At 35.5% G+C, this 104201-nt stretch overlaps 4 protein-coding genes across 8 annotated transcripts; 3 read left to right on the top strand and 1 right to left on the bottom strand.

The window, feature by feature from the left end:
- The first annotated feature begins 13617 nt into the window (after positions 1–13617).
- Positions 13618–48103, top strand: dapp1 (dual adaptor of phosphotyrosine and 3-phosphoinositides). Of its 4 annotated transcripts, none has more exons than XM_088926496.1 (9): positions 13618–13855; positions 31101–31223; positions 31749–31882; positions 35477–35607; positions 36159–36206; positions 37048–37110; positions 37233–37318; positions 45283–45370; positions 46387–48103. In XM_088926496.1, exons 1-9 carry the CDS (start codon positions 13779–13781, stop codon positions 46408–46410), a joined length of 774 nt encoding a protein of 257 aa, XP_088782622.1. In that variant the 5' UTR covers positions 13618–13778; the 3' UTR covers positions 46411–48103. The 4 variants fall into 4 exon arrangements, with proteins under 4 accessions (XP_088782622.1, XP_088782623.1, XP_088782621.1 ...); XM_088926497.1 differs by lacking the exons at positions 45283–45370; positions 46387–48103 and adding exons at positions 39413–39499; positions 40004–40075; XM_088926495.1 differs by lacking the exons at positions 45283–45370; positions 46387–48103 and adding an exon at positions 40004–40404.
- A 491-nt stretch (positions 48104–48594) lies between these two features.
- Positions 48595–56908, bottom strand: lamtor3 (late endosomal/lysosomal adaptor, MAPK and MTOR activator 3). Its single transcript, XM_088926499.1, has 7 exons — positions 56791–56908; positions 55836–55873; positions 54447–54481; positions 51952–52010; positions 50853–50986; positions 49636–49699; positions 48595–49140 (listed from the first exon to the last, which is right to left on the bottom strand). The coding sequence occupies exons 2-7, from the start codon at positions 55842–55844 to the stop codon at positions 49067–49069; spliced, it is 375 nt and encodes a 124-aa protein (XP_088782625.1). The 5' UTR covers positions 55845–55873; positions 56791–56908; the 3' UTR covers positions 48595–49066.
- Positions 56909–57239: 331 nt separating this feature from the next.
- On the top strand, positions 57240–69145 carry gar1 (GAR1 homolog, ribonucleoprotein). Of its 2 annotated transcripts, none has more exons than XM_088919064.1 (7): positions 57240–57436; positions 59272–59433; positions 60921–61075; positions 61782–61841; positions 62556–62670; positions 63696–63815; positions 67923–69145. In XM_088919064.1, the coding sequence occupies exons 2-7, from the start codon at positions 59274–59276 to the stop codon at positions 67931–67933; spliced, it is 621 nt and encodes a 206-aa protein (XP_088775190.1). In that variant the 5' UTR covers positions 57240–57436; positions 59272–59273; the 3' UTR covers positions 67934–69145. The 2 variants fall into 2 exon arrangements, with proteins under 2 accessions (XP_088775190.1, XP_088775197.1); XM_088919071.1 differs by having other exon boundaries at positions 57240–57441.
- Positions 69146–74739: 5594 nt separating this feature from the next.
- On the top strand, positions 74740–86437 carry rrh (retinal pigment epithelium-derived rhodopsin homolog). The gene is made up of 7 exons (XM_088919083.1): positions 74740–74893; positions 75836–76026; positions 78858–78957; positions 80242–80395; positions 81100–81268; positions 82086–82264; positions 86332–86437. The coding sequence occupies exons 1-7, from the start codon at positions 74749–74751 to the stop codon at positions 86435–86437; spliced, it is 1044 nt and encodes a 347-aa protein (XP_088775209.1). The 5' UTR covers positions 74740–74748.
- The last annotated feature ends 17764 nt before the right edge of the window (positions 86438–104201 follow it).

Raw genomic sequence — 104201 nt, 5'->3', positions numbered from 1 at the left:
TCTGCTCAGGGTGCAGTTTATAATAATCTGCATCATGTTCATTTAACATAACATAACAACACTTATGCTTGCATTGTGCTTACCAAAGAATAAATTCCAATAATATTATCACCACTTCTGTTTCACAAATGAAGATGTGCAATAACAAAGGGATTCAGCCATTAACTTCATATTCTCTTTTTTGTTATTAATGTATCGTTATTCACTTGCTTAGCAGATCCCTTATCCACAGGGATTAATAATAACTACTGTATACTGTATTCAGTTTACATTAGGTAAGTAACAATCATGTACATACCACCAGTTAATGCAATGAAAAATAAACCTACCACATGCCAGCACAGGTACTGTACTATGCTAATGAAATAACAGGAGTTTGGAAACCAAGCAACATTGTAAGTATCCTGGTGGTATGTTCATTAAGTACACAGAGAACAGAAGCATTAAGCAATCTCACTGGCAACTTGAGAATTAAGGATATAATTAAAAATGTAATTAGGAGCTAAGAACTATTATTAAATTAACTATTTAATTAACTTTTTGAGTGAGGTGTGGTGATTTTCTCCTGATTATTTGTTTCCCTTTTATGATTAAGCGGGCCTCTATACTGCTATTAGAATACATACAATAATTTGCTTTTATGATATACTTTTTATATAATATTTTTTTAAGCTGATTGTTATGTATTTAAGAAAACCATGGTATTTATCTGATTAAGGAGAAAGAGTTAAAATTATTTTGCCAAATTGCAGCCCAGTTTTGTATCACATTCAAATCATTTTGGACTTATTTTGCTGCTGTTCAAGTCCTCTGAAGACCTGACAATATAACAAGTGATATGAGAGTTTAAAGCCATATACTGTATATTGGTCAGAAGGAGTGGCACAGCTAACATTTATAGTAACAGTGTAATGAGTAATTTAGACCAAATAAAGCTTGATGCATGTTCAGTGTTCACCATTTCAATTTCATTACAAACCACATAATGTTCTCTGAAGGTCTTGTTTTCAATTGATCAATTCTGTATGCAGTCAGAAAACCTGCACTAGTGCTTGGGAAAAGAATGCTTTGTTGATGATACACATTCTTAGTTCCTGGTTTGTCTGCTGAACCTTGCCAGAAACTAATGATTTGATTTCTACAGCATTGATGAACCATTCTATATAAGTTAAAATAAAGTAATTAGGTTGGAGCTAATGTTATGGGTATGCCTATAGCACTGCAGACAAAAGTTCTAATATGGCTGTGTATCATCATGGGACAGTCTTTAATTCTTCAATAAAAAAACATACAGTATTATGATCTAAGATTTGTGTTCAAGTTCAAGTAAAAGTTTATTTGTCATTCCAGCCATATACAAGTATACAGAGGAGCGAGATATAATTCTCCAGGTCTACAGTGCGAATACCCTGACAAGACAATGCTATAGACAATGTAGACATAGTTATGACAGGGTACAGGGTACATAAAGTGCAATGTGCATACTGCAGTTTACAGGATTGTGCAAAGAATTGTGCAAAGCATACATCAGACAGTTTGCCTGACTGCAGTTTCCAGAATTGGAGTAGTTGCAGTAGGTACCAGGGTGTTGAGGAGCCTGACAGCCTGTGGTAAAAAGCTGTTATGGAGCTGGCCCATATACTGCGATACCTTTTACCAGATGGTAGGAGAGCAAAAAGGTTGCAGGAGGGGTGTCCACAATCCTCTCCACTGGAGGCTTTGTGTGTGCAGTTTTTGTGGTATACTGTATGTCCTAAATGGATGGAAGGGAGGCTGCAATGGTGTTTCCTGCTGTATTGACAATTCGTTGCAGGGACTTGCGGTCTGAGACCTTACAATTGCCAAACCAAACAGTTTGTCAAGATGCTTTCGATGGTACCTCTATAGAATGTGGATAGTATGGGGGAGGGAAGATTTGCCCTTCTCAGTTGCTGCAGGAAGTGGAGACGTTGTTGTACTTTTTTAGCTAGGGGGGTGGTATTGATGGTCCAAGTGAGGTCATCTGTGATATGCACACCAAGAAACTTAGTACATTTAGCTGTCTCCACAGGGGAGCCATTGATGTGGAGTGGGGAGTGATCAGCACAGGCCTTCCTGAAGTCAATTATCTCTTTTGTCTTATCTACATTCAGAGACAGATTGTTGTTTAAGCGCCAGTCCGCTAGTTGCACCCCCTCCTCTCTGTATGGTGCTTCATCGTTGTTTCTAATATACTGTAGAAATGTTTATTTCATTGGTTATGTCTTCCAAGGGACAAAGTCTGGTAGTAACGGTCTTTGTTTCAGTCATGAACTGATTTTTCCTAGTACGTTTGCGTGTTCTCCTTCCCTAAGATGGTGGGACAAAGGAGCAAACTGAAGATTCCTAGTGAAACCAGCTGCTCACTGATCATTAAATAGTGTCACATAGTGGAAAGGGATTTCCCCTTGTTCACCACTAACACCACCAAGGGAGCCCTCTAAATTGTTCTCTCTCCCTAACTTCGGCCTGAGACAGTCTCACGCGATTCCTCTGTGTTCATCCAAGAACCAAGCCATCTGTAAAGCTGGCTGTAAAGCTATGAGACAAAATCTATATCTCTAAAACTTCCTTAGAGAAAATTCTATAATTGTCTAGAATGCTGCCACTCATCCTAGCTCCTGAGAGTGAAGAATTCTACATTGAGTGACTATGCATCCTCTCACTTCCTCCTCAGGAGGTATCAATCCTCCAGCCCATGAAAAGGCAGCCCAGAAAACCCACTGTTACATTTGGTGCCTAATGTGTGGCTGCCTTTAAACCGTAGTCACTATGACAAACAGATTGAGTCTGTTACAGGAAGCCGTCTGAGCCCTCACTGTGTCTGTGGCTGTCCAGAAGGAGGCTAATGAGCTACAGCAGCAGGCTCAAGACATGTTACAGGCACAGCTATTCCATGCTCCAGGAGTCAGCCTCTGCCCAAACCTGATATCTGCAGGATCAGGTGACTATGCTGTCAGATGGGAGAGACAATTATAGCCTCCTCTTCTGAAGCCGGATCTGCAGCACCATTACAGGTACAACCCAGCCACATCCCGCAGAAAATGATTCCTGATGATGTGGAAGCATACCTGTGAGCATTTGAGAAGACAGCAGAAAGGCACTAGAGAGATCGCAACCCGTAGGCCAGCATAGTAGTCCTTTTTCTCTGTGGTGAAGCTCAGAAGGCATATTACAACTTAGACAGCTCCTCCGCCTCTGACTGTGATCACCTCAAAACAGAGATTTTAGCCCGGGAGGGAGTCACAAGCCTCATCCAGGCATAACGTTTCCACGAATTCTTTTACAATCACCATGTATCCACCTGCTCTCAAATGTTTGATCTAATTTACCTGGCCAAAAAGTTGCTGGGACCGGACACCTTATCCAAGAAAAAGATAGTAGAGCGTATCGTATTAGATATCCACATCTACCCCCTGAAATACGGAAAACTGTCACCCAAAGCAAGCTACAGACCATGGAAGACTTCATGGCCACCTTAGAGAGACATCTTGCTGCTGTGAATGTCACTAAAGAAGAACAGTCATCCAGCCTAACAAGGTCGAGGAACACTGCCGCTATCATCGTTGTTGCTATCCATGAGGAGCAGAGGAGTCCCCTGAAGTGGGCTTGAAACTCCACCTACGGAATTAAATAATTTGGATCCATGCTGCCGTAGTTCCTTTCTGCCTCATTCCCTTATTCTCGGGAGGAACTTTCCCCAATTTAAAGAACTTTTTGCCTCATCACAACCCCATAAAAACAACCGTTCTTTAAAGAAACGATAGGCCGCTGAGCAGAAAAAGCTCAAACCAAGAAGGTTGTCTGCGCACTTGGCTAAACATGCAGGAAAAGAGTCACAACCCAGATGGACCCTAATGCTGAAGCCTCTTCCTCTTCTTCCCCTCCTGCATCTAGGAAATCGGAGGCTCCTTCATCCTGCACAAACCCCCTCGACAGCTGGGAAATGTCAATTCTAACACAACAGCTCAATTCGACAAAGTCCAGAGACTGGCTGGTCTCCAAAATGAAGACGCAGGTGAAGTCATTTCTGGGCTTACTTAATTATTACTGGTGCTGTATTCCCCAGCTTGCTGAACAGGCTGCCCCCCTTGTGGACCTGACATGTACCTTGGCTCCTAAGATGGTACGTTGGATCCTGGAATCCCCTAAAGCCTTTGCCGACTAGAAATGCCCTCTGTCAGGAGCCTGTCATTAAAGTGCCGGATTTTGGAAAATGGTTCCTTCTACAGACCGACGCATCAGAGAAGGGGATAGGTGCCGTCCTGTCTCAGGAATTAGATGGAGTGAAACTTCCTTTTATGTTCTTAAGAAGGAAATTGCTTCCAAGACAACAGAAATGGGCTGTGGTTTAAAAGGAGCGTCTTGCCGTGAAGTGGGCAGTCAAATCGCTACGGTATTATCTCCTGGGCAGGGAATTCTCTCAAGTGACTGACGCTCCACTCACCTGGATGATGGCCAACAAGGAGAAAAATGCCAGAGTGACCTGGTGATTCCTTGCCATTTGGCTGTATCGGTTTGAGGCGAAACATCGAGCAGGGCCAGCTCACAGAAATGCCGATGCCCTGTCTAGGAGACACAATCTGTCCACCTTAGGGTGGACCACTCTAAGCTGGGGGGAGGGATGTGAGACACAGTGGAAAAGGATTTCCCCCTAGAGGGCCCCTAACACCACCATGGCAGCCCTCTAAACTGTTCTCTCTCCCTAACTACCGCATGAGAATGTATATCAGCACCACCTGAGTTCATCCTCTGTGTTCAATTAAGAACAAAGCCATTGGTTGTAAATTAATGAAACAAACCCTATGTCTCTAAAAACTCTTTAGAGAAAATTCTATAATTGTCTAAAACACCACCGCTTGTTCTATCTCCTGAGAATGAAGAACCCTACATTGAGTGACTATGCACTGGCTCACTACCTCCTCTGGAGGTATCAACCCTCCAGCCCGTGAAAAGGTATCCCCCAAAAACCACATTATACAATAGTAAGAGGCACTCTCTTTCCCCTCTGTACAGTTTTAGCATTGGTACTGTCCCTGCTTCTGCTCCTCTGTTGGGAGCTAGGCCATTTTGGTTTGTCCATATAAATACTTAATAAAAGCTCTGTTTACTTTAATGAACAGTGAATTACTGAACCCCATTAACTTTAACTTTAAAGTATTATCATATTCTTAGAAATATTTTTGAGGATACACAAATGTATATACCACAAATGTTTTGTTATTGCTGCACCCCCATATATTTGTATATCCCCTATTTAAATCCCCTAATGTTTTGTAATGTATTGTTTTAGGGCTAAATTGATTAGTTGAATAATTCATACTTATATTGTACAAATGATTAATGTAGCGGGAACTTAATGGCACCTTGTATGGGTTACCAGTCCATCCATCAATAAATCAGTCAGGACGAGCAATATGAAAAAGTGCTTAGATGGCAAGTACTGCTCAAAGATTTGCAGTCTTACAGATTTCGGAAGTAAATGGGTGATATAACAGATATTATGTAAAGATGTAAAAATAACATCATTGTCCCAGATAAAGCCTTTTTTCACCAAAACCTGGATAGTGGAAAGCCCAGCATGATACTGATAAACATTCTGTTTGGGTGCCTGTGCAGTATGCCATCCATGGCAAACCAGTTAATGTGACATGGTTCATTTCATTGCTAGCAATAGCCAGCAGTCTTTGTGTTAAACATTCTTTCAGACTAATTTAGAGATCTTCGACTTGTATTATTTTATACATGTCAAGTCTTGATAAATGATTTGTCAGTGTGGGGAACATCTAGATTAGACCCCACTACAGACAAACCCCGGGTTAAGTTATATGCGATTTATGTAATCTCTGACGTACGCAAATTATTCTAAAAAGTCAGTAGTAAAAATTACGAATAATTAAAATTACGAACATTTTGCGTTACTTATCTACGTTGCCACTGCTGCCGCCTTGCGGTGATCTTCCGCAAGCTACGCAGCGCACACATGGTGCGCTCACTCTGTCTCCCTCAGCCCTCGGTCTTGCTTTGTACTTGCTACCGACCGGTTACTAAAAGAATTTTCACTCTTTTTGAAACATTTTTTTTTGTTTGTGACTTCAGTGATATTGTAATCATGACTGGAAAGAGGCGAACAGGTGCTAAGAGTGCACAACCCATGCGCAAATACAGGAAAATTGATTTAGAGATGAAAATGAAAATGATAAAGAAATATGAAGGCGGACACAAAATATCGGCAATAGCATGTGAACTCGATCTCTCAGTGTCAACAATGAATGCCATTGTAAAGGATGCAGCCCGTATCTAGGAACATATGAAAGGATCTGCCCCTTTAAAGTCAACAACAATAACGAAACAGCCTTCTGGTGCTTTGTGACCAAACGCACAACGCACTACCAACCACTTTACAGCCTTCCACATCGCACGAGTCGTGCGCTGCCTGAGCTGTTGACGAAGCTGATGTCGATTCTGATGATGTGTTGCCTCTTGCCACCCAAAACTAAAACGCTGCCTACAATGAGCTACAATGATACAAAATATTTCTGCAATTTTTTATATTTATATTACTTTCTGTTATTAATTTTAGAGTTTAATTTTCTGTGTGCATCATATGAAAAAAACTGACGGAAATAGCTTCTAAAACACGTTGACATAATGATGCTTATTATACAGTACTGTAAATTAAATGTTTTTTGTTTAAATATTTTTTATTTTATATTTATAGAACATAAATGCATAAATAATTATTGAACTTAATTTTCTATGTGTACTTCATATGAAAGAAACTGGCAGAAGTAATTATTGAACTTAATTTTCTATGTGTACTTCATATGAAAGAAACTGGCAGAACTAACATCTTAAACATGTTCACTGACATATCGATGTATTACAGTACTGTATACGTGTACAGTATGCATAGCCTGTGGGACGTGATTAATGGGTGTTTCGACTAATGTAAATTTCTAGTTACGTAAGGGTTTCTGGAACAGAACTATAACTATTAACTCGAGGTTTGTTGTATATTTTTCACCACAAAATATTGTTTTACATTATTTCCTATGAAAACAATTTAAGCTATTTGTTTAGCACACTGAATCCGTAAACAAGCATAGACAATGAATGTTTAAAGCTACTGGAAACTGAGGACTGTGAAGACATGGTGATTAAAGCACATTTGCTAATCAGCACTCTTTAGTCCAATGTTTGAGCCTTAATGTTGCTTAACATTTTTTACTCATTTTTATCCTCCATCCTCCATGTGATTCATGTTTTGAATGAATAAATGACCCATGCATTTGTATATATAAACAAATGTATGACAGTTTATGGATTTGAATACATTATCTACATTACACATTGCATAAATGGATGACCTATAACATACTTTCTATTATGTAATAAGGTAATGTGGTTCCACAGTACAAAATGGTCAAAAAATGGCTATGAGAACTTCACCAATTTTTCCATAATCAAAATCAAATCAAATCAAATCAAAGTTTATTTATCAAATGCACAACAATACAGCGTGCAGCAGTAGTTGCTGGCAATGAAATGTCTTTTCTGCAAGCTCACAAAAATCACAAGAATCACAAGAATCACAAAAATCACAAAAACACAAAAATCACAACATTTAGGTTACAAAAATAAGGTTACATAATAATACATAATACATGGTGTATGCAATATATACAAGTATTGCAGTATGCTGAATACAGTGAAAACTGTGTGTCCATGTAGCCATTACAGGTGATTTGCTAAAGGATCTGCAGGTTGGCTATTTAGCAGTTATTGCCTGGAGGTAGAAGCTGTTCCGTAGTCTGTTGGACTTGGACCGAATGCTTTGGTACCGTTTATCGGACGGTAGGAGGGAAAATAGTTTGTGACTGGGATGACTGGGGTCCTTGAGAATGGACCTGGCCTTCTTAAGACATCTAACTGAGTAGATATCCAGGATGTTTGGTAGCTCACAGCCGGTAATGAGCTGCGCTGACTTCACAATCCTCTGCAGTACTTTGCGATCCCGGGCGGAGCAGTTCCCATACCAGGCAGTGATGTTTTACTTAGTCTTACTGATGTTCAGAGAGAGGTTGTTCTCCTGGCACCATGCTGCCAGAGTTTCAACCTCCTACCTGTACGCAGACTCTTCACCATCTATGATCAGGCCGATGACTGTTGTATCATCCACAAACTTAATGATGGAGTTTGAGTTATGCCTGGCCACACAATCATGGGTAAATAAGGAGTAGAGGACAGGGCTGAGCACACAGCCTTAGGGGGCTCTAGTGTTTAGAGTCAGGGTAGAGGATATGTTGGTGCCCACCCTCACCACCTGCAGACGTTCCGTCAAGAAGACCAGGATCCAATTACAGAGGGAGGTGTTCAGCCCCAGGTCCTGGAGCTTGATGACATGCTTTGAGGGCACTATGGTATTGAATGTTGAGCTGTCATCAACAAACAGCATTCTCACATATGTTCCTTTCTTATCCAGGTATGAGAGGGCAGTAATAATAATGATAATAAACTTTATTTTATATAGCACCTTTAAAGTTGGCTTCTCAAAGCGCTTTACAGGATGACAACAACAATAAATAAGAAGAATACACAAGATTAAACACAATTACGATATATATAGGGGAGACAGTGGATGGTGGTACTAAGAAAAGCAGAGGGGTGAAGAATGGAACCAGTTAAGTAAAGGCTTTTCTAAAGAAGAGGGTTTTGAGTCTGGATTTGAAGGAGTTTAGAGAAGTTGACTCTCTATATCTTACGGGAGAGAGTTCCAGAGCTTGGGGACATAACAGGAGAAGGCCCTGTCACTCATACAATGTAGACGGACTTGGGGGACAGTAAGAGAGCAGAATTAGAAGAGCGAAGGTTGTGAGGTGGGGAATAGGGCAATAATAGTTCAGACAGGTACTGAGGTGCCAGGCCATACAGAGCCTTATAGGTGAGCATGAGGATTTTAAAATCTACACGGAATTTGACTGGAAGCCAGTGCAAGGACTCCAGGATAGGAGTAATGTGATCACTTGCACTAGACCTGGTTAGGATTCTGGCTGCTGAATTCTGGACATACTGCAGTTTGTTCAGAGTAGATTTAGATACCCCAGTGAGTAGAGCATTACAGTAGTCAATTCGAGAGAATACAAATGTGTTGATCAGCTTTTCAGCCACAGTTAAAGATAGCATAGGGCGTAGTCTAGCAATATTTCTAAGGTGAAAAAAAGATGTTTTGACAGTATGCTGCACATGGGGGTTGAATGTTAAGCCAGAATGGAATATAACCCCAAGATTTTTCAATTTTGATTGAAGCTCAAGTACAGAACCATCTACAGATAGGGTTCCAGGACTAGCTTTACAAAGTTGATGGGGGTGCTAATGAGGATGACTTCAGTCTTGTCGCAGTTAAGATGAAGGAAGTTTTGAGTCATCCAAATTTTTATGTCAGAGATGCAATTAGATAGAATAGAGGCAGCCACATCAGTGTCAGGTTTGGTATGGATGTATATTTGAGTATCGTCAGCGTAAAAATGAAAGCTGACCAAGTGGGAACACGTAAATGCTTAAGAGCAAGGGGCCCAGTATTGAGCCCTGAGGAACACCAGACTTAACAAGACCAATTTCAGACCTGTACCCATTAAGAGAGACAAAGTGACAGCGATCAGTGAGGTAAGATTTGAACCATTTGAGAGCAGTGTCAGAAACTCCAAACACAGTCTCAAGACGAGAAAGTAAGATGTTATGGTCAACAGTGTCAAAAGCAGCACTGAGATCAAGAAGGATGAGTATAGAAAGAGAACCAGAATCAGAAGCTATTAAAAGATCATTAGTGACTTTGACCAGGGCAGTTTCTGTGCTGTGAAGTTGACGGAAGCCAGATTGGAGGGGTTCGAAAAGGTTGTTTGTCATGAGGTGGTTATGTAACTGAAGTGTGACAGCATGTTCTAGAATTTTAGCAAGAAAGGGTAAGTTGGAGGGCAGTATGGAGGGCAGTGGCAATAACATCTTCTGTTGACCTGTTCTGGCGATACGCAAATTGCAGTGGGTCTAGGGTGTCAGGCAGTGAGGAGGTGATGTATGCTTTGACCAGCCGCTCGAAGCACTTCATGATAACTGATGTGAGTACAACAGGGCGGTAGTCATTCAGGCAGCTGACTCTGGGTTTCTTAGGAACAGGGACAATGGTGGTTTTCTTAAAGCAGGAAGGGGCTATAGACTGAGCTAGAGAGAGATTGAATATGTCCGAGAGGACATCTGCCATCTGCCATGGCCAGGGATAGCATCAGGGCCAGGAGCCTTGCATGGATTCGTCTTTTTAAAAACTTTACACACATCTGCTCTGGATATGATCAGTGGGTTTCCATCTTGGATTTCTGGAATTTTACTGACCTCAAACCGAGCATAGAATGAATTTAGCTCATCAGGAAGAGAAGCAGACTGTTGTGCGATATACTGTAGCTGGGTAGTCTGTAATGGTGCGTATACCACTCCGCATGGTCCGTGTGTTGCAGTCGTGATAATATGATTCTAATTTTACTCTGTAGTTGTATTAAGCTATTTTGATAGTTTTCCTGAGGTCGTATCTGGATTTTTTGTATTTATCCATATTGCCAGAATTGAAAGCAGCTGTCCTAGCTTTAAGTTTGGCGCGTATCTCACCATTTACCCACGGTTTCTGATTTGGATAGGATAAAACATAACCAAATTCAAAAGCATTTTCTTATAAACAAATGTTTTTTTTCAGTGATCCTAGTGACAGCTTAATTATATAATAATTTTAATTATTAAAACCTCCTTTACTTCTGATAGAAATTTACTTCTGCTATGATTCTTACAAAATATTTTAGAAAGTGCAATTTCAGCAGTTCTGAATCACATCTTGCTCATGCTCACTATGGCTAAATATCACTATGACTAAATTTACAATAGAAACACCTATGAGCTGAGCCAAGAGGAGTTGTGGTAGACAGATGCCACAGGAGTTCTAGCAAGTACTCCAAACCTAAACTCTGAGGTGATGTGCAAGGCCGGACCGGAGGAAACAACAGAGGGTTGCAGGGAGTCCCAGTTGATGTCATTGATTCGGCCCTGGAGATTTCTTTATCTTAAGTTAATCTTATACCTGTAAACGTTCTGCCTCTTGTATGCTAATATAATTCAATCCAGTTCAAAGTCACAGAGGAGCCAGAGACTATCCCAGCAAGCAACAGACACAAGGCAGGGCAGACTCAAAGATACAAACACTTATGCCTAGAGTCAATTATCCCAGAATTAACTTAACATAGCAGTATGCTTTTCATCTGTGAGAGAAAATCAGAGCACCTGGAGGAAACCCAGGAGAATACAGGGAGAACAAACTCCACACAGATAGCAAAACAGGAATGGAACCCAGGGCTCCAGCGGTGCAAGGCAGTATTGCTGACCATTGTGCCACCCTTTCCTTAAGCACCTGAGTGAAATACTTATTTAATACATCTGCCATTACCCTACCATCATCTAGAACAGTTTCTTAACCTTCTCTATCACATGACACACTTACATAAATATAAAAATCTTATGGCTTCTGCCCCCCTTTCCCACACTCACATTTCACCAACCTGGGCACATTATTATTCATGTTCTAGACAAAACATGTTTAATCAATGGGCAAATTCAATGTTTAATCAGAGTCTGCCACAAACTGCATATCTGCCTATTTGCCATATCATGTCAGGAAATGATGACTGTGAAAGATGGAGTTCTTGCACAACGTTCTGGCATTCTCTGTTGTGCCGTTTTTTTATGTCATTCAAACGTGAAAAACTCTTCTTGCACCACACGTGATTGCATCGTGTATAGTCTTAAAGCATGAAATCAGTCACGCTTGAATACACCAAATGTGCAACACAACACTTTCCAGACGTTTCCAGAAAACGTACATATACAGTACTGTATAGAAACGCTATTTAATTTTTTTTATTTTTCTCATATGTGGGTAGCCCAGTGTTCCTCACTGGTGTGCTGCCTCACAGTGATGTGCCTTCAGACACTATGGTGGAATGTGGAAGTTTTTATCCCAGATGGAATTTTGCACAGCCTTTACTGCTCTTTTGCTGTTGAAATACTGAAAAAAATGTTTTTAGTTTAACCTCTGTGCTAAAAGGCAGGATGGTGAGCAGTCCCGGAAATCAGTAGCAATCAGTGGCACAAATCAAGCTCCTGGCCACGGCCTCCACATCTCCAGTGACGACGCTGAAACAGGACCTTGGGGATCTTCCCTGGACAACAGTAACAGTTGACAGTGAGAGCCAGGGTGGACGCAGGAGCTGAGCAGCAAGTCAGTGGGGAGGGGGTCAGACAACTCCCCAGAATCATAAGTAAAGTTATAAACAGAAAATCTGGGATGTGGGTAAGAGAGGGATCAGAAATCACTGACAGTAAGGATCCTTTTGTGTGCATTACACAGACCCAGCAACTTCAACATTGGCCCTGTCTCCAAAGGCACCATGGGAGTGCTGGTGGACTGGAGATGGGACACAACCAAATGTCAACACTCAGGCTCCCGATTGCTATAGGAAACATGCTGCTGTATACTGTATGTCGGCATTTCATTTGCATCCTCTAGTCTAGACTATGTGGGGAAGTAAGTAAAAAGACAAACAAAATGCTACCATATAAAGTTAAAAGTGTAGTTTTAAATTTAGGGATGTTATGTTAACATTGTGTAACACACTGGAAAGACCTCTTCTTCAAGATTGTGTACAATTTTTTTATCACCACATTGTAGAAAAGCTATTGCTGACCTGGAATCCATCCAGAAAAGAGCAACAAGATACATTCCAAGGATTAAGGGAATATAGCATACTGAAGGAACTGAACCTTTTTTGTTTTAGAAACGCATGAGGGGAGCTGATAAGTATCAAAATCCTAAAATTCACTGAAAAAGTCAATCCACTGGAATTCTTCAGAACAGTGAAGCCAAAGGCGCAAGCAGAAACAACATGGAAGTGCATTAAAAAAAACAGGAGGCACGTCTTTGACAAAGTGTTGTGTAAGTATGACACAAATTAACCGGTAGTGTTGCTGAAACCGATACCCTGTTTTTTTTAAAGGAAAGACTGGATGAGATCCTTGGATCAATTAACTACCAAACAGACCGATGGACCGAATGGCTGCCTCTGCGTTATAAATTTCCATATGTTGTTATGAAAGGCTGGGACGCCCGGATAATCAAACAGTGGCAGTGGGAAATTTGGGACGAAGGGGTTTTCTGAGGTTTTGATCCCAACTTGATAAATAGTGGTAAAATCTCTTAGTTGTGGGGCTTCTAAAGAGAAAGATGCAAACAAGGAAAAATGTATTACATTTTAATAAGTTAAATAATTAAACTATACATTACGTTATAATAGCACAATGTCACCATTTATCATGTGCAGGCGCAAGTATTTGGTAGTCCAACGCAATACATTACATTTGGTTGCGATAAAACGATCATTGCTTGCCCTAAGAACGGGCATATAGCCCTGAAAAACTACAGTTCCCATAGGTCAGGCGTGTATGGTTTATCACTTTTGCTCAAACATGTTTTTCCAAAAGACATGTGGGCGTGACTTTACCAACTTCCTCTTTTTACCTGGCATTTTCTTGTTCTTCTACTGTGGATTGGCTGACTGTCGGGAGTGAAGCATAATACCAGTAAAAGCTGCTCCTACAAAAGTGTTCTGAATTTCGAAGCGTGTTTCGAGTGGAGGGGACAGCTGGCGATTTAAGTCCCAGTACAGATCATGACTCAGTTCAGTAATTCTATGCACAGCGATTATTCAACTGAGAGTTACCTCGGAGATGAACTGGAATCATTAAGGTGAGACTATTTAAATATTGAAAGCTTTTTTTATCCTTACACTATCCAGGGCTCTGGAACTTTGTTCTTCACCTGCATCTAACGAGATTTAGTTTACGAGTCAAAATAGTGAAATTAGTTATTGTGTACAAATAGTTTTAAAAGTCGTTCTTAATCTTCACTCAAGTAGAAAAGAAATTTAGTTAACATGTTAAAAAAGGTTAGTCTGATAAACAGTTTTTAGAATTAGTTCTTCACAAAATAATTTCTAAACAGCCTTTATTATTTCAGTGACATTCATTTTATTTTTTTAAAGTTTAAACATCTATAAATCGTCAGTTCCTAGGCAGAAAATACATGAAATATATTGCTATTGCTAAAATATAAATATATTGAGACCTTTCACAAGGATTATCTGTGAAGACAGAACAACGTCATTTATGCAACATGAAGCAATTATTAGTATCATTCAGTACCATCTGTGGTGAGATCTGACAGAGATTAGAAGAATGATCATGGGGTTTAATCTGGTGGAGGAGCACAGCATTGATAAATCTGAAGATTGTTTTTACTACTTCTAGAATAAGTGTTCAAACCGTAGTATAGTGATTTTTTTAAAAGGTACTGTGATAAGCAAGTCGTAATAAACGAAATGAATCGGTGAAGGATATCGTCCCAAATAAAGGGTTCCCGCACATTTGTTTGTAGTTGTACTTTAAAGACAAGGAAGTTAAATACGTTATAGGAGAAAATACAGCTAGTCGGTGGCAGTTAGAAGAGGAATAGGAATCCCTGTGGTGACAAGCCATTTTTCGCAGGAAATTTTAATTAACAGATATCGTTACTTTGTAACAGTTCTCCAAACAAAGGGGAGAAATGTTGGCTATACTAGGAGAGTGTGTTATTTGATAGAACTGCTTATTAATACAGCACTTTCCACTGCAGTATATTGAATTGGCTTCATGGCACGTTTTTTGTAGTATTTTGTGTTTATTGTTTTTTGTTGCTTATCATTTCAAACAGTCTACTCCCCTTGAGCAATATCCACGGATGTTTATTCCCCAGCGGAATTAAAGTTTAAAACTGAATGAATGAGATGGTGCCTCAGATGGGTGTCTTCTCAGTAAATGTTACCTGCCGGTCCACTTTTCATGTATACAGATTGCAGAGAAAATGTTGCTAAAAATTCATGGGTTTTAAAAAGTACGTTTATAGTTTACTTAATGATAAAAAGAAGTAATGCCTCTCATAAAAACGGAAAAGTTGGGACGGGTCCTCTGTGTCAATGACAGAAAAAAATCCCCATGCACAACTCTTTCTTGTTCCTTTGCAGCAAACCAAAATGTCCTTTAGTTTCACTTCCATTTTTATTAAAGCCGCACAACGTCTAACTACTGGTGTTCATTGTATGATGTGCTTGTATGCAAATAGTCATTTCATGGATTATAACCTTTATGGCAGGTGTATTAAAATTTCCTAAATATTGCGTAATGTTGTAGATCCTAAAACTGTGCCACAACTACATGAAATCTTAATGGTGTTTTTCTTTCATGGTTCTTCATTTGTATATTTTATTTAGCTGAACTATATTTTAACTCTTATGTTGTATAATGGAAAGAAATGGCAATTTAAATATGCAAATTGCAATTAATATAATTCTTAATTAACTTCATTATGAAAAGATAATAAGTTGTTTAACGTCTGTGTGGTAAATCATCTGGTACAGTGTTGCTTTGCATGAGCAAAAACTCATGAGTAAGGACAGAATTTTTGTGAGAAATATTTAATGTTTCTGAGTTCTCTGCTTTTTTATTACAAATGCTTTTCCTGCTTGCATCTAAACTTTATTTTAAAAAAGTAATCACATTTATGGAAGGAAGTCTCATCTACGGTGGAGAGCTCATTAGCTTTTTACAAACTATTTCAAATTAGTTTTTTTAACACCCAGGCATGGTTAGATGATGCATGAGGAGGTAGAAATTGTATTTCTCAGAATGACATACTGTATATACCTTATAGCAGTAGTGCAAAATAACTGTGATGTGTGTATGGTTGGATTGCAAAGTTTTTCTTTTACCTCTAATTTTAGGAGTTAGCTTAAGGAACGTGACTTTGGGTAGATTCACCTGGCTTAAATGTTGCTTAAGGCAACAGACACACACAAGAGCTACAGCACTGTTTTTGTGAAGTGACACACCAATGTACCGTAGACCCTAAATTTATAGATGGGATCCAGATATGAGTTATCATGTTATATGAAACCTTGAACTCTGGACAGTTACCATGGAAATATGTTTGTGTATCCACAAAATATTTCCTGTCAGGGCTTCTTGCCAAAATCAAGTACTTTATACCCTACAGTTCAGGTCTTTCTGTAGTCATTAGTTAACTACTTGACCAGGGTTCCTGAAACTGTAGTGGACAATTAGCCAAGGTCTGCGAGGGTTAGCCTACAGTAAGTACCATATTTATGACTTGACACACAACAGGAACCCCTTGGAATTTTTGAAAACTGAAAGGATGTTATCTCACAGTATTTTTAGCAAGAGCCACAGCCTCCTTCCATTTCATACTATTTTACCCGTAAGGATACTCTGGGACTTGCAGTATGAAAAGTCATGGATGTTCCAGGGTGAAGATCGCACAGTCCTAATTTTTTTTTTGTGTTGGTATAAGGGCAGTAGCAGGAAGGCCACATTGCTTAATAGCTTCAGGTTTTGGGATATAAGAAGAAAAAATATTTGGTCATTAAAATAAAAAAAACATTTAACATAAAATATCTACAATAAATAAATTTGTCTAGGGCAAATCAATGTATAAGCAACAATAATATGAGTTACAAAGGCTTATGAAATATGTAAAAAACAGCAAAATAAATCCTTTTAAATTATTAGAATATAGAAAATAATATAACAATAATTATATGAATAATTATAAAAATAATCATTTCCAGATGCTGGAAAAAAAACAGATTCCTCTTCCTCAGAACCAAAAGTGTATCATTGTTGCTAGGTTTCTCAGATAAAAGACAGTTTGAATGTTTAGAGTAGTGTTCAGAACTCCCCAAACATCTCATTTGAAATGTAGCTTGACCCAAAGATGTAGTGTTGTTAGTGTTGTAATTAACTAGATGAGGTTAGTATGATCTAAAATTTGTTTTATTTTAATTAGATCATGGGTGGCATGGCAAAGTGGCTAGCACTGCTGTCTTGCAAAGCTGGGGCCCTGGGTTCAACATCTGGGGTGCTATCTCTGTGGAGTTTGTATGTTCTCCCTTTGTTCATGAGGTTTTCCTCCAGGTGCTCTGGTTTACTCCTACAGTCCAAAGACTTACTAGAAGGTTAATTGACTTCTGGGAAAACTGGCCCTGGTGTGAGAGTGTATGTGTGGCTTTGTGTGTACTGCAATGAACTGGCATCTCATATAGGATGGATCCTCCCTTGCCCTCATTGTTTGCTATAATAGGTTCTGGTTCCTGTGTGACCTCGTATTGCATAGAGCCATTAGAAAATAGATAATAGTAAATGAAGAAGAATTTGGTACATCTAGCTTGTTTGATGGATAATGTACCTGATTTCATTCAGGTGTTCCTTGACTAAAGGATATAAGTTTCAACACCTTGTTTCAGTCACCCACAATTTTTCTTAAATGGCTTCCAGCTTCAGTTTTAAATGCCACATAGTTTCCACTTTTGCTGTTTGATTCGTGTTTCACAGATTCTGACAAAGAATGTAGCTTTGCTGTCAGTGTCTCTTTAGGGGTTTTGAAGATATTGGTCATTTTCTTGGTAAGTTCTTAAGGAGTGTTTCTTCTGCTTGTTTGTTGATTTAAATGTTTTTTTTCTAAACAAACTTTAAGATTTAGTTTGTTTCTATAAAGGCAGATATGTGACATAATCTAGCTGAAGAAGAGCCTTGTAATTTAGCATACTATCTTCCAAAACAAAATTTAAATTAAAAAAACTCATTGATTGTTTTTTCCATGTACATTCAGGTTTATGAAATGATCATTGAAGAAGAAATTAAATCCACAATGAAAATGTTTTTTGTTTTTGGTTAAGATGTTTTTCCCAGTGGTGTTCTGATTATCTGCCAACAAATCTACTCATCCTGATTCAGTACAAATATTGGTGTCTGCACATACATTTGGTAGTACTAGAGGAACTGGAAAAATTCATACAGTACATTGGGAATTTAACTGAACTTGGAATTAATAAATTCAGAAATTAGGTCAAACTAGGTATTGAGTGTGAAACTGATATTTGTCCCCTGAGTTAATTTTTCTTAATGTGCCTACACTCTGTAAAGAACAAATTGTGATTGACATTTCAGATTGTAGAGAATAAGAAGCTGTTGGGAATAAATTACTAATCAGGAAACTGATCTTTCAAATATTCTTAAAAATACTTGTTAAATATACTGTTACTTTCTAGAAAAGAAAGAAGTAAATTCATAGCTTTAATGGTGTATTTACTGTACAAATACAGTACAGTGTGTTTAGCAGTATATTAAAGTAAACGAGAAAATTATTTTGTATAAGTTTTTTTAAACTTGTCTGCTGACTGACATCATGTGAATTTAATTGTGTAATGTTATTGAAAAAAAGCAGATTTATTTTGATAAAAAGTCAATTTATTATGAAATTGTCAACTCCGAGTCAGAAGAAATTAGTGTGACTAGAGCAAAAAAAGTAAATGAGTTGCCAGAAACTACAAAGCTGAAAAAATGCATTTATTTATGACTTTTCATCCCAAAGGCTCTGACTGTAAATGTACTGTATTTGTCATGAACATATTGGAATTTCCATATTCTAGAAACTGGTTCATGGGTCTTCTGTGAAAGTCAAGAGGAAATTTTTATGACTGTTACCTTTGGACTGAAATTTCAATTCCAAACAACAATCTTTCTATTTTTAAAAGTCACAAACTGGTATAGTAGAAATCCCTTACAGAACTGAAAAAGTTTACAGAGGTTTTGTAATAAATAATTAAGAAATTAATAAACTCCAGGCAGAACAAGTTGATTAAAAAATAATTAGGAAGGCAGATAAGTGGGCTCAGGCAATTTAAAGCTAAAACAAGCATTTTTGGCAGTTGGACCCAACTCATTTTTTTAACTGGACTTTTGACATTGACATGTATGTCATCACTAGCCTTTCTTATGAATACAGTTGTTAATATTTTTTAGCACAATTTCTGTTTTGCATGATTGTTTTTGTATGAAAGATAAAGGGTGTTAGATTAGTTAAAAGTAATTTCCATATGTTACAAAAACCTGTACTAATTTTACACTATAATAATCACGATTGTAATACATTTCTCACAAAGTTGTTATTAATTGTAGAGTCATTAAATGATTCTTAAACCATTAAATGATATGTTGCACCTATCCAATTAAATTTGAACTTGAACTTGAACGCCCAGAAGTATAGATTTCTATACTTGGCATGTTTCATATATATTTCCGAAAATTTGACTGTTTTAATAATAATACTTCCTACGTAGACTAAATTGTGTATTAAGAGATTTCTACAGATTGTGGCAGAGTATACTTTGAAAGAATGGTTCCTTACCGTTGCAATGGAGGGGATATGTGTAGCACTGTAGCTTTCTATGAACAAATGTTTTGTGATTGTTTTCTTGTTGTATCCGTTTGATAATTTCAAATTTTCCTTTAACTTGTAAGAGTCTCTTATTAAGGCTACGGACATAAGACTTAATTTGAAAGCATCTTAAGTGTCTTTACTATCTTTTTCCTCTGTCTGAGAAGTATTCAAGTTACCAGCACATTTTTCAAACACTTTTTTATATTGTCATTGCTAGAACAGCCACCAACATAATGTGCTGTTGTTTTACCTGCTCAATATGAACCATTTCTCCATTTCATTTTTAGATTTTTATTTTAGTCTTTTGGTAGGTAATTTGCTACAACATATTACAAAATGAGCCTTACCTCAAGTACAGGATTGCTCTTGATAGTGATGGATTGTTTTCAGGTGCACAAAAAGTATCACTGAAGATACTATAACAACTACACAAAGCAACTGTGCTTGGTGGTTTCTGGCAGTATCCATAAAGCATTTTTTTTGTTTCGGTAACCCACCAGTTTCCATTACCATTACAAAGTATGCTGGTGCCACACAAAATGGACCGGACCAAGTATTTATTCTATATATCCTTCTGTTTATTTTACTTTTCCTTTGGGCCTTGTTCTTCTTTGGTTGCTTTCAGTACAGAGTTTCCATTTTTAGCATCTTTAAAATGTACTTAGTTTCTGGCTGGCTGGTGTGATTATTTTAAAGAGGAAGTTTGTAAAACAAGTAACCTTTATAATGAAAGTAATTGCAGTGGCAACATGACTTCCAATAACTTTAAGTACTGTAGGATTCCTTCGGTAATGTCCTCACCATGATGAATATAATTTTTCCTGCCAGTTTCTGCCTCATAATTTAAGATTTTTTTAGGAGTGTAAATTTAAACAACAATTAAGTTAGTGTAGCAAGGCCCTTAGCGTCTTGTAAATTTTTATTCCATACTTGCTTTTTAAAATATTTTCCGTCCAACTAAATCCTAAAACCAAAAACAGAAGTTTTCTAGCTGACTGACTTACAAAGACAGGTATATTAATTTTGAAATAATGTACAATGCACACTGAGGCCATTAAAATAATTGTGTAACTTTGCCAAAGTAATTTTTTACACCTGAACAAATATGTGCTTGTCATAGCAAAGTCAGTGAATATTTAAGCAATCAACGTATTTTATATAAGTATAATTTTAATTTTCTTTGCAGTCTATAAAATACCTGCAACAATGAGAGACGTGTTTCAATGTAATTGAAAAACAGTGGAACTAGAATGGACTAACATTCTGTTGTATGAAATAAAAAGTGAAGCAAGCAACACATACTGTACATGGTCTGTGCTATATTTCCCTCATGGTAAACAAAACTATACCTTTTAACCCAAATATAGGTCAATTTGTATTCTGGCAGGCCTGCAGTTATACGCTTAAGTTTAGAATTCACATTTTCAATCTTTCAGTTCTTGATCTAAAAATAATATTCATATTTATTTATTCATATGTATTAGCTTTTACTTTTAAGGCAAGCTTTATGTACAATAAATGCACAAAAGATGTTTCAGAAATTTCAAAAATATCTTTTCCACAGCGTGCTTTACTTCCTTCCTTGTACATGCTTCTGTATGCTTTAGATAGATAAGTTAGGCCAATGTCTATATGGTATTTTCATCCAGGAAATACGCATTAGCCATAATAAGCAAGTGATTAAAATTATTTGTGGGTGATGAGGCATAGTCTTTTTGGGGTTTAAGACTATAACCGTGGTTTTCACACAGAAGGACAAATAGCTCAATACAGGTTCTGAAATTAAACATTATCACAAAAGTAGCAACATAAGTCTAATATTTCAGATGAATGTCCAACTTTTATCAAGGATAAAACAGGTTTTTCTTCTTTGAATAGTATTCAGCAAAGATAACAGATGTTTGACAGATACATACTAACTGACAGTTAAGATGTTTAATCATGTAAGAAACATACAAGAGCCTGAATAAAGGATAACATATTGAAGAACTGAATCAAGGTTTACATAATATATAAAATAAAAATAAGATGTATTACCTGTTAACATAAATGTCTTTCCTGCCGAAGCAAAACACATTGCTTTATATACTGTAGCAAATAGTCTCAACTTCAAAATTCAAACAAACATTTAAATCTAAATACGGTGGTTTTGTTTGGAAAACATTTAAGCACTCTCCTCTATTATTGCCTTATTGTTCGGTTCTGGAATAAACAAAATAAGTAATATCGTGTGCTTTTCATAGAAAGTGAACTGATTCAAGATTTTCCTGATCTTTATCTTTTATTGCCCTTTATTTCACAAATTCTGAGTTTTCCTGAAGTGTCTGCTATGTACTGTGGTAGAGTCCACAGGGATAGTGGATAACATGCAACACGTTAGAGGAATTGATCACTCCTGGAACTGACCATGCTTTTCCTGAGCTGAGATGAAACAATTCTTTCATTTTTGATGTGGTTTCTACAGTTAATATTACCAGAGAGTAATAAGAGATTACAGTAGCTATCAAGTTTGTTTTTATCAAAGGACTCCTTGTATTCTCCTATGCGCCGTAACAGGAGGCTGTTTTAATAGTTTACCTAGACAATTATCTGAAGAAAAACACTGGCATATTCATTTTTAAAGTATGTTTTAAAATATTAAACATTTTGCAGTGTACATTGTGCAGAAGATTATCTGAGAACTAGATTTAGGGATATTAGAAGTAATAAATGATGTGATGCAATATGGCAGTTATCAAAATATACTGTGTGGCCCCTGCTTGATGTAACCACTTATCTTTATTAAGTGTTTCCTTAAATCTAGTCATTAGCTCTTTTAAAGTGAGGTGCTCCTGGCCAAAAAAAAGAACGCAATATTCCATTCCCAATAGCACAGTAAACAATGAATTGACCTCAATACATACCAGAAAGTACTGTTCTTAACCTAATAATAACTAAGAAAGTAACTTCTGATCTTTAAAAAAGGATAAAGATATTACCATTTAAATTAATACAATTAAGATTATCAACAGTGACAGTTTTTCTGTAACATGTGTGATACCTCATCGATCTGTGTATTTCTGAATCAATACAGTATATAGAAAGAAGGGTTTGACAAATATCAGATATTTCAAAAATATTAACTAAATTATACAAATTAAAAATATTTTTCTTAATGAAAATGGTGAAGATTTACTGATATATTTCTATTAATGAGAGGAGCTGAAACAAAGGAAAAATCTCTGCTTAATGCAGGTAAATGCACCGAAGAGAGTGTCTTATCAGATATATTAATTATAATATTATGTGATGTGATAATGAGTTGTTGCTCATTCTAGAACTATTGTAGATATACAAATTATAGATTCCAACTGTTCTGCTCTTAATCTAGGATGATTAGATCTATCGTGGTGATGGCCATTAGGTTTGATCTTTCATTCTCTTTATAAAAATTGCAATTATGAATGAAGTCTTTTGTATACAGTAATTCCCATGAACCCTAACTCTTTAAACACCATATGGTGTATTTTGGTCACAGGCTTGACAGTAACTAGGTTCTAAGAAACAGTTCTAAGGAACTGCTTAGCTTCAAGTTTACATATTCATAGTTGGTATTATTATTCATATCTTGCAAAATATCTGAACACAGCTGCTGGTCCACTAGCTTTTTCTGTATGTTTGCTGCAGTGGTATTCATTTTCCTTCAGAGAAGCTTCTTTTCTTTTTGAGATGAAAGGGAGTAGCTCCCATGAATACAGTATATTGATTAAGGTCTAAATTTGTTTGACATTCTCAATTTGTTAGTGACTGTTTGGCACCTTTAGTTAAGTGCCTTTTGTTAAAGAGACTAATGATTTTTTTTTTAAATAGTAGCTGATGTACAGTAATTCTATCTACAGTTGCAATACAAATAAAAGGGATTCCCGCAAACTAGAGTAAGTAATGCAATAAGTTCAAGACTTCATTATAATTGTCAAATAACATGCCAGACACTGATTGACTATATTTGGACAATGGAGTTTGGAGAGTAGGTTGAACTTTTTCATTTACCTTTTGAGTCATTTGGAAGTTCCCCTCAAGAAAAAAGTTTAAACAAACTCAATCAAGTGTGACTCTTTATTTAAAAGATTCTCAGCATGCATTTAATAATTACAGGGTATGAATACGTTTTCTGATGAGTTTTGTAAATGATATTGCTACTGCTTTTGGAAAAAAGCATTTTAAAAACACTGAATAGAAACCCTTATTTTGGTGTGTTATAAATGTAAATGTAATGTAGGGTATAATAAGAAAATAGGTCAGTTTGTATAATTTGCAAGCATGTTTTGCAATGTTTATCTAGCATACGTTGGCATCTACATTACAATAAACAGCACATTAACATCTTAAAAAATCCCAAAGTAGATGAATACCTGCAAACCTCTGTGTCCATGTGCTTGTCCTTTTAACCTCTGCTCTCAGTGATGAAACCCGCTGTGCATTTATGTCAAGCTTGGAGCAAATCCAAGCTCATTTTCACAAACTCACAAACCTTTTCTGGTATGGCTCATTCTTCCTCAGTCAGCTCCTTCTTCAGCTTGTGCAATGCTTGAGCTTGACTATCAATCCTGATTTTAGGAACAGGAGAATTAATGACTTTCAAGTTGTTTTATCTGTGTACAAAGTCAAAGTTTGTTTTTAATTATTTATGTACAGTAGTAGTGAGAGGTAAGGTGGGAAATTTGAGTCTATGCTAAAAGTTAAAGGTCATCCACCTTTACCAATATTTAACTGAATAACACAATCATCAAAAATGCTTCCATCCCAGTAACACAAATCTCTTGGAGATCTGTCTAGAGACCCAACAAACTTAATGTCTGTATTTTCAATTGAAATTAAGTTTGAATTGACGTTAGCTAACAAACCTGACTGTGTCAGAGCAATTGACATGATATCTGCACCACCTGGATGTAATTTACTAACGCGCCGCTTCAGGAATATTTAACAGCTGCGGGGACTCGGCTCACTGCTCTGGTGTAGAGTCTCTGAGTCTCTCGAGCATTCTACTCCCTAGTCCCTGGCTTTGCTTTGTCTCCTGTGACTTATTCACATTCATGGCTGTGTCTCCGGGATTTGACCCCTGTGTCAAGATCTATGTTTCTTTCGGCATTGGACCTTGGTTGCGTTCCTCAACCTTGGCCTCGGACTCCCTCCATGCTGCTGTGTTTCCCTGGACTGGACCCTAGCTTCATTCTTACCATGTCTCCTGGATTCGCGTTTGAGATTTGAACTGTGCTTGATTTTGGATTCACTGAATTTTGACCTCCGCCTGCTCGACCACGAACTAGCACTCTGTTTTCTTCTTCAGTCCACAGCACCCTGCCCCAGCCCTCGTCTTCCTGTGTGTAGCACTGATCTGCGGCCTAAGTCAGCACACTGCCCACAGTTCCCCTGGGTCTCATCTGCCTCTCACCCAGCAAGTGGTTTCTTGTGTCTCCTGATCTGCTGCTAGTCCCAACGAGCAGCAGGATCATTATAGACTGAATACGGAAGTCACCTTTTACATTATATGGTACAAACTGCTGAACCATGTTGTTGAGGCAGATTTCCTATAATTCTTTAAGAAATGGCAGGATGAAATTATTGGATGAATAAATTGCAAGCAGTGGACGTGGTGGACCATGGTTTGTCAAAATAATGTTTAGATGTCCAAATGTAATCCCTCACAGAATGACTTACTTTTAAAATACTTTTTTCTGTTCAATGCACGTTTACTTTTTTTGTTTTATTCAAGGAACGTCTGACTTCACCATGAGTTACAAAAGAAAATCATTAGAAGTTAATACAAGTTAATACAAGAGGTTTGCTCTTTTTGGAATCTGTTATTGCTGTATGATTCATGGGTGGTATGGGAATTACCTTAAAGATTACGTAACACTGAGGTGTGACACAAAGTGAAGTGATTGCAGTGATTATGACAACCCGGGCAATCCCATTCTAAGCTTCAGGGATTTTGTTTATGAAATGTTAGTGAACAAACCAAGTTTTCTACTTGTTTTAATACTAGCAAATAAGACATCACACTGAAGTTGTGAGACATCATAAAGTCATGTTCTAAGAAAGGGCTGCAGCACTTTTTATATCGGCTCATTTTTATTGTATTTTTCATGTACGATGAATTAAACCGAAATTTCTGCCGCAATATATTATAGTGGACAGTTTTCAAACACAGTAAACTTAACATCACTCTTTTTTTTTTCATTTGATTGTTTTTTTACAGCATGGGTTCCAGGTAGTTATGACACTAACTGTCCATGTAATTGCTAGTTGTCAGTTGCTAGTTATGCAAATACTGTAAGTAACAGGTGTTAGTCTTTCTTTCATATATCAGGCCTCCAAAGGCCTCCAAAAAACATCTCTAAAAATTAAGATAAATAATTCATAGGACTCTATTGTCTGAAGCAGGGCATACTCTGCAGAGGATAAAAAAATCAAATGCATTATTAATACTGGTAATGACTGCAGTATTCTGAAAAGAAGCATCTGCTGTAATCTCTAAATGTATTGTGAATGAAAGATGTGGGAAATTCTTCATTAGAGGAGCAGGACACAGTCTTGTGCAGATTCAGTTTTATTGAGCTCAATAAGTCCAACACAAGCGCTGGGTCTGCCCCACAGAACAGACAAACTGCAAGGGTTTCCCAGCTCTTATATACAGTCAGAAGAAAGTTTGTTTCACAATCTGAGTGCTTGTCCTTTTCTTTGATATGTAATTACTGCTTGTCCTACTCTGTCTTGCTCTAGGTTCTGTCCTTTGATATGCAGCAGATATTGGCCTGGTTGATCCTGTTTGTGGGTGTTGTTCCTGTCTTTTATTATGTAGCGTTAAGCCACTGGGGCTGCTAAAGCAAGTCAGCTTTATGGCATCTTAGTGTAACTTTTGTTTGAGGCTAAATTAACAGACCCCATCAACACCTCTCACAATGTGTTTAAGTGGTGATACTGTGATACTGTGATGCTGGATAAGTGAGATATATACATGTCCCACTTCAAAGATATTTCAGTAAGAGGATGAAGGTTTTTTAAGCCTTTTAATGCAGTAGAGTTCTAAAGGAAGTGTTAAGATGTATTTTGTGTAAATTCATTGGAAGGTGTATTGATATAATTGATTTTTCAGTATTAGATCAATCAATTAGATCAAACAAGAGTCCCTGTACATTACCTGAATATTCCTGAGATACAGTAGACTCTATAATAGCATTTTCAACAAATGATGTAGTGAATGTTTTGGTAATGCTTATTTGATTTCCCCTGGGTTGTTCCAAGAAGTACAGGTGGGATCAATACCGTAACTTGTGCGGATCTTTAAAAAACACTGTATGTTCAGTCAAGTGTGTGAATTTTATTTTGTCTTGTTTGCCACCCCGAGCAGCTGCAAAATGCTGCAGGTCTTTCTTGCATCTCAGTACCTTTGGTATAAACTGACAGCTATATACAGTAAAAAATTTTAACCGCTTATATTAAAAAAAAGTCACTGTGACTAACTTTCCATTGAGTTGTCACAGACAACTATATATTTTTGAATGTTGCTAAATGTGACCATATTACTTAAAATAGGAGGCCACTCTTAAGATATTTTTCATTTATTGTCCTCTTAAAATGTATGCAGTGCTTTGCAGAAGTATTCACCCCCTTCCAATGATGTTCCATTTTGTTGATTACAAATTATGTATGCACATTTTTAAAGGTACAACTCAAACTATACACTTTCCGGAGAAAGAACTTATGTCAGCAAACACTGCAAAGGTAACTCAAAAACCCAAATAAGCTAATTGCATAAGAATTTGTAGAAGGGGGGTTAATATGTTTGCAAGGCACTCTATACAAGTTATGTGAAAACTCATTTTTTGCACATTATTTGATCTAGATTGGATTGAATTGCTGGAAAAAACTGATTCAGGATGCCTCAGGAATATATCAGAATGCTGGAAGTTTAATTTATTACAATGTTTTACAATACCATTTTATAAAATAAGTTGTCAACCTTCTAAGACCACATAACAGCATACATAAAAGAGGAAACACAATCAGAAAAGGTCTGTGAACTCTCAATATAATTATGGAAAATGCAAGTCCTTACCACAGTAGTCTTAATCATGTGTTTTTTTTAAATAACTAAAAAGATTTATATTGACAAATTCAATGCTTTTTTTAGATGCAGTGGTGTATGAAGTAGAAAAAATGAATGAATCAGAATCATTTTATGTGAAATAATTAGTGAATTTGTTGTTTATTTAGACAATTAAAGGGGTAATTAGAATCAGGTGATTAATTGGGTAGTAGGTAAACAGTGACTGAGCTTTCTCAGCCCTGTCCTATAAAATGGTCTGAAACTTTGTGAGTTTGGTCTTTACCATACAAGTTAGTGGAGACAGGACATGCCAAAATTCAAAAGAAAATTCAGAGTACCTTAGAAAATGGAAAATAGAATAATTGATGCTCAACAATGTTGAGAAGGTTACAAAATAATTTCTGAACATTTTGGGCTCATCCATCCTCTGTCTACAAATGGATAATAAATAAGAAAGAAATATTTAAGAACATGGGGATTCTAGCCAGAATTGGTTATCCTCCCTTTAATCAAACTGGAAAACATTCCAGAAAATTACCATGAACCCCAGAGTAAAATCTAAGGATTAACATGCTTACTAAGTGTTCATACTTCAACCATCAGGAAAAGACTGCACAGAAATGGTTTTCATGGGAGGATATCAGAAGTAAACCATTGCTCTCTAAAAACACATTCCATTCCATCTCAAGTTCATCAAAGAGCACCTGGATGATCTGCTGGAACTAACAGAAGAAAATGATCTTCTTGGCAACAATGAGAAAAATGTGTGGCAAAAAACAAATACTGCCTTCTATCAAAGGAACTTCATCCAAACAGTCCAGCATGATATTAGGAGTACCATGGTTTGGAGCTGCTGCCTCAGGAATGGGACATATTGGCATATTGACCTGAACATCATAGAAATGTTATGGCAGTATCTAAAGCGAGCTGTTCATGCAAGGAAGTCCTCAAATGTCACCAACTTGAAGCAGTTCTTTAAAGAAGAATAGGCTAAGAAAAAAGAAGAATAGAGTTTTTTTTAATAATCTAAATATTTCTTATGTCTTTGTGTTAAATTTTTCTTCTTATTCTTTTATTAAAATATTGTTCTTTTATTATTTATGATGATCTAATTACATTTAAATAAGAATATGGACCAGCCTAGGGGGTTCACAAACCTTTTTTCAGTACTGTAGTACTGTATATTGCAAGATAATCTTTTGTAACATTTGGTCATGTAGTATTTTTCCTTAAATGGCATAAGAATTAATATTTTGGGAGACCCATTTGCAAGCCTCCTAAGTGGTAATTGATGAATGAGGACCACATTTTATTCCTGTTCAAAGCCATGGTTATTACCTACTCTTCATAGACATCTTGCACAATAGCTAGAGGTGCAGCTGCCTGTTTTTGTTGCCTTGAAGTTGCCATGTCTCACCTCCTGTATGGTAATTAGTGATTTTAAGACCAGAGTGAGTTTTAATGCCTTTAATGGTTTTAACCCATGATGATTTTAAATCACTGACATTCTAATTTTTATTGAATTATGATTTAATATTTTTGGGCCTTTTTGGACATACTGTATGTCTTCCCATGCAATGTAAGTATTAGAAATGTTGATTTTAAGTATATATATATTTTAAGTATGTATATAAAAGTATGTATGTTTTTATGTCTGAAAGCCAAGATAAATAAAGTAAAGATACACTTCTAGCATAAAAATTAGAGACTGCTTAGCTGCAGGTGTCTACTAGAGACACAATACTAAACATGGATAGCACTGTCCTGACATACTACAGTATAATTCCATGGCATACATTCACTATCAATCAGATTGTTGTCCTACTGCAGAAATATGAACCAGTATACATTTCTCAGGAGGTCTAGAAGAAGGTGTAATTTCATGGACCTACTGACATTAAATTCTTCACGTAGGGAAAGCAAATCAATCAAAACCAGATAAAGAGCTTGTAACTGTTTTCATTTCCACATTTGTGGTGTACAATTAAGTACGAACAAGAAACTCATAAAAAGCGATGATTCAGATGTGTATTTGTTCACAAAGTAATGTAACCTGCCAAGTTGTTGCTGGTGTCAATAGTTTGTGCTCATTTTAGAGGGTTCTGTTGAAGAACCAGGGGAACAGTATGAAAGAGTCTATAGATGTAATGAAAGCGTTCTTTTAAGACCCTATGCAGACAACACAATTGCATGCATGCAAGGGGCTGGAAGGTTGTCCATGGTGCGCTAGTGTTCAGGGAAGGTGTGGCCGGGGCAAATATTCCAAAGGAGTCCGAGGCAAATCCATTAGAGGCAATAGTCCAAGACTGGGTGATCCATCCTGACGAAGACGAACAAAGTTAAAAGCCGGAGTGGGATCCGGCGGAGGGAAGGGGGAATAAAAGAGGGATCACGGGACCAGATGCTCCCTAATCCCGGACTCAGAAGGTCAGGACACCGTGATGAAGCCTGTGCCATCGAGTCGCTCCTGGACTCACGGATAGGCGGGCTTCCAAGTGTCCATCTTCCAAAGCTGAGCCCAGATTGACAGGAACGCCAGGCTTTTATAGGACAGGGGGCAGGAACCGGAGGCAGGTGCAGAAGATCAGTTGAAAACAAGGAAGGGCTGGAGTGTCCTTAAGAGGAGGGGTTTACGAGCGTGACGATAGAGGAGATTTAAAAATCAACTGAAAACTAAATGTGGTTTTGTAGGATTCTATGCAAGTCCTTACAAACTAACTTTAACGGTGTGAGCAAAATTCTAGAAAACTAAGGAGAAACTAAAATAAAACTTTCTAAATTTGAGCTCACACATTTTAAACAACATAAGCAAGTGCTGCACAGACAAGCGGAATGATAACCTGATTGTTGTGTATAACAGAATCAGTGGGGAGGACATGAGTTTCTAATTGCCAAAGGACTTCACTTGTAATTTTTGAGTGCAGCCTGACTGCATAGCATTACATTAATGAAGTGCTGTCATTTTTGTAGGCCAGGTCTTGGCAACCTACATGTTAACATGCAAACAGCATGTGCAGGGAAAGCACAACACTTCCACAACTGACGTACACAGTATGAATAACGTTTTATTTAATTTAAATACAATTGGTAGGATACCATCAGGCTTGGGAATTAATTAATCCTAAGTGTATTTGAAACCCTTCTGCCTCTTCTAGGCTAATAATATTTAACATAGACCTTTGTCCTTCCTTTGCCTAAGGTATGTTGTTGACTTTCTTAGTTAACACCTGGGTGATTTCACCAGTTGTTTGATCACAGGGTGTGGGCATATCAAATATTGATGGAACTTATGAAGTGCATCTCTGAAGCAGGTAATAATACCTGCCAAGCTGTCAAGCTGAAGCCTGTAGCTGCAGTGGTTAAATTTGGCTGACTGTTTAAATTTTACAAACAAGATGGCGGCCAGGCAGCTTTTGTCATTTGTGAGTGAACACCATTTTGCTAAATGTTATATGTGTTAAAATACATAAGAATAACCAAGAGTGAGTAGACATAAAAACGTCTCTGTTATGGGTGAGAAGTACCCTTGAAAAGCCTGAGTTAAATCCTCTGCCTTTTTTCCTTGTTTTCCAGTTGGTATCACCATGATTTGTCTCGACATGCTGCTGAAGCTTTACTTCTATCAAATGGTAAGGATGGGGGCTATCTACTCCGAAAGAGCCATGAAGGTCCCAATTTCTATGCCCTATCTGTCAGGTATGATCATCTCATTGTTTATACCTTTGGTATTGATGTTTTGTAGTGTTGCAGAAATATAAATCTTGCATCTTTACACCAGAAAACATTATCAGTACTATTTATTGTGGAAAAAGTTAGAAATTTAATCACCAGTGACGTGGATATTTGAGGTAATCTTAAAACATAATTTTCACAATTTCTGTTGTTATTTTTATAATACGCCTTTCCAGAGTACTTTTTGTCGGGCAGTTCATGGGTTTAAAATCTGCTCTCGACTCCCAGGAGAGGAGACAGATGACCCTGACCTGGTTCACTCATTAGAGGGTTGGGGGTAAGACCCGCTCAGGCTCTGCTGACTCGGATTGTTTAAAAAGAGAGAACTAATTGAAAATTCACAGTTAAAGTTCTGCAAACACTACCATGTTAAAAGTAGCTTGATAAAAAAATGTTTTTCATGTTTATTTTGCTTCACGCCCAGAAGACATATAAGATAAATTATTTACTTTTCACAAGAACTTTATCTATTTCATTTCTTCCTTACAGGGCAAAAGATTCTGTCAAGCACTTTCAGGTGATACAGAAAGGCACTGGTTATTCCTTTGGTTTCAATGAGTTTCCAACTCTTAAGGAGTTTGTCAACCACTTTGCTAACCAGCCTCTTATTGGAAGTGAAACAGGTCAGCAACACCTTTTTCTTTTTCTTTTCCAATTAGTATTCATTTTTATGTGGTTAATTATTAATGCAAGAGTTTATGAAAACTTATAGGAAGGTCACTATATTTAGTTTTGAAATAATTAATATTAAATTATTCCTTTGTGTTCCCAAACTTCATTCACATCATTTTATAATAAATGGCAATTCACTTTTCTAAACTGTAAAATGTACAGTACAAATGAATAGATAATCTACAGGATATTGTTGTTCTAAAGGATACTAAAATAAATCCTAGGCACTAACATAGTGCATTTTTGGTCAAAATCATGTTGTTGTACCCCTTACTAGCATTATAAGTCAGGCTACATTGTGTTTTTTCAATAAAGAAACACCATAAGAGCCGTTGAAGAATCTTTACTTGTAGATTCAGAGGGATGCTAACTATGAAACTGTGGGTTCTTGTCTGTAATGTTTAATATGTATTTCAACATTAGCAAGTGTAAATATTGAGGAAAAATGGGTTTTGCATAAGGTCATCTGCATAAGGTTAGCTCATCTGATAAGTATATCTGCTTTTAATGCAGAAGAAGTCCTAGTTTAATAGTTTGTAGTTTAAAAGTTTTGTCTTGGCTAAAGCCACCGTCACACTACAGGACAAGACATGACTTCTAGTTGGAGAGCATCTCAAATTTAATGACAGCAGTAGCTGAATCTCGCTGCTTTTTTTGTCCTAGAGGGTGTCAAATTATATGACTTGGAATCGCAGGGGGTGACTAATTACACGATTCCCTCATGACTTTTCATCACGGTTCCAAATCTCTTATTTCGTCATGAAAGTACTGCGAGGTCACCTCATTTTGGCAGCCAATCAATGTGGAGCACACTGGAATAAGAGGAGGAACACCGCACGAAAGTAAACAAACAACATGGAGAACGAGCATGTAAACATCTTGAAAAATGTAACACAAAGGCATTGTTTTCCACAAATAAACATCTTCAAAAATATAATTCTTCTTTATAAATATAGAACAAATTTACAGAAATAAATATATATAAAATACCTTTAAAACAAATATTGTAAACTAATTAGTATTGCGCTATAACTTGTAATATAGTGGGTACATTATCTCACAAGTACACATCTGGCTCACTACCCACCCCTACGACAGAGAGGCGTAGGGGCTATTAAGAGAGGTATGACTGAGTCGCTGGGGGTGTCACACTACACAGCTGAAGGTAATGGTCTGCGACTCTACAACTCGCTGTTATTCTCTTATGATTATGTAAATGAAGGCTATGACTGAAAATACTACGAAAAGTCATGACACCGACATAACTGTGGGGTTTCTGACTTACCGTTCACCTGTTACTCCTGTCTGTGGGTGGATTCCTCTGAGTTTTTGGCCAAGTTATCTTCCTTAGCTCAGAAACTATTATGGACTGAAAGCTATAAAACAGGAAAAATTATCTGATTTGCTTTTTCTTTGACTAGTCTGTCTATCATGGCAGAAAATGAGTAGTTTAATTTTAAATAGATTTTCTGGGGTGTGTGTAAAAACAAGACTATTAACTTTTCACAAACTTGTGTATTTTTCAAGTATATTCAGTTTACATCACACATCTATGCCTTTTTCTGGTAAAACACTTGAAATATCCATAATCTCTTACTTATTGTAAGATCCAGTCAGTAATACAGCAAGTTGATTTTTTGCAGTGTTTTCCTTTCTTTATGACATTGTAGAAATGTGAGAGTTTTAATTTACTGGAACAGAACATGGTCAACATCATAGGTTTTATTGATCACATATAGTTACATCACATTTATATTCTGAAATACAAGTAAATATGCATTTACTACCATGAACTAAACATCAAACGTGTTTGGTGTAATAGTTCAACTCTTCGAGAATTAAAATGTGAATACAGACGTTTTATACTCAGTGATCCTTTCACCGTGGTTTGATGAGTTTAAACTTCTCACTGAGAAGACAGAGATGGTCTAGCTTGGTCTGTGGTCTGACTTGCCAAATGCTTGCTCTGTGCAGGGAATGTCCCAGTGCAGAGAGAAGAGAGGTAAAGCTAGAGTGAGGGTAGCTCTGTAAAGAAGTAGTGTCACAATTATTTTTTCTTCTCCCTTTAAATTTCGTCTGTGTACAGTTGTCTTCTTGGGATCTAGCTACAAGGTAGAGAGATGTGAGAACTCATGGTTCGTCCCAGCAATAGCTTGGTGCTGAATACACTGGGATGTTCATGATGTCGAGAAACTGTTATTTCGTTCATCAGGCGAAAATAACAGTGGGTTTACAAACACAAGATTTCTTCTTTTGCAGAAATCACTACAAATCAGTGGAGCTCACCTGAGCTATGTATCATTAGATGGTTCAGCATTGGATACAGTTTTATGATATCTCCTATCAGAGAGGCTTCTTACGCACATTCCAATGCATTTACACTGGACTCAAGAGAGGCCCAAGCTGCTTGTTCAAGGCAACACAAAGATTATTAGAAATCTTTAATAACACTTAATTCTAAGTGTAATAATATACCTTGCTGCTATGACAAAGTGCTCTTCATAATTTAAACATTTTAAATACTAGTTTCCAGTGGTATTGGAATACTCTTATCTTTTATTAAGCATGTAAGTAAGACGATTCTGAAGATAATTAGGTTTATCTGAGGTGTTGTAATATAGAGATCATTATTTGAGGATTGAATATTCTTTTTGATGTTTAATGTGAATTACACCGGAGTAAACCTAAATCATTGTTCTCATTGTGAATCACTGCAGTTTACTTGAAATAATTTAACATTCACAATTTTGCCTATTTGCACAAAATTATTAGTGGCCACTTTTTCTGAATTCTCAGACCAAATTAATCTGTTCATGGGCTGAAAATGCGGGCTCCCACTTTCATCTCCTAAATCTACTTCACCTGACCTCAATCAGTCTCTGTTGTAAAGGCAAATCCTGGTTAACAAACAGTTAACATGTTAAGTACAGCAGTGCATCATAAGTTATTCTTTAGTTATCCATTTTCTGTTGGGAAAGTGTTGGATGTACATTGTGTTTAGACCTATTTTGAGAGTATCACCTGTGAGTTATGCTGAGAAATAAAATAAAAATTGAATAGCAAATTCCACTATGTTATCACAGTGTCAGTGCTCGCAGAAAAGTATAGCTAAAGAAATTAGAAGGTAATTAACACCACAGGAGCAAGAGAGTCTGTGGGTTGAGTGGGAAGTGAGTACACTTTTTCTTGTCTGTTATTACTTTGCTGTAATAAGCATTATTACAGTACAGAGGTGCTGCATTTCTAATAATAAAAATACTAAGAATGAAAAAATGACCTCTAATACAGGGTAAGCTATATTCCTTAACAGTGATTTTTTAATTTATTTGTATGCACAAAAAATAACTTGAATTACAGTGGGAAAACAATGGCTTGAATTCTGACTAGTTGCTAGGAGTTTTACATTATTTGTATGTTATTCACTCAAAAGATATGTTTATCCAATGAATGTAGAAAAAGTGATTATTTTATGAATGCAGGGTTCTGATGAACGAATAAGTTCCTTTTAGAATAATTTATCAGTCAGCCTTTTTGCTCTGTTCCAGGGACTCTTATTGTATTGAAATGCCCTTATCCTCGGCAAGTAGAGGAACCATCTATCTATGAATCTGTACGAGTGCACACAGCGATGCAGACTGGACGCACAGAGAACGACCTAATTGCAGATGCACCCTCGGTAGGTTCATCTCTTCCTCCTCTTCCTGTGATGAGATCTGTGCTTCATGGGACATGACAGTTTTGGAATTTCCAAATAGAAATATAAAGAGAACAAATCGTATCACAGATCTGTGAGGTTTCAGTTTACTTCATATGGAGTTGAAGCTGCAGATCAAAAGTTTGAAAGAATACAAAAGTAGAAAAGAAAAGGTAAAATAAGTGACATTAGTAGAAGGCTAAATGTAAATGCAGTGTTAGACTCAACGTAGTGCAGTGGTTAGCATTGCTGCTTTGCAGCACTGGGGCCCTGGACCTGGTGTGCTGTCTGAGTGGAGTTTATATGTTCTCCCCATATTTGTGTGGGTTTCCTTAGGGTTCTCCGGTTTCCTCCCACAGACCAAAGACATACTCGTAGGACAAATGACTTCAGTGGTATAGGAAATGCATGTGAAGACTCATGGTAGCTTTGTTATTGTCTGTTAATCAGAGATCAATCTTTGTTAATCTGACTGGAAAAATGCAAAGGAGGAGTTAACAATACAGTAAACATTATCTATCTTTTTCTTACAGCTTGGGACTAAGGAGGGATATCTTATCAAACAAGGTGCAATAATCAAGGTGAGACAATTCCCCAAGAAAATTGTAATGATTATGTTAAGATTTATGAACATGCATGCTACAAAAATATTAACAAGGGAATTTTTTTCAAGGAAGTGTTCTGCTGTTTGGGTGGAGCCTAGCCTTTAAGTATAATTCATAAATTGCCTTGATTGACGAACCTGTATAGTCTTCAGTGGTGTATTTTGTCTCATTTGAAAACAATGACAGAGTAGAAACAATAGCACAATAGCAGGCTGTACTGCACTGACAAGGACCAGTCAGGGTGAAATCAGTTTATAGTTCCAGGTTTTTATACTGGATATAATGGCTTGTATGCTGGATGGCTTACCATCCACCCTAACCTTACATCATTAAAAAATCTTAAGGTATAAGTGATGACTTCAGAGTAAGATGAAAGTGTTATGTCTGAGGGGTAATGGCAATAGCTGATTCTCATTTGAAAACTTACTGTACCCTCTTACTATGATGAAATCGGCTGTTTATTACACAAACTGTTTATTGTAAATCCAATATCTTAAAATAATTTGGCCTAATTCTGGTGTAATGTACTGATTTAAATGAGAAATCTGGTCAGCATTTTCAGTGATGCACTAGCTTGAGTAAAATATTTGAAGGGCAGATTTATAAGAATACTAATGAAATAATCAGAAAATGGCTTTTTGATTGGCTGTAGACTTAGGAGTAGACCAGCAAAAACTTCAGCTTGGTTCAAAACATCATGCATTTTATGATAACTCAAAATTAAAATAAATCAAAGTTAGCCAATAATATAAAATAAATATCTGGAAACACACATGCCATTATTCATGTGTAGCATTGAACTGTTTTGTTATTTCAGAACTGGAAAACACGATGGTTTACCTTAAATAGGAATGAACTAAAATATTTCAAAGATAAAATGGTAAGTCACTGTGTTATTAAAGACATTTATCTCTTTACTAAGATAATGTATATCATTATACACTATATAATGCTTTGTAATAAGTATTTTTAAGATCTTTTAACTTTTTTCTCCCTTTAAAGTTTGATGAACCAATTCGTACCCTGGATTTAAAAGAGTGCTCAGCTGTCCAATTTGATTACTCTCAAGAGAAAGTCAACTGTTTTTGGTGAGTTTTTGCTGTTTAATTACCACAGTTATATCACCAGCAGTTGACAAGAGTCTGTACTCTTGACAGTTACTGAAGTTACATAATCAATTTGATTTATTATCACAGTTTCCAGGTCTTTACACATTGAAGATTTAAGGTTATCTATAAAATGTGTTGTACTGTGACTTTTGGTTTCAGGGATTCTTGGGAGACTAGATTTATCCTGAGACTTCCCACAAACTAGTTTGTAGAATCATCGTAGAAGGAGTCTGAAAGTTTATCCATCTTGTGACTGTGGAGTGCTCAATGAATAATTACAGGCCTATGAAACAGTTTTAAATTATCTTATTTTAGGTAATATTAGTATTTGGTACATATTAAATTTTGATTTAAAAAACAAGCCATTTTTTGTAACCAATAAAAAAGCATTTGAAAATAACATTTTATTCAGCTTTGTTAATGAGAAATGTGATTTTTAATAAAAGAGGACTAATAATAGAGGTTAAATACAGTTAAATAAGCAAAAGAAAAAGAAATACTTAAAACATGCCCTTTTTTTTTTTGAAACACTACTGATAATACTATTGAACACGACCATATTGCATAATGGAAGGAAAATTGTTTTGGTGTATATAGTTTTGGGAAGATGTATTATATATAACAATGTCAAGAAACATAAAAGCAGAAATGTTATAATTTTATCTTGTAATCTTTGATCAATAAATTGATACTTCGCAGAGATCTGGAAGCTCATAAGTGCACGATAATGAGTATCAAAAGAGTTTCAGAAAACCTGGACTGCCCATCCCATCATTTGATCTAAACTCAAGCATGGAGGAGTATGAAACGATTTAAAAAGTTTGATTAAAAACCTTACAGTAGGCTGTCTTCTTCCTGTGAAGTAACTTTAGCCTGCACAATATTGAATGACAAGTGTCCAAATACTGTACTTTTGTGATTTTCTTAAAAAAACTTTGCAACTACAGAATAATTTTTGTCAAATTTCATATGTGTGAAACATTAGAATCGTTTACCAACTCTTCTATGGTTGTTGTTGGTACTATTTGTTACTTTATGTACCACTTAAATATAAAAAAGGACAAAGTAGTTTGGATCAAAATATTTAATTATACTTTATTCTACATTTTCAAAGGAAATCTGACTTTTCAGTCCATGCCAGGGCCTTCCTCAAAATGACTAATTTTATGCTGAGTTCTTTTTTTGTATTGTACCTCATTGTTACTGTATATCTGAAACAAGAACTATGATTCACTCTACTAACAACTGCATTTATGTGGTAATGTATATGATTATTTTTGTTGTTTTTAGTGATAATAACAATAGTAATAGTCATAGCAGGTATGCACATTACCATTTAAAGTTATTTCCTTTTGAACAAACTGATGACAGTTAAACCATTTCAGTTGTGCCAGTATGTGTAATATTGTACTGTGAGGGCAGTTACCTTTTTTTCACTTCCTATCTCTGTGAAACCAGATGGGTTGAACATATTTAGAAAACAGTTCATCTGAATGTTTTAGCTTCAGATGAAAAAGAGGAACAGTGAAAATAAAAAAGGAGAACGTTACACCCTGTTTTTGATCCTCTTTGCAACTTTTCTCAGTAAGAACTTATTTGTATGTTTTCATGCACACAAAAAATTCAAATGATACACCTTTATAATTAGTTCCGGATCATGGGATTTTAACAAATATTAACTCAATAATCATAATGAATAGCAACAGTGTTTGTGTTAAATTAAACTTTATTTCTAAAACAACAAAATGTCATCAGTGCTGTCCCTTTTCATGATTGTTTCATGTTGTTGTGTATTTTGGGGTAGATTTTTTTTTTCTTTTGGGTCCTTCAGGTTAGTTAATGACAAGTGTGGCATTGTGGGGGAAAGTGCTGGAAGAAAAAAATCTTGAAAGATCTTGGCACAGAAAATGGAGGCACAACAAAGGCTATAGAAACTAAAATATTCATAAGGATTTGCAGTAGTATAAGATTTTCTAGGGAAAAGGGTATTTTCCTAAGTTTAACAAAGAACATTTAGAAGATGCTTCAGAGAGAAAAAGGCTATGACAGTCAAAACTTTTTATCTTTGAGCAGGCTGAATACTCTGGTTTTGGAGGAAACAGGTCTGAGGTGGGAAGACCTCCACTGAACCGTGTTGTCACTGCCACATACAGTTTGAAGGTCTGAGAAGCTAGAAAACCTGTTTAAAGATTGCTTAGTTTTAAGATAAATGCTGTGGATTTAGAAATTGTCTTATTTTATTTGGTATATATACTGGGTATGTGGAGTAACTACACAAAACGTCAGACAGTAGTATGAAGAACTGTGATATTAGGATGGTAGAAAAGAAGTGGGCTTTTTCTTTTTCAGTATTTGTAGAACATGTAAAATAGTGTTCACAAAAAATGTTTGTGAACAAAAACTCCTATGCTAGGAGACCAGTCAAAAAAACAGAAGCTAATCATACAAATGAACTAATGAGCGTATAGTTTAATTCAAAGCAACATGTAGACGGTAGGGTGTGAGCTCTGTAGCAGAAATTGTCAGTACATAGTTCAGGTGGGTGGTAGTAGTACACAAGTACACATCCACCACCACACTCAGTCAAGGCCCCTCAGGACAATTCCGGATCACCCAGACAGCATCTTGTACCTCCAGCAACCTTATTTACTGTATCTCTTGCAGTAAATGCCCAGCCATCTACATTGGAGAAACAGGAAGGAGACTCGGAGACCGCTTCAGAGAACACATCAGGGCTGTGAAGATTAAAGATCTCTCCAAGCCCATTGTTTCTCATTTCACCTCTGACGGCCACGACCACTCTAATCTCTCCGTCTGTGTTCTCAAAGACGGTTTTCCAAACTCATACATCAGAAAGACCACCGAAACCAAAATTATTCTGCAGCTAGGATCACACATTCTCCCTTCTCTTAACGACAGACTACTGTTCTTTTAAATTTTCTCCATTCATTGGAAGCTTCATTTCACACCTCTTGATTGGCCTCTCTTTCTGTCCCCTGCTCCCGCCTCTCACTCCTCCTCCCTCCCAACCTTTGTTCTCCCGCTACTTTACCTTTGCCTACTGCCCTGTCTCTCTCACACCTGAAGAAGGCTCCACGGCCGAAACGTTGTGTTCTCTTTCTTCTTTTTTTCAGCATTGAATAAACCTATTACTTGTTCCATTGTCAGTACATAGTCACGTATAATGGAATATCTCATCTAAAGGATAATGCATAAGGATATTAAGTTATATGCACAGGGTTGTGCACCAGGAAGGGAGTTAATCCAGGAAACGTAAGGCAATGATTCCATTTATATAACCACTAGGCCACATAGCCTGTTTAATTGCTAATTTTATCAATACTTCAATTTCATCAGTACTGTATATTCACAAATGTTGGATTCATGCAAGAAATACAAGCAAAACCAATGTCCAGATTTCTTCATTTCTCAATTGCAGTTCTTTCCTAATAGGACCTTTCTCATGGTAGCAAGAGCTTTTATAAGATATGTCAAGGAAAATTGAGGAAGATTACAAGTAACGGTAAAAACTTTACTTACAAGCTGTAATTATGAGTACAGTACTGTTATGCTGAATTTACTTGGAGGCCCAAGTTTGGAATGCAAAACTAAAAAAAAATAAAAAATACTACAGACAGGTAGAGAGGCTGTTCATATTTAGGAGAAGGAGAAAGAAGAATCTCTATAGGTTAGGACTTCATGTGTTACACTTTATGTAGTCTTGGCACCCTGACGAACAGGTGGCCTTTCTTTGACTGCTGGTTTTCCTCTTTCCAGATAATACAGGGTATTTAACTGCCTTTTTATTGTCAAACTCAGTGTCTTGAGTCACAAATTGCAACAATACTTTCTATGCCCAAGATGACTTCCATTTATTTCTCTTGTCAAAATAAGTCCTTTACTGCAAACTCCTCATCGAGAAATTGTTTGGCCAATTACTGTAACTCCAAACCTGGAAGGGATCATTCTAGAGATACAATTTTAGGGATACAATTATCTCTCTCTGCTTAGCTGTAATAGTTTATTTCAAGGGGGAAGATCCTTCAGAATGTTCCACTATTCGTTCTTTGTCTTTTACAATGGTGTTCACCATGGATAACTCCAGACCAACTTTACAAGGAATTATTGATAATAAATCGCCTATTTTATACATATTAGATACATCCATTTATGTTTCTAGTGTACTTGTTTTATGCTTCTTCTCCACTGCACCAGTATAACTTTTCACATCATATTTACACTTGCTGCTAACTTGATGGTTAGAGTAAAGCATACAAAGAACATCGAAAAGCACATTTAAGGCTAAAAGTATAAGATTAAAGGCTGAAAGTATAGTGTTCTTCCACCCATTCAACTACACTACTCCACAGTAAGTAATTTTGTGTTAAGTACGCTATGTAAACATATTTAACATGATTATATGGTACTCTGAATATTTATTTTTTGTAAAAGTTTGAAAGTAAATTGCATACTATGTAACTTGGTGACCACCTATACTTGAATGGTAAAACTGCAAAGAGTATTTTTAAAACATATGTCCCATAGAACATGACCTTAATTCCAAGTGCTGGGCTTGCTTTTCAGTCATGACTAAAAGGGTAACATTGCAAACACAAGTGAAAATTACTCCAGACAGCACAATTGTAAGAAAGGATATGCACACAAGAAAAATGAGGAACAAGACTGAGGTTGCTCTCAACTTTTACATAAAGTCACACTGCCTCATTGCTTTTCTACAGTGTTTCATAATAGGTACTTGCATGTTTCATAATTTTCCTATTAAGGAAGATGCAAATAATCATACAGTACATTCTTTTGTTCCTAGTATAGTACCATTCAGTATAACAGCCTTACTACCACATTACTATAGTATTTAAAGACCTTGGAACGTCCTTGGAAGCCTACAAAACTACTTGCTAGTCTTTCCTTTCTTGAGTGCTTTTCACCTATCCATCCATCCATCCATCTTCTAATTGCTTCTTCCAATTCAGGGTCACGAGGGAGCTGTAGCCTATCCCGGCAAGCAACAGGCACAAGGCAGGTTACACCCTGGACAGGATGCAAGTCCATCACAGGGCAGACGGACACAAACGCGGACAAGCACACGCTTACGTCTAGGGCCAGTTTTCCCAGAAGCAAGTTAACCTACCAGTTTCTTTTTGCAATTTGGGAGGAAACCTAATGCTAACCACAGCACCACTGTGTTACCTGCATTTTATCTATTCTATTGAATACCACATTTTGTTGTATTTCATCAAATTGCAACACATTGAATCGAATCAAAACATACTTAACTTTCTGATGGAGCATAATATTTTTTATTAAACATTTAGTCCCCCCCCCCCTTGCAGCAATTACAGCCTCAAGCAGTTTGTAGTATGTCGTAAGCAGCTGTCACATCTTGTGGGTTTAATTTTTGCCCCCTCTTCCTTGCAAAACTGGCTGTTGCTAGTTACTGGCGGAGCAGTGGTGTACAGCAATCTTCAGTTCCCCCCACACATCTTCTATGGGATTTATGTCTAAACTTTGACTGGACCACTCAAGGACTTCCACCTTCTTTTTAAGTCACTTAAGGGTTACTTTGGTTTAGTGTTTGGGATTATTGTCCTGTTGAAATATTGATCCCTGTTCCAGTTTCAGATCTTTTGCAGATCTGTTTTGCTCCAGTATCTCACTATATTTTACTCCATCCATTCTGCTCTCATTGATGAACATTGCTCTTCATTTACCATACATATAATACTTCTCACTAAGACCAAATAACTCATTTTATGTCTCATCAGACCGCAGTTATTTCCAAACATCATTTCAGAGTTCCCTACATTCCTTTTTGCATAAACAAGATGGGAATTAATGTGAGTTTTTTTTCAAATTTTTCCTCCTTGCCACTCCACCATACAACCCATATTTGTAGAGCACCTGAGCTGTTGTTAACTCACTTTTACCCCATCTCAATAATGAGAAACTGAAGGTCTTTGAGGGTTGTTTTCGGATCCTTGACTGTTTCTCTGACCAGTGTTCTTTCTTGCCTTGTTGCCGAGTTCTGGTGGATGACGTGGTTGTTGAAGATTCTGAGTAGTATTGTGTCATTCACTTCCTGATAATTGATTTAACAGTTCTTCATGGGATACTCGGTGTCCTCTCTTTTTATACCCCTTGCCTGATGTGCCTATCCACAACTCTGTTCCTTAGTTGTTGTGGAAGCTCCTTTGTCTTCATATTGCTTTGTATGCCATGTCCAGTGGTGGGAATTCACCCAGAATATGTATTCAACCTTACTAAGACAGGTGTGCTCAATCTGAATGGCCAGACACTGTAATTGCACAGAGGTGGATTCCAATCAACATATTGTGCAAATTCTGAAGGCAACTGGTTGAGGCAGTGCTTATTGATGCTAAGGGAGTGAATACTTTTCCAATGAAGATTTTTAGGGTTTTTATTTTTTTTCTCATAACTTTTAAACACATTGATATTCTACAGTGTTGTATGGATAAAAAGGGAAAACATACAGGTATACATCCAATTTTTATATGTTCTTTAAATAAACTGACCAAATTAAAATTATTCCTGAAAAATGTTAATATGGCAAAAGAGGATGTGACACAAACATACCCTACAATTCAAGAATACTTATAATGGAAACTGTTTAATTCTTATTTTCTATTTCAGTCAGTTATATTGGGTATTTTTTCTAGAGTTTTGAGAAAATATCTGCTATTTAAAATAAACAGAAGTGTTGTCATTTTATTTTTAACTATTTCAAAATATTAAGTACAATGTTAAGGTACAAGAATTTGCATACACAAAACAATATGATAAATATTGTACTGAATGTACTTACCTCTCCCACACTTAAGAAAAGGGATTTAACATTATCGATTAATCAGAAATTAAGTAAAGTTCTTTCTTCTGTGAACAAAAAGCTTAAAAAATGAATTAATTGCAAAGTAACATACAGTATATATACACATCCTGGTTGTAGGCCTAGTATAAGTGCATTGTACCATTATATCAGACATTACAACCAGTTGTTCAGCATTTGAAATTACTCAAAACGTAGCAATTAATTACTTGAATTGATCACGGAAGGAACAGTTGACATCCATATGATAAATTTTCCCCAAACTTTTTCAAATACTGTACATTTGTTTTTATTCTCAACTTACACAATATTTTTAATGCAGCACATAGGGGGAAATTTCTCTTAGCCACATTGAGAGACTTGGTGGTGTACTCTTTTTCCAGATCAAGGCTATGCATTTATTGGCAGCAATTAATGCCATTTTAATAAACCTTAAATTAATGTCATTTTATTTTTATATTGAGGTCTAACACCTCATTTTGTTGATTGAGCTATTGAAGATGTTTAAAAAAAACTTAAAATTATTTCTGGCAATATAAAAAAAAATCTTGAAAGTGATTACTTTATACAGACACATGGAACAGGCCTGAAGAAGTACTTAGAAAAATAATTGTGGATACCAAGCCATGTTGTTGATTCTTAACCTATAAAGTCTGAAAAAGCTTTGGAAGATTTTCTTAATTCTGAGCAAACAAGTGAACCACAGAAACTGTGTCATCTGTCTTAGAAGGTTTTTGTTTGCAAATACAGTAACAGATCAATGCACATATCTCTTGCAGCCATTATAAGGGGATTGGCTTTGATAACATGGCCAAGCAGCTTGTTCGAGTAAGCTATTACACTCAAAGTAAAATGTAGTACCTCCTTCTTATCCTGGTAGTCCATTACATTGCATTTCCTTAATGTTTGCATTTGATATTCTTTACCATTATCTGTTTTCACAACATGGCACATTATTCGTAGTATTTTTGTAGTAAAAAAAATCAAAATTCAGCAAAGAACACCTGTTCTTTCTCCACACTAATTTACTTTTTAAATCTGGGAAACATTTGGATTAAACCAATGTCTTTTGGCTTTGCAGCTTAGTGTTTCCTGAAAGAACCTTTTACTTGTGTGCTAAAACTGGGGTAGAAGCTGACGAGTGGATCAAGATCCTACGATGGAAACTGGTGAGTACTGCTACAATTAAGCCAAAGGGTAGTTTTTTCAGAAACATGAGGTGCATTTTCAGGAAAATGACACTTCATATAATGAAGATATATGAAGATATCTTTGCAATGAGGATATTCTAAATAAAAAACTAATGTATGGTAATATTAAGTATGAAACAAAAAGGCTTTGACATTAAATAACATTATGGATTTCATAATGACTGTATTAAAACAAAGTCAAATGCCTTGTTTGAGAGTATTGTATTACATTGCACACAGTACAGGAACCCCACCAAAAAGCGCAATTTTGAGGTCAATAATAGGTTAATAACGATTAAGGTGGAGAGATGATGTGAAGAAGGGAAACCGATTTTTAAAATGACTTAAAATGAATATTCTTCTGCCATTCTCTATAACTTTGGACATGCCATGGTTGCATAAATACAGTATTTCTCTCTAAAAATACTGTATATGCTCAGTCATATTACAGGAAACAATTACGGCACGGTTAAAAAGTCCCCTCATATTCCTGTTCCACACCTCTTCTGCTGTTAGCGTACTTCTTCCTGCACCCATTAAATGCAAACATGCATTTCCTGTTGTTATTCCAGATGTGTAGAAAGTGTTTTATGCAAAACTGTAAAGAAATTTATGGACTCCTATAGATATTACAGATAATTATAAAATGAGCTAATCCACATCTTCACTTAGTTAAATATGAATGATCTCATTTTGAAGAAGTTAATACACTATACATTTTTGAGTTCACTGTAACATTATACACATCTTTCATATACAGTATACTGCATGCATATGAATAAATCCCCAAAAGGCTATCCTTATAAATCCTTTGTATCTACATTTTCAGTTTAACAGAATGTATTTTGTGTAATGGTGGCTGTATATGTAGCAATACACTGAAATACTTCAATGCCTCTTGGTATCTAATATTATTATTAACATTGATTTTATTGGTTAGAAACAAAAAAAACATTGTCACATTATTCACAAAAATAATATTCTTAATTTTTCAGTCACAGATTAAAAAGTACAGATGACCTGATGGAGTGGAAATAATACATCTCTGGCATGAAGATAGAAAAACACTGAAGAAGACTGGACCCTTAATATGTAACATGCTTGTGACTACAAAGATCATATAGGTGTCCTCTAGCAATTTGCTCAAGGTGTACTCATGTCTAATTGCTAACTGTGAAGTGTAATTACATTATCCACACATTGTAATATTTTTATCTCACAAAGAAGTGCACAAAACTTTGCATGATGGGAGTTTCTGATAAAAGAAACAAAATCTTTGAAAATCTGATTTTTGTGAGCTCCTGTATCCCAAATGGAGATTCGATTTGTTTTAAATTTTTTGAACTAGGAAATTACTTGCAGTCTTGTAAAATTAAAATACAGTACATTTTTTGAAGAGCATATGCTCATGTTTAAATAAGAAATGTAAAGACTGATTTCCAGCTTCAATAAATAAAAGAACTGAGGTTATGATTTACTTGTATAATATACAGTACATTCCATGAGATAACATCTTTTTTATGACTTTGCTTAATGTTTGAATTTTTAACATGGAGCGTGGTGTCTCCACATGCATTACAGAAAAAAAAGTTTTTACATATGTTATACCAAGTATTTGTCAAAGTAGAGAACTGAACAGAGACTCCTCTACTCAGATATTTAATGTCTTGTATGTTTATGTATATATATTTATTTTCTAATTCTTGTGATTGTGCTTGAGTAAACTGGACTATTAAGGTCTCTAAATCTACTGAGCAGGTACCGTCAGACAATTCCTAATGCAAACTACCTTGCAGTGTTCTACCAGTCTCTCAACCCGTTCTACAAAGGACCATCAAAATAGCAAGTTTAGTACTGATAAAGTATATTGGGTCCTCCTAAATTTGATGACTGGAGCACAAGCTATCGTCTTGTAGAGTCTAGGCTCAGACATGGTAAGCACCTGATTAGGATGTTAACCCAGGACCCCAAATATGGAATAGCTTGTGAAGTAACACATGATGCTATCTAAACTCTACATTTTTAAAATACTTGGAAATGAGAGTTAATAATCCAGTGTTATTGTACACACTCTTAAGAAGAAGAAATGCTGTAAAATGCAAAAGCAGGACCTCTCAGGTGCATCTTGTGTATATTTTTCTTGATATTTCATGTAAATGATCTTTGTAACAAAACAATAAATACACACTGTTTTAAAATTATTAGTTGAGGATATTTCAAAGTTTACTCGGTGTTTTTTCTTAATGATTGTTTTTTATAATTGTCATTATATCTGAATAAGTCCTCCCATTGTCTGTGGAACACTCTACCATGAAATTTCAGGCAGTGTTCTTTTAGTCCATCTTAAAACTAGCAGTCAGAATATTCTAGAAATTTAAAAACAATTTTATGTAAATTCAAACCAAGAGATTGCTGTATTTATTTTAAGTGAAACCACGACTGTAATGCTGTAATTGTTTTTGTAGACTGTGAAGAAGAGAGTGCAGTTGTTTCAAAGCTGTGATGTGAGCCCTTGCTTCCAGGTATTAAGTATTTTAAAGTGGAAAACTATAAATGCTGATGAAATACTGTATATTTTACCCACTCAATATGTAACTGTAGTTTAAGACCATTTACTTTATGTAAAAACTAAATGTATTGCTTATTACTTTGCAGTCATTTGATAAACATCTATGATTTACAAATATGAGATTAAAGTATTTCTACCAATTGACCAAGACAGAAGTATGAGACAGCTTTGTAAAAGATTAAAAATACTATTTTTATTTTACAAAAATAGGATATGGCCTGAGAAAGCTTATCTTTACATCTCAATGATTATTTAGAAATTTTGAAAACTCATTAGCAGGACAGGTTTTAATTATTAAAAGTGAAGACCAACATACCTAATAATTGTAATTTAGAATTTCTTTTCATCTGGACCTTCTGCATTTTAGGTATTAAAGTACAGAAGAAACAATATTTTCTTACACAGGCCTAACTGTTTTCTTACTATTTTAAGTATACTACTGTGTATATATAACATTTTAATACCTTTGTTTTCTCTGATCAGGACCTCTACCACTCACAATTGCAGACTACTTTTTCAAACATTCAATGGATTTTTTTCCATCTCAATCCTTCAGATGTTGCATGGAATGAAAATAAAAAACCTGAAAATTGTAGTATTGCATGTTTTAAAATAAAAAACAGCAGTACAATTGTTTCTTTTCATATTTTTATTTTGATTAATCTGACATGTTTATAACGTGAACGGGTAAAGTCTCATTAAACTGAAAACAGTATGATATGTCCTCTTATCGGATGTCCAGCAGTACTAGCATTGCACGTGGTTACTTTTATGTAGTGAATCAATTTATCCAATATGTAACCAGAAATAATAGTAATGACAAGCTTTTCAAAATCCAACACTAAACTTTTATAATAAATACATTTATGTAATGGGTATATACAGTGGCTAGCTTAGGAATCAATGAGAAAGTATTGTATTAAACTGAGAAAACTGGTAACAGTTTTGTTTTCCCTACAATACTTCGTAATGTAACTAAATTCACTGGTAATGCCAGTATTTGACAATGATTTGATGCTGAACAAAAGTACGTAAGTGATTGCAGCTGTCTTCCAACTTCCTTTGATGAGTTCAGAAAGCATTCTTAACACTTAATACATCCACTCCTAAGAAACCTCTACAACTTGCCGCAGCTCTTCAAATAAGGGAACAAGATCTTTCTCCAGATTGATAATCAAACCTGAACACAAAAAAACAGATATTCCTTGTTTTAAAACATGCTCTTTTTGATTACTATTCCTTTTTATAGGGTTTCTACCATTCTGGAGTCGGTAATAATTGTTAATTAACAGACTTACAAGCATTGCAATAAGCAATAACTGCGTGCACATGTGTAGTTGCTGTCAGAGTTTTTTACACTACAAATCCACAGCAGAGGTAAGCAGTGGATGGAGAATGGGAGTGCCTGACAAGCTACAGGACCTACTGCTTTACAGCAAGCCAAGGGGTCCCTGACTTTTGACCCAAATAATTGTAGGCCGTATTTGGCCATTTATACTGTATATGGTGGCCTTTTGAAGGATTCAGGTTGCTGTCAGCTTATATCTAAAACTAAGGCAATCTTCCATCTAAGCTTTTGCTGAATTATCTATTTAGACGATTAGTATGATAGATTATAGAATGTTATAGAATGTTTTATAAATGGGCTACAAACTCAGAATCTAGAAGGACATACCCGTGTTGGCACTGCTGCTTGCGATAAAGCTGATTACCAGTGGCAATCGATTAAACTGGACAATCTAAAAAGAGGAAAAAAATCACAGGTTAAATGGATAATCTATATATAATCTTTCTGAAATACCTCATCTTTCAAATGTATTTTTTCCCACAAGTACAAATGATAATGTCATAGTAAAGCTATATTTCTGACTGTTTCACTGAATCTTGTTTTATCTCTTTAAATTGTCACTGTCTTTAAAGTGATTATCTGACATCAGAAAAGATGTTCAGAAAATTCCAAATTTCTATTAAAAAACTTCTGGAATCACATTTACAAAATGAGGGCTCTATAGATGTTTAATCAGTAAATGTATTTCAGAAAGCAGTCTGAGCTGATGAGTCCAGACTTTAATGACTAAAGATGGGGTCAGGGTAGGTCATTATAAGCTGATTGTGAAGGGGTTTTCCCTAACTGTTGCAGACAGCTGGCAAAAGTACTGTATATCCAAATTGAAGAGGAAGGGAAAAAAAAGTATCCTCAATTGTGAGGAAATGTCTCTCAATATACCAACATCAAAACAACTTTCAGAAGTACATTATTTGAAAGTCAGTTCCATAAGTCTTTCAGAAAAAAAACATGTCTAAAATAAATTTTATACATAAATAATAAATCATAAATCACACTTAAATTGCTATGCCAGTACCAGAATTAGTACTTTTATGTCACTACCCAGTGATGCCACAAATACCCCCTCATATAATTCTTCTTATGTTCCTAAGCTTTAATTCAAGAACTTTATCTTGAAATTCTTTTGACCTTATTCAAACCAAAATACTACCAGAAATTGGTATTATTATATCGAGCCTCCACTGCTAGCTCATTTTCCCTTTTCTGTATTTTTTGTTTTAATATTTTTTAGATCATCAATGAGAAATATTAAAACTTTTTTTCCCATTACCTTTGTTTGTTTCTACAATTGTTTAATGTAATGCACTTACATGGTGTAAAATAAGCTGACAGATTCTGAAACAAAATACATCACTTAAAATGACCAGGTGATACTACAACTGCTTTAGTAATTTGCCTGTAATGTTTATTTTATGTATATCTTTAAGTCCACTCTGTCCCCTTTTGATATATCAACTTGTATCGGTGAATCAGGTTACAGTCTTCTGCTTTAAGTGCTTTAAGTGTTTAAGTGCAAAGAGCAAGATCACCAATATCAATATCACCTGGTATGTGTTATAGTAGCAGATGATGCTCTTGTTTTTGGAAAGTCCCAGCTTGCTGCCTTGGTCAGTTGCCAATGCAAATGTGGACAGAAACCCCGGTCTGAGAGCATATTCAGGAGCATTGTCATTTGCAACTGTGAAAAGACAATCAAAACTGTCAAAATCTATCAAATACCAGTAAGAATGCTGTCAGATGTGGCATTGGTCCTAATTATTTATTACTCTGTACAACAATTTTTAAATATGCATTTCCGTACATGCAACATCAAACTAAAGCATTTTTTAAATGTATCAAATCATATTTAATCATTATTCTGAATTAATTTTGCTCAATTATTTGAAAGTATACCTTATACACACACTATAATTATCATACAACTAGCACATTTATACACCCCAAACTGCACTGTAAGAATACATAAAGAAAACAGGATAAAAAAATCACATTATTTTCAATGTGATTTAAATTCTTAGGCAGCTAAAAAATCATTTACAATTCTTTACATATTCACACATTATTAGTTACTTAACTTTGCACTTGATTATTAATTGAATAAGAATTGTGTAAAGCTCACATACTATGCAAAATTGTTATATGTAAATCTGTGAGCCAGACATGAGGTCATGCATATTTAATACAGCTGAAATTTCAATTTCATTAAGATTTTGGCTGCATTTTTAATACAAACATGACAGAGCCCACTGAATATCTGAAATGCATGTGATTAACTATCTGCACTGTAAAGAAGGTGAATCTTAAATGTTTACAAAAATTACAAATTAGTGTAGAATGGTCTCTAAGAAGAACAAAATCATCAGTATTACATTTCATTGACTTCTGTGATGAACTACTTAATTTTTAAGAAAGTACATTATGACTGTACTCATTAATGTTCTATAGCATGATAAGCGCAGAGAGAACATTTGACCTGAAGTAATAACATGCTTAATGCAATATGTGGCAATACAGGAGTGAATTAAATCTGAAATGAACAAATGATTACCACTAATGATAGTAATCCATCACCTACTTCATTTAAGATAATAAGGCAGCTTTATACATTTCTAGCTTGTTTCTTTCTTCATTCTATAAATGTACCTTTTATTACTGGTACTCCATCTCTGTCAGTCACTACAATTGCATGAAGGCCTTCAACGCTGTTTAAAAAAAATAGAATTTTAGAAGACAGAATACAAATACATTTAACAAAAGGATGTTTTCTAGACTAATCTGCAGCTACAGGCTAGGCATTTCAACTATTTGTCTTTATTCATGAGGAAGAAAGGGATACACAGAAAAAAAAATCTTTCAAAGGATACTAACAATTAAACGGAACAAAGACCTATCAGAGGTTTTCTTCCTTTTTCTGGTGGAGAAGTAGAGAGGGGTGCATGATCAGCAACTCTGCCTTGAAATGGTTATATAAACCAATCAATATACAGTAATAATACCTTTACGAATCAGAATCCCCAAATGATTCTAGAGCTGGTTGTCAGATGCAAATTTACATCATGGAGGGTATTTTTAAATGATTTATAAAGGTCTCAACTAAACCAGCATTGTTACCTGCAGTTACCCTTTTAATAATAATAATCATAATAATAATAATTGCTTACACACTTATTTAGTGCTTTCCTGGAAACTCCACTCAGAGTGCTTTACAAGTACAGGTAACTACCACCAATGTGCAGCATCCACCTGGATAATGCAACGGCAGCCATAGACTGCGGCACAGTATGCTCACCACACACCCACTCTCAGTAGGGAGGAGAACAGATTGATGAAGCCAATTCATAGATTGGGATTATTCGGAGGCCATGATTGGTAAAGGCCAATGGGGAAATCTGGATGCTGGGGTAACACCCCTACTTTTTTCAAGAATCGCCTTGGGATTTTTAATGACCACAGAGTCAGGACCCTGCTTTTACATCACAACTGAAGGATGGAGCCCTTTTTAAAGTATATTGTCCCCATCACTCTACTGGGGCATTAGGACCCACACAAACTGCAGGGAGAGCACCTCCTACTGGCCCCACTAATACCACTTCCAGCAGCTTAGTTTTAGTTTTTCCCAGGAGGTCTCTCATCTAGGTACTGACCAGGCTCAAACCTGCTTAGCTTCAGTGGGTTGTCAGTTGTGAGCTGCAGGATGATATATGGCCACTGATGTAAGCTTTTGACCTAAACCATTTAAGTGGGAACAATAGAACTACAGACTTGACTTGAAATCATATGTAACATCTTGGAAAACTTTAGCAACATATATCAAAGTATAATTTTGCCATAAAGTACAAGGATCAGGAGCAAAGGTTGAATCATTTTGTTCATAAGGAATGAACTTCAATATCAAACTACTTGTAGGCCATTAATTAAAAACTCTGTTTTCTGATTCCCGGAGGGATCGAAAATGTTAGTGTAATTTGACATGGAAGGGGAAGTGCTGTTTTCATATAGGCCAAAGTTTAAATGCCAGAACCTTATAATTCATTTTGGCACAGTTTTACCTTTTTATAGGGAAACGTCATAAACCATGAGCTATTTTTTTAGTGTTTTTGTCAAGGCAATTTTCTGTTGTCATAGATATTTTCCAGGAGGTTTTGACACCCAAGCATTTACTTCCCTTTCACATTGGGAAACACTCTCCAACCTATTATCTCAAAATTTCCCTCAACACCTCTCAAGGAAACTGATATTTTACTGCTTGATTCATGGCAAAAGGGGGGGGTAAAACAATCCTTTGTTTGTCTGTAGTAACAGATAACTAAAGTCCAGTCCACAAAAACAAAATGTCTAAAAAAGGTGTAAACATTTTAAAAACATGTTGCAGTTCACTTTGCTTAACCATGATTAAGCAATAAAGTACGGCAGGGTCTAGATACTTCTGAATATAACATTTGCAATTTCACTTCTTCACGGTTTGGTCTGGGGGCAGAGTTCTTGTAATGAAAGAAGAGAACCGAGGCGGAGGTTATTAAGCACAACTTTCAAACTAGCTGCAAAACAGACAAGGATTGTGAGAGTGTTTCTCTTCCCCCTGCCCAAGTACCCACTACCCAACATCCACATCTCACCTTGTTTTTTTATAGTAACATCTTGGTAATATTTTAATAAGTATATCTTGGTTGTATTTATGGTGTGGGGAATGACAGGCTCACTGAGAGCTGTCTTTTTCATTACAGTGGGTCATTAATCAAGCAGAGAGAAAAAAGTGCAGGTATCTGCTGAACATCGAGGAGAAATTAAGCTAACTGATCTCTACAAGTTTGTGATTACAATTGTGTTAGTTATTTTAATTAACTTAACGCTACTGCATTAGTACTTTAATCATCATATAAGGGGAGGGATAACTCATGTCTGTTAACCATACATACTATATGCAATAGTGCACTATATAACAGTATAAGGGTGGCCTTGCTTATATGCCAATTCAGCTATTTGCGACACTTCTCTGCGCCAAACCCTCACAAATATTGAGACCCTACTGCATAGAAAATGCACCTAACATTTATGTTGTACCACTCTTTCATCACTAGTGATTCTTAAATATCTTAAAACATTTCTCTATAGCAAAAAACAAATTAAAGTTGTCAAACCTTGGCAACTGCTTATACAGATACCTCTTCAGCTCCTGTGAAAAACAATCAGATATAGCTGTTGGAGGGATCTGCTGTTTACTAGTGCATTCCCATTAGGAGAAGGTTTGTGGTTACAGACAGCACTTTTATACCCTTCACACAATGTAACAAAGCTGGTTTAATAATACTGAAAGGGTACACTCCATATTCATAAATAAATTAAAATATGAACAGTTGTTAAAGATGAAGGCCAGAAACGTAATATTGCATTGCTTTGTGGTCACCTGGAAGTGTCTCAAAGCTGAAATGTGTAAAGAGATTCTAGAAGTGATCTTGATGAAGTCTGAGTAATACAGCAATTTCTTCCTTTCATTTGAGTAATTTTTTATCCCAAAGTTTTCTACATATAGATAAGCACTTGTTTGAATTACCACTGCAGTGCAATACCCACAGTGCTTCACAGTGAAAATTACATTGTTCTTATGGAGTATTGGAGAAATGGAGAATACTGGGGCATTAGAACAGGATTTGGAAAAAAAAGGGAAGAGTGCCACCTACTGTGTCTACCAACAACACCAACTTACAACAGCAACCTGAATTTCTCTGGACATCACCCCTAACAGCACTGACCTGCTTAGCTTCTGAAATCTGATAAGATCAAGACATAATGTTCTAATTCTTCTGTCTAAAAATAAAAAACTGTAAATGAACTTTTCAGCCATTTACTGAAGAGCTCCCAAATCACACCTCCTTATCTAGTGTTAAGACCGCTTTTGATTGACCAGCACGACCTCCATATGACTAGACAGCAGAATATTTATGGAATGTACTACAGAAAGCATTTTGCTAGAGCAGGAAGCATAATTTGGGGGAGATGGAGAAGTTCTGCATGGAAGAACAGTAAGAAATCTAACTTAAATAGTGTCAGAACATATTAAAAGGTTACAGGAAGTGATTTTTTATTATTATCAGCACCAAAGGCAAATGAAAGAAATATTAATTGATGTAGGGTGAATAGTTTTTAATATTGTATATTTAGGACAATTTGAAATGATTTTAAAAATATTTGTTTTTGCTGTATTTCAAACTGTCTTAATATGTGTTATATTTTAAAACCAACTTAAGTTACACTATGTTCAGGCTACAATTTGTATACAACTGTATGCACTTACAGTTCCTACACCCAAAGTTAGGAACTGCATGGAAAACATAATGATAAGATTCATGCAACAGTGGAAATTGAAAATATGTATCCATTAGTATCAGATTTTTTTTCCCCCAACATTCACTGGTAACGGTTTGTCTTCTCTCAATTAACATCCTGCTGCAACGAAAAAAAAAAGATCTGGCAGTTTGCTGACATTAACATACAACGTTTTTTAGACAATTTATACAGTAAATACTTACATCTGCCATTTTCTGTGTTTTTATTAAAAGTTAAAAACCTAGAAAGCAAAACAACTAAAATCAGATGTTGTGATGAAAGGACAAGAGCAAGGACTGGAAAGTTCCATACTTTTTTCAAAGAATGTTTCTAACTCCAGTTATTTTTGCATGAAACTCTTACTGTTTTATTGAAGGAAATGTATAAAACTGTAAATGTATAAAACTGCAAATCTAAATAACATTAATCTACATCTCTTAATATGTTTCAAATGTGATAGTTTAGTTACATTTGACACCAACATCAAATTTAACACTCGTTCAAACTAAATCGGCTTCCAGCAAATAATATAATTTTTAGACGGAAGTGTGAATGTTTCTGATACTGTAGATTAAAACAACTTAATTGCCACTAGTTCCAGTGGCCAGAATAAATAAGACTATATATTATATTTATTGGGAATACCTCTGTCAAATAAGTATTATTTTAAAATAAAAATATTATAAATAATTTATGAGTAGTAAATTAATGTCTTATATTATTGGAGAAGGAGGTAGAAAATATTTAGGGCTTCAGAATGGACTGAACGAAAAAATAGATAGTACTTCTCCTTCTAATGTCAAAGACAACGAGCATAAACATTTACGTTTAATTATTATTAATTATGTATAATGTTAATTAAACGTACACTTAATTAATAAAGAAATAGGAATAAACGTTTTATCAAAATCAGTGTCAAGAGAAATTTATAGGATAATTTAGAGGCACTATATGTCACCTTTTTTAGCTAGATGACAAATCTCCTACTTTTAATTTCTACTACAAATTAATCTCAAACTGAGACCTCAGCGGCTGAACCAAATAAAAAGGAAACGAAAAGACAATGTGTCTATGATTCCTTTAAAAAAAAAGATAACTTGTTCAAAGGCAGAATACTCTAATTGGACTTATAATGCAAAATAAGTTTAAAATAATTACCTGCTTCTGCTAGATTTTTACGGAAGGTTTGTAGAAAATGAAGTAAATCACATGATATTTACACAGAAACGGAAGTATTTTAACAATTGACCTTTCACACGTTATGACAGCTTCCCCTGTCACAAACGTAAAGAGTTTCCTATCGTACCGTACCTCCCCATAAATGTGAGCATTCTTGTTATAGTTTTTTCTACATTTATAAAGTATATTAAATTAAATAAAATGTGAATTTCACAGTACACCTCACGAAAACATATAAGAACAAAATAAACAGGAAACGTGGTTCTCAAATTGTAATAGTTCTGTAAAAGAGAGTAACGGTACAGCAAATCAAAGATCATTAGAAGTGACATACTTATGAGTTACATGAAAAGAACATCTAGTTTATAACTAAAGATAAACAACTGAGGATTAAGGTTTTGACAAATACTCTGTAATGATTCCAGTATCTGTGGCTATGAGCTTGATCATCAAAATAGGATTTCCTAATTATTTGCGTTACAAGCATTTTACGACAGTGTGAATCCTTGTGGTTACAACTGACTTACGGTAAAGGCCACGTGTGGTTGTAGGAAATCAGCGCGGCGTGGTGGTGTAAAGAACATATTGGGCATTTTGGGAGCAGGCGGTATTTGTTCAGATAAAGGTGAGGTAAATAAATGATTTTTTTAAAGATGTGCTTATGATTTTTTTATTGGGTCATGCTTTAAGACGTCTAGTTAAAGTCCTGGAAGTTTTCCAAACTATTTTATGAGTCAGTTTGCTTTGGGGAGTACCTAAAACCTGAACAGTTTGGTTATAGATTCATTACTTCACGATTCATACCTACGTTCATTTCTACGTAAATAATTTTATGCTTTGGTTCATTCACATATTAAGAGTTAATCGGCATTTTTATCTTCATCACTTCCCCCTAAGTTAAAGGAGATATTTATGCATGGTTTCAAAGTGAACGTCGTGCACAAAGTAATGTTGTCGATTAATTTCTATGAGCAACGCACTTCAGTTCAATGTGGCATAATAAAGTGGCTTCATGTTATTCATTAACATTTTGGAACATGTGCTTTGTCCACTGAAAACTAAAATATAAATTTTGTTGCGATCTGCCGCAGGCCTCACCCGATTTTCATTTTTTTTCCCCGCGAATCCAAAATTCATGCAAAGCATGAACGGTAGTTGAGCTAAAAGGGAGTAGTACTGTTTTTTTTTTCATTTATGTTTTATTGAGTGAAAGTCAATTCTGGTACTAGTACCCATTTATTAAAAAAATGCAGTCAGGATATGAGGTTGTTACAAAAAGCTAGTCAAGCTGTGTCAGATCAGTCATTTCAATGAAGTTTCAATTTGCCGAGCAAGCTAGTATCAGACGGTTTTTTTTTATCTTATGCTGTTGTAATTTGTTTTTACCTAAAATGCTGTCTTATCAGCCCAGTTTCTCAGTGACACATTTTAATATGAACTAATGTTATATTTTTTATACTCTTTAAGAGTATTATTAATAGTCTTCTGCATCATACCCTAATCTGGTGGAGTACAGCTGTAGATTTTTTTTAAGACAAGATCAGCTCAGAATTTAATTCACCGCTTTTGTTTTCAATACTGTTAGAAGACGTTCCCACAAGGAACTTTAGAAAAGAAAGATTCACATAATTGTGGAATTGGTGGCTGAGCACTTCCAGGGGAGGATTAGGATTAAGTGATCAACTCGGTCTCGGTTTTCAAGCAGAAAGTAGCTCCTTTGATTTCAATGAGTTTTAACTCTTCGGTAGGATAAGGCAGACCACATTGCGTCAGATTGCTCTGCAGAGAGGCAGGTTTTAGAGAAGCTTGTCTCATTCCTAGTCATTTACAATTGGTAGTTCTCAATTGGAAATTGAGGTAAAATATGCTTTTACCGGGTGAAGCGTTTAATTACTGAAGTAACCTTTAAGAGGCAAGATGGTCAACCCAGGTGGGATCACGAAATCTAGGTCACACATTCTAAAATACACAAAACTCTTTTAACTTAATGGAACACTGCATTTTGTAGTAGAGGTTTAGGAGGCCAAGGCTAAAATTTCACTTTAAATCTTTTTTTTTTCTTGTGCAAAACAGGAGGATCAGAAATGTTTTGTGAGTTGCTCAAATGGCAGTAAATGGTATAGTAAACTTAGTATAGTCATGTACGTAAATGATCTAAGTGCCAGAATGTCATAAATAATATCATAAATGTCTTGTCATGCTTTGAATAAATAAAAAATGATGCTTTGATTAATAATTATAACATGTTGATGTTGCTGTATGCAAATGTGAGACTGTACGGTTTTGATTGTAGCTTTTGATCCTTAACTACTGATGTATCCCACAATGCTACAGAAACCAGGATACTTCCCAGCTCTTTGGACGTCTGTTGTTTATATTTGAGCAAAATTAGTTTTTTATGAAAAGGGCCAGTGGGAGAAAGTGCTTACTCCTCGTGAACTGTTGTCTGTTTTCTTCTAGCAATGTCTTTCCGTGGAGGAGGTGGCCGAGGCGGCAGAGGAGGGGGGTTTAATCGAGGTGGACGAGGAGGTTTTGGGGGCCGGGGCGGCGGGGGAGGATTTCGAGGTGGTGGCCGAGGAGGCTTCAACAGACAAGATTTTGGACCTCCAGAATATGTTGTTGGTAAAGAAACTTTATCGTTGACTGTAGATCTAAATATGAGTGTGTGTGTAGGATTTACTGAGACGTACACAATCACTGTTAATTATTTTGAAGTTAACTAGCAAAATAATTAATATTGCAGACCCGGTTGTAGAAATGTAAATATTACATGTTAAGAAATTGAGATACAGAATGAAGGAATGTCACCATTTATAAAAATCTTTATGAATTAGGTGCTTTCTTTTAAAAAGGTATTGGCTTGATTGAGAACAAAAAATTATAGTTACACTTAGCTTTGACATTATATGAAATATGCAGACTGCTGGTCTTACAGAAGGATGAAGTATTTCTTCCATATATTATCATTTCTTATAACATTTAGAACTGAAGTCTATGTGGACCATTTTAAAATCAGTCAGAAAAGGTAATATAACACTTACAGCACTTGGGTACATTACGTCAACTCTGTAATGGTACATCGAAGAACACAGTGCATATTGTCAATATTTGCTTTGTCAAAATGTCTTGTAGATGTATTTTAAAGGCATTGCTATCTTAATTTCTTTTCTGGTTTAATTTATGTATGCAGCTGTGAACCATAAAAATTCGTAGGATCAAATTAGAAAAGAAAAGGCTCTTTTTTGCAGAATCGTGATTGAGTTTTTGCATTTGGCTTTTTTGAGCAGCACTTCCTTCCCAACCACAGTATATTTTTTATTATACAGATAGAACTGTCATGATAATTTCAGAGTTGCCACATGACTTAAGGACAACCATGCTACTTATTTTAAGCTTGTCCTGTAGCTCTTATAAAAAAAATACCATTTACTGTCATAAGCGGCAGTTGTAAAATTAATATCCTGTGCATGCTTCTTTTGGTTTAACATAGCTCTAGTTCTTTATAGTAGCATGCCAGTCTTCCAGGATACCTCATTATTTTAATTAGTTCATTTTAATATTTTCACAGGTCATACTCAGTTGATGTAAAGAAAGAACTATGTTCTTAAAGCAGTTGCACAATGGGTGACTTATTTGATATGATCTTACAGGCATCTTTTTAGAAACAAGTTGAAGGTGCCTGTTGTGTATGGGAATCACTGGTGTGTCTTATTGGAAGAGAAATCCAGTCTACAGTTTCTTCCACTGGAGTAGTCACTTGTGAACTGCTTGTCTTCTAAATTAATTTTCTGACATTGTATTTTAAAGAACTGGTTGGTTTAAAGGTGACAAGTTTGCAAGGTTAATATAAAAAAAATCGGTTAGGTCACAGAAAATAAATCAAAAGTACAATACTCAAAAAGTGTTAGTAATGTTAAAAACATATTTGATATTTTTACAATATTTTTAAAACATATCAGCTATATTACAGGTTTTATTGGCAGTTAGAACAATCAAACTACATACCAAAAAGTGAGACTAATTATAAAGTTTTTTCATTTGTTGTTGCATTATTGTTTAATAAATCAGTGATCCATCAAGGCTAACATTTCTCTAATTAATCCCTGCAGCACTTGGTGAGTTTATGCATCCCTGTGAAGATGAAATTGTATGCAAGTGTACCACTGAAGAAAACAAAGTTCCTTACTTCAACGCTCCAGTTTATTTGGAGAACAAAGAACAGATTGGGAAGGTGGATGAAATCTTCGGACAGCTCCGGGATTTTGTATCCTTTGCAGTCGCCTAGACCTGAAAAACCTGTTTATTATTGTCATATACATCATTTTCCCACACACAAACATATCTTGGCAGTTTTTGTAGTCCTGGACATGTTTACCTAAAATAAAGTATCCCAGTAGTCGTGCTACTCACGGGTTTGTGAAATTCCTGGGTTTCTCATCCTAGTAGCATGATTATGGATGGCTTATAGTTACAATGATGTTGGTTAGGGTATGTGTGTTTTTGATAGCAGGTTTAGCTGCAGTAGTGAAATATGTGTGCATACCTGTGAAATGGATTTAATACAAAAAAAACTCTTAAGTCCCAGAATGTTTTTAAAAAATCACAAGTCAAGTAACTAATTGACAGGTAACTATAGGCACATGGCCCAGGGTCCCAGGGTCCTCGTAGTCTTGTACCTAACAGCTCATGCTCGCTCGACACTCAGTCTCTATGACTGGGCTCATTGAACCGCTGTCCTGGCCTTTTGGATCTCAATGCTTCTATGAGAATTACTATATTAACAAAAAATAATTTCAGGTTTATAATTTTACATACACTCAATTTAGTGCGCACAAGTTTTTGTCATTGGCACAACTTGAAATTTTTACACATACAGGCCATTAAAAATTAGAGGGAACCTTATATATAAGTATAATTTACTTCTAAAAAAGTCCGTCCTTAATTCCTAAAGTCCTTAATTCAAATTACAGTATTTTTCAGTTAAGCTCTCAGAAAATATGAAGGCCTCATCATTCAAGAAGTTACAGAAGGTATGGAACAGAGAAACGCATTACATTAAATAATTGCTTTAAATTTGTTTACCTTGAATATGCATCAAAACTGATACGTTAGGCACTGTGTCCAACTACAGTTAAACACATGTTATAAATAAAAAAATTAAGCTCATGAGAGTTTAACATTCCAAGTCATATATAGACAATAAAATGTCAATTTCAGGTTTTGAGCCTAGATGGCATTGCTTGAGTTCAGATCATTAAAGGCTAATTTTTCTTGTCAGAATTAAGAAAATCCTGTTAGTCTGAAACAGTTATATTTTTTGTGACCTTTGTACACTGCGTCAAAGTGCAAAGTTGTTTGTAACTAGAATTGTCGATCTTTCTCATGATGATTTTGTATTAAATATTTGCAAACTTAATTTTTTTATTCACGTGATTGGAATTAAGAGAATATATGGAAATTAAGCTAAAGCCACTGGTGTCTTCTAGTAGTGACACTGCTCTGTATACAGTTTCAAATTCACTTCAATTTCTCTGGAAACTTATAAATTATAGTAAAACTGTATCCATAAGCATCTTTTGAGGAAGTGATAGAATATGAAAACTAATTTGGAAACGTAATGTATGTGACTATTGGTTACCAGCTGTACTTTAAATGCTTAATCTTGACTAGTTATTAGCAGGGAATATAACTGGTTTGTAGGAATTGGGTTGATTACCTGTCTAAAGTCCTTTTTGTGCCTGCAGTTCTACATTGACCCCGCTAAGCTGCTGCCCCTACAGCGGTTCTTGCCAAGACCACCTGGAGAGAAAGGGCCACCCAGGGGAGGCCGAGGAGGGGGACGAGGAGGAGGACGGGGAGGTAAGGATATTGACCTTCTCATTGTAACAAGTCTCATGTGTACTGGATCCCTAAAGCTTCCAGGTTGCAATTGCCATAGAAATACACAGGCAAATGTTGAGGTGCATATACTTTTTATGTGTTTGTTTCCATTACTGCTGTTCAGACGGCTGTAGCAAGTTAGTTAAGCAAGACCTACCTTTTCTGAATCCAGTTGACTATTTTTAAAATCATACTGCGATAGAGATGATGCTGTAATTTAGTTCTGATTTTTTCCATAGCCTTGTTTGTAAGAAAAAAAAACATTTGTCCATTATTACTTGGCTCTGTTTTTACAGTTTGGTGCTACATTAACAATTTTTTCAATCATTGGGTATTATTCCAATCTTGAGAGACTGCAGGAAGAATTTTATTAATGGCCTACGAATAAAATCTCTTGTTTTCTTATAGTGTTGTTGGTCCTTTTCATAAGGCCCTGGAGACTTGCTTATCTTAAGTGCTTCTAGTTCTAGGAACTCAGTCTGCCTTTTCTGTGCTAACATGATTTAATATAGGACTTGGTTTGCTCAGTCTGAGGGATGTTGACTGTTCCTTCTTTGGTAAACATTTGAATCAGATACTAATTTACAGTTGTGAGTAGATGTTTATGAACCCTTTGGAATCATCTTTATTCCTACATTAATTACTCCTAATGTACGATCTGATATTCATTTAAGTTATAATAATAAACACAATCCAATTAAACAAATAACGTACAAGTGTACTTTTTCTTGTTTATATTCTCACCGTCATTTTTATGTCTCATACACTTAAATTATTATTACACCATAAATGCATACTATTGTTTTAGCTTCTATATGATATATTTTCTCTTGCTTTTAGCATGTTCTAAGCATTTAATTACCTTTTGTGCTAAGGTTTTGTTTTTCAGATATGTTCTCTGGATAATTCTAGGCAGCAAGGTTATGCTGAAGTTCTTTGTGTCTGTGAGCAAAGACTGCTTTTGGAGTTTTCTCATTTTTCTTTGAAATGCTCTTTGTTTGCAGGTGGTTTCCGAGGGGGCCGGGGTGGCTTCGGAGGAAGAGGGGGCGGAGGCTTTGGTGGAGGCAGGGGAGGAGGAGGATTCAGAGGAGGAAGAGGAGGTGGTGGGGGACGTGGATTTAGAGGTAAGTTGAATGGAGGCCTTTAAGCTTCACAGATGGATTTTTGCAGAAAAATCTAAAACTGTTGGTAAATTTAGGCTGTAGTCTCCAGCCCTGATTTTAAAGCAATTTGAGCTATTTCAGGTTTTCTAAGCTGATGTGTATAAATGCCTCTACCTGATGCTGAATATTATGACACTATTTTAACTACAATTGTTTGTATAAAGTGTGTAGTCTTTATAATAGCAATAACTTGTCCCTTACATTTTCTGAAGTAAAAGTTGGTATGCTTTGTTGATATACATTATTAATTCTAAAATAGTTCTAGTTGCTGTTTGATTATATTTATCTCTAAAAACAGTGAAACTGCTGTCCATGTACTTTTGCAGTAGAGCATGAAACAATCTTTAGAACTGTTGTAGTAAGTGATTGAAATCATGAAGACACTTAACTGGACTTTGGTTTGAAATTGTAGGTATATAGTGCCTTCAGAAAGTATTCTCCACTTTTTCCACATTTTGTTGTGTTGTGGTCTTATTTCAAAATGGATTGAATTGATATTTTTTTTGGCATCAGTTGACACATAATACCCCATAATGACAAAGTGAAAACATGTTTTTAGGAATTTTTGCAAATTTATTAAAAATAAAAAACTGAAATCTCTCATTTACATAAGTTTTCAGACCATTTACTATTACACTCCAAATTGAGCTCAGATGCATCTTATTTCTTTTTATCATTTTTGAGATGTCTCTAGAACTTGATTGTAGTTCACCTGTGGCACATTCACTTGTTTGGACATGATTTAGAAAGGCACACCTGTCATTATAAAACCAAGCCATGAAGTCCAAGAAACTCTCCGTAGACCTCCGAGATAGGATTGTGTCAATGCATAGATCTGGAAAAGGGTATAAAAATTTGGCAATGCATTGAAGATTCCCAGAAGCACAGTGGCCTCCGTCATTGCCAAATGGAAGATTTTTGGAAGCACCAAGACTCTTTCTAGAGCTGACCATCTGGCCTAATTGGGTATTTGGGCAAAAAGAGCCTTGGTCAGGGAGGTGACCAAGAACCCAATGGCCACACTAACAGAGCTTCAGACTTCCCGTGTAAAGATGGGAGAACCTGCCGGAAGGACAACCATCTCTGCAGCGCTCCATTAATGAGGTCTCTATGGTAGAGTGGCTAGACGGAAGCCACTCCTGAGTAAAAGGCATATGACAGCCCACCTGGAGTTTGTAAAACAGCACTGAGAGACTGAGAGAATGAGGAAAAAGATTGTCTGGTCTGATGAGACAAAAATTGAACTCTTTGGCCTGGATGTCAAACACCTTGTCTGGCGAAAACCAGGTACCGCTCATCACCTGGCTAATACCATCCCTACTGTGAAGCCTGGGGGTGGCGGCATCATGCTGTGGGGATGCTTCTCAGCAGCAGGGAGTGGGAAACTGGTCAGGATTGAGGGAAAGATGAACGGAGCCAAATACAGAGAGGTCCTTGAAGTAAACCTGCTCCAGAGTGCACACAACCTTAGACTAGGGCGAAGATTCACCATTCAGCATGACAATGATCCGAAGCATACAGCCAAGACAATGCTGGAGTGGCATCGGAACAAGTCTCTGAATGTCCTTGAGAGGCCCAGCTAAAGCCGGGACTTGAACCCTATAGAAAACCAGTGGAGAGACCTGAAGATTGTTGATCACCGACACTCCCCATCCAATCTGACAGCTTGAGTGGACCTCTGAGGAAGAATGGGAGAAACTGCCCAAATCCAGGTGTGCAAAGCTGGTAGAAGCATACCCAAGAAGACTCGCAGCTGTAATCGCTGCTAAAAGTGGTCCTGCAAAGTACTGAATAAAGAGTCTGAATACTTACGTAAATAGGAGATCTCAGTTTTTTATTTTTAATAAATTTGCAAAAATTCCTAGAAACATGTTTTCACTTTGGCATTTTGGGATATTGTGTGTAGACTGATGGCAAAAAAGAATCAATTCAATCCATTTTGAAATAAGTACAACACAAAGTTTGGAAAAAGTGGAGGGGTCTGATTACTTTCTGAAGGCACAATAGTCAAACAGTTAAATGGATTTTTGGAATCAGATGAAGAGTGGATTTGCATAACTCTTTAGGGTGCTTCAAATTAATACAACCTGTGAAAATACTGTATATTTTTCACTAATTTTTTTCAGTTTTTTTTTTACTAGAGGGCTTAGAATCATTGGAGATTGTGGTCCTGTGATTCAGTATGGTTATATATATAAATTGACTAAAGACCAGGATTTGGTGTTTAAAGACCAGAAATCTATAATTCATTCTAGTTAAGCCAATAAATATGATGTAGCTCTCCAGAACAAGGAGTGTTTCTGATTTAAATTAAAAATTGTTATTCCCCCAGGTGGCTCAGATGTCTTATTGATGTGTTCAGACAAGTGGAAAAATTGCTGCTGGTGTTCACAGGAGCATCACTTCTGTGATTTTACTTGCTTAATTAAGGAATTCTAATTAGCATTAGTGTTTTCCAATCTGCAGTTTCTCATCAGATGTGAGCAGATTGTAATTGTCTTTGATTACTACTTTAGGAAGTGATGTGTTGCTCAGAGACTTTGAATAAATAATCCAAACTTTTAAATTAAATCATTGTGTTATAGGGGAGGTTTTGAAGGAGCAAAGAGAATTGTTTAAAAGAATGTTATCTATGATTTGTGATAACAGAACAAATTGAAGTTACGCTGGAACTCTGGCATTGCTGAGTCTTATTCCACACACAGGAGGAGAATGCAGGAGAATAGTTTTCTAAAGGTTGCTTGAAAACCATCAGTAAGCATTGAAGTTTACAGCGGCATTTGTAAAAGTGATGGGTTTAAAAGATTAGTTGTGTTTTCAGCTTTGTTTAAAGATTTAATTATGCACGTCAGTAATCTTTTTCAAGCATTTTATAAGGCTTTAGGAATGTAGGAGGAATATACTTGTTGTAAATGGGGGAGTAGCTTAAATAAAATAAGGTAAAACAAACATTGAAAATTAGGACTTGCAACTGCTTTCCTAGCAAGCTAATTTTTAAGAGATACTAGCACTTTATCTTAAAAAATTATATTGGTTTCTTTATTCCTTGCACAGTTTTATGACAGCATGATAAAGGTATACAAGGGTAAAAGAAACAGGTTTACAATAATAAACAAAATACAAGCAACACTATCTTCAGATGGTTAGTTTTCCACCTATTTCATCTTCTCACTCAAAGAGAAGAAGTTCAGTATATGTGGCTAAACCTGACCAGTTCTGTTTTTTTTACTTAGATTGTTCAAAGCTGACCTTTGAAGTTACTGATGAATAGAATGCACAATGGCTGTTAATAATATTACAGATTGTAGTAACGTTAGACTGTGAAATGGATACGCTTTGTAATTTAATTCTCAGCAGTATTATTTGTATCACTGCAGTATTGCTCTCTGGTGTTTTTTTTGTATTATGTTTTGGTTTAAAGGTTTCCTCAGCAGTACAATTAATAATCTGAACGTCATTATAATCAGATTTAAAAATGTAGTCTTGTGCTTGAACAATGAATTTTAATGGAACTCCATTTACTGATAGTGTCTTCATAGCTAGGAATGAGAAATTGCAATAATACCTTTATATAGAACCTTTCATGATGCATCAAGAGTCATGGAACCTAGTGTCATAGTGCAGCTTCAGCCTGGGAGTAGTCTTCAGGATGTGTAGTGTCAGGATCAGGTTTCAGTCAAGAGACTGAGTAGTCTTTGCCAAAGTTAGATGATAATGAATTAATGTGTTGAATTAGGTTACCTATGTGTATCAAATACATTTTCAGTTTGAAATGTTATGTGTTAGCAGTTTCAAAAATGTATGTATGAGTTATTGCCCAACTAGTTGAAGTTCATTAGAGTTGCAGTCTATACAGTTGCTTGTTTTTATGTGCACCTGACACTGAAGTGAGAAAAAAAATCCATATTTTGAGAAGAAATAAAACCTGAGCTTGCATCTTTTCTGAAGTTAAATATAATTGTCTTGTGTTGGAGTTTAAATGGCAGGTATGATTCTCTGTATACATTCCTTTGAAATCAAAAGGTTTTTCTTGCATAGTGTGACTCAGATTTTGTTTTTCCCCAATAGGTGGGAGATGATGAAAAGCAGAAAGTCTCAGAAGAACGATTCCCACTGCCCTGGTTCCAGATTGCTCTGCTCTGCAAGAAATGGACAGGAAGTTGCAAATCAGATGCACTGTGTTCATGTGCTTCATTGAGAAGGACTGACTTGATTTTTTTTATTGCCTTTATCCTTGAGTCTCATATGAATATTTTCAGTACACCTTCTTTTAACATTAAAAAGAAGATCAATGGCCAGAAAGACCTTTTCTTCTCCAATGTGTGGAATGACATTTTAACTGTCTGCTTTATTATAGACTATCAAACAGGACAAACTACAAGCTTTATAATAGTTTTTCTTTTTACAGTTCACATTTTATGTTCCTGTATAATACTGCCCAGTACAATGTTTGATTTTTTAAATTTTATTTTTCCTGTTTTAATGTAAACAATAAGGGTCCCAATAAAAAATAATTTCTAATTTCTAAATTTTAACTTGAATTTGAAATTTCAAGTTAACTTGAATTTAACTTGGAAGTTTTCCCTAATTAGTGCATTACATCTTAAATGTTTTAAGAGGTAAGTGAATTTGCCTCCGTTTTTACATGTGAATTTTATGCATTTATATTAACGTCTTATATTACTGGGACCTATATTGAAGTATCCACATGAAACATTTTTAGAAATGTATCCAAACAAAATTAAAACCTGTGTTTTAAGAGCGGCCATTAACAGGACTGAGAAGTGAGTATTGTGCTAAAAGAGTTCACTACCTTTTCCAAGCAATTTTGTTCATAAGAGCAGAGGAGGGGAAGAGGTTACTATATAACTAGTTTAACTTCATGGCGCAGGAAGGGAGCTGTGGATGAGGTTGAGCAGAGTAAACTGCTTTTACTTCTAAGTAGAAAACCAATATCTGAACAAATGTAAAATTCTAAAATGTCCTTGTAAACAAAATTCACCTCTCCATGCATGTTCTAGAAGAAAGTTTAATTCAGCTTTATTGTTCTTAGTATAACATTTCTGCAGCAGGCATAAGTAATTCTGACAAACAATATAAGTTTCATTTTTACAGTGGAGTGTTCATAGTTAGAATATTCATGGTTATCTGTGTTTTATGCAGAGCAATTTGTTAGCATTCCTATATTGTCAAGTCAAGGGAAAATGTCAAGGGATTTGTCAGACATTTCTTAAAGCAGATTGTTATAGCAATTCTGTGATTTCAAATAAAATTTTCTAGTTTTGTTTTTCTTAAATCACGAAGAGCATCATAAAAACAATGAAACTGTATAAGATATGTCAAGTGTGCATGGTCTGAGATACCTCATGGTTATATACCAGGTTAACTGATAACATGATTCAGTCAAAATAAGTAGGATTTAATGTTTGTTGTGGAGGTGTGGGCATCATAGGACAGTCCCCTTAAAGGTTCTTAATACAGTTTGGATATAAGTTTGATATAATATCAGACATATCATTTGCTGATTTTGTTTCACAGTTGGACTAGATGTGGCTGCATAGCAAGTCCTCTTAACCAATTAGGTCCATAGAGGCCATTTCTGCCTCTGCAATATTTGTCCCCTCAAACATTTTCTGTAATATCCTCAGACGTATAGACAGTAAAGGCCTAGTTTAGGGCTTAAATTCAAGTTAAAGTTATCTCTACTTACATATGAGTTCCAGTGATAAGGTCAAGATTCCATTGTTCATACCTCAATTGAGTATTAGTTTTCAAAGAACACTTCAAAACATAATAATACAGCCTATAATGTTCGTAATGGGAGGGTTTCGAAAATCAGAAAATACCAGAGTGGATTAATAATTATAACTCCCAACTCTATATACTCAAGAGTTTAGTATAGAGGTGCATGAGTTCTTTGTTCTCTGACACAGCTTTGTTGAAAAGAATGATAATTTAGGTACACTTGATTAAACAAATATTTACAAATGATAGTACACACAGTTAACTACATTCAGCATACAAGTTACACTTTGTACAAACAAGGCATCTCCCAGGCCTATGTTCTAACCACCCAGAAAAAAATTCCAGCCTGCTACAAAAAAAATTGACTCTTATATAATGCCTACAAAGACCAATAGAAGAGATAAGCTGCCTTCTAAACATAATGTATATAATATTTGGATTATTAATTTAATTTACATTATACGTTATGTCATTTGTGTCGCGGGAAGCCGGCGGCTACAAGGCAGGGTACACGCTGGACAGGTCGCCAGTCCATCGCAGGCCACGTGCAAGCAAATCATACATGAGGACAATTTGGAGGCCAAGGTAAAGGCCGAGGGGGAACATTTTGACCCTGACACCGGGATAACTCCCTACTCTTATCGAGAAATGCCCAGGGACCTTTGACTACTGAGAGTCAGGACCTCGGTTTAACGTCTCATCCGAAAGACGGATGTATATTTTATATGTATAATATAAAATATTTGGAATATGTGTACTACATTTTTGATATTTTAAAAATATTTTTGTAATGTTTTTCCCAAAGATCCCAAAGTGTTTCATATACAGGAAGGGCCTGTTCTATTGTTTTTTTCACTCCCATCAATTTTTGGTGGTGGGTGTGCCCCTAAATTGGGTCTCTCTGGATTTGTTGAAGAGAGCAGTCCGGTTTTAAATTCTGGTACAGGACATCTAGAGAGCGTGTGTGGAAGAGAGGTGTAAGAAGAAGAAATGACGAAACCGCGAGACTTATTGGATTTGTTTTCTTAGTTGTGGTGTAAAGTTGGGTTTGTTGTGGCTTCCGTGTTTTTTTTTCTGTTATAGCTTAGTTTTGATAGAGTTAGACCAGTGGTTCTCAAACTATGGTACGTGTACCAGTTGTGGTATGCCAAATGACCCTGGAACTTTGTTGTGTGCACTAAAAAATTGGGACGGGTTTTTTACGCAGCTTACATGCTACGATACAGCACGCGCTAAAACTTGAGTGGACACGAGCTAAAATGTTATTTTATACCATTGTATATGAATGCGTGCTACTAACGAAAGCGGCCAATTGTATTTTAAAAAAGTTATCTCCAGCAAATAGGGAGGTAGGAGAATGTGCGTGATTTTGGAACAATGCCAATGTTCTAAGCACAGGAAAGCATAAAAATGCGTACTACGAACGCTAGCAGTCTTGTGAGCACAGGAAAGCATGATAGATAACAGAAAAATATTTAAGAACTGTTGTAGGTTAATTTGAGAAAAATACACTGAGCATCTCTGTGTTTCGCTCCCATGCACATGAAATAAAAACTTATAACTTCTGAGATGGACTTCTAAAATGGAAACGGGGAAAAATGCAAGCTTGTGGGTTGCTAAAGCAGGTAAGCCCCACACTGCATGTGAAGAACTTTGTTTACCATTGGCAAAAGAGCTGAGATGTATTATGTGTGGAGAAAAAGCTGCTAAACAGCTCAACCTTCTGCCCCCCCCGAAAGACACAGTCACTCATAGAATTATTGGTATGGCGGATGATGTCAAAAGTACGGTGGTAGAGCACGTTAAGATGAGCAGATGCTTTTCACTGCATTTAGATGACTCTGTAAATGTCGTTGATATGGCCAATTTGCTCGTTTACGTTAGATACGAGTTTGAGGGCATGTCTCATGAGGACTTTTCTGTTCTGTAAGCCGCTACCAACAGGAACTACAGGAGAGCACATATTTCAGCTTCTGAATGAATTTATCAAAGAGAATGGCATCAACTTGATAAAATGTGTCGGAGTTTGTACAGACGGTACTAGTGTGACGACAAGCCGACACAGTGGTGTAGTTGCACGAATTAGAGAGGGTACTCCAGATATGAAGTGGACGCACTGCAGCATCCACCGCAAGGCCTTTGCCATCAAGAAAATGCCTGATCATTTAATATCTGTTAGACTCTGTTGTGAATTGTATCAAGGCTTGACCAATGAATTCACATCTGCTTTGCTCGACTAAACGGCCTCACCACTCACTGTAATGGTGCTTTTTTATTATTTATTTTTAATTGTTGTTCCTATTGTCATTCTGTAAAGAGCTTTGAGAAGCCACCTTTAAAGGCGCTATATCAAATAAAGTTTATTATTATAATATTTATTATATGTGTATGCGAGTGTATGCACACACGCATGCTCATGTTGGTCATTGAGATTTTCTGGGGTTCCTTTGAGAAGATGACTTGTAGGTGGTATTTGGATGCTTTGGTTTGATCAGGGGTGGTACTTGGTCCAAAAAGTTTGAGAACTACTGGAGTAGACAGATAGCTTGTGGAAGACTTTGCTTTGGTTTTGCCACCTCTTTCTCAGGAGACAGGTTTAAAGGGTATTGGGCTGTAGAATAGTGTAATTAGTAGTGTTTTTTTTGTTTGTGTATTTCCATCCGTTAAACCCTGGCTCATGTGTTAGTCCCCATTCACCCCTAGACTGAGTCATATTGGGGACATAACAGGAACCCACTTAAATGTAATAAATACCCAGGTGATACAGCTGACATATGTCAGCAGTTCCTTTACACAAGAGATTTGATGGAGAAAAGTGAAATGACTTCACCAATTGAATTAAAGTGTAGAATTTAAGTTGGATTGTACGAGATCAAAATTGAATTTAGCAAGGATAGTGGGATACCATCCACCCACTCTTTATTAGACATATAATTACCAAGTAGTCAGGACATGGTTTAATGCATCTGAAGGACTGTGCATTTAGTAGTACATTGTCCCTAGTCGGGGCACTGTTGCACTTACTTAGAACCTTTGGTCCCAAGGGCAAATGCCACCTGCAGGTTTACCACCCCTTTTCCAGCTGCAACATGGGCTTCTTTAGATGTTCAAAGGGCTTTCTTGATGAAATTCACAACATAAATTAACATCATTTAAATCTTTTGACCCAGTTCTTTTGATGCAAGTGCTTCTGTGCTTAACACAAAAGGTTGACACAATGTTGGGTGCAACCTGCTTAATTCACTCTACTACTCAACATTTACTGCACAGCATATGCCTTGCCAAGTCAGCTGGTACATCACTTGGTACAATTGGGACATTGCTTTTAGTGTTATGTGTTGACTACTTCAGGAACTTCTCCTCAAGTTGTTTATGACAGTATGAAACATCTGATTATTGTTTTACAAATATATCAAACATGAGCTTGATTCCCCATTTCTACAGTTTTGATTAACCTATAGTGAATAAGTGGAACTGATTGGCACTCCAAGTCACCCAATCAGTTAATCATTTGTCTTGAAACATTACTGCAAAAGAATGGTATACTTTTTGGCTTTATTGCTCCTTTGCTGGCAGCAAGAAGAATCAAAGACCGCTTGAAAGTATGTAACTTCTTACATTTGGCAATGTGTTGTGACATAAGATACCACGTCTACATAGGACTCTTACGCTTCCTGTCATCGTCTGTGGATGTTCGCTTAAATTTGTCAATCTGGTTTCCCAAATAAGTTTGAGCACTCATTTCAAACATTCAATAGGTGAGCTCCTTCAGAAAAAATATACATTTGGGTGTTAGTTTTATCTTGATTTTAAATCCAAAACACAAGTCATTGTCACTGAAAGAGATTTTGGCAAACTCTTTTGACTGCTTTGAAATTTATTGTGTTTCCCTTCTATTGTTGATAACAAATTCCATTTTTACAGGGTTGTGTGACAGACAATCACCATTTGCTAGTTTGTGTTTGTAGCTCAGAGTTCAACTTACACATGTAGCCCACTTAAGATAATTTGGTGCCAGTGAATGGTATTTCAAATCCCATTTAAGAATATTTTATATGTAATTCTACTGTAAAGATACAAGCAGGACATATTGTGATATTTATATGGTCTGTGGTATTCTAGGGTCTTTATATTACACTGATCCTGTGAACCCCCTACATTACCAAGAAGTACCACTAAGGGCTTCTGAATACCCATTTGAGAACCTCTGGCTTAAATGATACAACAACTAACATTACAAGTCAAGATTTATTTACCCAGGTCCCGAAGTGATTATATGTTTGTTACTGGAGCTCCTGAGGACTCAGTGGAATTATTAATTTTAGGTACAGATGAACTGATTAGGATCAAAAATATCCCAGAATGTCTAACTGAACAAATTTGTATTATGAATTCAATAAGTGTCAATAATGCAACTACAAGTTCATTTGAAACAAAAACAGGGAAGGTTAAAGGACATTGAATTAAGTAATCCTTTCTGTACATCTCCCTTTGGAAATGGATCAGGATTTCCTACATATATTACACTTTGAGATAAAGTAAAAAATATTTGTAAAGCAATCAGCAAAAGTAAAAACAGTGCCTTCCAAAGGAAGTAACTTTTAAAAAGAATAATTTGAAGGGTTTTGCTAAAGCAGTGAATACAACCTTCAAACTGTGTGTCTTTTTGACTGCCAATCCAATTGCTTGCTTTATACTTCTGATTTTTTTATTTCTCCTTTTTTAGACCCGCTACAGAGTGGATGAAAGGGAACTACTGTTTTTGCTCACTGGTTTTCCGCACATTTTGTTGTTGGTTTTGTAATAAGGCACGTGGGGTTTCTACTTTGCAATGAAAAGATTCCATGTGACAAGTAATCCCTTCTTGTGATCCTTCACTGGGGTAAGCTAACAACAGCCTCAGTTTTCTAAGATCCCCCCTCCCCCCCATGAAAAAACCTCCTAACTACAATACTAGAAGGAACAAGTAAAAGGTTTATTCCATGCTGAAAAAAACAAGAAAGCAAACACGTTTCGGCTGTGGAGCCTTGAAGGTAGCATTTTCCCATAGGGTTGATGCTCTGTGCTGGCAATACTTTTGCCTTGCATGGATTGTTAAATTAATAAATTAAAAATAGAGCTTCAGTATACCACCCTTAAATTGTCTAAAATGGAAGACTTCTCTCGGATTCCTATTACAAAGGTCCTAGATAATGAGACATCAAACTTGTCACAGCCAGTGGACACGAGTGAGGGGCACTCGGTCTTCTCACAGATGGAGCACAACATTGTTGCAGCTTATTTAATTACCGCAGGTAAAGCCATTGTTTCTCTTAAGAAGCCATTTAACTTAAATCATGGAAAATGGTGTGTAGACATACATTGTTTTCTATTGCATTCTATGTATTTTAAAAATATCTGTCAATATTAACTACGTATTAGGAGGACAGATTTTTATAAACAACAATTCAATAAACAATTAAGTTCATTCAATAAATTTAAAAGAATATAGGTTTTATTGTATTGAAATAGGTTAAATAATTTTGGCTAACGTCTGTATATATTTGAAATTTTTGCTATGTTATTTAGTATTTCCTTACCACAAAATGCCATTATTATTTATCTGGCAATTAAGAATTATTACTTTAGTTTATCTTAAAATCTGGCATTTTGATTGATTAATTTGTTTAATGTCAAGTATGAAAGTAAAAACTGCAAAATACATTTCTGATAATTCTTTCTACTGGGTTATTGAAAGACTTTTTTACTCTATACTCTATATATAAATTAATTTAGAATGTTTTCACCATACAATATCTAATAATGTTGGTTTTATAAAGTTATTCTCTTTGATTTCAACATTATTAAAGAAATGTCATTATCTCTGAGGAATAAGCCTCTATTTGATCATAAGCACAAAAGTAAGTTTTAAAGCTTTTGTTAGTTTGCATTTTACAATTGAATGAGCTTCCCTTGGGTTTGAAAATAAATGTTTCATCCTTTTTTTGATTGCTTGAATTTCAGAAAGAAAAATTCAATATTTTCCTTATTATTGCACAATAAAATTTATCTTTTTTGTAAAGATAGCACAAGACTCTGCAATATTTGTCAATGTTCATTTGTGCGCTTGTATGAGTTGGACATTAATTCAACTTTGTGTCAATCGAGGAGAACACTTGATTTAAAAAATGAGAGTTGCATCTGAGTTCTTGTCATTTCACTATTGTTCATTTACATTTATTATGTTCTGCACTCAGGGGTCATAAGCCTACTGAGCAACTTTGTAGTGTTAGCTATGTTTGTGAAGTTTAAGGAGCTGCGAACTGCCACCAACGCCATCATTATCAACCTTGCTTTCACTGACATTGGTGTCAGTGGCATTGGCTATCCAATGTCTGCAGCCTCTGACATCCATGGAAGCTGGAAGTTTGGATACAATGGTTGTCAGGTCAGTAGACTCAAATTTAATAAAATATTTGAGGAACTAAAATATCAACATCAAATAGCTCCTAGCAAATGAGCGCTGTATTTTTTATATTTTCCAACATGACTTGCTAAGGTCAATGCTTGTGTCCTTCTTGTTTTTCATATGTAGCATCCTTAAAAAAGAAATTTGAGAGTTGGGCTCAGAAAACACAATTACCAAAATTATTTCTATAGATGTGTTTAAGGAAATGTGTGATAATGCAAGAAATATCTGCAAACTGGAAAGCTCCCATCGAATAACACTGTAAATTTGCTAAAATTTGCTCATGAGTGGGATTCATATTTTGATTTACTCTATGCTGAAACTGAAGAAAAGCTGAAAATTCTGATACATGCCTTCTTTTTATTGAATGGAGCAAATAGCCCCAGTCACTAGTTAAACATTTAAGAGATTAAATGTTGCAACATATACAGTACCTTCAGACAAACAGAACAAACCTAAATGCTTGGTTAGATTAGTTTAGTTTAGTCTCCAAGGCCCTTACAAGCGCAGAAATCAGAATTTGATTTTTTTGTGCACCTTTTTTTAAATCATCCCTTTTCTTTTTATATATAGAATATTCACTTACGGGATCTTACATAACAGCAGAAATTGAATAACCTTTTTACATAAAAGTTCATCACGTAACAAAACTATTAGGGCTTCAGGATTTTACTCCTGTTCCAGTAAAATGACATTGTATCTCAAATAATGATCCAATTAAAACAGATTAAAAAACAAAAATAAATACAGAATTAAAATGTATAATAAGATATCATTCCACTTTTGTTGGCTATGTATAAAAATAAAATTTCACAAATTAAAATACAAATCTGTACCGCTTAAATGACAATTAAACCAAAGTACTTGGTAAAAACATGCAGAATACCCTTGGTCAAATAACTAAAACTAGAATGAAATGTTATGACAAATGAAGACAGAAGTAATAAATAATACTCTCTGCCTTGTAGCAATTTTCCATTCATGACTGCTATGCATTAATTGTCTATGATTGCTACAAAATAATATAATAAAGAGATAATAAAATCTCTGACTCAGGAATATCTAACTGAAAATGTTGACCCACCCAAACCAGCTAATTCCATAGCAATACTGTATATGCTTTGGTCTTACTGAATAATTTCTTGGTATACTGAATAGAAAGCCACAGTAATTATCAGGTTTATGGCTCGGCAAGTAAGGTGATTGGGTGGATTTAAAATAAGAGCAACTGGCAATTCCATGTTGCATAAAATATTTAAATAATATATTTACTATATAAATATATTTTCTTTCTTACAAAATCTGGAATATTCTTTAAATTGTTAGCAATATTGACAATGCTAAATTAAAAGGTGTAGATCTGACACAATATCTAGCAATTATTGGTCTTAACCTATTCTAACTAAACAAAACTGAACTAGCACAGAACTCATCATCACATAATTGTCCCTTTACTCAATAAATATAATCTGTGGTAGCTCTACCAATTATCAATACAGAATTGTTATGTTCATGATAGCTGAATCTATATGAATCCACAGGAAAACTATGTAGGTGATTTCCAGCTTAGCTAACGTACAGTATTTTGAAAAGCGTTAATGACCAACTATTGGGCTCCTCTTGGCAGTCTTGTAATAAGCATTTTTTTTCTTTATTCAGTTGGACAGTGTGGTGTGACATGAACAATTTTCTTCTCTAAGTGTATCTTTCTGGAAAGATGAGCATTAGCATTGAAAACCAAGTGTACATTTTGAGACTGTAAATATAAACCATATGAAAAACGGTATCTTTCTTAGGCACACCATAATACATAATGGCCCTGTGGTTAGTGGTCCATATTATACGTGTAAACAAATGTTTATTATTATTTTAAAGACTTGCAGAAAAATCATTCAAAATTTTCTTCTTGACAAACATAAAAAAACATGACTGTGTTCCACTATGATAAGGATGATATACAGTAGCGTTTATAGTAGCATAGATTTCTGCATTTTTGACTATATTTGAGTGAAGAATGTGCATTAGAATGTGCAGGTATTATGTGTTCTTTGGTTACTCTTCAATGTTACCTTTTTTACTCAATGTATTTTAGAATTTTCCCTTTTTTCAATAAACTATTAACATATTAAGCACAATTTTTTTAATGACTGGATATTGAAGAACACTAAAAGGGGAACTGTAGCCCCATTTCTCAGACTTGTTATTTTATCTCAGTAACAAAATAAATGTATTGACGGCACTGAAAAAATTGCCAAATTCTGAATTAAGCACAAAATTGTGAACTTTGTGAAAGTACTGTATAGTCTCCATGTTGCTGTAAAACACTGGTCTCACCACAGGTGAGAGTGAGAGTTCGTGAGAATTGTGATGTGAAGTGCTGCTCACTAGTCACTGTAATCACTAATGTAATGTGATGTATAAGTGAATAAATATAAAAGTAGCTTTGCAGTTCCCCTTTTTTCTACTTTTTACATTAACTACATGAGTGGAATGACCTATTTGAATTGAATGACCTGTTTGTGAATATGAATAAATAAAGCTTTATTCCATACTGAAAAGAAATTAAATGAGACAGAACATTTATACTGTGGAGCCTTCTTCAAGTGTGAACACCTTTACGTATTTCTTTGCAGCCTAAGCATGCTGACGCAGCTACCTGCTTTAAACTATTTGTGAATAGGCCTATTTACTTATACTCCATTTTTCTAAAGCTCTGGGTATCCACAAAGCTTTATAAATAGTACAATAACTCATGTTGGCATTCTTGTAAGTGCCAACATTTAATCAATAACATGTCTTTTTTCCCCTAGATATATGCTGCACTAAATATCTTCTTTGGGATGGCAAGCATTGGACTACTGACTGTGGTTGCCATTGACCGTTACCTCACCATATGCAGACCTGATATAGGTATTCCTGTGGTTCACTTTACACATGTATTTTCAATGCGCATTAATATAACCAAAAATAGTCCAAATAAATGTTAGATTATTTAAAACTGACACAGATAACATGTATAATCATTTGTCCTCATTAATCGAAATTAACAGCATCATCCTTATCATCATCAACATGCTTACAGAATTCATGGACAAGAGGAACCATCATGGATTGTAGGAATGAAGCCTATTACAAACAGAATGTTCAGGGAAATGGAACCGAAAACATGAATTCATGGGGACAACAGTTTTGTTTTGTTGTCTTTGGTCTGGCTGGCATTTTGGCTGAGTTCAGGACCTGTTCCTTTGAAAACCTGTGAGCTTTTTGAATCATCGAGACTATTCAAGACAGGGTCTGTTCATCTATGTCCACAATCATCTATACAAAGAAGGCAAGAATTTTACGAATGCTTCCTAGTCAGAAATACACATTTATGTAATGTACTCTATCATTTCTCCTACAGCATTTGTGATAACGAGATATTGTGAATTTGGATTATTATGACACTTTTATTTTTCAGGCATTTTTCAGCTCACAGATATCCAGTTATTGACCATACAGTAGCTCAGATTAATACATTGTTTCTTATTTTTGCATTATATGGAAGATGCACTATCTTTATGTCATTACAGATTTATTTAAGATCTATATTGTCTATTATTTCATCATTATAGTTTATTTAGTTTTAAGTAACATCTGTTTTTATGTGCCTGCTGTGTTAACCTGTTTAAAAAAAATGTTTTACTTTTTATTGTAAGTGTACTAATGACATTAATTTTGGACTCCAGTGATTTAAGCACATATATCTGGATGCCAATGTGCTAAACAGAAGTTGAGTCAATTCTCACATAATCATGAAAGAAGTTCTGGCCCTAAATTCAAGCCTTTAATCTCCTTGTAGTGCTTGGAACTTTGTGTTCACTCGACCCATATCCAGCACATAATTTCTTTACTTCTGCAAAACATTGTGGAGACAAAATAATGTGTAAAAAATTATTTTTTAAGGTTCACACATCTTAAATTAATTATAAAGATTTACTGATATTAATTTTGAGTGATATTGTAAATCCCAATGTCCCAGAAAAAAGAATACTTGTGTAGCTTAAATCATGTGTTTTCAATTCAATGTCCCTTTATTTAGCCAAAATTGTGCTAAAACTTGTTCTTATTTAGCCAAAATAGTTTTCTAGTAAATGTTTTCTGTTTTTTGGTGAGACTCCTAACTCTTTTCATATTTTTTTCTTTTTCCAAAAGGACAGCAAATGACCAGTCGCACCTATGCTAGCCTAATTGGTGCTGCCTGGATCAATGCCATTTTCTGGTCCACTATGCCCATTTTAGGTTGGGCAAGCTATGCACCTGATCCTACTGGAGCAACATGCACTGTAAACTGGAGAAACAATGATTCGTGAGTGTATTTCAATTTTTCCATTTGCTGTGGGAAACTGGATACTTTCAGTGTTCTAAGTTAACTTCACCTAGTACTTAACTACTGTAAGTAAAACATCATTTAATTGATAAATTCAGGAGTTATTAGAAAATTCTGTTTTCTGATTATGATATTATACACTGAATTCCAGAATAGTAAAGAACTGCTTTTTATAATTTTGTATTCTGAAATGTCTTCATGAAGTATAGACGAAGTAGCCTTGTGCTTCTTTCACAGAATATCTATGTATTTACTATACACTTGTGGTAGTACAGTCATTACTAAGGTTCACAGAGAGTCTTATACTGTTTAACAGTCTCCTTCATGTTTAAATTTTTTCGCCCAATCATTAAAAATGTTATTTTTACTTCATTGCTTTGGCAGCATTGTTGAGACGTAGGTGGTTGAATTTTTGCATTATACAACATTTGTAAATATTGTACTAAGGCAATGACATAAGAGACTCAGAATGAGAAATTCCATCAATGGAGACATAAACTGTGACCTTTGCTGTACAACTAAAATATGTATAAAAAGAATGGCTATTTGTCTCTTTCTGCAAGTAGACAGTCCTTTTAAAATTAACTTACTTGAAGGGAAAACTGTCTACAACACAAGGTATTTTATTTTTCTTTTTACCTTCAAAATTGAAGTAACCATAACTTCCTTGTGTCCATATGCAGGTCATTTGTTTCTTACACCATGTCAGTGATTGCTGTGAATTTTGTGATTCCCCTATTGGTCATGTTTTACTGCTACTACAATGTGTCTCATACAATGAAAAGGTATACCAGCAGCAACTGCTTGGAGAACATCAACATGGATTGGTCAGATCAATTGGCCGTGACAAAGGTAAGGATTTTCTTATTTTATATTTACACTGGTTCCAGATAATTCAGCCTGCCATTTGTTTTCTTTTTAGTATATCCTTATTCAAAACTGGATTTGGAATAAAAGCTGCATATTTAATTACTTGTCTAGGTGTTTATAGATTTATTAGAAAACATAGCTTCAACATTTTTAATGTTAACATGTTTTGATAGCTCATGGACCTATATAATGGATGTTTTCTAGTTATATTAAATGTTGCTTGTGTTCACTGGATAAAATAGTGCATACATATTTTACATTATATAGATAATATATAAATATACTGAAAATAAAATATAAAGGAACATATAGATAACACTTGAAGAATTGCACTCCACTACGTACTGTAGCTGTACATGCAGTTTAAGTCCCTGAATATTTCCATGACTGTATCATGTTTCCTGAATTAAAGCTTAAGGTTCTCTCTTTACATTTCTCTTCTTCTCACTTTTTTCACTCCCTTCCTAGTCCTTTTGTTCATTATCAGGGCTCCCCTCTGAAAAAATGTCAGCTAGGATAAAGATCAAGTGTAATGGACTGGCACTATGTTTAATTGCTTTATGTTGAAGTTCTTACTCGTGATTGTTTTAACTACTGTAAGTAAAACATCATTTTAATAAGTTATTTTCTGCTAATTTACTAAATTTAAATATGATATTGCACACATGTCATGAATCAAACATCTTTACATTAGTATTGTATTTTTATGGTTTGTTCTTCTTAGTCTTTCTTGTTTCTGTTTATTTAAAGTAAAGACATTGTCCTGATTCCTGATGTGTCAATCCGGCTCATTTTACAGATGTCGATCGTGATGATTGTGATGTTTCTAGTGGCATGGTCGCCATATTCAATTGTGTGTCTCTGGGCTTCCTTCGGAGACCCTAAACGAATTCCTGCCCCAATGGCCATAATTGCACCCCTTTTTGCCAAGTCTTCCACCTTCTATAATCCTTGCATATATGTGATTGCCAATAAGAAGTAAGTACTTAATCCATCTGTGTTGTTTTTTTACTAAAATCAAATCTATTGTGCCACTCACATGCTTTCTGATGGTTATTTGAAAAAATATTTTTTAATACAAAAGCTACACTCTTCTCTTGATAATGTGGTGAAGTTATTCACAATAATATATGAGGTGCTAAGAGTGCTAAATCCTTGCTAACATCTTATGGTCAGCTTTAATCCCAAATGGTTTATTCACATTTAAGGTCTATTCAGGTCTGTCAAACATGGTGGTGACAGGTTCACTTTCAGATCTTGATCTATCAGGGCAAGCTTGTTGCAACAAGCTGTGGCATGCAAAATTGAGAAGACACTCTCAAGACTACTGTCCCTCTCTGGTCCCATGTAGTTGTTAGAAATGTTTTTTTTTTACATGGAGACAACGAGTTGAGTCAATCTTCTGGCATGGTTTAACAAAAGGTGTTCACTCATATTTCTTTTGCTGAGCTAATATCTACCTTATCGCTACAAGCTCAAGTAAAAATTGAGATATTTCCAGCAACAGTCAGAGTACCCTCATACAATTTAACAGATTGCATGGTGACCAGAAGATATACATGTGACTGTGTGAAATAGACTATTACAACTAGTATTAATATTGTTATAACATCAATTAATTTACAATGTTAATATTAAGCTTTAACTTTTATTGTAACTTTCAGAAATGTATCTTACTGTACAATAAAGACAGGGGAAATATAAACTAGAAAAAAGAATCAAACAAAATACATCAATATATAATCTATAGGAATTCTGTTTTAAAGAAGTCTTATTTGAAAACAGACAATTGTAACCTATGTGTATTAAATGTCTCACCTTGGGATTGAATCCAGTCTTCGAGTTAAAAGTCTATAGCCATACCCACTAAAGTACATCACGCTCTATCACTTTGTCTAGGTACTATCACCCACAGTGGTTGGGTTATTGTTGGGGGTCAAAGACATGACAAGGAGAATGCATATATTAGAGAGGCTCTAATATGAGAGAGAGATGTCCTACTGTACATGGCTTTAAAAGTCTTTTTAACTACATCTCTGTATCTTGAAGTCTACGTGAAATCTAACAAAAGGTTGGTGCAGGGATTTTAAGACAGCACTGAAATATTCTCCAGAAAAAGACTTAGTCACATCATGAGCTTCTATTGTGTGATTTGTGAACATATTAGAGTGTTTGTAAGGTGATCTTTGACAGTCTACCAAGTAGACCATTGCAAAATTGAAAACTTTGTCTTTTTGAAAACCTACAACTAATACTCTACTTAAGGCACCGACAGAACAGAATTTACTCATTCTTTTCAATTTCTTAATTTAAAATTAAGACATTTAAGGCATATATTAGAGACAGTTGTCGTGAAGAACTTAGTGACATGGCATCAATTTTATAACTGCTCAGCTGGAAATATTATTGAATCCAAAATTTAACATACAAACTCCATGCCACTGTGCTGCCCCTGTTTTATTCTTATTTATATTTAACATTAAACTTGTGACTATTGTGCACTACATACTCCTTTAAAAATATTTTTCAGGACCCCTTATTCTTATTCTTGAATAATCTCAGTGACACAACTTTGCTCCAGGCTAAAAAGATTCATCTTAAGTATTTCAGCTTTAAGTATGTCAATATATGGAAGGCCTAATCCCATGCACTGTGTTGGACCAAAGGGGATGTGAAGAGGGAAAACTCCTAATTCCATATACTTGAGAACATAAGGTTATCTTTTGAATAAGTAAATAAATGACTATTGAATAGTTAAGGAATATTTGTTTCAGGTGAGCATATTGTCATTGCTCAGGCTTATGGCTTTGATATTTTTTTCATTATGTGCCTCTATGTACAGATCTGAAATGCTTCCTAATGGAAATGTTCATATGTGAGTATACTAGAAAAGCCTTGTCTATGCTTAGACCTGACAATTGTCTACTTACAATTGGGCAGGTGACTGAAAGTGGCAAGTTGTTCTCTACAGCTTTCTGGGGAATGCAGTTGCGACAAGATCTGCTATCTTGTCTGAATGTGTCATCTTATCACAGAACATACTGTATGAGTAATTGATCATGTGATTATGAAAAATATCAATTCATTGACTATTGTTTTGGGATATTGCTCCATCTTCATAAAATAATTCACTGTAGTGCTGCTATTAACATTCACCTCAGTCTGGAAGGGTTCCATCTAAAATTTTATTTGAAGCTTTATAAAATAAAATAAAAAAGTCACTGTAGAGTATGTATTGTCTTTTACACTCAGATTGCAATACATTCCAGTGAGTCAGCAACAGTGACCAAAAATAAAGCAACAGTCTTAATTATTCCAAATAAAGCAAGGTCTTACAAAACATATGACACGGGATTTATGATTCACATGCTTAGAGTGTTTTTAAGTTTTTCAATAATAAAACGAGACAATTTAAAACAGACTCCTCCTGTGCATGTTATACTGATTAAATTATATACAGTAAAATATTCTAACATTTTATTAACATAACAATGACCTAAAATGATGTTCTTATTTTCAGTTTTATTAGAAATCAATCAATCAGAAAGATTTGCTGTATTGCTAAGAAGCTGTGCATAATCCATGGTAGTATAGATAGAAACACTATTTATGATAATGTGGTGCATCAAAGAGCCTCTTAATTTTAGAGTTAACATAAAAACAGGATATTTATCTTGTTAATTAAACTTACAAAGATTTTAATCCTAAAATAATGATGAAAGGAGTTTAAAATGTTAGTCCCTGGGCCAACTTCACTGTTCTTTTCAATAATCTGTAGTTCCTGTATTTTCAAATACCAGGAAATATCTCTTCCCAATTGTCAGTGTCTAAAATGAGATACTCTTGAAAATGATTTAGTGTACTAAACAGGTATGCATTGATGCTACTAATGAAACAGTTAAGAAAGTTAACTTTTTTTCAAAGGGTTCAGTGGTTTCTATGGTTTTATTTTTCTAAGGGATGTGAGCAAAGGCATTAATGTGTCAAATGCAGTCAAACTCTGGATTTGAATCACCGTCATAGGCAAACAACTGAGTATCTTATCTGTAGCAAATTGACTAATCTACATCAAAACATCAGTCCTTTATAAGGACGTTTTGAAAGACCTGAGATACAAGACTAATTTTATTGCTACATGTACTCAACTGCATTTAGACTTTTACAGTTCCCTCTCGCTCAGCTTTGTAGTGATCCTGCTTATAATCAGATCAAATGAAAATAATGTAAGGAAGTAGAGGTAGTCTCACAGTCCTGAGTGAGTGACATTTATTAGTCACAAGGAGGAAAATGCCAGCCATTTAAAGACATTTTAAAGGTGATCTTTTCTATAGTCATATTTACTCCCCAGTTTTGTATGTTTTTAATCTAGATTGATCACCTGTTAGTATTATTATCAGTGCAGCACAAATTATTATGATATGGCTTCTATTGTTGTACTGAGAAGAGGAAACAACAGTATTATATCAAGACTGCATGTCTATGTAATTGTAAAGAGTTGTACTGGGTCCTGTACAAGGATCCAAGCTCAGGCTGTTAGGACAAGTTGCTGACTCACTTGACAAGCCAGAAGGTACATGGCTTATAACCAGCATTCATTACATTCTCCCCCATGTCAGATAAAGGTTTAATCCCAAGATACAACATTTGCATAGGAATACACACCTATCATGATCATTCACTGAAAAGAGGGTTCAATCCATTTGGGCATCAGCTGTAATTAAGTTACCAGTCTGTGTACTAAGTGGATGTTCAAGATCTGGCCATCTGGTGTTTAGCACATGTGCGCTACATCTACTCTACATCTACTACAGCTGAAAAGAGTTGATTTAATAGACAAGTCTTTTGCCACATGATTTAATGGGTATTCAATAAAGATTGTTGTTTAAGAATCTATTTATGAAATGTTGCCAAATTATAAAGAAATATTATGGAAATGTAACTTACTGTATTAAAAATCATGGGTGACACTGTACAGGGTTAATGTTCCTGTTTTTTAATGCAGAAAGTGCTCCTTTCAAACTAACAAGATTTTTCTGGGGTTTTAGATTCAGAAGAGCAATTATGGCAATGATTCGCTGCCAAACCCGACAGGAAATCACCATCAACAATCTGATGCCAATGACAATTTCACAGCTGCCTTTAACACAGTAGGAAAAAAAGGTTATAAAAAAGAAAATGACCAGTTTGAAACATTTTGATGTAGTAAATCCTGACATAGTGCAAACATTTAATGAAACTGGCCTCAAAATATATTTGATAAATGTTAAAATAAAACGTCTAATAAATATATATTGCAGTCTAACGCACTTTTACTTGTATTGAAAGTTTAAGTTTAATTTTAAAAAGTGTAGAATAAAATTTGTTATTTTTTCAGCTGCCAAGAAATATTTTGAAAAATTTTAAATTGTGAAACAAATATTGACTTTTTGAAAATAATAAAGTTTTGGCCTTTTGTCCCAAAGAAGGCTATCAATGAAAATGCATTTATTTATGTGAAAAAATTTTCATAAGTTGTATTTATAAAAACAATGGTAAAACTTACTACATAAACTCCATTATTTTACTTTCATAACAATGATTTCTTCACAGTGGTCTATGTTTTCAAATACTATATTTGTGATTTAACAAGTAAAATGTTTGTTTTTTAAAGTTACCTTTCAAATGGAGGAATTTTGCATTCACTGACTTTCAATGTATGATCAGTATAATATCCTGATGTGAAAATTACAGAGCTGTTTGAATTCCGAGGTATTTTTCATAATTCTATCCTAATTGTTAATATATGTGTATTTTCAAAGTGTGAATTTTCTAAATTGGTTCTTAAAAAAAATCTAAAACCACAAAATATTTTTGCATATAAACAAGGGTTTTTGAATTACATTTCTAATTATAGTTATTAGGCCATTTAGATTCCAGACAAATCAATAATCTATTCTGATTCTTTCCATGTTTAATTCTATAAGACCACTACTTCATATGCAACAGTATTTGGCTATTAAGCATAACATAACAAAATTAAAATTACCAGATATTGCTGTAAAAGAATAAGCACTGGTCAGTCTGATATGTTTGAATTTAAGAATAAATGACAGAAACATACTGCAAATGTCAACATTTATAATGTTCAGCCGAGGCAGATGTTTGCAAACGTTTCTGACTTTTCCCCCAATTTTTATGTATGCAGACCATATGCTTGCAAAGTGCATAATAAAAACATTATAAACACACAATGATATATCTGTATTATTTCTTTATTATAAAGATATATATTATATATTATGGTCTTATATATTATAAGACCAGTAGATACATTTCTGTGATCCTTTATCTAGTTATGTACTGTACTGTATGTGCTGGGTAACTTACAGTCTTCAGTGATATGAATATCAGCAACTTTTGCTCTCCTTTGAAAGCCGGAAGTACAATTCTTTTAAGATAAGCATGTTCTTTGGCCGCCCCAAAGAAGAGCCAGAAGGGCGGCCAGAAAAAGACAGGGAACAGAAAAGGTGAAAACGGATAGGCCAAACCAGGGAACAGAACTGGGCTGTGGGCCAGGAGGTCAGGGAACTGCACAGACAGAGCTCTGGGGATCCTGGACCCTGGACAACAGAAGCTGCCTCCTGAGTGTGGGAAAGAACCACCAGAGAAGGGGGCCAACCAGGAGAAGTCCAGGGCAGAGACCAGGAGACTCTGTACAGTGCAGTTCTCAAGATTACGGTGATCAGGAGAATAGGTCCAGGCAGGCCGTAGGAATCTGGAGAACAGGGTCAGGGTAAATTGCAGACGTCTGGAGTAGGATGCCAGCAGGCTGCCGTAATCCAGTGCAGGGTGCGAGCAGACAGACCCATGTATGCTGGAGCCGGTTGCCATGATACGAGGCAGGGTGTGAGCGGACCAGTATATTTTGTTGTAGGTTGGGAGCACACTGCGGTAATCTGGGCAGACTGCGAGCAGACTGGTATATTCTGGAGCAAGGTGAGAGCAGACTGTAGTAATCTGAGTGGGATTGTGAACAGATTGGTATATTCTGGAGTAGGGTGAGAAGAGACTGCGGTAATCTGAGAAAACTGAGAAGACTGCGATCACACCGGTATATTCTGGAGCAGGGTGAGAGGAGACTGCGGTAATCTGAGCAGACAGCAATCAGACTGCCCCAGTAGTGAAAAGCGGGTGGTCAGCGTCTAGCCCAGGAATCTCTACCCTGATGAAACAGCCCATCACAGATTTCAGCAGCCTCGATTACGAAGCGGGATCCTGTGCCGGGCTTCCAGGGCAGAACAACACATTTGACTTCGGAGTGGTATCCTGGAGTCGAGAGCCATAGGCAGAAATGCAGAAGCGCTTCGGGATTCAGGGTGAGATGATCACCCAGAGAGGCTAACATTGTCATTGATGGTCCTGCAGAAAATACCCAGCCATTTAACATTTGTGAGACAGGAAGAAAACTAGCAGACCATTTCAGGGAACATGTCAGAGCTTGAGGATCAAAGGCCATAATCTTTCTGATTTCTGCATCGGCATCCTTACACCGGGGTTTCGGAACAGTCCCAGAAAGACATCCAAAACCAAAATTATCCTTAAAGTTGGACCGCATCTTACCACTTCTCACAATGACAGACTCCTATTTCTCTAAATACTTTCTATTCATTTGCAGATTTTAGCTTTCCACACCTTTCCTCTTCTTCTCCCTGAGTGTGGACACTCATTCTCATCTACTCTGCAGATTTTTCCCACTTCTCTCTGCCGCTTCTTATCAACTCTTTTTTTTCCTCTATACCTTATTTATTTGCTACTTAATCTTTATCCCTCTCACCTGAAGAAGGCTGAAACATTTTGTTTCTTTTCTTTACCTTTCAGCATGAAATGAATCTTTAACTGTTTCTTTGCAGTTTCCTCCTTGCGTAGCTACTCAGCATGGAAGGACTTCAAAAAGATATTAAGGATCTTCAAAATGATTTTATAACGTTTTCCTGATTTGTTCCCTAGAACTTTATTCTAAAGTGTTTAAAAACCGCCATGAATTCCATGGTTGGATCTTTGCTAAACATTCACCACCCGACTGAAGCACATACAGAGAGTAAATGTAAGTGTTTTCATTCCTGATCAATTAATATATAGACTTGTTTCCAGCCTATGGGGCTTACTTTCTGGTTCTGCCACTTGAGTTAGATGGCAGAAACCAACATGAAGACTAGAGAGTTATCTGTGATGGAAAAGCAAGCCATTTTGATTTGAGATTTTGTAATTTTGAAGATGAGAGCAAAGAAAATTGCAATTGGACCTATTGTATTGGGCATCACAAAATCAACAATATAGAATTTCTTGAAACAGAAAGAAATTATTGGAGGAGTAATCAATTGGCAAAGACAAGGTTTTCCAAGGAAGATTACAGCAATTGTTGACAGAAAAAGCATTAGAACTGAGATGACAAATGCTAAAATAACATCTAACCAGATTGCAGACATCTCCAGAATGAAGGAGTGAACGTATTTCAATTTACTGTGTGATTCAACTGGAGAATCATAAAGGCTACACTGCTAGATGTACACCTCTCGTCACCATTAAAAATGGAAAAGCTATATAAGTATTTACAAAGAAGAGCAAACTTGAGCCACAGGAGTTCTCGAACAATAAAATGAACAGATGAGATGAAGATATATCTTTAATATAAAGTGACAAAAAAGCAAAAGTGTTAAGAAAGAGGTGAACTGCAAATGATACTAAGCAACCAACTTGTCTGTGAAGCATGGTGGAGGTAATGTCATGAATTGGGCATGCATGGCTGCCTCTGTAACTGGTTTACTGTTCTTTACTGATGATGTAACTGATAATGGCAGCAGCAGAATGCATTGTAAAGTGTAGAGACACCCATTGGTTGGCATTTTACCCTGCAGCACAACAATGACCCAAAACATACTGCACATTGCAAGGAATTCTTCAGGAAGAAGAAATGGAACTTTTGGTCAAATCAATCTCTTGATTGCAATATTATTGAACATACATTTTACTTGTTGAATAGGAAACTAAACTTCCAAAACCCAACAAACAAGCAACAACTGAATGTGGCACAGTGAAAGGTTGTCAAAGCATCTTGTATGGTTCTACCTCCTCACCACCAGAGGGAGCCTCAAACATTGGTTTGGCAAACTTTGGCAAACATTGACTGATCAGTGTACCTATTACTTTAGGACTTAATCACTTTAAGTTTATTTTCCCCACTACTTATGCTGACCTGAAATTGGGGGGAATTGGACATAAAAACATCTTTGTCCCAAAAATCCAGAAATAAAAGCTCTCTTGTGATCTGAAATACACATTTAAATGACAAGCTTCACTTTACTGTTCCAATATTTAACACTTTTCACTGTATATACAATGTATGGGTTTTTAATAGAACATTTATTAGCTTCTAAATTGTACACTTTACCTTGTTTATAAAAATGGAAGTGTTTTATTTTCTAAATTCTAGAAGAAAACTGTTTTAATATTGAGCTTGCTCCATCTGCATACATACATAACTACACTTAAAAAAATCCTCTTCTACTTGTTTTTTTCTCTAGGTTAATACTTCACTTACACAACCTGTTGTTCCTTTCCTTGCCACTAGAGAGAGCTTTGATCCCACAGAAAGGTTTTGCTTCTGTGGGATCACAGAAGTGTTGGACTCTTCAGTTTTCATAAAATTGTGAAAAGGCTTAACCTTTTGTCTCTATCTACTTAACCAGGTTTTGAGACAAGTTCATCAAAAGGTATAATTACATTGGGAAAATATGACTTCTTAATTTTCTAGACTACTCAGTGAAGGGTTGGCTGAAGCAAAGTTATTTTTTCTAAATTCTACTTGACAGGTCAAGGGTTAAAATGTCTGATTTCAGCAGTAATGTTTCCTATTATTGTTTGAACTTTCCACTGGGTTTTCAGTAGATTGGAAACCATGCAGCCCTTAGTTATAGTAATGTAAGCAAGACTTGTCTAAAATGTTTAAATAATTGGACATTGAAAAACAATTATTTTTAGATATTTTATATAGATTGTAATGTTCACATTGACATTCGTAGTACATAATCATCCTTACAATTGTTCCTTCATAAGTAATCGATACTCTTCAGGCTTCATAAATGTTGTTATTGCCCACAATTAATAAAATATAGAATGTTTACACAAACACTCAATTATTAGTGTGAAACAATTTGGATAACAATGCAGGAATAATCATTGTTTCCAGCAAAGACAGACATGCTTTTTAGTTGGCTATTGATCAAAAACCATCAGATCAAAGAAGACTGTAAATAGAAAAAGTCAGACAGGGCATTTTTCACATATATTGCAAACTATTTTCCATAAGCTATAAATAAATTACACTTTCAACATTTGTAATTAAATAGTCTATCTACCATGTCTTGTCTGGTGCCAAAATTGAATGTTTCACTGCTAACCACCAACATAGTGTGTGATTTATTTTGTTTGAACGTGCTACTGTATTCTTAATGCAACAACCATATAGTTTAATAAACAGGTCTATAAAGAAATTATGTCTTAGACTGAAACATTATTTCCCTTTTAAAACACTGCTACAGTATACAATCTATACAATCTATCTTCTTCTTTTTCTCAAAGAGAAGAAAGAGTTCTCATTTTGCCATTATGAGACAAATGGTCTGTGTCATTAAGGTCAGGAAATATATAGCACATGGAATGGTGTACATTTTGACCTTGGTAATATTATATATTGATTTAATATAGAACACTCTGTAGGACCAGAATAACAGTTGTGAGCTGTCAAGCTTTAAGACAAAAGATTGGTATGGGATGTATGTACCATAATGATGAACTGAAATAGCTGTCTAGGAATTTGCTTTATTGAGGTTCCATTCAGTTTGAATTTATACCCTTGGCAGTTTCCATTCTTTTCCATCTTTATTTAAAAATGGAAAATGAGCCATTGCTTTATTTTGGCTGTTGTCTCCACTCCGTAATCAATCACTAACCTGATGCTGCTGTTTTCCATTGAACAAATATAGCAGAGTGAGCAAAAAAAGAAAAAAAACTTGAAAACTGCAAGCAGGTTTGGAGGCTTTCAAACACGTTCCATTCTGCTGAAACTATAGTACAACCATGTGGCAGTAAGATTGTTATGGATTGCTTATTATAAGATCTACTGTATTTGTTGCATTTTTAATGCATTTAAGCATTATTTAATTGTAATTATTCCCAGGATGATACTTATGCAGCTTAGTGCAGTTTAGACTCAGTTGGCTAAATAGGTTATAAATGGTGGTAGTTTGTTATTTTTACTGTGATTGCTTGATGCCATAATTTGGTTAAATAGGACCATAATAAAAAAAACTGTATCCTAAATAAAGGTTAAGTACTTAAACCAATTAGAATAAAGTGTGAATTTTCTTGCTAAGTGTAATTGTTTTGTCATTAGAATGATACCTATCAAGAATATACAGTAGTTGATTGGCCAAACAATTTTCATACAGAACCAGTTTGTTTATGAGTCCTATTTTACCAAAATGTTAAGTACCTTTATACAGTATTTATAAAATGCTTTTCAACCCACAATGGATTCTCAATACACTTTATAAAGCTCAGAAATAATTAACTAGTAAATAAAAAAACAACCAGAAGATAAAATAATCTATATTTTACTGGAATACTAGGAAGAAAGTCTCAGAATGTTATGAGGTCTTAGGTTTATCTTTGTAATGATTCTACAGTGCTGTATTTTGCGCAAATGTCAGTCATGGCAAAGATTGGTTAAAGAGACCAGTAAGTTGAACATGAAAATAGTACAAATTAAATTAGTAAGGCAAAAACATTTAACACTTTACCACCATCATCAGGCAGGTGATGGAAATGATCTTACATTAAATTATTAATATTTCTAAGATGAAAAATCACAGTCTTTTAATATTCCTGATGTGTGGGTCAACGCTTAGTCCTTTACCATATGTGAGAAATATATTATTTCACATTACTTCCTTCATATTAGAAGTTAAAACATTACTTCTAAAAAGTCGTTAAAACATTACTTCTAAAAAGTCGTTAAAACATTACTTCTTAAAAGTACTTCTAACTAAAAAGTTACAACTAATCAGTTGTATTAAAGTTCAGATGCAAGACATTTTTATACATTCATAATTTGTTGTTGCCAACATTATATAATATTATATGATGTAAAAGAATATTGAAAGTGTCGATGGAATATACAACTGTCATTTGCACAGAATCTACGTTGCAAATAATTCATCTTTAGAATACTGAGTATAAAGAGTATAGCTCCAAAAACAGAACCTTGTTGAACACCACAAATAACATTTGGTAAACATGAAGCAGTCTTACAATACAAAATTTTGCATTTTTAATAGATACGATCTAAACTTCATTAAAACTTTCCAGAAAAAAAAACCAGACCAAAGACATGATCACCTGCACCAAAATGAAGCATTGAGATTTACTAATAGAAGGTCAGAAATGTGATCTTAATTTAACATTTTATTTTGTGTTTTAGTGTAATTACTCTAACAAGTGCAGATTATGTGGTATTATTTGGTGTGAATCCGATCTGAATTAAAAAAAAAATATTGTTAGTTTCCATGTGTTCCATCACTTGTTGCAGTATTATTTTTTTCGGCATGTCAGTAAGAAATTTGAATAATTATGCTAAATTTAACCAAGAACTGTGCAAGTAACAGGTTTTGAGGAGATGTTGCTTCAGGGCAGTTTTAATTCTTACCTTCCTATAAACAAAAGAGTTTATAAGTTATAGCTGGACTAAAATGCTGCAGGCTTTAATGGCTTAGAGCTCCTTTTCACTTGATGCTTAGACTCTATATGGAAGCGACTCATTAGGCCACAGCTCATTCTGGTTTCTGTAACATTAAGTGGCTTACAGAACATGTAACTTCCTCTAGATGGAAAACTAATCAATTTCAGGGATTACCCTCCCAGCAATATAAGTCTCCACTTTTACAGCTGGGTGGCCTGGAAAAACCTAGGTAAAGTACCTTGCTTAAGGGTACAGCAGTTATGTCTGCAACAGTGACTTACATTTTCGACCTGTCAGTTATGTGTAGAAATGCTTTCTTAACTACGTTATGCCACCCTCTGTTAATGCAGGGCTTGCCTGAACTCTTAAGGTGGTGTTTGTTGTTAAGTCAGAAGAGAAATTCAATGGATTATAGCAGTGCCTTGGTGTGGGTGTATCTCTGCAAGTCTGAAGGCTGAAATCTGCCTAGGTTCAATTCAGTAAGTGCAGCAGTCCCCAAGACATAGGCAGTCTGAAACTTTAAAGCAAAATTGCCTTTAGGCAACAAGTGTAAGGAACTAGAGTGGTGCCAAAGAAAAGAAAATAACAAACAAAATGGAGCTGGCTAGGACAGTGAGGGAAAGCTAATCTGACTACAAAAGAAAACCCGAAACACACGGTCTTCGGCGTCTTCAACACCCTAACTAACCTCCACTGACTACCCAAAACCATACAAGACAAAGGGCACTCACCCGTACTAAACTAGTGTTACTAATACAAAGTCAACTAAGTGTGTAAAGTGTACCCAACAACCTAAACTAACCTTATATACAAAAGTTCACACAAAAACAAGTGAACCAGGAATACAAATAAGGGAAAACAGCAGTAATCAACAGGAACAGGGTACAAAAGAACACAAAGGTTGAACATGTAGCACGTTAGGGCAAGGTAACGACTAAACAAGGATAAACACACAAACAAACGAAAGTACAAAGAAACTAACAGAAAACCAACAAAACAACAAAGCCGAAGCTATATGAAACTACACACACACAAAGCAAAACAAAACAAACCAACGAAGCCAAAGCAATAACCAAAAGCGAAGCAAAGCGATAACCAAAACCAGACGGACCGAAGTCAAACGAAAGGCCTCTCCTTGCTGAAAACCTCCATGTTATATGCTGAATAAGATGTGTTCTGATTGGCTGAGAGCTAATTGATGATGACGTCATACTGAAAGTGTGGTGTAATGGTGGGCCAATCGGGAAGGGAGAACAATCAAGGGTCAGCAGTGTGGACATAACAGAAAAAACACACACAGAACACATACTGGGACGTAACAGTCACCAAGCAATATTCAATAAATTTACAACATATTATACCGTTTAATTAATGAAATTGTATTTTATTATATTACTGTCATGAAGTTTATTAAACAAAATCTGCAATTTAATCTATAAAGTGTTCTCTGCGCAAATCATATCTTTTTTTGCAATGGTCTTTGTATGAAGGGCTGATGAGATTGTATAGTGTTTCTCTGTTCAAGGCTAAAAAGGTTCAGCTCCTGAACTGAAGAACATTCTTTAAATCTCTGGATTCTACCTGCTTACTCTTGTCTGGACTGATTCCAGAAAAGCAATATATTTTCTATAACATGGTGACTAAGATTGCACATGGTATTCTAAGTAGCCTTAGTATTGTTTTTGTATAATTTTCACATAATGTAACACCTCTTGATTTACATTTTGCAGCTTTTACAACTGTATATAACCTAAAACTTAATTTAATTTAATCTAATATCAATAAGCAATTATTTATGGTATTACTTTAGAATTATTATTAGAAGATTATTATTAGAAGAAATTAGTAGAAGAAACCTGAATGTCCAACATGACAAAATATTTATTATATAAATTTATGGAAATATTATGAAGGATGTTTTAATTTTTAAATAGATATTTTCATAGAAATTCTGTATGTTCAACTTTGCAACATACTGTACGTATGTTGGAAAATGTTCTGTTGTGGAGACAAGAGTGAATGTTTACATGTACAGTATGTAAGATTTTCCAGTGAAGATTTATTTCTTAATTATTTCTTAATGGCATGGTGGTTTAGCATTCCTTCTTCACAGTACTGGGGCACTGGGTTCAATTCAGACCTGGGTTTCTATCTGCATGGAGTTTGTGTGGCTTTTTGCTAGGTGCTCTGGTTTCCTCTCACAGTCCAAAGACATACTTGTAGGTTAATTGGCTTCTGGGAAAATTGGCCCCTGGTGCGAGTGTGTGCATGTTTGTGTCTAAGTATGTCCTGCAATGGACTGGCATCCTGTCCAAGGTGTATCCTGCCTTCCCTCCATTGCTTGCCAGTATAGGCTCCCCTACAACCCTGAATTGGATAAAGTGGTTAGAAATTTTAATTCTAGGCAATTCTAGCCATAAACAGAAGCATTAAGGGACAAAATACTTGCTTGCAGCTTTTTGTATTCTCACAGGGTCTTCCACAGTATATGAAAATTGCCAAAAAAAATAATACTCCAGATGCACAGACTATGCTAAAAAGTTTAAAACAATCAAATTCCATTGAGGAAAAACAGTGAAGGAGTGAATGCTGCCAATAAACCAAACAGATGCCCATTCAAAATTGTGGAGCATTCTCCACAAGAGACTGAATTTATTCAATACAATAATTATCATCTTAGGTAGAATGGTGACAGATGATGCTGCCTTATAGATCTCAGATCCTGGACTCTATTCTGGTTTCTGTGTGGAGTTCTCATGATCTCCCTGTAGCCACTGTACTGAAGGTTTTTCTCAAGTGTTTAAAAGACAAATGACTTGGTTAATTGGCATCTCCAAATTGTCCCTCATCTCATGACTGGTGTACCATCCAGGGTGTATTGTGCCTTGCGACCATCATCTTGAAATATAGGATCCAGCACATTGCAATTCTGTGTACAACTACACAGATATTTTTTTATGTTATTTGTATTTTCATGTTAAGTTGTAACAAAGTTGAGTTGTAACTCCTTTGGCTGTATTTGTAAGAAAGAAAGCTGATAAGAAAGCTGACAATTTCATACTGGCTGTATTGTTCTATAGAGAAATCATTCCTGCACTGTACATGTCATCTTCTATGGTGAGGATAATGTTATTGTGATTTTTTTGTGTATATGTTGGTCAAACTTTTAAAGCTTTCTACCGATTTATTTTTGAGTGTAATGATCCTTATAGCGGTATTGCAAAAGATATTTCTTTGTGTCACACACACGATGACCAAAGGATGGTGTATAAAAAAGAAAGGTCTCTTGATCTAAATGGAAAGTAAAATTGTTCCAAATGCAATTAAGATCCCATAGAACATGTGTATGTAATGGTGTTTTCCCAACAACATGACGCTTTTAATTCTGTGTAATGATAATTAATCACTAAACACAATAACTTACTTTCAGTGTAAATTTAATCTCTTTTACAGTTGTCTAACTATCTTGTACATTTAATTAACAAAATAATCTAGATAGTTCCAGGAAGTGGATATTTTTTCTTTCCAAACACAAAAATATAAATGGAAATGTAAACGAAACATGAAAGTATTGCAAAATTTGAAAACAGTGATTTCTGCTTTACACACTTAACTGCAAAACACTCTGATCCTTCATGAGCATAGTATATCTGTATTGGAAGCACACTGGCTATCCAATTAATTAAAAAAAGCCTTATGAAATGAAAGAAAAGCTATTAAGTACTAAATACTAACTAAATGGGAACTTAGTAATTTTGAATAATTTTGTGGTTCTGTTGCACAACTGATACATTTTGAAGAGAAACACCTCCAGACTGTAGTTTTAATCTTAAAGGCTGTTCTATTTATGTTTTCATGTGTAGTTTTGCTAGTTCAGAAAGTATTCTCAGAGCAGAAAGCATGAGAGCAGCAGTCACAATTTCTTCCTCGAGTTCATTTATTCAGGTAAGAAATAAAAACTGAGTTGTTTCAATAGACTGCAAGTATCATGCAACATACTGGGCAGAATTAACATATTGTTAATAAAAAACATTAACTTAAAAATGTGACAGGGTCATGAATCATTAAAATCATGGAAAGTAAAGTATTTTCTGTATTAAACTGCAAGCATTTAATATTAGTATATTAATAGTGTATACATACTGAGGTAAATCTAATTTAAGGGCATACCATGCATTTTATTTACTTTCTCTCTTAGGCTGAATTTACTGTGAGAAAAAAATGGCAGAAAACAAAAACCACTGGAAACAACAAAATAGCTTATCTTTAAAAAATAGATGCAAAAAGAGCTTTTATCAGTTTAGAATTAAACAAGCTTTTGAGCTATTGTCTAATATAATTTCAATATTAAATTTAACATAAAACATAAAATTAAACATATATTTTTAGCAAATTGTTGAATTACTGTAAAACACCTAATTTTGTTTGATCTTATCACAGTAGCCTTTCTTTGAATGTGTTTTCAATGTTGTTTCATAAAACAAAATAAGAAATTCTTTCCAATAATATGTTTGTATATACGATAATGTTGGGTGCCATTGTAAAGTCACAATACTTCACAATATTTTATTTATTCCATAGTTAAGAAGGTTTGCTAATTTTTTTTTCTCTGCCCACAAAATAAAATTAGTAAATAGGTTAAAAATGAATTGCAAAGAGCAAAAATGTTTCACTTGTCCCCTTGTTTAATTTTCAAGCTGTGTGTCTTCAAATGTATTGCTTTGTTGTAGATGTGCAGTATTACTTTTCTAACGTAACAGTAACACGGCTTTAAGCTTAAACTTTAAAGATATGTAGAGTAATAATTAGGAAGTAATTTACGTTTTACAGAATTTACAGAATTATTCAAATAAATTTATTTTTGAGTGTCTAGAAAAATACCTTCATCCTTTCCACTGAAATGCAGATTAATCAGATTAGCTATGACAATAATTTTTCTATAGAGAATTGACTCCAGTTCTCAGTTTAAATTCCCTCTGCTTTTCCACTTGTGTTCTCTCTTTTATGTTTTATTGTAGATTATAGAACTCAACTGAGTTCAGTCAATATATTAGACAATTTTAATTACTTAAACCAGGCTCTCTTGCAGGCTTCGTTGTACAAGACTAAAGATAGTCAGTTCTTTAAGCCTGTCAGTTTAAAGCCCAATATGTATATGTATGTATATGGTCATTCTTTTGAACCAATTCCAGAGCAGCAAAGAATTTTTTGAGACCTATCAACTAAGATTGTAACTAATATTCTAAAGAGGTCTTGCTTTTTCTACAATTTAACAGTGCTATTTTAAATTTCACAGTTTTGCTTGCTTTTTTATTTCTTTCCCACATTGTTTAGAGGAGGACAACATAAACAATTACATAATTTTCAAGCACTTTGTCTCACATCTCACTTTTATAGTGTGTGCTTTGCTACCTACACATAGTACTATGCACTTGACTATTAAATGTCATTTGCCAGATGGTCTTTTGAAACTTGGCTATCTTTTAATTATGTCTACTCTGATTAGCCATACCAAAACCATGCTCTTTTCAACAAGGTGTGAGATGATGATATTTTTAGCCTGACATCTGGTGGACTGTAAGAAGAAGCTGGTACACAAAATGCCATCATGATCCATCGTATCCCAGGCCATCTTCTTGCTTCCAAGATATCTTCATTTGCAAATTGAAAAGATAATATACAGTATAGTATACTTATAAAGACAAAGGTTACAGTGATAGCTTGCCTGGAATCTCAACATTTCTTCCTGGAATCATAAAATAAATAATTTTAGGTTTAAAATGTGTTTTTGTGCATGCATATTTTTCTAAAATGACTTATTTTTTAAAAGTAAATATGAGATAATTTTAGTATTCTAATACTGTTGGCAGAGTTCATATTAGTCTTGAAATTCCTGCTTGGTCTTTTATTCACTTAAGATTCCTGTTATTTGCTTCATATAGATAATTGACAAACTAAATAAATATCAATAGACTGTAAGTCAATATTGCCGTTAAAATGGAGCCTATCAGAAAAAATGTCAAAGGAGTTCAGTATCTCCCACAATATTTAGATCAGGATCAAAGGATTTTTCTTTAATTATTTTGCTTTGATATAAGCCAGTCCAGTAGATGGCAGAATATGACTAAGTGTTGAATTCTTATTCCGTGTAGAACAGTTTTTGTGACGTTGACACTCAGTTTTTTATAAAAAACAGAAGGGACATTGTAAGAGGAATTTATAGGAAGGAATAGCTGTATATTTGAGAAACCCTAATGAGAAATCCTGTTTTTATATTTCTGTTTTCATGAACAGGCAGAACTTTTACCTTTTTTTCCCTATAGACTATCAGATTTAATATACACAATTAACAAATATATTATTTCATGTACTGATATTTTAAACCTCAGTTTATCACATATTATGCATATAGTTCTAAAAGTCACTGTAATTCCAAGTATGTTCCCATTTTATAAAAATATTTTTAGAATTTCTAGAATTTAAAGAATGTTTACAGATTGCTTTCATGCTTGCTGAATGTATATTCATTCTACCTTGAGATGCCAAAGTGTTACTAAGTATATTTATTTGACATTATCATGTTTACCAAGAAACTAATAAAGAAGAAAATTACTTAAAAGTTACTGTTCAGCAGTCTCTTACTTTATCAGAGTTCTACATAGCCGTTTCTGTGTAGAGAGATGTCTTATGCTCTACATTCCCAGAATGTTGATGCAAATTAAATGACTACATGTCTATTACTTTGGATCTTACTTGTCAGCAACTTACAAATCCCACAAACAGTTCTTTGCTCACACAGCTGCTTATCTGCAGTAACAGAAACATCAGATCTACAGGGGTTGTTCACTACTGAGCTCTGCTGCTGGCTATTCACTAGCTTACATACCATTGCATGTATACATGGTTCTCATTCTCACCTCAGCGCACACTCTCTAATCCACCTGATTGCTTCAGCTTCTCCTGATTCACCTACCTCATTCCCACCCCTTCTTTTTCACTCTTCCACTCCTCCATGTCCACAGTCACTGGTGGCAGCTCTTCACTGGAATGAAACAAATCTGCAATAGTTTCAATGCTATTGGCTGCAGAAACTCTCATATACCTATATACTGTATTTACCCTTTTACCCTGTACCCCTAATATTCCATTTCATGTTTTGTCAGCTCCCTAAACATGACTGCATATCCTCCACATCCACAAAACATTGCTGTCCCAGCATCTTTTCTTTATTCACAGCAAAATGGTTAGTGTACAATCTCCCAGTTTTCTCCTTCAGATTGCTTTGTTGCACTTAATTAACTGTCTCACACCATCTTGTGTGCTGTTCTGTGTATTTTTTATCCACAAATAATAATAATTGCTTACAATCATATAGCACTTTTCTGGACACTTCACTCAAAGCACTTTATAGGTAATGGGGACTCCGCTCCATCAATGTGCAGTGCCCACCTGGATAATGAGATGGCAGTCATAATGCACCAGTACACTCACCACACGTCAGCTATCACTGGAAAGGAGAACAGAGTGATCAATTCATTGATGGGGATTATTAGGAGGCCATGATTGATAAAGGCCAATTGGAAATTTGGCCAGGATGCCACCGTACCACCCCTACTCTTTTTGAGAAATGCCTTGGGATTTTTAATGACCACAGAGAGTCAGGAGTTCTGTTTTACATGTCATCTGAAGAACGATGCCTTTTTATTGTATAGTGTCCCGTCACTATACTGGGGCTTTAGGACCCACATAGACCACAGGGTGAGCTCCTGCTGGCTCCACTATCACCTCTTCCAGCAGTAACCTTAGTTTTCCCCAGATGCTCCCATCCAGGTACTGACCAGACTCACATCTGTTTAGCTTCAACGGGTTGTCAGTTGTCCTCTTCATCTCCTGTGAATCTACTCTTCAAGTCTTGTCTTCTATAATCCACTGGAGGAGCCAAAACCACTGAACCATGCATCTCCTTTAATGGCTTACAAGGCTTAACCTTCAGTAGCCAGTTTTCAACTATAATTGGCACTACACAACACTCCACAGAGGCTACGGAGAACTCAAATTAAATCTAGGAATATATAGTAGAGACAAATTTCTAAATTCACTTTATTATTCATCCGCTAACTCCACAAAACTTTTCCATTAACTCTCTTAAATCCTTCAAGCTTGGGAATAGAAAAACCAGCTGGCTGCAGGTGTCAAAGCACAGGAGTAAAATTTCTACTTCCATGTTATCTAAACTGTCTACAGTTCAGATTCTCTTTACTCTCTCCTTGAACTGCAGGGGCTTCGACTTAGCCCCTGTCCTCTGCGCCTGACTGCTTTTATACTATATTTGCTGATTCTGTGGATTTCTCCATTATCTAAAGGGTCAGTCATATGAACCCCTTTTTCACCTGTGAAATTATAATAGTCAGCAAGTTAAGACAGTTGTATCCAACAGGAGAAGGATTCAGCCAAGGTTCATCTGACACTATCACAACTTCCTAACTTGATCCTGCTTTATGTTATTTTTTTACAAGAATAAACTAAAACAAGAATCTTGTCCATCTAATTATTCTTATCAGGTCTCCAATTCTTACAGAAACTGTAATGAGAAGCCAATGCTCTATCACATCCACAAACTGGCCTCCTGCTTAAAGCACTTAAAATAATATGCATTTCCTTGCTCTGGAGCAGGTAACACTCTCCCATATTTGACTTGACCCTTGAAGCATTATTTCTTGTGACCATCTTCAGATATCTCTTTTGTGCAAAGTTTATTACTGCTAGGCGCACCTTTCACCTTCATTTTCATTCTTGTTTATTAGACCTTTCCATTTAGTGTAACAATAAAATCAATTTGTACCTTAAAAAGACAGACCAGTCAGGTTGAGGCTTTGCATTCATTTCTTCAAGCTAGATTCTGCTATCAGCCCTGATTAGTTTCCTACTTCCTCCACTTATCCCAATCACTCATTTGATCTGATCCTCTGTACTGTACTTTATTGACAAAAATCAGCAAATACTGTATCTAAGTGGCACTGGTTCCTACAACACCTCCATGGTATGCTAAACAAAACTGGTTTCAGCAATGAACAATTTTTCTGGTCATTATCTTAGAACTGGTAAAAGCAATTTCTGCATCCAAAACACTACGTCAGTGGTCTTTCCAAGCCTACCTCATCTACTTTCAAAATCAGCTGACCAGCCTACAGTATATCTTACACACTTAAACCTCTGCCATTAAAGAACTGTGTATTGGTGTTATGGGGTTTGAGGTTCTGTCAAATCTCATCCCTATGGCCAGACTACTATTTACTCAGCCAGGCCAGATATACCACATACACTTCTAATATTCTCATCTCTGTGTAGTATAAATTAATATTTGACCTAACTCTTGCAAAGATGTTTTTTTTAAAAATAGAAGTGTGAGAGCAGGTCAATGTCCTCTTTGTGCATCTTTCTTGCATCACTGCCACCAACTGTTAGGAAATAGTAGTGAGGACCCTATGCAGAAAACCAGGGCGATCTCCAGAGGCGTTGTCGATATAACAATCCGAGGTCCGAAAGCTGAAGGTAAACAAGCTGGTACAAAAATACAAAATTGGGAACCGTGCTGGAATGCGAGGTGGAATGATGAGTCCTCTGGGGGCGTGGCGTAACACCAGAAATGAGAGGGGTTCTGTCAACTTAGTTCCTACAGCCAGCTATTCCCTCAGCCAAGGGAGTTGCACTCAATTAATCTTTCAATACTTTTTTTGTCTGCATGTCACACTAGTTCTGATTTGAATTGATTACTGAATTTTGGATTATTTCTCAAGCTGTATGTGGCCAGGACAGCCCTAAGTACAAACCAGCCACTGTGACTTGATAGGTGTCTATAAAACCAAGTTTCTCCCCATGTGTGACTTGCCCCTAGTTCAGCTCAACATTAACCCAAATGTCCCACTGAAGAGAACTGTCAGTGTGAGACTACAGTGTGAGACTAATATTTCAAGCCACACCAGGACTGAATTAGCATTGAGCCAACAGACCACGGATTGGATATTGCTTCAATGGACTCCATCAAGTGTTCCCTTATCTTTCTACACGGGAGTTATGGATCTACAGTTGTGGATGAGTATAATTCAATGCTCAACATTATCAATCTAAAAAATTCAATTG

The sequence above is a fragment of the Atractosteus spatula genome, chromosome 1 (genome assembly GCF_055471065.1).
Source record: "Atractosteus spatula isolate fAtrSpa1 chromosome 1, fAtrSpa1.hap1, whole genome shotgun sequence".
NCBI lineage: Eukaryota > Metazoa > Chordata > Actinopteri > Semionotiformes > Lepisosteidae > Atractosteus > Atractosteus spatula.
Note: the sequence above shows the minus strand (reverse complement) of the source record. Positions and strands in the feature narration are given on the sequence as shown.

Coding starts and splice junctions, on each gene's coding strand:
- dapp1 (XM_088926495.1), top strand. CDS start 13,779: ATGACTCAGTTCAGTAATTCTATGCACAGCGATTATTCAACTGAGAGT. Junction 31,224..31,748: donor TTCTATGCCCTATCTGTCAG/GTATGATCATCT, acceptor TCTTCCTTACAG/GGCAAAAGATTCTGTCAAGC. Junction 36,207..37,047: donor AACAAGGTGCAATAATCAAG/GTGAGACAATTC, acceptor TTGTTATTTCAG/AACTGGAAAACACGATGGTT.
- lamtor3 (XM_088926499.1), bottom strand. Junction 50,987..51,951: donor TGGAGTACCAGTAATAAAAG/GTACATTTATAG, acceptor GTCTTTTCACAG/TTGCAAATGACAATGCTCCT. Junction 49,141..49,635: donor AAGCAGCAGTGCCAACACGG/GTATGTCCTTCT, acceptor TTTTGTGTTCAG/GTTTGATTATCAATCTGGAG.
- rrh (XM_088919083.1), top strand. CDS start 74,749: ATGGAAGACTTCTCTCGGATTCCTATTACAAAGGTCCTAGATAATGAG. Junction 76,027..78,857: donor TTGGATACAATGGTTGTCAG/GTCAGTAGACTC, acceptor TTTTTCCCCTAG/ATATATGCTGCACTAAATAT. Junction 81,269..82,085: donor ATCAATTGGCCGTGACAAAG/GTAAGGATTTTC, acceptor CTCATTTTACAG/ATGTCGATCGTGATGATTGT.
- gar1 (XM_088919064.1), top strand. CDS start 59,274: ATGTCTTTCCGTGGAGGAGGTGGCCGAGGCGGCAGAGGAGGGGGGTTT. Junction 61,076..61,781: donor TCGGACAGCTCCGGGATTTT/GTATCCTTTGCA, acceptor TTCAAATTACAG/TATTTTTCAGTTAAGCTCTC. Junction 62,671..63,695: donor ACGAGGAGGAGGACGGGGAG/GTAAGGATATTG, acceptor CTTTGTTTGCAG/GTGGTTTCCGAGGGGGCCGG.